The 144179-nt window shown below is 36.5% G+C and overlaps 1 protein-coding gene across 1 annotated transcript; it reads left to right on the plus strand.

The window, feature by feature from the left end:
- Positions 1-14105: 14105 nt before the first annotated feature.
- GABRG1 (gamma-aminobutyric acid type A receptor subunit gamma1) lies at positions 14106-66493 on the plus strand. Its single transcript, XM_059671998.1, has 9 exons — positions 14106-14338; positions 31215-31363; positions 35324-35391; positions 43252-43472; positions 44172-44254; positions 48655-48792; positions 48911-49063; positions 52475-52686; positions 61001-66493. Exons 1-9 carry the CDS (start codon positions 14235-14237, stop codon positions 61268-61270), a joined length of 1398 nt encoding a protein of 465 aa, XP_059527981.1. The 5' UTR covers positions 14106-14234; the 3' UTR covers positions 61271-66493.
- Positions 66494-144179: the final 77686 nt, after the last annotated feature.

Below are 144179 nucleotides of genomic sequence, written 5' to 3' on the forward strand. Positions count from 1 at the left end.
TGTTTTTAATAATTACCTTATTTAATGAGGTGGGTATTAGATTCTTCATTTTATAAATGAGAAAATTAAAGCAGATCTAGAAAACATCTCACCTAATGTACATATATATGTATTTATATACACATATTATATGTAAATATGTATGTACATAAGCATGCATCTGCCCGTATATCTATCATTTACTTGTTACTTACCTGTCCATAGGCTTATACCATCATGTCTAAAGATAGTAGATGCTAATGGATGCAAATCTCCTTTCCTCTTATTAAGGGTCCTATATTTAACATGAATATTAAATAAAATCTTGAAGTAAACTAATAACATCTTGAAGTATATATTACTGTAAGGTCATGAGGTGATTTAAAAAGCAAAACTGACTCTCTCTCCCCCTCCCTCTCTTCCTTCTCTCTCCTTTCTCCCTTGCCCTTCCTCCCTCCCTCTCCTGCTCTCTCATATGCATAATGATAATTAATGTGTCTAGTTTTCTTATCCAATGACTCAGAAAAATATTTTTGTGTCTCAAAAATTATAGCCACTTCACTTATTCAGAACTTATATTCATTTCCATTAAAAACCTGGCATTTCTTATATTTCACACAAATTACAATGTAATATATTTTTCACATTATTTGAATCTGTGTCGAGGGATGTGTAAAGGCCAAGAGCTTAAGAGATAGATGCAGTGAATCAGAGAGCTAAGGAGACATAAAATTTAAGGTAATATATTCATTTTGATTGTGCTAACCTTTCCCCACAGACTTTGAATAAAATTACTTCTGGAATGGAATGAGTGTTCAGAGGCCTTAGGTTGTTGAGAAAATGAGGTCAGTATGTAAACGGTGGTTAAATGCATCCATAAAAATGATGACTTAAAATTTCAGGTATGCTTGGAGGACGTATTCATCAAGTCACATAGATTATATTCTAAAACATAGGCATCTTCATTTTCCATTTTGGGATTATTTGGCAAGGCATATTGAAATTTCTGTTATTATTTACAGGACTTATTTTTTATTTAAAAATATTCAACTATTTCATTACCACTTGTGCTCATTTAGAAGAGATTGACGGTCTTTTTGGCTAAATACTGGGCCAAAAAGTGGAATCAGATTTATCTTTATTTTTCCAATAATGAACATTTTACAAATTTTTCAGAAGAGAGGCAAATCCATTAGATAAAGTGTCTTGCTCAGAGTGATTACAAACTGTTTACTAACACACCACAGGACAGAGGATGTATAAATTTAAGCTTTTATGGAATACAAAGCTTTGAAGTATTTTATAGGATTAATTCATCATGGCAAATTATTTTTAGCCACTCTCATGCAGAAACATTTTCAGATCAAGTAGTGAAATCATTTCACACATCTTTGTGATGCTCCTTAAGGCTATTCCTCTATATTTAGGTCTTCTTCCGAGTTTGAAGTGGCTATGTGACTTACTTCGGCTACTGGAATGTGGATTTTCTCAATGGAATCTTTAACACCCAGTGCATGGGTCATCATATGTCACCCCTCCTGCTACAGTGACCTTTGAGAAGGTGTCGAGGTGGGGTCTGTCTGTCTGAGCCTTTAAGTGACTACAATGAGCAGAACTCCTCTGCTGACCTCCATGGTACATGGAACATACACGAGAAGTGTACTCAATGCCCAATTCTGTTGTTGTTTGTTTCTGCCATATAATTTAAGCCACTTATGAGTGACATGTTGTTATTTGGGGGAAAAAGTGTGTTGTTGTGTTTTGGGGGTTTTTTTGTATACAAATGGCATTATATGTGTTTAAAAGCATAGCAACAGTTACACATTAAAAGGATTATTAATAGATTTATGTAAAAAATAAAACTAGACATGTAAGTGATTAATCATTTTGAATTATGACTACACTCATTAAAATGCAGTCTTATAGGTGGTTGATAAAATTCCACCTGATAATAATGTACATCTAGTTCAAGACAGGGATATAGTAGGCTCTCTATTGACAAGCTCCTACTCCTTTAGCTATTAACCCATAATAGTTTATTTTAAACTATTTTAAATCAACTAGTTTATTTTAAACAATAATGTAGAACTTGACAAAATGCATTAGCCATGCAAAACTTGGATTATTGAATTCCCAGATTTTTGCATTAATAAAATCTCAGTTCTTATTTTCAAAGGGTTATAGTTTTTAATCAAAGCATAAAGCCTTAATTATCAGTGATCTAATTTCCCTAGTTTAAATAATCATACCAAATGACTTTTTGTGTATTGATTTCTCAAAACTTTTTATAAATCCTGAATCATATGTGTATATGTGCAATAAAATGCTTGAAATGTCAGTATTGATATGCGATATATGCTGTTTTCTTATGTCTACTATTTTAAACATATGCTGCTTAACACATATTCACTGAGTGCTTAATGAAGTGTCTTGTATTATGATTAAATATAGTTGTTGCTCTTCCAGATATGCTCATTTTTCTCATGACATTCTGATTTTATGGATTTATGAAAGAGGTTTCATTAACAATTTTATGTATTTTAATGTTCAAACTAGTGCCGGAGACATAGAAATGTCAAAAGTAGCAACTAAACCTGATTGGGTTTTAACTTATTTCCATATTATATGTTTTCCAAGAAATGAAAGTGGACATTTACTTCAGAAAACACCCAAAGCCTGACAAACTTCTGTCACATTTCCCCTGTCACCACTTTAATATTTATCATTTCACAGAAATCACCGTAGTAGCTTTTAACTGACTTACCGAAGCCAATCGCACTTTTTCCTAATAATTCTACATGAAAACACTGGATTAAACCTCCTGTCTCTACTCTACAAATAAAATGAAATAAGCACAACAGTACCAGGAGTTAGTACTCCCAAGACTAGCCTCACAACTTTTCAGAATTTCTATGCACAAGTACCATGGTCTGAAGCACACATCCCTATTTAACCAGAGTGGTCAGGGCTGACGTGCATCTCAGCAAGTCCTTGTCTTTCCACATGCAAGTTAAGTTCCACATAAAGCAATTTGTGCCCTCATTCAATCCGTAAATAACTTTTACCCAGTTAACCTCCCTTGGTGTTTATTATTTATGGCACAGTATTATGAATTCCTTTGATTTGTGTCCACCATGTTACTTCTGTAACTAAGTTTTAAGCTGATGAACAGTATATTTTGTATCCTTCTAAAATAGATATGACAGCCTGGCCAGCATGGCTCAGTGGTTGAGCTTTGACCTATGAACCAGGAGGTCACAGTTCGATTCCCAATCAAGGCACATGCTCTGGTTGTGGGCTTGATCCCCAGTGTGGGGAATGCAAGAGGCACCTGGACAATGATTCTCTCTCCTCATTCATGTTTCTCTCTCTCTCTCCCTCTCCTTTCCTCTTTGAAATTAATAAAACTATATTTTAAAAAAAGAAAGTCAGTAAAAAAATACTCATAGTGTTGGCATAATAGCATCATTCTTATCTAGTCCTTGACTATAATTGGAAAATATATCTCATTTTTCACCATTAAGTTTGAATTTTTTTATAGATTTCTGATAGATGTTTTTAGTAACTAAAAATTTAAATGTAAATGTGTTATTATTTCTTTGGAGTAATGAACGTATGTTAGATTACTTGAATGCTTTTTAAAAATATGTACCAATATTATCGTAAGATTTTTCACCTTTATTCAATAAGGATAATTAAACTAAACCATTTTTTATTCCAGTGATTAACCATATTATTGTAACTTACTATTACTTTAATCAGGCCTACATTTTACAGTATAATCATCAACTATTTTAAAATATAGACTGTGATTGATAGCTTAATGTCTTTCACTATGCAAAAGAAATAATTTAGATTTTAAATATTGTTTTAATCATTTTATTTTGTAGCTAATGTTTATTGTATTTTTGTATCTGTTCCTTTAAGTCGCTTTGTAAAAAACAAACCTGCCTTACATTCTCATGTAATTCTTTCAAAACTCTTAAAATAATAAAACAATGAACTAACAATATCTGGAGAGTAATTTTTGACTGACAAGCACTGTTTATCTTCAAAATTTAAAGTGTTACTGGGAACACAGTTCATAGTTGAAAATTTTAATTTAGAAATATAAAGACATATGTTACTTCTAATATCCTGATTGAAATAGAGAAATGTGATGCAATTTTTTTTAATATATTTTATTGATTTTTTTTACAGAGTGGAGGGGAGAGGGATAGAGAGAAACATCGATGAGAGAGAAACATCGATCAGCTGCTTCTTGCACGCCCCCTACTGGGGATGTGCCTGCAACCAAGGTACATGCCCTTGACCGGAATCGAACCTGGGACCCTTGAGTCCACAGGCCGATGCTCTATCCGCTGAGCTAAACCGGCTAGGGCGCAAATTTTATTATTACTTTAAAGTTACTAATTTCTTTCCATTTAAAGCTTTTAAATTTTCTTTTATTTTAAGATTTCTATTTTTTCCCAGTGTGTTCATAGGTCAGAGTTAAAAGAAAGAATGAAATAAATTTTTTTCATTAAAAATAAAATAATTTAATAGAATCTTCAATATGAGGATTACTTCCAGGGAAATTCTCCCCTAAAAAAAAAAAAAAAAAAAAAAAAAAAAAAAAAAAAAGAAAGAAAGAAAAAAGAAAAGAAACAACAACAACAACAAAACAAGGACAGCAACAATAAAAGCAACATGCATTTTTTTCTCTTCCGTTTTCTTTGTTCTTATCTTAAGGAAAACACATTAAATGGGCCTCTAAATATCTCCTTCCGATGGATTATCTGAGTTCTGGAAGATTTTTCTTATTTTTCCTTGAAAGCGACAAATGAACACACAAGAAAAACAAACAAACAAAAACTCATAGACCCAGACAACAGTCTGGAGGCTGCCAGAGGAAAGGGGGTAGTAGTAAAGGGTAAAAGGGGTCAAATATAAAGGGCACTGATAGAGAGGAACTGAATATGCATGCTCACATAGAAGCCGAGAGTACGTCTTACTGGCTTCTATGTCATATACATAGAAGTAAAACACACTCTGTACCATTTTCAAAGAAGAATAAATATGTTACAGCAATTTCAAAATCATTTCGCATTAATATTTTAAAGGTGCTTTTAACAGAAAATATGTACTATATCACTTCACACTCATTAATTCATACATATGGCAACAGTTTAATTAGATTAAGAAAAATTCCTTTACAAATCAGAGGAAGAGTGAAATATGAAATTCAAAATAAACCACACGAGAAGAAAACATAAATATTGAATTAACTCTTTTGTTTAATTTACTTCTTTAGTAGTTGCGATCTGGTTGGGGAACCTATTTTGATAGCAGCTTCTTTGATGAATACATGAAAGTTAAGAAAGTGAACTTGGACAAAGTTAGAGGCATAAGTTGGAGTTGGTGAGCAGGATAAAGCCATGCTATCATGCATTTCTTTCTAAAACTTTGGGATACTTACTTTCAATATCACTTTTTTTTAACTTTATTATTTGTTACCTTTGGGTCAAGGTTTAGTCAACCATTAAAGCAAATACCTTTAGCTCCTTGATTAAACATATTGAATCCAGTATCTTTGCTTAGAACATGTACTCATTCCAAAGCATTTTGATAACATAGCATTATATTCCTTATACTCTGATCCAACATACTTAGAATTCATTTCTATAAAATTAAGCCCCAGATGGCTGTCAATAAAACAACTCTTAGTGCACATGGCACTTCCTCATGGGGCTAAGAGGAGACCTGAAGATTATAAATTTATAAATGTTGTCCCAGTAGTTACACATAGTTGTTGCATTCTTTGTTGAACCAAGAGCTACAGTGAGAAAGTGAGGATGAAAAAATGCAAGTAGAGGAGGCTCTCTCTCTGGGTTTTAATTGCCATAGGAAACTACATTATTCTTTAGCTGTTAGTCAAGCCCACATAAATAGATACATTGTGGGCTATGAACTGGATGAGTAAGGAGTTTGGTACTAGATAGGAGCCATTCCAACACACACTGGAGGGTGCTACTATTTCAATACCACTCCTGTTAGCAAGACATTTTTAAATAAAATATATTAGGCTATATATGAGGCAAATGAATAATTGGTATAATAAAGCTTCATCAAGACCTTTAGGTTGTTATTAAATGTCAGGCTTTGATAAATCTTCAAATGCTGGTCCTCTTTCCTGTAAGTGTCTCATATCCTAAACAGGACTATATTCCTTTGAAACATGGCTGCTTAAGGGTCATTCTTCAAAACCCCTTTCCCACCTTTGGCATTTTTATGGGATGGCCTTTTAAAATAAAATATGAAAGGTCTTCAGGACAATAATGCCCTGGTATGTAGTCACTGAAATAACAATGTTGGTTAACCTGAGGCGGGAAAGATGTCCTTGGCAGAAATATGAACAATTTCCTTCAAAGCAGAAATCATGACTCATCTGTCATCCAAAAGGCATTACATAGCAGGTCATAAAATGAGCTCTGAAACCTGATCTCTAGACTGAAATCCCCCTCTGCCACTTACTTACTGTGTGACCTGGGAATTTACTAAATCTCTGTTCTTTAGTTTTCTCATCTGTAAAGTAATGGATTACACAGTAACAGCGTCACAGGATTGCTAAAGGCTTTTAATAAGTTAACTACTAGTAAATCAATTATGGTACCCAATATTTAGAAAATTGTGAGGACTATATAATTGTTAGCTCTTGATATTTTGTATTTCTTTGTCATGACTTTTAGAATTATTGTCATTTTGATCATCAAAATGTGATAATAATAAAAGCAGTAATTTATAATTCTATATCACTTAATAGTTTATCAAGAGTTATACTAAGGTTACTTGATTTGGTATTCATACTCATGATGGTAGAAATCATTGTCATTTCCATTTTGTAAGTGAGAAATCTGAGGTTCAGAGAGATATTGTGGTTTGCCAAAGATCACAAAAATAATTATTGTAGGCAGGATTTAAATTTATGTTGCCTGACTTTACATTCCTTCCTTTTTCTAATATAACTTAATTACATAATTCATGAGCTTACAAACATTTACCCACCTAATTCTAAATTCTTGCCAATTATTGAGGGTTATTATGTGTTAAGTATTCTTATATTATCTAATAATATTATATCAACTCAACAAACTTCATATTAATATCCTATACTTTTATAGAGAATAAATGTAAGCTTACAAAAATGAAAAATAATAATCAAAGTTATAGAGATAGTAAGTGCATGAACATTTTAGTTCATTCCTTAATTCATTTATTCATTTAACAAATGGCTATAATAAGACAGTAAAGCAGACATTGGTAAAGTGTGGAAAAAGAAAAAAGGACCAATTCTCTATGTATCAAAAAGTCACGGTCCAGATCAGAGACAAAAAATTAAATACATGGTTTTTAAAAATGTGTTTAAAAATAAAAGTGTATGATTTATATTGTAGAAAGCTCAATAGAATGCAAATTTAGTTTATGATGGTATTTGTAGTATGTAGAAACGTGCTTGAAATCCCAGGGCTCAGTGACTATTTCTTGAATTAAATAAATCCGTGAATTATATAATATAGCAAGTGTAAGAAAGGAAAAATACTGAGAGCTTCTATATGGCATAATGAGGACTTAAATTGATTTGGGGAAATTGGGCTTTCTTTGAAGATGTGCCAGTGAAACTGAGACTAACAGGGACAAGAAAATAGCCAGATCAAGGGTGAGGAGAGAGAGTCATCCAGCTAGCAGCGGTTCTCAACCTGTGGGTCGCGACCCCTTTAGGGGTCGAACGAGCCTTTCACAGGAGTCGCCTAAGACCATCGGAAAACACATATATAATTACCTATTGTTTTTGTGATTAATCACCACGCTTTAATTATGTTCAATTTGTAACAATGAAATTGGGGGTCATTACAACATGAGGAACTGTGTTAAAGGGTCGCGGCATTAGGAAGATTGAGAACCACTGAGCTAGAGAGAAATCATCTCCCAAGCCCCTATCAACAAGTCATGGCAATGACAATACTGAAGGCAGGTCATCCTGGATGAAACATATTGAGGGAAGGAGAGAGCTGCCAAGGTGGAGCAGGGAGGAAGGGATAGGGGTCAGAAGCTGGAGTGTCTCAAAGGCCATGATAATAATACTCAATTTTTGTCCTATATACAACAGGAAATCATTGCATGGTTTAAGCAGAACATCATCAGGTTACACCTTTACAAAGACCATTGTGATATTTATATAAAGAATAATTAGAGGTAGGCAACATTGGAAATGGAAGGTGTTATAGTAATCCAAGTAAGAGATGATGGCTGTTTGGATTATGTGCCAGTAGAGATAGAAAGTTGGATAATGATTCTAACAATAGCATTGTTTAATTGTATTAATTAAAGTTATCTGAGTACTTACTATGTGTGAGGCACTGTTTTAAGAGCTTTATATAAATTGACTAATTTAACTCACAGCAATCATATGGGAATTAAGGCATTGCAAAATAAGCTTTTTACTCTTATTAGTAGAGAATCTTGATTTGGAACCCAGGCTATCTTATTTATGATCCATGATCACTGCAATCTATTTACCCTGGATACATTAGAAATAATATTTGGAAATATCGAAAGAGTTCGTGATAAATTAGATAACACAGATATTAAGCAAAACTGAGGTCTTTGGTTTGACTAGCTGGCTGATATTAGTTGGATATATGTGTCTGAAACCCAAGAGAAATTCCTGGACTTGCATTATTATTTGAGGGACTATATTTCAGTTTTAAAACAATATATGTAACTTGAGATATAGGTGAGTCTGCACAATGTGAGAGTGTGATGGAAAAGGAAAGAACTGATCTTTGAGGGATCCTCAAATATTTAAATTGGGTAGGACCAGCGTAAAAGCAAGCCTAAAAAGTGTTTGCTAAAGACTTAGCAGAAAAGCCAGGAAAGCATTGCATCATAACCTCCGGGAGTGTTTTGAGAAAGAGGGGATGGTCAACTGGATTGAATGCAGTGGAGAGACCATACAGGTGAGTATGAGAAACTTCTACTGGATTTAGCAACGTGGAGGCATTGGTGTCATGGGGACACAAGTCAGACCACAAAGACTGATGAGAGTTTGGGTGGTGAACAAGTAGAGAAAGACGACTATTAATGAGAGAAAGTGATAGGCATGAAAGAAAGAAGGTTAATACAATATCTATGTATATTTTAATATTATGCATGAGCACACTTACATGCTGGTGTAAAAAGGAAAATATGGAAGATAGAAGAAAGAGTGGAGAGAACAAGTGGCAAACATTCAGATTCAGAAAGTATAACACAGAAACAAACAACAACAAAAGGGATAGACTTAGGCTTAGAAGCGATAGATAGATCCATTGCCACCTGCCACCAAGGACCAGCTTCCGGACTCCCTTTCTTGGCTGCACTCTAGGGGCCAAGTACAAGACTGAGCCTGAACAGATGAACAAAGAAAGGGGTGTGCTCTCAGTCTTGAAATCTCTCTGTGCTGGCCCTTTCTTCTGTTTACATTAAATAATAATTTGATTGCATAAACTAAGATGCCTGGGTTTTTAAAGTTTTGATCATGGCAACCTGTAAATTGGAAAAATAATTGATTCCTATGTTCTGTTGGGAAGGAATAAATCAAGCAACAAGATTTGACTTTTGTCTATTTAGATATGAGTCCTTGAGACCAACGCTAGTAAAAGAATCCCTTAATGGCTACAGAAATATATACAGAAATACATCCATGTGTTATATATTCAATTATACATTGAATACTTATTCACTCTACAGATATTAATGAAGGGATTATTACCTGCTAGCCTCTGCTTTGAACAGAAGTGGTGATGAACATAAATAAAATCCCTGCCTTCATGGTGGTATGTTCTAGAGAGAGAGCAAGGCATTGATCAAATATACACATAATATTCAACATAAATATACTACAATAACATTGAACATATACATAATATAATACCAAGTCTAATAAGCACTATAAATCTTAAAGGTATAAAATTTAAAAGCACATAACAGTTTGAGAAGAAATACAGATAGTTTCAAAAAATATGTTCTATGATATAAATATGAAGTGGTAGTTTTAAGTAAAAAGAGAACTATATGTACCTATAATTTGAAACCATTAAGAATAATGCCTGGTGACACATAGTGAACACAATAAATATCACTTATTATTAATAGACAGACCTATACCACAGGCTAGCCTGCAGTGAACAATCAATAGAGGAAAAAAATAAAGTGACCCTTAAACTTAATCAGGAAGAATGAAGAATGAAGAGACTCTAAACAGATGAAGAAGAGGTAGGGGCCTCCTATGCTGAGGCAGAAGCATGACAAGACAATAAAATATGGCAGTGGGTGATTGGTTTGGAAACCTGCAGTTATTGTTTTGACTGAAGTATATAGCTTGTGGCCATAAGAAAAACAGTGCTGTTCAGCCACTGTTGCTCAGTGTCTGAACATCGACCCATGAACCAAGAGGTCACTGGTTAAATTCCCTATGGGGGCACATGCCCTGGTTGCAGGCTCAATCCCCAGTAGTGTGTGTGCAGGAGGCAGATAATCGAATATGTTTTTCTCTCATTGATGTTTCTATCTCTATCACTCTCCCTTCTTCTCTCTCTCTAAAAATTGATAAAAAAACATATTTTAACAAAGAAGAGAAGTGTACTGGGAGAACTGGAACACGACTCAAAATATCTTCTTGTTCAGGTCAGCGTTATCAGGATAATGTCGAGGTGGGTGAGAACACAGTGTCTCCTGAACCCCCCATCTTCCCTATTAGACTGTGCGTTCTAGAAGTTAATATTGGGTTCCAGACATTGTGCTAAAGATTAGAGTGAAGAAATTAGATTTTAAACCTACTCTCAATGAGTTAATAACAATGGCAACGAACCTTTTTTGAGTAATTTCTTTTATACATGTACTGTTTTAAGTGATCCCCTTGAATTAATCCAGTTAATCCTCAAAACAACTCTAGAACCTAAGTAGAATTTTCATCTCCCTCTTACACATGAGGAAACTGGGGCACAATGAGGTAAATATTGTTCACCATTGTATTTCTAATATTAGGCACAGAGTTTTTTAATTAATATTTTGAATGAATAAATTAACAATGGCCTGATGAATCATGCTAAAATCCAACTTTGCTAGGGCCAGGATAGCACATTCAGAATCAGGTCACTGTCTCACTCATCACTTTGTAAGACATTTATAGGACAATATTTCTTAAACTTCCTGAGGCATGATAATCCCCAAAATTATAATTACTAAGAATTATAATTGTCTAGATCTGGAGATAATTTCATTACTTTGCATTTGTAATAGGTACCCCAAGCATTTCATTTTAAGGTGATACCTGTACAAATTTTACAAAAATGAATATTACTGCTCACTATGATTTGATAATAATTACAGCTAGATATAAAACTACTGGGTAATGGTTATGGCTCAGTCTTTCAAAGGAAGGAGAAGGGCAATGGTGACTTCAGTGACAATGTAAGGAAATCTTCAGCTGCAATGAAATCTAGCCACCCATCCGTATTGCAAGGCTTCTCAACCTTGGTACTGTTGAAAGTTTGAACCTTATAATACTTTGCTGTGTGACCGCTTGCTTTTGAATTTGTGATTGTGCAGCAGCAACTCTGGACTCTACCCTCTAGGTGCCAGTAGATTAGCCCACCTCCCAAGCTGTGACAACTGAACATATCTTTGACAACGGGAAATGTTGTCAAATTACCTGTCTTTGGAATCCACTACCACAATGGAAGAGAGAATTTTCTCCAGTTCCGTATTTATAAGCAACCATTGGCTTCTAATCTAGAATCGTGTAAGACACCTGATGTTTCCCGGTGACTGTTCCCTCTATGGGAGGCTATGGTTTGTTTGTTGAGTAAATGTACCTTCTTAGCTTTCTTCAGGACTCATAATATATGTCACCCTTCTCCCTCCACCCCCACACAGCTGGCTTATTACATTGAATGAGACAGACTGTCAGGGTCAAGACGCCTGACTAAGACCCCAAATCATCATTCCTTCTTCAGGTTCTTGAGGGCTCAGGTTCCTTTCACACCGTTTACAGGGAACTGTAACTAACTGTGACAGCGGAATGAGATCAGCTTCCCAGGAGACATATATTGTAAAAAAGAAAAGAAAAATCAAAGATGAGACATAGAAATAAAGAGTCAGGGAAAAGTGCTTGAAAGAAAGGGATGAAATAAACCTTAAAAAGTTCAGCACAAAATTGGCCAAAAACTAGATTTTGAAAAATACTGGAAATTTCCCACCTTGAAAATTACTCTAGTTCTTTATCATTTATAAGAATAAGCAGGCAACATGTACCTACCCAAGGGGGTATAGCCTTCACTTTTCCTCTCCATTGACGTCTCTTAACTGTTCTCAGTATCTTTCAGTTACATATAAAAACAATCAGGGTAAAATCTTAGTACATATTTTTGATGGAGGAACCATTATTACTATTGTATAACACTATGCAATATCATATTCCCATTAATATATGCAAAAATCTTATCAAAACACAAAAAATAACGAAATAAGTATTTGTTATTCACTACATACTTCTAGTGAATTAATTCCTAGTTCACTAGGCTAATCAGATCAATGAATTAGTGTGTGCATCCAATACAACAGTTGCACTAGCTATCCAAAGCACATTCTTAATGGAAGCTGGAAAAATAGAAAGACAATACAAATTTATATTGGCACCGCCTTTAACTAATTCATTCACCTCAAAATCAATAAAGGAACTTTATTGTTATATAGATTATTTAGTATTAGCTGCCTTGACTAACGTGCTTTGTGGAAGAGAAGAATGCTGCCTAATTAACGTTTAGAAGAATCACAAGGGGGGTCAATACCTATTTTCAGAGGAGAATGAAAAGATGGAGAATCAATCACAGAGAGGGAGGAAAAGCCCAGCATTGCACCATCTGTTATCCTGGGCAAGAAAATAATCTGTAACGTTGCTACCGCCAAACCCAGGGAAGTGATTTCAGAAGGTTGGGTAGACGCTGTTACTTCTGCCTTGAACTGTTTGCGGGGAGACAAATGCTCGTGGGTAACTATGTGGTAAATTGTAGTTCACCCCTGAATCTGGCCAGTTCCACGTGGTGATTAACGAGACCATCAAAGACGCAGCTCCGAGCGTCCTGGGTGGGAAGCAGGGATTTAGGAAGGCATAAAAGCAGAAACGGCTGGGCAGCGAGCCTGCTTCCACCACCATCACTGTCTTCGCCTGTACAGTTGTTCAAGCTGCCAGAGGCTTTCTGGTTGCCCTGGCAACTGTTGAGCTCTGCTGCAAACTCAAAGCAGAGCCTCTGAAGTTGGGTACCAAACACTGGAGCTCAACAAATGCAAAGGCAACTGGGGAGGGCGAGGAGAACAACATTACCCGTGTACCAGGTCTGTAACTCCTAGGGCTCAGAGGACCTTTTCCAAACCGGATTTTTGTTTACGTTTTTTTAATAAAATGAGATAGTTCGTGCCTGGCATTATTCATTAGTACCATCTCCTGGTGCCCGAGGAGAGGAGAATGCAAATCATCTCACTCGTAAAGAGGAGAGAAAGGAGTTAGGAAACGCGGTAGCCAGGAATGCACGGAGCACGCCCATTCATTCATTCATTCGGGATTTTAGGGACTCCTTGGTGCCGGGCATTGTGCCAGGTGCTGGGGCTGCTTCGAGAAATGAGACGCCCTCCTACACTCCAAATGAAGGATAATTAACAAAAATTAGCAGAACCTGCGCGAGCCCGGGGAAAACCAATTAGGGGGCTGCAATCTTCCCACGGGTCTCGGAAGGCAGATTCCGAATCCAGACGCGGGAGCGGAAGGAGGCGGCGGCGCCCGAAGAGTCAGGCCCGGAGCGAGCAGGGCGCCTCCTTTCCTCGGGAGGAAAGCTGTCCTGGCCACTCCGACGCTCCCTGGGGCTGCGAGGGAGAGAAGAGGTTTGTTTTTCTTTGAGAAAGACGGAGCCCTTTTCCCCACTGGGCTCGATTTCTAGTAGGGAGAGGCCCGCCTCTCGGGGTCGTTGATTGGCCCAAACGGTTTGCAGATAATTTATGCCAGCATCCTCTCGGTCCGATTGGCTCCCGGCTCCATTCCGCTGGGAGTCGCATCCTACCTGGTCGGGAGGTGTATCGCCTTCCCACACTTTCCCTTCTGGTGCTCCTTCCCCGGGCGGCAGCTTAGGTGGGAGGAAAAGTCCTGGCGTGAAGAATTCAGCGGAAAAGAAAAAGCGATTCTGATGGGTTCTTGGAAAGCTTTTCTCTCCTCCCCTCTTCTGCTGTGGAGTCAAAGTAGAGGCGTGAGGCTGATGTTCTTGTTGCTGACCCTGCATTTGGGAAGCTGGTGAGTAAATGCAAGGACTGAGAACTATTCTTCCGTGCCTACCCCCTTCCCGCTGGCTTTTTCTTTTCTTCCCCCCAACCATTCTAAGTCATTTGCATTTCCTCAGGTACCTGTGCAATATTTCCCCATCCTTTTCTTTTCTGAGGAGGTCTCCCCATTTTCAGACAGAAGGAAATGAACCTCTGTGTGGACCATGGAGGTTACTCCAGCTGTTTTCGTTTGGAAACGTGGTCAAAACTAGTCAAGACTCAGTTACTGGGAGTGGGAAGGGGGAGTGGGGGCGTGGGTAGAAATGGGTTTCCTACTAAATTTAGTGAATAAATGACACTGATGAACTTTCTAATGATTCCGCATTTTATAGGAATGGTTACTTTAGAAACTAACAAGTTTCATAGCCTGGTATGTATGATGCTTTTCTACATACAAATGTTTTGGTTTTCCTTACCCCTCCCCCTTTTTTGCTATGCTGGCGGGTGGGAGGGTTTTACATCAAAGTAAATTATAAATATGGCTAAAATCTACAAGGTTCTTGTGTTATATTTATCTTAGAAATAAATATGTTTTATTAAGTCAGATTTCAAAGATTTTTATTTTAATTGGCTGTCTACATGAGAATAAAAATTGTATGGTGATAGAAATGATGTTCTGGGTGTGTGTGTGTGTGTGTGTGTTGTGAGAAAGACAGAGAGCGACTGAGAATATCAACCCCAAGCCTCCAGTTTAACAGGTCTGCTTGGGTTGTGATACCTTTCAATAAAACTTTTAAATCATTCCAAAAAAATATCAAACTGCTCAGGTATTGTATCTAGCTATAGGAGTAGTTGATGAACCAAGTTAAAATATATAGATTAGGGCACAGATGCTATAAAGATCTTAGACATACTGAGTAGTCCAAGTATGAGTATATTGTGTGACTTTGTTTTATATAAATCTACATTTAAAATTATATTATTGTATGATGTGATCCTCAAAAGTAAAACACAATTGCTATGCAGATGAAAACATGCCTTTATAACTACTTGCATCATTGCTAAAATGAATTATTATTATGACTAACTTTTGTATATACCAACAGTGAATAGTTGTGTCAATACCAGCAGATAGAACAACTATATTTTCTCTCTGAAAATAGAGAATGGGTTGAATTATGCTAAGTAATACTAGACATGCCAGAAAATGTTTGACACTCAGTGCTTCTTTTTTTTAAAGTTTTTTAATACTTTTTCTTTAGAAACTTAAATATGTTGCATGGACACAAATATGCTGGTTGATTAACTATTCCTTATATGTAAGTTTTGTCATAAGGGCTTATTTCTTTGAATATATATATATATATATATATATATATATATATATATAATGGGAAAATTATAGAAAAGACTTTTATAAAATAAATATCAGGGCTCTCATGCATCTTCACAATATTACAAACGAATCTGTGTTCTCATAAATAAAAGCAGATTTAGCCAGTGGTTTTTTGAAATAACAACCTGTGTGCTCCTTTATCATTAGAAGTGCAAGTTTTCCTTGCAACCTAACAGGCAACTGCTTACTTAAGGGCATAAAAAGTTGTGTTGTTTTAAACAGCAATTTGGTGTTTGATAATACTTACGTGATGATCATTATAATTGGCCCCAGAATTCTCTTCTAGCTGCTCATAATTTAAAAAGTTGGAAGTTGTTAAAAAGCTGTGTGCTGCAGTGGACAGAGATGGGTTCTGGCAGTCTGGAGACATGATTTTATGTGTCAAGAGTCCTTAACCCCTGGAGAGTTCCTTCATCTAGGAAATATAGGGCAGTAGTAGATCGTTTATGATTGCTTAACTTTTCACATGCAATATGTCCAAGATTTGAACTGAAACATAGAAATAACTCAATAGTTGTTTCACTGGCTTTTTCGTAGGACTTTTAAAGGAGGAAGTTCTAATAGGAAAGTCCCTATACTGTTCATACCATATGTATTATTGAGTCAGAAAGAGGTGTTATGTGTTCAAATATATAAATGATTCATTTCATCCTAGTTCAGTAGATAATCTGGATTATTCTAGCCAGTGGACAAATATTCTAAAAACTATATTTTGTTGTTATAATGAACTCATAGGGCCTCAATTATGAGAGTTCATGTCTTCATTTTTCAAAGTAGTTACAGTGTGGTGAACTTTTCATCTTCTTAATATTAAGTTCAAGATAATTGATGTCAACATATATAAACCATTTACACTTATGGATTTTCTCCCTTTCTTTGTTTTTTGAGGAGCCTTTTTAAAACTAATCATATATGGTTCTGTGTGTAAGAATTTTGGTGTCTTACGCTGGTTTCTAAAATAAATTATCAAAGTCATCTATTTTGAGACTTACCAAATTAGGACCTATTATTTCTTATCTCAGCAGAGACAAGAGCTTATTTCCTTGTTAGTTTCTGTTAAGAGCACAAAGGAGGGACAGTATATTGATTTTTATATTCCTGAACTATGAATACCTGTCTCATTGCAGTAACTGAAGCTATAGTTATGGTTCCTGCGCTTCATTCTCTGCAAGGCTATATGGCATCTTGACAAGTTGCTTAAAATCTCAAGCTTGATTTAACTTTTTTTTAATGTTGGGAAAAATCTATTTATAATCAGATTTCTAAAAGAGTTGCAAAGTGTTTGCTATATCAACTGTTTTAAAAAGTAATTTATTGTAAGCTTTGACCAAGAACCTATATTTGAGAGAGCACAAGAAAAATAACAGGTTTTCATTTTTTAAAACAATTTTATGAATCAACTAGAGGCCCGGTGCACAAAATTTGTGCACTTGGGAGCGGGTGGGTCGGGGGAGGGTCAGTCTGATCTATGCCTTTTGCAGTCTGGGAGCTCTCACGGGATGTCTGACTGCTGGGGGATGTCTAAGCTGGCAGTCGGACGTCCTTAGCGTTGCCGTGGAGGAGTGCACTGACCACCAGGTGGCAGCTCCTGCATTGAGCCTCTGCCCCCTGGTGGTCAGTGCATGTCATAGTGACCAATCGTTCTGCCATTTGGTCTATTTGCATATTACCCTTTTATTATATAGGGTTATATACAGTTTAGTATTCAGTTGCCCAAATAAAAATATTCAAATACACTCGCCTTATAACATATATAATTTCAAAGTAATTTTAGTCATATATATTGACTAAATATATGGAGGTAGTTGTCAACGAATTTTTTCTTAGTCATCTAGATTATTTGCTTAATTTCTGACACTTATGATAACCATTCAAACGTGAGGGTAAAAACACTAAGTATGATGTTTCATGATAATTAACTTTTCAAAAGTCTGAGAAAAAGATTTTTGAAGCTAAAATTCAAATGCTACAATTGATAAATCACCTGTGTATAGAGTCTTTTGGGTATGCCATTATTTTGTTTTATTTTATACTATGAGACACACTTGACTAACTAATGAAAGAAACTGTTTGACCTTTCATTCAAACATTGAGAAGACTAATTTAATATTGTATACTTATATAAAGATGGTTGAAACTTGTCTAAGAAAATAATATGTGAAGGTGGAATCCCAAAAAAGGGAGAAAAAATAGCAGGGTGGAAAACTGAAAAACGGACTCAAGATATTATCAAAATATGACAAATCACTACCGTGGGGAAAAAAAGAAGAAGTGGACATAAATTGAACGTACTGGCTTCAGGAGAGTAACTCAATATCTGCATGGTACCAGTAAAGAACCCGAAACTTTCCGACCAGATTCTGGTTTTGGCTCTACCATTTCCCACCAGGGTGATTTCAGGCAGATCTTTGAGGCAGAGAGTCCTCATTTGTGAAAAATAAAAATGACATCTACCTTCCCAGATTGTTTCAAGATCAAGATAAAACATGTGTGGAAAGAACATAACACTTAAAATGTTAACTGAAAAAGCATAATAGCAGATACTCTGTGGAATCCATTGATCCTAGTATTATTTATCCTAGTTACAGTGGTGTAAAGGCAATAAATTGAAGTCCTTGGATTCTTGTGCGTTAATATCTTTTGGATTTGAAATAGATCATTCTTTTACAACAAATATTGATTGAAAACTCGCAACATGCTAGGTTTACCTTGGTGAATGAAGTAGACGTGAGTTTAGTTCATGTCTGAGAGAGAGAAAGAGGGAGAGAGAGAGGGAGAGAGAGAGAGAGAGAGCGCTTATACTCACTGCAAAAACCTTGACTTATGGTATCAAAAGAAAACAGCTTGTAGTCAAAATAAGAAATATGCCTTTTGAACTTCAAAGATAAACAGAAAATTCTGAGTGTTTAAGGATAGAGGATGCTGATGGAGTAGATCACAATCAAGGAAAAGGAATTAGAGAGCCATGGATGTCTCTCAGCAATACCAGAAGACTAGGGGGGAGATGTCTCAAAAGCTAAAGACAAATGTCCAGCCTAGAAGGTTATACTTAGCAGAGTTACCAATCAGATATGAAGGAAGAAAAAAGCCTAGATACTGTCATTCTCCCCATTTTACAGATGGAAACACAGGGGCACAGCGTTTTCTAGAAATTCACTAAAGATCATCTTGCTAATAAGTTCTGAATCCAAGACTCAAATCCACGTATTCTATGCCCAGAGTATTCAGTCGAAACCAGCACAACTCTCAGGTTACATATGCTATGTAAGTCAAACAACAGCAAAAAAGCACATGACTCTGGATGAAGGAAATAAAATAAGGGAGAGAAGGAGGAAAAGAAAGGAGAGGGAGGCTAGTGCAATCGGTAGAAGTGCAGTAAGTATAAAAGTCTACTGTGTACAAATCACATGATCTGGAATATTATGTACTAGAGGCCCGGTGCACAAAAATTTGTGCTCTCGGGGGGAGGGGGAGGGGGGTCCCTCAGGCAGGCCTGTGCCCTTTCGCAGTCTGGGACCCCTCAGGAGATAACGACCTGCTGGCTTAGGCCTGCTCCTGGGTGGCAGAGGACAGGCCCAATCCCTAGGTGCAGCCCCTAGTCGGGCTCAGAGCAGGGCTGATTGGGGAGTTGGGGTGCTGCCCCCTGTCATACACAGAGCAGGGTGGATCAGGAGGTTGCGATGCCACCCTCAGTCACGCTCAGGGTAGGGCTAATTGGGGGGTTCGACACCGCCCCCTGTCGCACTCAAGGCAGGGTCGATGGGCAGGTTGCGGCGCCACCCCCTGTCACTCACAGAGCAGGGCCCATCAGGGGGTTGGGGCTCCGTACCCTATCACGCACAGAGCAGGGTTGATCAGGGGGTTGGGGAGCTTCCCCCTGTCACGCACAGAGCAGGGCCCGTGGGGGGTGGGGGGGGGTTGGGGCGTTGCACCCTGTCACACACAGAGCAGGGCCCATGCGGGGGGGGGGGGGGGGGGCGGTTGGGGCGCCGCACCCTGTCACACACAGAGCCGCAGGGCAATCAGGGGCTTGGGGAGCTCCCCCCTATCAGGCACAGAGCAGGGCTGATCAGGGGGTTGGGGTGCCTTCCCCTCACGAACAGAGCAGGGTGGATAGGGAGGTTGTGGCCCCACCCCCGGTCACACACAGAGCTGCAGAGTGATCAGGGGGTTTGGGCGCTGCCCCCTGTCACGCTGATCCCGGTGCCGGGAGGCCTCGCGGCTCCACTGATCCCAGTGCTGGGAGGCATATTACCCTTTTACTATATAGGATAGAGGCCTGGTGCACAGTTGGGGGCCGGCTGGTTTGCCCTGAAGGGTGTCCTGGGTCAGAGTGGGGGTCCCGCTTGGGTGCCTGGCCAGTCTGGATGAGGGGCTGATGGCTGTTTGCAGCTGGTCACACCCCCTTCAGGGTGGGGTCCCCACTGGGGTGCCTGGCCAGTCTGGGTGAGGGGCTGAGGGCTGTTTTCAGGCTGGCGGGTGACTGAAGTTCCCAACCGCTCCTTTTTTTCTTTTTTCTTTTTTTTTATTCTGGGCCAGCTTTAGGTCTGAGGCTTGACTCCAGCTCTTAGGCCTCCGTTGCTAAAAGCAGGTATCTGGTTTGTTTGGGTTCTATAATCGAAACACTGTTTCAACTTCAGCTCTGAGATCCTGGCTGGCTGAAAGCAGGTTTCTGGGGTTTTGTTTAGCTTCTATATTTGTAACAATGTTTCAAACTGCAAGCTCAGAGGCCTGCAAGGCAGGCAGGGAACGTTGGTTTCCTCCATCACTGAAGCAAGCAAGCCTAATGTTCGCTTCAAGCTGCCTGGCTGCCAGCCGCCATCTTGGCTGGCACTTAATTTGCATATCACCCTGATTAGCTAATGCGAAGGGTAGCAGAGGTATGGCTAATTACCATGTTTCTTTTTTATTAGATAGGATAGTACTAGATTATTTATTTGGGTAAAACTAACAAACTGGAGTACTTGATCTATAAAAAAAAAAAATCATAAGATAAAGAGTCAAAAGCAAGAAATTTGGAATTTAGCTAAGTTTTGTTGAGGAGTCTGATGGCTACTTATTTTTAAAGATGCTATATAAAATCAGAGTTAAATTTCTTATGTCTATGTGAAATAGACACACCATAACCAAGTAGTGAAAACTGTGTGCAGGGGTTTTTCTTTTAAATCAAATGCTCTGTAACAAAATCAAGGATGCCTTATCACTAAGCTCATTCAAGCAAAAGCTTATTAGAATTCTTGTACTCTGTGGAAGGCAAATGACAATATATGGTATTTTTCTACTTTTATTTTTTTAAATATATTTTGTTGATTTTTTTCCAGAGAGGAAGGGAGAGGGATAGAGAGTTAGAAACATCGATGAGAGAGAAACATCAATCAGCTGCCTCCTGCACACCTCCTACTGGGGATGTGCCCACAACCAAGGTACATGCTCTTGACCGGAATCGAACCTGGGACCTTTCAGTCCACAGGCTGGCGCTCTATCCATTGAGCTAAACCAGTTAGGGCTTTTTCTACTTGTAAATATCTCAGAACCTAATTCTGTCAGTACACAAATAGTTTTACCAACTGAAGCCCTGTGTTTCAGGAAGTACTCTTAGCTATTAATTCACTCAGTAAAATTAAAAAAAAAATTGTATTTTTTTATTGTTGACAGCATTGCAGATGTCCCCCAATTTCCCCTCTTCCCTTACTGCACCTTAGCATTCATTTAGCAATAACTATGTGCTGAGTTCTGAGACCTGAGAAACAGTGGTAAGAAAAACACAATCCCTGCCTTTGTAGTGTTTGTGCAATGTATATAGGACATATATGTGACTGTATATATGCTAGATACATGGGACAAGGAGGGCGGGGTCTCTGCTCCCAGTGGACATAAACTCTAGAAGTTTATGTTGAGACTTGTTTATTAATATAAACAAGCAAAGACAGAAAATGCTATAAATTCTACTCAGAATTCTAGATGAGCTGTAGTGGGGACACCAAAGAGGCTGGGAATTACAACTCTGGGAAAAGTTTGAATACTCTGAGCTTTCAGTGGGATAAGTTTGGGCCAATGTTACTGAAGAGTAGAGAGATAGAAAGATAGCATTGCTATTATGTGGCCTAGGTATGGTCTCAAAATTTGGTAGTTTCTTTTGAAAACAATATACTTATACCTTCTAGGAGAGCCTTTATTCTTGTCATTTAACATATGACGATAAAATGGTAACATCTTATTAAAGGCTATACGCATTGTAATATTGGTGTGACCAGGGTGTGATTTGGTTCTGCAAGTCTGCTAGAATCAGGGGCTCTGGCCAAAGAGTTAAATCTTTGGGCACATTTTTAAAACTATCACTTACGGTTGTACAATTTGTGAATTGCTTAGATACAAGGACATCATTCACCTCTCAGTCCTTCCAGATGTATATAATTATTAGAAGAAAATTTCAACACATGCAGTGGAGTATCTTGAATAAGGATTACCTATTCCACAAAATAGCCATATTGACTCGCACAAAGCTTTTTTTCTGGATTATATTTGTGTTATTCAGACATGTGTTCTTTCAACCAATTTGTTGGTCTGTGCAGGTGGCTTATGAATGTGCATTTGTTTCTGCCATTTCCTTAGTTAGAATTTGTTTTAAAAACCTTAAAACTGTCATAACTAGAATTAACTAGAGTGTTTTTGCTGGTTTTGTTCTACTCATTTGTATCCTCTCCATTTTGAAGTGAATAATCTGAAAGGATCCTTATGTCAATGAAAATATTTTATCTCTAATTTTATGACCCCAAGATTTAGGGGAGAAAGTATATATTTCCACATGTAGAGGATCTAATTCCCATTACTTTCTATCATTTAATTTCAATCTTTTAATAAATTTTAAAATGTAACAAATCTCAATATTGTGCCTCCACTTTATGGAATTTTTAGCAGCCTTGTAGAATTTATCTGATGTGGAAGAGCATATAAAACAGAGAATGTGAATGTCATAAAGAGTTGTATTGTTTCTAAGTCCAATTTATGTTGTCAATTTCTATGGATATAAATTGGAACAGTGAGGAATTTGATGTTCCTTTTTTTTATTCTCTAAAGTTTTACATATGTCTCCTTTTTCCCCAATTGACCCCCCGACACCCTGCCCAGCCATTCCCACCCCGGGCAATCCCCCACTGTCCCAGTGTCTGTGTCCAGTGGTTATGCTAATATGCATGCATACAAGTCCTTTAATCCAGTTGTCATTTCTTTAAAGACCATAATGAAAATTAAGGTTTCTTTACCATCCTCAAAACAAACAAATAAAAACAAACAAACAAAAACCCCACAAAAATAGTTCCAAAAGAACATTTATAATATTTGGCTATTCACCAACTACCTAAAGATTATTCATTGGACTCATGGTTTCCAATTCCTAAACATTTTTCAAAATATTTTTATTTATATTTAGAGAGAGAGGAAGAAAGAGGGAGAGAGAAATAAACATCTATTGGCTGCCTTTGCATGCCCCCCAACAGGGATGGCCTGCAACCCAGGTACTAGTATGTGCCCTGACCAGGAACCAAACCTGTAACCCCTTGGTGTAAGGGCTGACGCTCAACCCACTGAGCCAGGGCTCTAAACATTTTTAAAGAACAGAGTAGGCCTGTCTAACAATGTAAATAAAGAAAACAAAAACAATACTCCTAAAATTGGCAAAATATATTGTTTTATTAGTAGTATTTACTGTGATACTTAAGATCTATCACCAACCTGCATGTGTATGCCCATTTGTATATTTAAATTTTTATGTAAATGAAATCAAACACTTGTTTTTGGCACATATTTAATATTAGAGATAGCTTTCTTGATTAGTATACTAATCTAGAAATCAGTTGTACCTACATTTCAATGACAATGTTGTATTCTATATTATAGAAGAATCATAACTTATTAAATTATTTCATAATAGATTCTATTTTATTTGATCATACATCATTTTTGTACATACATACATATGTACATCTCTTTAATTTCAATATTTCATTAATATTTCCAAATTACTTACCATAAAATAATTCAGTTTTCTCTTAATGGTTGCAAAACTGCTACTTATCCATATTACCATCAGTACTTGAAGTAATGGATCATTTAATGTTCTGCCAATGTGATGGCTAAAATTTGTCACATTTTTAACTAACTTATTTTCCCTAGGTAACAATAAATGTTAGCATATTTTCATCAATTTTCTGCCCTCCCCCCCGAATAATGTATACCAGTTATGTTATAAATGTCTTTGTCTCAGTCTTTCCTGTGTGTCTTTAGTCTTTTTCTAAATTGTGTCATGTCATCCATAAGTTATTTTTTCTATTTTTATATCTTTCTTTTTCTATTTTATTTTGGTTACATGCTACCCAGAAAGGCCTCCTTACCCCAAAGATCAATTTTTCCCCCAATATCTTCCTTAATACTTTCATACTTTATTTACTATATTTTGACTTTTATTATATAATCTGTAATTTTTTATATAAGTAGGACTCTAATTTGTATTCTTTTAAGTGGCTTAATAAGTATTTCAATACAATTTATTGAATAATTTACTTTTTCATATCCAAACTGGCTAGTCACTTTTATCATATAGTAAATTTCAAATAACTTGGATCTGAATTTGAGTACTAGATTATGTTTTCACTAATTTCCTTCTGTATGACTACAATATAGTATGGAATACGGTAACTTTGTTTTTCGTGTATTCTGGCCGAGCACCTTTTTTTATATATTTTTATTGATTTCAGAGAGAGTAATCGAGAGGGAGAAAGAAATAGACACATCAATGATGAGAGAGAATCATTGATCAGCTGCCTCCTGCATGCCTCACACTGGCATGTGCCCTGACCAGGACTGGAAGTGACCTCCTGGTTCATAGGTTGACACTCAACCACTGAGCCGCACACTGGCTGATTTCATCTAACAAAACTTTTTTTCAGTAATTTATTCTAACCCCTCATATTGATTCTTCTAGTTAAATATACTGATTTTAACCTAATATATACGAACTCTGGGTTTCTGATTAAAATTTCATTAAATTTATAAACTAGCCCTAACTGGTTTGGCTCAGTGGATAGGGCGTCGGCCTACGGACTGAAGGGTCCCAGGTTCAATTCCGGTCAAGGGCATGTACCTTGGTTGCAGGCACTTCCCCAGTGGGGGGTGTGCAGGAGGCAGTTGATCGATGTTTCTCTCTCGTCAATGTTTCTAACTCTCTGTCCCTCTTCCTTCCTCTCTGTAAAAAATCAATAGAATATATTTTTAAAAAATGAGTGCTGATACAAACATCTATCCTAAAAAGAACTATAAACTAATTGGGGAATTATATATTAACAATATTTTTTCATAGCAAAAACATTTATTTTACCTTTCTATTTTTCTGTTATTATGTTCTTCAATTTACTTTTCAATTTCTTTAAATTGACTTAAACTTTCTCTGTTATATATTTTTAAATTATTTTTATTGGGAAGGAAATCAATTTTTGTTTATGATGAATTAGTAATAGTATCAGAAAGCTACTGTGTTTTAAAAGCTAATTTTATATTAGGTAAGCTACAATAATTTAATTATCTTATTAAGGCTAATAATAATAATTTTTAGCTTTTTTTTCATTCACTGTAATTTTACCTGCAAACAGTAAGGTGAGCTTTGATATTCTTTCCATTTATTCATTTATTCAGTAAGTATTTTTTTTATTGAACACCTGTTATTTGTTAAGGAGTAGACTAAGTACTAATGATATGACATTGATTGGCTTCAAGGAGATTAGTGCCACAAATAAGTAAAGTAGTCAATTAAGATTCAATGTGAAATATTTAAAAAAAGCCCACCTGGTGTGGCCCAGTGGTTGAGCATGGACCTATGAACTAGGAGGGCACAGTTTGATTCCAGGTTAGGGCACATGCCTAGATTGTAGGCTTGATCCTTAGTAGGGGGCATACAGAAGGCAGCCAAACAGTGATTCTCTCTCATTATTGATGTTTCTATCTTTCTCTCCTTCTCTAAAATCAATAAATTTTTTTAAAAAAAAGATGCAATATGAAATTAAAAATGAGAGTTCCACAGCAGCACAATTGACAATAGCTAAGATTTGGAAATAGCCTAAGTGCCCATCAGCAGATACGTGGAAAATAAAACTGTGGTACATCTACACGATGGAATACTACACTGCTGTAAAAAAAGAAGGAACTCTTACCATTTGCAACAGCATTATGCTAAGTGAAATAAGCCAGTCGGAAAGAGATAGATATCACATGATCTTACTCATTTGTGGAATACAATGAACAACATAAACTGATGAACAAAAATAGATCCAGGGACATAGAAGCTTTGAACAGACCGCCAAACCTGAGGGAAGGCAGCGGAGCTGGGGAATAAGAGCAACCAAAGGACTTGTATGCATGCATATAAGCATAACCCAGGGACACAGACAATAGGAGGGTGAGGGCATGTGCTGGGGGGTGGAAACGGCTGGGGAGAGGTCAATGGGGGGAAAAGGGAGACATGTAACTCTTTAAACAATAAAGAATTTTTTAAAAAAGATGCAATGTGATCAACTTCCTGGTAGAGCTAAGCACTGAACAGATTGTAAACACATAGCAGAGAACAGCTACTTAACTTTCTTGTCTTGGCTCCCTTTGCCCTCCTAAATTTCAAGTCATTCCTCTCTTTGTGTGTCAAATGATGGGTCCCATATTTCTTTGTGTTAATAAAATAATCACCACATCGAGTGATTTTACCTCCCTACAACCCTGAAAGTTCAAATTGATAAGTCTGTTACATATCACTTTTTTAGATATTTTACTTCCCTACCAACTTTAATAAGTAATAAAAAAATACTAAAAACCTACAAAGAATTTTTTATACAAAAGAATTTAACAAATACAATATAAAGGTGAAAAGAAAATAACAATTTTTTTCTTAAATTTCTTATTTTACTTTTATTTTCTTTGACTTCTCTATCTTAAAATCAGAGCTTACACTTACTCTTTAAAAACTAGTGCTCATAGGCTTTGACATTAGGGTCTCTTCTCCTCTGAAACATGACAGGCATGTTCTTTACTGAAACTTGTCACTTGACCACTATGCTTATAGGAGCTGATGTTTATGAATAAACACAATTTAAGTTGCCATGGCCAATAGATCACAGAGGAGGCCTGGCTTTGGAGTTTCATCTGCTTTTTCTGAACAGACTAATGGAAGAGCCTTCCCCTGGAGTCAGAACCAGGACATTCACACTCACCTTTATATGAACTATACTCAGGGTGACTGTATAATTTACCATCCAAATTAGGTCACTTTGCCAGTGAAGGAGGGTGCTATTAATAATTGCTAGTATTCTGGAAAAACAGGTGTAAACCAGGCCATCCGGGGTAAACCTCCATGAATGTTTATCCTGTGTATGAAAAATGGTTTATATTCATTGACTGACTTGCTAGGGGTCTGGTGCAAAGACGGCGCTCCTCCAGAGGACTGGAGACGATGGGACTGTCAATCAGCTATGTCCCCATGGCAGGAGAATAGAGTTGCAAATTTTCAGAGCTGCCACTATCGATTTCTTGGCAGGTTATAGAACTCTGCTTCTCTCTATAAGAGGCTCCAGTTAATTATTTATTTTTTATGATTAGAAATGTGTTTCAGAGCACTATCTGGTGGTGCATAGGAAAAGATAGGAATGAATGTCAAATTAACTCATTTTTGTGTATTTATATTTCAAAATTATACAGAAAGATTATAGTATACTATAAATATACCAAAAATAAATGAATTTTGTCTGTCTCTATGATTGTAGCCTATTTAGTGTATTCATTAGGCTATTTTCCATTAAATCTTTAGCCATTCTATAAATCAGTTTTAAGAATAGTCCAGTGCTACATGTTATTTTTCATATAACATTAATTGCATCATATGAATAAATCATAATTTACTTAAACATAGTCATAATGTTTAAAATTTGCCTGCCACAGATAATACTGTGATAAGCATCTTTATATGTAATGGTTTTCTGTATCATTTATTTTATTTTATTTTTTTTCCACCACCATGTATCCCCTCTATATCCTCTTCTACCTCCATTCCCCCTTTCCCCTAAATCACCTCACTGTTGCCCATGTCCATGAATTATGTATCATTTTATTAGTTTTTCCTTCATTACAAAAATAAGCTAGTTTAGATCATGAATGTAATGTTGTCTCTGTGTTTCAGCACCTACCACATTTGTAGTACATAATATTTCTCCATATGTGAATTACAGAGTTGGATTGGATATGTAAGCACGTTAGATAGTCTTTCTCAACAGAGAAGGTGTGTGATTCCTTGAGATTATTATTTTAACTTCTCGGAACTCAAAGGCAGAGACAAGGCATCCTACCCATGCACAATCCGAATGTACTTCAAATTACTTACCATCATTGATGCATGTGATTATGAATTAGAAAACTCCAAATCCAACCACCCTGATTTGTATAATAAAGATAAAATGAAATTATATTGTGCAAACTTCAAAGGAAAGAAGAAACAAGTCTTCAAACTCAATCAATATTGTTTTAAATCCTGGCTATATTATTTAATGGTGTATGTCCTTGGAAATCTATAAACCCAATTTACATCTGTAAAATAGAACTACTAATATTTTCTTCAATACATTATTCTGGAGTGAATTACATAACGTGTGGAAGGAACTTAGTACCTAGTTTCTGAAACATGGCAGGCACTTAATGATGCATTATATGCATTCAGTAGCAGGTAATAACAGCAATACATCAAGTTTAAAATAAATAATTAGTAAATTAAAATATTCAAGAACTTAAATGTAAATAAGATTATGTGCATTCAAATTATTTAAAGAAGTCTTGAACATGTGTAGAATTTCTCAGAATATTACCTAAAATCATGATTGTTTTCCCCAAATGTTTTGAACACTCACTCATTCAACACATATAAATGCTACAAATATCTTTGAGTCTGTGAAAGGTATTAAGATGTCAGATATGTTATATTAACGATTTTAGAAATGATGACAAGTACTCTTTAATCATCAAAATATTACCAATATGATATTCAACGTAATTAATGAATAGATTGAAGATAATTCTAAAAGTTTGGAAAGAAGATGTGGAAAAGTTAACCTTAATAAAAGTTTTCCTGTTATTGCCAAAAATGAGGAAAGATAGCTTTGTACTATCATTGAGGTCAATTTTCATATTACCTCTGAGCTAGCTGCGAAAAGGGGAATATAAATCACTATGAGCATGCACTTTCTGGAATACAAGGATGTTGATACTGTAACAACTACAAATACGTGAAAGGAAATCATACTACTGTACCAGTAGTATATACTTTTTAAAGTTAAATATGTCACAACAATTAATATAAATGAGCACTTCAAAATTCTATTAACTAAATGCACCCTAATAGTTTACATAGGAATAAAAATTGTATACTGTAGTAATAAACTACCCCCAAATCTCATGGCTTACAACACTAATTGTTTATTTCTTGTTTAGTCTATATGTTCATTGTGTGTTGACTGTGGCTCTGTCCATGTTACCGTCCCTCCCAGAGTGAAGGAATAGAGTAGCCTCTGTCAGGATGGCTAGGCTTCTGGTAGCAGTACAAGAGCTATATGGTGAATCATGAACTTACATTAAGCCTCCTGCTCAGTAGTGACACATATCACATATTTTTCATTAGTCAAAGCAAATCACAGGCCACACAAGTTCAGTGAGACAGGGGTGTATAATCCTCTGGCAAGAAGGAGCATTTTAAGCCTAAGTTAGAAGTCAGTGGAGTGGAAAGTATAATTCTCTGACAGGAAGGAGAGGAGAAATATTGAGAATAATAACATACTCCATTATCTATTAATAATAACTATCAGTAGGTTTATTGTGAAGATCAAATGAGATAGTAAATAATGTAAACTTAAGTTTTAATTTGTAATGCTAATTTATACTCATTAAGGATGAAGAGGGTGGATGTTAACTAAACTTATTTTGGTAATCATTTTTTTAATATACACATATATTATATCATTATGTCATATACCTTCAACTTATACAATATTCTATGTCAATTATATCTGAATAAAACTGGACTTTTAAAAAAATATAAATGGTGTGGGAGCTGCATTAGATAATATTAGATCCAAAGAAAAATAGGTCTGAATGGATAACTTTCATATTCACTATTGGACAGAAGCCAATCTTTGAAATATATGTAAATAAAAATTATAGTATGAATTTACCTGATTTTGCTAGTATAAGTGTTTAGTGTTTTGACCCTTTTCACTGGAGGACTGAGGCTTGCTACAGTAGGGTGTGTTAAGTCCCAGATTATCTTCTTCAAACAAAGATGGAGTTACTTATGGGTAATAAAGTAAGAGTAGCCTGTTACTTATGATGAGTTGTAGATAAATATCTGTATTACTTCATTTTCTACCACGATTCAGAAGTAAGCTGAATTCTTAGCAGGAAGCATTAACTGGAGAGTTAGAGCTTGATTCTCAGGGTTGTGCTTGGCTAGTTCCCCACTGTTTCCAGTTTTCTACTGGAAAATAGCAGTGGGCTATTGGGTCCCTAAATTCTACCTTCTAGTTCTAAAATTTGAGAGTCATGCCCCCCAAATATATATGGAGGGTGTCACCCGTGTTGGATTTGATGATACGACAACCTCTGACAAAGTTTTTGGAAAAATATCTCTCGGTTCTTCCAACTTAAAAGGAAAAAGCATAGATGTGTTTAATACTTGTTTCTTTTTACTTCAACCCTTTCTTCACTCATTTTTCCTCAATTCTTCTTTGGTATGCATGCATTTTTATACATTTTATCACGCTAATGTTACAACTTTACCTGTATTCATTTATCTTTTAATTTTTATTTTGGGGTGTGGTTATTTAGAGTCACCACATATAGTTGTCCAGATTGTGTCCTGCACAAATCTAGGGCCACCATTCACATTTTCAGTGAATAATTTCTAAGGCCTTTTTTTTTTTTTTTAAATATATTTTATTGAGTTTTTACAGAGAGGAAAGGAGAGAGATAAGAGTTAGAAACATCGATGAGAGAGAAACATCGACCAGCTGCCTCCTGCACACTCCCCACTGGGGATGTGCCCGCAACCAAGGTACATGCCCTTGACCGGAATCGAACCTGGGACCTTTCAGTCCGCAGGCCGACGCTCTATCCACTGAGCCAAACCGGTTTCGGCTTCTAAGGCCTTTAAGGAGCATTGTGGGGATGGCCAATAATTATTTTATTATTGTAATATTAGTTTATTTTAATATTGTGCTACATTTCTTGTAATAAATTTTTAACATTTGAGTGTTATTATATTAGTAGAGTTCATATGATGAATACACTAGTCTTACTGAATATAAAATAATTCTAACACTTTTCCCCCCTCTTACTTCCTATTCCCTAACAAAAGTATAATAATCTTGAACTAGTTTTTTAAAATACCCAATTTGGTTAACTTCCTATCATCCATTTTATTTTTGGGATTATTTAGTGTTGATAAAGCAGATGATGAAGATGATGAGGATTTAACAGTGAACAAAACCTGGGTCTTGGCACCAAAGATTCATGAAGGAGATATAACACAAATTCTCAATTCATTGCTGCAAGGCTATGACAATAAACTTCGCCCAGATATAGGAGGTAAGTTTTTAGTTATCTTCTGAGATTTGGGGACTATAAAAACCATATTTACTGATATTATTTTAATTTTAGATCACATATTTCTTGAGTATCTGATGTATGTTAGAGTGCTGGGTTTGACAAGTATTAATTGGAATAGCACTAATTATTAGAATAAAGGCATGTAAACTTTTCTAATGTAATTACTTTACAACTGCTACAATGAAAGATGCAACAGCAAAGTTTAATGAAACTATCTGAGGATTAGAGGGATATTTTATAAAATAGAATATTTGAGAAATAGGAATTCTAATTTTGTGCCAAAGTCACACTGTGTTTTAGTTAATGTAGAATTATAATCCTTGATATTATCCTATATAATAGAAGGGTAATATGCAAATTGTCCCCTCAACCGGGAGTTTGACCCGAGTTCAATCAGGGGGCGGGGTCAGCCCCCCAACTGCCCGGGCCCCTCCTCCCAGCCGGACACCACCAGTGCACGAATTTGTGCACTGGGCCTCTAGTATTTAGTATATGTAATCCTACTTTGTTCCACTTTAAGATTGCTATTCTAGGTCCTTTGCCTTTCTATATAAACTTTATAACATAATTAACTTCTAAGCCCCTCCACCAAATCCTTAAAACAAACAAAATATATAAAACAGGAAATATTATTTTTGAGATTGCATTAAATATATGGCCAATTATAGGGAAATTGAAATCTTTTTTGAATTTTTATCATACCAAATTCATGAGCATTACATATTTTTCAATGTACATATTTCTTTTTTATTAATATTTCCTGAAAAGAAGTATTAAATATATTTTACTAGATTTAATTCTCTATATTTGGAGTTTCAATGCAAGTGTAAATACATTGCATAAATGCCGGGGTCCAACCCCAGCAGGTCCAGGGGTTCCCAAAGGTGTGGACGGAGTTGGCGAAGAAGGAATGACACAGGGACTTCTCCAGCCAGGTTTGGTCTGAGATCTCCAGAGAGGTTCTGCTTCGGATCTCCAGCCAGGTTTTGTAGCCATGTTCCCTCGCTAGATTCTCCAGCCAGGTTCAGTCACCAGGTTCTAGTCAGGCTCTCTTGCCAACCTCTGCAGTCAGGTTCAGTCCAGGATCCCTTGCCATGTTCTCTCCAGCGAAGCTCCTCCATCTCCAGGTTCTGCGTAGGTTCTGTCTTCTGAATTCTGTCTTAAGCTCTGTCTCTTTCTGTCTTGTTACATCTGTATTTATACCAGTTGATTCAATCCCATCAATCTCTATTCCAAAGGTTAGGGCGTTTCTTATCTCCATTCCAGGGAGTAAAGATTATGTAGCTTAAGCATGATTGTTCGTAGTTAAAGTGATTAATTACCCGCCTGGCACTTAGTTAAGGGGTTTTATTCCCTCCCTAACTTCAGGGGAAAATCCCTACCTGGGGAAACAACCTTTCTCAGAGGTGACCTTGGTTAAAACACATAGTGCCAAGAAGGTGAGCAAACATATTAAGAAAAGTATGTCATATATGCCAGGTCCCTTGAAACAGCAAGGATGGACTGGCTCCCGGCACATAAATACATTTCTGTTGATATCAGAAAACCAGGATATATCACTCATATCTAAAACTTTCTACACTTTAATTGTGAAAAGTATGTCCTACATATAAAAATGTCCTCAGGAATCATTAACTTCTTGGCATAGAACTATTCAGTCCTTAGTATCATGGAATAAAGAACAGGTAGTCAGTGTTTGTTGATTTATCAAATGAACTGAAAATATCTAATTAAGTAAGACTGGTATGTTGCACTTAATTGCTTATAAATGGTAACGAATATACTGAGAAGTGAAACTAATAAACCTATTGCCTAGTTATTAATTGACTTTCATAAGAACCATTCTGTAAATCTAGCTATAATTCGCTTAATTATATTATAGTTATTGGCTGCAATTCATAGCTAGTCAAAATAAATGGCAAGTGGTTAAAGCACCTCCTCTCAGAAGTCATTAGCCTAAGTTAAATTATAAAACCTTCTATAAATCATATGAGCTACTTTTATTTAAGAAATCTAATTGGGGGATAGCAAATCAAATTACACTGTCATGTATAGGTCTGTGAACCTATAGTTTTGTACTGAAACTATTTCTAACAAATTATTTCTTTTTCTAGCTAAGAAATATGTATGCCATAAAATAAATTCTTTGCTAGACGAAAAACAAACTATTTAAATGTTATGGGTTTCTAAGTGTAGTTTTGGTTTTTTTTAATTGCAGAGGGTAAGATTAAATGTTGTTATATAATTGTACAGGCACTGTGTTTCAAAATGCTTCAGGTTTCCCACTGAAGCTTGCTAGCCTGGGAGACATGGGACTGAACAGAGACTCAGACAGGCAGACTCAGCCAGGTAATAGAGGAGGAGGAGCATCCTGCAGGGGGAACACAGAATCTGAATTGTAAGAGTGCTAAATACTAGGCCAGGAAGAGAAATTAAAGTTTAGAAAGGAGAACTGAGTAAATATTACCAAAACATGCTACTTTAGAAACATTTATACTACAAGTTGTTTTTTTCTGCTTTATTTCATTTGCACTATCCTATATAATAAAAGGGTAATATGCAAATTGACCCTAACTGCAGAACTACTGGCAACAACCAGTTGCTATGATGCGCACTGACTACCAGGGGGCAGATGCTCAATGCAGAAGCTGCCCCCTGGTGGTCAGTGCGCTCCTACAGGGGGAGCTCCACTCAGCCACAAGCTGGGCTAACAGCTGCGAGTGCAGTGGTGGTGATGGGAGCCTCTCCTGCCTCATCGGCAGTGCTAAGGATGTCCAACTGCGGCTTAGGCAGGGAGCGGGCCTAAGCCAGCAGTTGGACATCCCTCGAGGGTTCCTGGGCTGCCAGAGTTATGTCTGTCTGCCAGCTTAGGCCCAATCCCCCTGGGAAGCGGGCCTAATCCAGCAAGTGGACATCCCCCGAGGGGTACTGGACTGCAAGAGGGGGCAGGCTGGGCTGAGAGACCCTCCTTCCCCCGAGTGCACAAATTTTTGTGCACCGGGCCTCTAGTCTTTTTATAAAACTCTGAGTTTTATATAGATTTTTTAAAAATTTATATAAAATAGATTTTTTTATCTACTTTGTGAAACTTTTACAGATATTCCTCAAGAAGCATTTGATATATCATAGAATAAACCACTTATATCATATTTTGTGAAGAAAGGGGGATAAAAGAAATTATGTGAGAATGTTTCTCATAGCAAACAAAAATCTTATGAGTAGAAATTATCATTATCATTATTATGATAAATCTCATTATAGGAACCAAAAATACCTGGCAAAGGTTGAAAGCCTAAATCATAATCAAATATGGCATGATTATGGATATACTTTACTCATATCATTTGATAGGTCTTTATAATACTGACCTGTGCTACACATTTTGATAGAATATAAAATACTATATATACAACTTAAAGACATACTGAAAAAACACAAATGGTTGTATAAACATGAAGTTCATATGACATTCATAACATATACTCTGTGAGAATTAAGTAAAAATCTACCTTAAACTGGAGCCAACTATGAACAACCTACAGAAATATTGTTAACAACAAGGGAGGAACAGGGAAAGGAAAACAATAGGCTCTAAAATCCACACAAATTCTAAAATTCTGTGACTGTTATAGAGAAAATTATCTAGCAATTTTTATTGAATTCACTTCCTTAGATTTAATAAATTATTTAGCTATTTTAAAAACACTTTTAGGTTGTGCATTGGGATGTTTTCAGTCAAAAATATACATTGTAAAATCAACTTGTAAACTGAAAGTTGTTTATGTTTCTGTAACATTTTGTGTTCCTTCATTTTCTAGTGAGGGATGTCTTATTATTTAAAAAATAAATAGTAATACTCATTTAGATTTTTAAAACTAAGTTCTATTTAATGAAACTTCTGATCATGTCCTTGACCATTTTTTCTTTGATGTTTTGCAGTGAGGCCCACAGTAATTGAAACTGATATTTATGTAAACAGCATTGGACCAGTTGATCCTATAAACATGGTGAGTAATGAACATTAAAAAAACAAAACTGTGGCATGGAATTCTTGAGTATATACCTCAGTAATGGAATGAACATGCAAGTATTTCTGATCATTAATTCTTAATCAGTTGAGGGCAATACCTCCAATTCCTACATGCCAGGTATGAACAACTGGAGCTAAAATATTCCCATAGCTAAGAATGTGTAACCCTTTACTTCAATGGTAGGATCTATGCTAGGGAATAAAAGCTTATCACCTGAGCCATCGCGAGTGGGTCCCTGAAGAAATCTGGGAGAAGATTACCAGAAGGACTGAGGGGAAAGCAGTCGGAAAAGGAAAGGGACTGACTGCAGAGGACGGAGCAGGAACAGAGTCATAGAGGACCAAAGCAGACTGATAAGATCAGGAGACTGTCTAGCAAATTGATAAGCCTGGAACATAAATGCAAGGGAAAGAATTAAAATAATGTTTAGATGCCTTATTAAGGATGGTCATGTAAACCATAACAGGAAGTTTATGTATTATATGAATTATATCCCATAGGGTAAGAGAAATGACCGGAAGCTTTTCATCACAAGCATATTATAGGCAGATTATATATATATATATATATATATATATATATATATATATATATATATATATATATGTATATATATATATATATATATATATATATATATATATTCCTCACTCAAGGATATATTTATTGATTTTTAGAGTGAGAGAATGGGAGAGAGGGAGAGAAAGAGGGAGGGGGAGAGAGAGAGAGAGAGAGAGAGAGAGAGAGAGAGAGAGAGAGAGAAACATTGACTGGTTGCCTTTCATAAGGGCCCAGATCAGAATGAACCCACAGCCTAAGTATGTCCTGACCAGGAATGGAATTTGCAGACTTTCTGTGTACAGGTTGGTGCTCCAACCAACTGAGCCCCACCGGCCAGGGCTACAGATTTATATTTTATATATTCTATACAAAAGCATAGAAGATGGATGCAAGGGGCTAAGCCAACTTTAGAGTGACCAGTTAAGAGGTTAATGCATTAGTCTGGACAATAGATCATGAAGGCCTTACCTAGAGTAGTAGCAATTGAGCTGGAGAAGACACTAGTACATTTAAGAAATATTAGATGAGTGAACTTCTCAGAATTTAGAGGTTAATTGGTGGTGCATAGGCTGACTCCAATGTATATAAATGAGAAGACTTTGCAGATGGTAGAGTTACTATTTAAAATACAGATGGAAGAAAGAGGGGTACAAAAAAGGGACATATAAAAGTGAGAGGGGTAGGAGAAGAACCAGGAACAGATGATATTATATAATTGGAAAAAATAAAGAGCATGAAGAAGAAGGAACTAATTATCAATTGTCAATGTATGTGAGAATCCAATGAAAAATGGATTAAATTGGGCCCACTGGTGTTGGCAGTTAGGTGGAACTGGTTATCTTTGCTAGATGAAATTCCATGAAATGATGAAGGTAGAAAATAAATAATAATTGAATTTTAAATCCCTCCTCCATCCTCAAAATCGGTCTCATATCCCCCTTCTTGTCATAGGTCCCTGTAGACATAATATGGGTTATAGGAATAGACAAGCAACATGTGTTGTTGGGTCCATAGTGGGAATGTAGTTTACTTTTATGATTTTGACATACTTCACTGAGAAGAGAATGTGATGAGAATGGTGGTAGATATTGGAGAGAGAGATGAAAGGAAAGAAAATTCAAAGGAAGGCCATTTAGGATGGAAAATGATAAAGTGTGTTATTTATGTTTTATCTTTACAAATTGAATGGATAGCATTTTATTACTGATTTAAAGTCATAATTAACTCCTCCAATAGAACCCACCAAAATTTTAAAAAATGCTTTAAAGTGTTCTGCCCCAAACCCTAATAATCCCATTTCTGTGAGTCAAATTACTTCCTAGGACCCATTCAGTTTGTTCAATAGTGTCTTATATTCATCTCCCTTGATTTTGTAACCTCTGTTAGCCTTTCAAGACACCAAAAAACAAACAAACAAACAAACAAACAAAACAAAACAAAAAACTACAGACTAGGTGGCTCAGACAACAGACATTTATTTTTTCCAGTTCTGAAACACAGTAGTCCAAATCAAGATTGTAGCAAGTTTAGTTTTTTAAAACCCTTTCTTCTTTGTTTTCAAATGCCTACCATCTTGCTGTGTCCTCACATGAACTATTCTCTCTGCAAGCACATACCTGGTGTCTCTTTGTGTGTCCGAATTTTATCTTCTAAAAGGACGCCAGTCAGATTTGCTTAGGGCCCAGTCCAATAACCTTATTGTAATTTAATAGCCCCCTTAAAGGACTTAGCTCCAGGTACTTCACATTCTGAGATACTGATGGTTAGGGCTTCATATGAATTTTATGTCAATACCCTTCAGCCCATAACACCATCTGAATATAAATCTCTAAGATTTTGCTGATTTGCTCTCTTATTTTATATATTCATTATTACAGCAGTCAAGTTGTTTCTCTATTACAAAGATTTAACTACTTTATATCCAAATAGTCATCACGCCTAACAAGTGCCTGTGTATGCTCATTCTCATGGTATTATAGTCAGGCTTTTTTTTTTTTTCTTTCTTACTCATTATGATGTTCCTATGATTGTCATGAACTTTCACAGCTGCCTGCACTGACTGTTGTACTGACAGGATTGGGGCCACACCAGGACATCTTTGTTACCTCATTGCAAATGAATATGAATAGGCTGCGGAGAAGTTGAATTTGACAGTCTGAAATTAGACACTAACTCTCAGGAAATGTTAGCACTGGAGCAAATATCTGTCAGTAATTAGCTAAATCCTGAGACATGGCGAAAACAATCTTGTAAAGAGGAAAAAAAAAAGAAATGAATATCAGACTTTAAGGAATATGTACCTAATTTGAGGCTGATGTAAATAAAATAGCAAGGTTGGCAAGAAAATTATGATAAAGCAGTGGCAAATAAGCCAAGAAAAAAAAAGTTTCAATGAAATTTTTAGTGTTAGCTCTGTTTAAATCAAATTCCTATACACCAGTTGATTATTATAAAGACAAATCATTCTAAATATATGTGTATATTATTTAACATTATGCAAATATGAGATTTCATAAAACAATATATAACTGAAATGTTAATTTTCTTTTTAGGAGAATCTTAAAATGCTCATTTTTAATTAACCAATGCTTAGAGGAGATAAGCCTGTTAGAGCATATGGAAGTCTACATTTTCATGAATTGTATATTTTTTTGCTCTGGGCCTTTGTTTTCAATTTTAATAAATTCATTAAAGAAAAATATATGGTTGTTAAAATAAACAGAAATAGGATTCAAGGTTATGTTAGTGTTCCAGAGATATTTAACAAGAATGGATACCAAGAGCCATTTATGATAATCTAACTTTATAAAAGTTTCATAGTACTGAAGATTCATTTTCCCGGTGACACAAATTACACACTTGTGACCTGGAACAGTGATAGTTTTTTAAAGGCTAATTAAATTAAATTGTTATTAAAACTGGTGATACTGAAGTACATACAGGAAAAAATTAAGAATGTTTGATACTGCTTATTAAAAGAGAAGTATTAGGGATTAATGAGGAGCAGTTTACATAGAAGACTTTTTTAACTAAACAATACAGAAAAGTTAAAATTCAGTTTTCATCAACTGAACATAATTGCTTTGAATGTGAGTGCAATCAAGCAGGCAGACTTGAGTATAGTTAAACAAGCAAGAGGGTGGTTTTACAAGTGAGATGGCCAAGTATCAAATGTGTGTGTGTGTGTGGGGGGGTAGATGTATAGTTTAATAATTTGTTTGAATATGGTGAGAAATGACTTTTAAGTCTTTTTTGCTTTCTCTTCTTATATCAACCTAATTTTTGGTAATAAACTCTTGAGGCGTATAACTGTGTTCAAACATTCTAAATACACTAGAAAAGCTGGTGCTCACAGACAAATTTTTCTCCATGAATTTCTTCAATTTTAAGGAACACATTTCTTCAACATGATTTGAGCAACTGGACCTAATGTCCAATATGTTTATCACTCTCTCTCTTTTTCTCTGCTCGTATCTCGTGTTCCTTCCTCTCATTTTTTGTTATTGCAGCTTCTCGATTTAAGAAAATGGAATCTGAAGCATAGCTTGTACATATCAAAGAAACCCTGTTTATTCCTTATACTATGTTAACAGGAAACTCTTACTTCTTGATAGGTATATTAATTTGAAAAGTTATGAGTTAACAAAACCATAAAAAACAAGATTTTTTTTCCTATCTTGAAAATTGACCTGCATATACTAATGGAGGGGAAGAGAAGGAGTTTAGTCTTTCTGGATGTGATTAATTAAAGTAATTGAAAAAAAGAATTTATATTTAACAGTTTAAACTTTATTTTCTTGTTTTGTTCAATACTTTAAAGCTTATTGCCATAGTTTTAATTTCTTTACATTTTTTATATTGCATTAACATATTATTTTTGGCATTAGCTACTTAAATCTAGTTCATTTCACAGGCTTTATTTTAAAACAATATAAAATATAGGTACGTTTTGATTCAACACTAAGAGAGATCAAATAAGAAATTATAAGTGAATAGTGTTGTTTTCATTTCAATGCCTCTTTCTCAGTATGCTCATTCATTTACCCATATATATGGCATTAAAGATCTTAGAATTTGAAAATTAAATTAATCTCTGATCTTCAAATAATATAAAAATGATATTAGTTTTTGATATAAACAAATATATTTCTCTCTTATATCATGGTTTTGCTTGCCTTACATGTATTTACTACCTATATTGTAACAGGTGGTTATTTCCCACTAAAATATATTGGCTTCCTTCCTTCAGAGAAGCTAAAACCTAGTGGGGAGAATGTCTAAACAATGAAAAATACAGCAATACAGAGGGTCAAGGGCCAAGAAAAAGGCTGTGTATGAGCCCATATTATTCTAAGTTGCAAATGATGACCTTATGCTGTTTTATATGAAAAAAAAATGTCATAAAAATAGTGTATCTATTATAGAAGAAATTCATGTCTAATATGGGAAAGTTAGAAATTTGATTTAAGTGAAAGAAAAAAATATTCTAGATGGTTGTTATCCAGTATTCATCATTGTTACTTCCAATTTAATAACTCTGTAGATAGCTTTACTAAATACCATAATATTATGCATATTTTATAGTAATGTGTCTTTTCACTCATTATATCACAACTGTTATTCCACCCACACCTCTGAGACCTCTGACACATCTTAGTCAGATTTTCGAGGTGTCTATTTTGAATTATTTTCAAGATAGTCCCAGGTTAGTTACAATTTTATCTTTATAGATTAGTAGACATGCTAATGTGGTAGAATGGACCTGTATCACTTGGCGGTTCTAATATCAAGCTTGGCTTGACGAATAAAGTCTGCATGTTGCTGTAAAGGCATTTTTTTAGATGTGATTAACATTTAAATAACTAGACTTTCGGTAAATCAGATTATCCTTTATAAGGTAGGAGGACACTGTCCAATCAGATAAAAGCTTTAAGAGAAAGCACTGAGTGAGGTCCCTTGAGGAAGAGACATTCTTTCTCCAGACTGCATTTGACTCAAGACTGAAACTTCATCTCCTTCCTGCAAACTATACTTGTACCTTTTCTCAACATGTCTGTAGCCCTTAGATTTTATTTACTGCTAACCATTATCTGGCCCCTCATAATATCTGGACATGTGAATAGATAGTTTAGGGAGAGATTAATTTCCAGGTGGGAAGACCAGATCGCAATCAACCAAATTTTGTAATGAAATTATTCACCTACAATAATTTCTTAGGCAGGTTTGCATTTTATATGAAGTTTTCTTTCATTACTAGAAAGACAGTAATATTGAATTAGCTAGTTAAGTATGAGACACATGCATAATTGGAAAGCTGACAGTGTAATGGGAAGACTACACTACATAAACTTTCATCAATTATGGTTTGACTTAATGGAGTTAGAAATCAAAATGGCTCACTTCTTCATCTTTACTTACTAATGCTGTGTTCTCAACTCACTTTCAAGGAAGCAAAGTAAATTTCATAATGTTCATTGGCTCTCACATATGTTAAAAGCCCTGTTCCTTATCTCCAAATGTTTATCCTAGAAGCTATTGCACTTGTTCTGGATAAATGGAATTTTCTTTTCATGTTTCTTTTGCTTATTTATTATGCAGCTTATTATAACCTCTAAATGGGAACATGAAGTACAAGAACAGTTGAATCATTTTCTGGAAATTACACTAATACAAACGAGTAAACAAAATTGTATTTTCGATGACATATAAAACGGCACAAATTTTAATGACCTTCTTAGTGAGACACTTATTAAGGATTAGTAATTTAAAAGACCTTGGAATTATTAACCTCTGTTATGGATTTGGGAAGGACAGATTATGAAGACTTCTTTCTCTCCTTGATCCTCGATTGAGGGGATAACTTTGAATAGAAAAATTTCACATGTCCTCAATACTCTCTGCTTGGGAGAGTTTGACACTTCAGAAGTCATAGCTCTTTCAACAGTGGTTAGCACTTTTATAAACAGGTATTCTAAAGAAGATCCTATCAGCTGCTCCTAAGGAAAATTCACAGCTGCTTGCTAAACCCCACCCCTGGGATAGGTAATTAACAAGTGTCACTTTTAATGCCCTGTTTGTTTGGAATACTGCAGCCAAATATCCCCACCAAGTAGCATGAGGTTTCCTCTAGCAACCAATGTTGGATCTTCGCCTAGCCATAATCCTGGCACATATGTATGCCTCTTCCGTTATTTTAAGCTGTTTGTGCCACTTGACTACATACCAATGAACAACAAAATTCTGGCACATCATGTAGATTAAATACTCTTCCTGAGATCTACCATATCTACTGATGATCTGCTCCTCAGAATGGGCGTGAGCCTTCTTACTATTTCATTTACTATTAAAACCAGAAACCATGTCATTAACCCAGGTTACACTCTTAGACTCTGAATGGTTCATCATTTGTGTCAGTCGAAAAGGCTGTTTGGATCAAGTATAATTTCTCCCAAAGAAAATACATCCAGCCTGAGAAGCAGGAGGTCAGGATAGGCATGAATGAAAACTATTATGAAGATAACACAAGAATAGCGTGGTGTGTGTGTTTATGTGTCTTTGCTTTAAAACAACTGAAAACAGTAATATAAGTAATCATAATTAATTTTTTGTACAAAAAATAATGTAAGGGATTTTAGGTAATTTGGTGAATATTAATATCTTAGTTTTTTTAAAAGTATATTTTATTGATTTTTTACAGAGAGGAAGGGAGAGAGATAGAGAGTCAGAAACATCGATGAGAGAGAAACATCGATCAGCTGCCTCTTGCACACTCCCCACCGGGGATGTGCCCGCAACCAAGGTACATGCCCTTGACCGGAATCGAAACTGGGACCCTTGAGTCCGCAGGCCGACGCTCCATCCACTGAGCCAAACCGATCAGGGCAACATCTTAATTTTTTACTTCGTATTGTTTTCTGTGACTTAAGCACAATGTGAATATCACAAAAGTAATGTAATTGTTAACAGCAAGATAATTTGCTTTTGTACTTAATGACAATATCCAATATATTATAAAATCTTGAATAAAATTTCCAAAAAATAAAGCCATATTAAGCAGCAGTGATTACTAGAAATATTGGATTATTTTTACATGACTCTTGTAAACAATTAAAAAAAATTTGGATTATGACGTGTTTTTTTTTGTCCCAAAAGACCAAGTTTAATTGCTATTAACTTATAGAAACTTTTTAAATATAAAAATTCAAACATCTAAAGAAAATGTGCAAAAGAGTGGCTTTACTATTACATGCCATTATTCTTCTTGTTGTCTTTCAGGAATACACAATTGATATTATTTTTGCGCAAACCTGGTTTGATAGTCGTTTAAAATTCAATAGTACCATGAAAGTGCTTGTACTTAACAGTAATATGGTTGGGAAAATTTGGATTCCTGATACTTTCTTCAGAAATTCAAGAAAATCTGATGCTCATTGGATAACGACTCCTAATCGTCTGCTTCGAATTTGGAATGACGGACGAGTCCTATATACTTTAAGGTAGTACTGTTTTAAAAAGTGTCATTGCTCTAACTTACTTTTCATGCTAATATTTGGTCAGCTCATGAATTTCCCCTTTTTAAAGTTGCAGAGTAAGTGAGACCTATGATGCTCCTTTTATGCATTAAAATGAGTATGGTGAAAAATTTTTAAAACACTCAAGTTCAGAGTAACACAGTGATTTTTTTTTATAATGTAGTAAAAAAAGTCCTTAAGAAAAGATTAAATGAATGCTGATGTGTACGATTCAGGTTTATCTAATTCATTGTCATGAGCATATCTAATGGGTTATTCTTAAGGATAACGCATAATGGAAAGATGTTCATGATAAGTTAAGAGAAAAACTTATCATACTTAACCATGTACACTCTGCTAATTGTTTGTGTGTGTGCACATGCACAAGCCCATATGTATGTGTATTGATCCCCTGAAGCACAAATTTTTAACTGTAAAAAGACATTCTACTAACTGGATACAGAGATAGCTTAGTTGGCTAGAGAGGGAAATGTTAGAATTATCTAACTCATTTATGAATGTTATAATATTGCCACTTAAGATTTAAAGATTATAGCATTATTATTTCCTAGTATATCAAAGTTCATTATTGTAGGCCAAAATTATGCTTGACAATTAGAGAAAATATTTACAATATTTGAAATCACTTCTCATTTTTAATATTTATTTTTTCCATCTAAATAGATTGACAATTAATGCAGAATGTTATCTTCAGCTTCATAACTTTCCTATGGATGAACATTCCTGTCCACTAGAATTTTCAAGCTGTAAGTGATAAAATACATAATAATTTCTTAGATCGACAGATATATAGAGACTAATGAGAATGACAAAACAACATATCAATGCCGGGAGCCGGTCCATCCTTGCTGTTTCAAAGGACCTGGCATACATGGCATACTGTTCTTAAAATGTTTGCTCACCTTCTTGGTGCTGTGTTTTAACCAAGGTCACCTCTCCGAGAAAGGTTGTTTCCCCAGGTAGGGATTTTCCCCTGAAGTTAGGGAGGGAATAAAACCCCTCAACTAAGTGCCAGGTGGGTAATTAATCCCTTTAACTACGAACAATCATGCTTAAACTACATAATCTTTTCTCCCTGGAATGGAGATAAGAAACGCCCTAACCTTTGTAATAGAGATTGATAGGATTGAATCAACTGGTATAAATACAGTTGTAACAAGACAGAAACACTCAGAACTTAGAACAGAATCAAGAAGACAGAACCTACTCGGAGCCTAGAGACAGAGCCTAGCGGGAGAACATGGCAAGGGATCCTGGACTGAACCTGACTACAGAGATTGGCAGGAGAACCTGACTGGAACCTGGACACTGAACCTGACTGGAGAGCCTGGACAGAACCTGGCTGGAGAACCTAGCGAGGGAACATGGCTACAGAACCTCTCTGGAGATCGAGACCAGAACTTGGCTGGAGATCCAGGCTAGAGATCCTGGCTAGGCTGCTGATCAACTGAACGCTGCCTCTGTGTCCTTCCTTCTTCGCCTACTCCGTCCACGCCTTTGGGGACCCCTGGACCAGCTGGGGTTGGACCCCGGCATATCAAAATGTCTGGGATGTAGCGAAAGCAGTAATAAGAGGGAAGTTTATATCATTACAGGCCAATCTCAAGAAGAAAGATAAATACCAAGTAAAAAGCCTAACATTAAATCTTAAAGACCTAGAAAACAAAGAACAAAAATGACCCCAAATCAACCTAAGCAAGGAAATAGTAAAAATTAGAGCCGAATTAAAAGAAATAGAGAACAAAAGGACTACACACACAAAAAAAATTAATACAACAAAGATCTGATTCTTTGAAAAGATTAATAAAATGGACAAACCCCTGGCTGACTCACTAAGGAAAAAAGAGAAAAAATTCATATAAACAAAATGGGAAATGAAATAGAAGTTACCACAGACATCACAGATGTACAAAGGTTCATACTAGAGCATTATGAAAGACTATATCCCACCAAATTCATTAACTTAGGAGAAATGGATAAATTCCTAGAAATATATTACTTTCTAGACTGAATCATAAAGAATTGGAAAATCTAAATAGACTGGTCAATAGAGAGGAAATTAAAACAACCATCAAAAACCTCCCAAAATATAAAAGTCCAGGACCAGATGGCTTCACCAGTGAATTCTACCAAACATTCAAAAAGATTTGATACCTATCCTGCTCAAACTTTTCAAAAAACAAACAAAACAAAAAAAAAAATGAAGAAGAGACAATACTTCCTAACATTTTATGAGACAACTTAATGCTGATACCAAAAATCGCCAACGATAACACAAGAAAGAAAAATATAGACCAATATCTCTGATGAATACTGGTGCAAAAATCCTAAATAAAATACTATCAAATGGAATACAACAATACATTAAACAATGAATACATTACGATCAAGTGGAATTCATTCTAGAGGCACAATGACGTTTCAGCATATGCAAATCAATCAATGTAATGCGCCACATTAACAAAAGATTAAAAAATCATATGACCTTATCAATAGATGCAGAAAATGCATCTGATAAGATACAATATCCATTTCTGATTAAAACACTCAATAAAATGGGCATAGAAGAAAAGTACCTTAACATAATAAAGGCCATATATGAGAAACCCTCACCTAATATCAAAGTCAATTGTGAAAAACTGAAAGTTTTTTCTAAGATTAGGAATAAGACAAGGATGTCCATTCTCACCACTCTTATTCAACACTAGAGGCCCGGTGCACAATATTTTTGCACAGGTAGGGTCCCTAGGCCTGGCAGGTGATCAGGGCCCATCATGGTCTTCTGGCTGCTGGCCAGGGCCTTCCTTTCCCAGCTGCCAGCTGCCAGCGGGGGCCTTCCTTTATTCCCCAGTGCCCCCTGGTGGTCAGCGCACATCATAGTGAGTTATCAAACTCCCGGGGTCTCCTGACCAAACTCCCAAGGGGATACTTTGCCTATTAGTCTTTTATATATATACTAGAGGCCCGGTGCACAAAAATTTGTGCACTCGGCTGGGGGGGGGGGGAGAGGTCCCTCAGCCCAGCCTGTGCCCTCTCACAGTCTGGGACTCCTCGGGGGACGACCATCTGCTGGCTGAGGCCTGCTCCCCAGGGGATTGGGCCTAAGCTGGCAGTCAGACATCCCTCTGGCAGCCCGGCAACCCTCGGGGGATGTCCACTTGCCAGTGGGGAGCAGACCTAAGCTGCAGTCAGACAACCTTAGCGCTGCTGAGGAGGCAGGAGAGGCTCTCACCACCACCGCTGTGCTGGCAGCCATCAGCCTGGCTTGTGGCTGAGCAGAGCTCCTCCATGTGGGAGCTCACTGACCACCAGAGGGCACCTCCTGCATTGAGTGTCTGCTCCCTGGTGGTCAGTGTGTGTCATAGTGACCAGTCATTCCCAGTCATTCTGCTGTTAGGGTAAATTTGCATATTACATATTTATTATTTAGAATAGAGGCCTGGTGCACAGGTGGGGGCCAGCTGGTTTGCCCTGAAGGGTGGCCTGGATCAGGGTGGGGGTCCCTCTGGGGTGCCTGGCTAGCCTGGGTAAGGGGCTGATGGCTGTTTGCAGGCTGCCCAAACCCCCTTTAGGGTGGGGGTTCCCACTGGGGTGCCTGGCCAGACTGGATGAGGGGCTGAGGGCCATTTTCAGGCTGCCCACACCCCCTTCAGGGTGGGGGTCCTCACTGGGGTGCCTGGCAAGCCTGGATGAGGGGCTGATGGCTGTTTTCAGGCTACCTGCACCCCCTTAGGGTGGGGGTCCCCACTGGGGTGCCTGGTCAGCCTGGATGAGGGGCTGATGGCTGTTTTCAGGCTGCCTGCACCCCCTTCAGAGTGGGGGTCCCCACTGGGGTGCCTGGCCAGTCTGGATGAGGGGCTGAGGGCTGATTTTAGGCGGGCCAAGCCTGCAACTGAAGCTCCCAGTCTCTCCTGTTTTTCTTTTTTTTTATTCTGGGATTTATTTACCTTCTGTAATTGAAACTTTGTTGCGGCTCCAGCTCCGAGGCCGGCTGGCTGAAAGCAGGTATCTGGGGTTTGTTTAGCTTCTATAATTGCAGCATAGTTGCTTAGAGTGCAGCTCAGAGCCCAGCTGCAGCAGGTGGGGAATCTTGGCTTCCTCCATCGCCGGGGCAACCAAGCCTCCTGTTGGCTTCAGCTGCGTGGCTGCCGGCCGCCATCTTGGTTGGCTGTTAATTTGCATATCGCCCTGATTAGCCAATGGGAAGCATAGCGGAGGCATGGTTAATTACCATGTTTGTCTATTATTAGATAGGATATATAGCTAGTCCTGGAAGTCTTAGCAAGAGCAATAAGGCAAGAGAAAGAAATAAAAAGCATCCAAATAAGGAAGAAGTATGACCGTCACTTTTTGTGGGTAATATGATTCTATATATAGAAAACCCTAAAGACTCCATCAAAAAACTATTAGAAACAATAAACAAATACAGTAAAGTTGCAGGATACAAAACATACAAAAAAATCTACTGCATAAATATTTTTATTTTTATTTATTTTTTAAATATATATTTTATTGATTTTTCACAGGGAGGACGAGAGAGGGATAGAGAGTTAGAAACATCGATGAGACAGAAACATCGATCAGCTGCCTCTTGCACACCTCCTACTGCTGGGGATGTGCCCGCAACCAAGGTACATGCCCTTGGCCGGAATTGAACCTGGGACCCTTCAGTCCGCAGGCCGACGCTCTATCCACTGAGCCAAACCGGTCAGGGCTGCATAAATATTTTTAAAGAAGCAAAATATAAAATAATAATTCAGTAAAGCAGCAATCAAGTAGAGTTCAAAAAAATAAACTATTTTTTTTCAGAAATGCATACCAAAATATCTATAACTACAAAAAATTAAAGAATTATCTGAGAAAGCGGGTTAGTGTTTACCTCTAGTTGGGAGAGGAAATGCTATATTGGGGTTGTCACATGAGATTTCCTGGATACTAGCAGGGTTCTATTTCCTAATTTATGTGGAGTCACATGAATTATCATTATTCTTTAAAATATACACAAGTTTTATGGGGTATTGTTTGAAATATTGTAGAAGAGTGAAGAAGAATTTCAAAAAATTTGTCTTTGGATAATGTTGGTCTGGTAACTGTAACAGATTTGGATCTTGCTAATTTATATATTTTATTTCAATATATTATCTAGATGGATACCCTAAAAATGAAATTGAATATAAGTGGAAAAAACCTTCTGTAGAAGTGGCTGATCCTAAATATTGGAGATTATATCAGTTTGCATTTGTAGGGTTGCGGAACTCAACTGAAATTTATCACACAATCTCTGGTAAGAAAGAAACACAAAATTAGTGAAATAGCATTTGTATTTCAATCTATGGGTTGGAATCTATACTTTTGTATTTATTTTATAACCAAAATAAAACCTTTTTTTTTTTTTCTTTCAGGGGATTATGTTATCATGACAATTTTTTTTGACCTGAGCAGACGAATGGGATATTTCACTATTCAGACCTACATCCCATGTATTCTGACAGTTGTTCTTTCTTGGGTGTCTTTCTGGATCAATAAAGATGCAGTACCTGCAAGAACCTCACTGGGTACGTCATATAATATTATGCTATAGTGTCATGGGACTTTTACAAATATTTTAATGTGATAAACTTTATTGTTGAATATATTAGAATATTCCTCTACACTACAATCAAGCAAAAATTAAGTTACTCTACTGCAATATAGTGTTGAAATGCATACATGAAAAGCAAAATGAAATAGGAATGCAAAGAACTTAAAACTTCAGAAAATATTTTTATTGTTTCCACTACTAGAGGCCAAGGAAAGCATGCATACACAGCAAGAATTAACACATAAAAATCATACAGAATCGCTGAATTTAATTTAGTCAACAATTGCAATCACTTTTCATCAAGATTTTATTTTCTTTTTTTAGCTGGATCACTAATAGCCAACATTTATTGACTAGTGTGTGTTAAGAAGGCTTTGAAGTGCCTTACTCTGACAATGGTGCTAATGAATAGTCAACTGTTCTAAAGGGCAGGTTGCTGAAAGGAACAAGAATCTTTTTGTTGTTGTTGTTATTACTCCTCACCCAAGGATATTTTTTCCATTGATTTTTAGAGAAAGTGGGAGGGAGGCTGGGGGAGAGAGAGAGAACTATTGATGTGTACCACATGTGCCCTGGCCAGGGCCAGGGAAGGAACCTGCAACCCAGGCATGTGCCCATGACCAGGATGGAAACTGCAACCCTCTGGTGTACAGGCCAGTGCTCTAGCCACTTGGCAACACTGGCCAGGGCAGAAAAAATTATCTTATAGGCTTTGGTAATCTATATACTGTGGACGTAGTCTGTGAATACTTCTGAGAGTTTCCTGTAACATAACACTGATTTAAAAGGTAATTTGTAATTCACACTTGATATAATAGACTTTTGTTTTCATTCTTTAGCAACCCATTACAATAATCAACATCATATAAAAAATTTTTTTGAATTACTATACATTTGTTTAAAAAACTAAAGGCCCAATACACAAAATTCATGAAAGAGTAAGCCTTCCTTCCCCCAGCAGCTGGCACTGGCTTCCCTCTGGTACCCGGGGTCCGGGCTTCTCTCTGGCCGCCAGCAGGCACCCAGGACCCAGGCTTCCCTAGCAGCCCTGGCTTTGTCCGGAAGGTCATCCAGAAGGACATCTGGTCTAATTAGCATATTTTGCTTTCATTATTATAGATGGCACCTTAAATTCATGCATTAATATACAATGACAACTCATTGATCAATTCCCAAGAATACAATAGTGCAGGAAGTGAATCACATTACTGAAAATTGTGTCTTACAAAACAAAGAAAGTTAGAGCTTTTGCTTTTTTCAACAGCAAAGAGATTTTCATTTTGTTTCTATGATAGCTGGTGAATAACTTCACTCATAAATACAGTAAAATGCAAATCACATAAAAGTAGCAAGATAAAGCCCGAGGCATCCAGCTCTAAGCTTGGAAATGCATTTCCTTTGGGAGTCTAAGCAGAAGTGTAGACATAGCTAGTGGATAAAATGCACTCATACCTGAAATTTGTTTTCTATTTAAAATAACTGTAATTTCAAATTACATTTCATGCCAAGGGAAAAGAAATGATTTTAGATTATTTATATGCTACCTTGAATATAAACAGATATTATATTTTTGTTTTAAAACATTATTCTTGTATTTTTCCAAAAAGGATTTGAATAAATTAATTATACCATTGGGTGTGTCTGAAGCCAAAAATCATATTCCACAGTTTCATGAAAGAAAATAGCCAGTTGTGGAATTTTTGCATGAATTAATATTTTAATATTAGTATATCAAGTTTAAAGATAAGTGATACTCAGATCTATCTTGAAGAATATCTTATAACTGTGGATCCTATGTAGTTGGAATATAAAGCTTTTTATATTTGAAGGAAAATTCTCTGAGCTCATTTATTCCACATTGCATTTTTACAAACTTGTATCAAATACTTTTGATGAAAGAGGCAGCGTTCTAGGCGCTTTAGTATTATCAGTGAACAATATTTGTGAAATCCTCATGTCTATGGCATTTATGTGTTTGCGGCATATAGAGTTAATGTACAAATATAAAAAGCATAGAAAAAATTTCAATGAGTAATAAAGGTTATAAAGAGAAAGCAAAAAAATGGCTAGAGAATGGCACTAGATGTTGATAGACATAACGTTTGGTATTTTATGTTGTGGAGTCAGGCTAGACCTCTGTGAGGAGGTAGCAGGGACTTAGGGCAGTGCGGCAGCTGGCCTGGTGGATAACTGGTGGAGAGATGGTGCAGGCAGGGAGGACAGAAGGTTCTGAAGCAGACCTTCCTCGCCATGCCATGCTTGGAGTTCAGAAAGGTACCTGTGGCTGGGGCTGACTGAGGAGTGGTAAAAAATGAAATTAGAGAGGTGGGCAGTGGTGTGATTACATAAAGTTTAGTAGGTTTTTCTAAGGACTTTAAGGACTTCTTGGTTTTTATTCCAAATGTGGTAGGAGATTATAGGATTTTGAGCAGGAAAGCCATAGAGGAAACATTAGTGAATCTGCTTAATAACACGAAAGAATCCAAAAGACTAAAATTTTCCAGAGGATATCATAAAATGTACTCTAAAAATAATATGTATGTTAATGCCTTCATATATTTAGAAATTAAAGCATGACCTTTTAGATAACCCTTGGATCAAAAGAGAAATTAGAAAATATTTCAAAATAAATTTTATATATATATATATATATATATATATATATATATATATATATATATATATATATATATATTTGCAAGACACAGGTAAAGCATTGCTTAAAGGGAAATTATAGCTTTAAATATGTTTTTATTTAGTTTTAGAGGGAGAGGGAAGGAGAAGGAGAAAGAGATAAAATCAACAATGAGAGAGACACATAGATCGGCTGCTTTATGCATGCCCCCTCCTGGGGATCGAGCCCATAACTCAGGCATGTGCCCTGACCTGGGAATCAAATCCGGGGCCTTTTGGTCCACAGGACAACGCTCAATCCATTTAGCCATACCAGCCTGGCAGAAGTCACAGCTTTATAATGCTGATATTAGAAAGGGAGAAAGATTTAAAGTCTATAGTCTAAGTATCCCCTTTAAGAACACATAAAATAAATACCTTTTTGCAGGGGTAGAGTAAAGGTAGGTGTATAGACAGCCTTGTGACAGTTAAACATCAAATAGTCTGTTGCTATAGAGCAAGGGAAGGATGGGTACAGGGAGTCACGTCCTTGCAGTCCACAGAATTTAGATGACTAAAACACGGACAGGAGAACACATTGAACATAATGTAGCTATGGTTACCAGTATTTTTTTCCCCTGTAAATCACAGTAATCATACCCTTTTGTGTCCATTGTTTATTGCTGCTCACAATATTGCCAAATCAGAAGAAAGGATGAAAACGGTCTGTGAGGTTATTTTTCATCTTCTATTTGTTTCCCTCCCTCCGCAGGCATTACCACAGTTTTGACCATGACCACCCTGAGTACCATAGCCAGGAAGTCCCTACCTAAGGTTTCCTACGTGACTGCGATGGATCTCTTTGTTTCTGTGTGTTTCATTTTCGTTTTTGCAGCCTTGATGGAATATGGCACCTTGCATTATTTTACCAGCAACGAACGAGCAAAGGCTGCTAGAGACAGAAAGCTAAAACACAAGGCCTCGGTACGTTAAAAATCTTTATTTTCTAAATGGCAATGTAATATTAGAGATACTGCTTAAATACTCATGTCATACTTACTTAGACAAATATGGGTGCTCGAGGAACCCTGACAAAATATAAGCAAAAATTAAATGAAACTGGAGCACCTCACATTGCCCACCAAGGAGAGTGCATTTACTAGTGTATTTCCTCTTAGAAGAGACTCTTGGGTCACCTTTGTAGAGACTCGTTTCATGTGCCGTGAATTTTTCCAAGTGCTAGGTTCTTATACCTAAAAAAAGTGTTTAAGATCATTCTTTAAAGAGATCCTACATTTGTGTTTAGAATTTGAAAAACAGGTGGCCCACAAAATTAACTTACCTTGTAGAGACAAAGATTCCTCTTTAACGTTGGTATTCAGCTGTGTTTGAAAGGCATAGCCATACAGGTTTTTTTGGTTTGTTGTGTTTTTTTTTTGTTTGTTTGTTTTGTTTCTGCATATTTATACTCTACTACTCCCTCTTCCCTATCATGTATCTATCCTAATGTATGTCACATCAAGTTGATATAATTGATTCTAAGATACTCAAGTGTTGGATGATTGACTATAATTTCTTGTTATAATGGCCACTTTAAAACCTTCAAGTCATATCTAACAATGATCACATCAGGCATTCCTCTAAGTATTTTACATGTGTGATTTCATTATGCTCATATGAGTACAAGTTCAGTAATTTGCACAAGGACAGCTGCAGGAAGTGAAGGATCCATGACTCACACCCAGGTCTTTCTTAGCGCCAGAGCTCAAGTTTGTAACACTTACTACCTTTTCTCAGAGAACTCAGAAAGTAAACATCCGTTTCTCCAATATTAATTTAAAAAGGCACTTCGCGGCTGACTGCAGAAAATGATTTCAATGTGGATCTGTTCCAAAATACCCAAATAAATGACAACTGTATCAAATAGCCACAATAAGCCTCCCATAGTGTTTATACAGTGAGGCATAGAGTTTTCCACATTATCTCCTAAGCTTGTAAGTTCTAGGATTTGATGATTTTTCTCCCTCCCCCTTTTTCGTTAGTTTCTTTATAAAGCTTTGCCATACTTATAAATTATATTTTACTTTTCATGTAATACTCTAAGGCACAAATCTTTGTGAATTTGTTTTCAGATTCCCACAATATTCCAAGAAAGCAGAGTGCAGTAACTGGCAGTACACATTTGAGAACTTACATTGTAGAATTAGCCTACGAGTGTCTCAAGTTAACATTATTTTAACTTATGCATAGCACATATTATAACCCGAAAGTGGGCAAATTATCAAAGGACAATGATGTCAACTTTAATATTGATCCGCTAAATTTTAGGTAAGGAAAAATGCAGGTTTTCTACCATTTTCTTTGAATCAAAGCCAATCATCCTCTTCTGGATTTTCCATTTCATCATATATTCATCCATATCTCTGTTCAGGTACTACCTTAAAATTTTACTTTTGGAAATTGGGAATGAAGGTCAGTCAGTGTACAATATCACATGCGTTCTCTAATCTAATTCTAAGAATATCATGTAGGTACTATTTTTTATAGCATCTAAGGACACTCAACCAATAAGTGGCTGCTGCTAATCACTTTGATTCTACATCATGCACTCTCAATCACATTGCATGTCACATTTACTCAGGAAGCTACAAACTGGAGTGCAAACTGTACTATTATGATAATCATTCGTTCAACAAATATTTATTAAAGTCACCCTTGTTCTAAGCACTGCTTTAGAATAGTTATTTGATATAAAATATACATGCTGTGTATTCAAAATTTAGCATAAGGCCCAGGAAACAAAAATACTAAAGGTGAAAAAATAAGGAATAAAAATTAACTGAGGACACATATGTAATACCTTAATCAATGAAGAAAATAATAGATATAGCACATTAAAAAAATAAGTGAGCCCTTTGAAGCACTATATTTCAAAGCCAGATAAAAGTTAAATTTGACCTATTATAATTGACTACCTGGGTACAAAAATTATTTTCTTTAGAGCTATCCATAAGAAAGTTCTATAGTCTTTACTTTCTGTGATTCATGAGCTCTTTCAATAGTAAATGTCACTTTGAGTAAAAAACTGAGATGAGTAATCAAATCTGACACCCTGCCTGGTTCAGCCATATATTCTTGCTAATCAGGTAAATCAATATGAGTACACTTTTATTAAGAATAGACACCTCTGCTTGCTATTTTCTCAAATATCCTATCTAAGAGCTTTGTGTATCTGATTTTCTTCTGTTTCAGTCACAGTAATCAAATGCACAACATAGACAGAGTTCTCTCTCTCTCTCTCTCTCTCTCTCTCTCTCTCTCTCTCTCTCCCCCTCTCTATTTCTCTCTCATCTTTCTCTTTTTCTCTCTCTCCCCCTCTCCCCTTGTCCTCCTCTCTCCTCCCTCCTTCTTTCACCTTCCTTCCATCTCCCTACATTTCTTTTTATAAGCTCAAAATTCTGAGTAGTTTCAAATACAGTATTTTTCCTTTTTTTAACCTTAAATTACTATGACAATAGTCAGACCAGGACCAAAAACTTTGACTAGAGTCAGTGAATGGTCAATAAGTCTGTTATTGAGCAAAACCAAAAATCCCCTTTGTTGATGTCTCTATGACAACTTAACTGAGGATCCCAGAATACCCCAATTTATTTTCATTAGAAACAGCTGATATTTTAACACAATAGATTTTTTGGCTTCAGTGAACCTTCTTAGAAAAACATAAATCAATTAGGATGCTTTCTACTTTACTAGCCATATGATATATCCTTCCTTCCTTTCTCCCTCCTTCCCTCCCTTCCTTCCTTCCTTCCTTCCTCCCTCCCTCCCTCCCTCCCTCCCTCCCTTCCTTCCTTCCTTCCTTCCTTCCTTCCTTCCTTCCTTCCTTCCTTCCTTCCTTCCTTCCTCCCTCTATCCTTTCTTCCTTAAGTTCTTCTTTTCTCTTTTCAACATTCTTTTCCTTTCTTCTTTAATTTTCATTGTGATTGTCAATGACATTTTGATTTGGTCCATGTTCCCGTCCAATATATGTCATTATGTTTTTATTTCTACTCATTAAAAATATGATTTTTGTATGTTTGAGTCAACATATATTTTCCAAAACAAAACAAAAACCAAAAAATGAAAAGTTAACTATGTTGGAACATGTAATAAATGTTATTTATGAATCAGGTAAAGGTCACATTAATACAATAGTAGTAAACTAATCATTACTAACTGAAGAGTAGTTAATTTTGAAATTAGAATACTCAACATATAGATGATTAGAAATCTCAGGAAACTATCTTATACTCACACCAGTGGCCTGGTATACCCATTAGAGGACAGAACTTATTAATAATCTCTCAATTTGATTAAAATGTAAAATGATAGAGATTTATTTCACCAGCCATGAACAAGACACTTTGGAGAGAAAAATGATAGAATGTGTTTTCTGCTTTCAGGATCTTCAAATCTAGTTGTAGAAAAGTACAGTAGACATGTAAATGCCAGATAACAAAGTGCAATACAAATAGCAGTCCAATGTAAAAGTCAAAAGTAAACAAAGATACTCCAAGGGAATTAGCAATTAAGTGGCTGGTTTCAAATACTTTTTCAGACGCAGACTATTTCCTATGATGTGCATAAGTAAAACATATTCTAAAGGATATCAGACGCAGACTATTTCCTATGATGTGCATGAGTAAAACATATTCTAAAGGATATGTTTTACTGAAATATCTTGATTTCATGCTCCACCACAGTGAAACACTGACTTAGCAAGTGTGTAGTGCTGAGACGAGGCTATATGCAGCTCTTCTGGGGATGGACATGTCAGATATTTAAGGCCATATTGTGGTCCTGTATATCATTTCCATTCTTCCTACCTAAAGTCAGTGTTGGTGGTCAAAACAACTCCCACACTCTGAAACTTTGATGGACAGAACAAATCCCACATCCTGTTCCCATTTCCTGAGCCTTTTCTGAAGTGTGGCTTCCTTGAGTCAGCTTTATCCATTGGCCTGTTTCCATCTGCTCTTTGCCTTTTATAAACTCATCACAAATTCTGACATGCTGATGGGCAGCTCAGCATCAACAAGACTCACCTTTATGTGTTTTTAACACTGAAGTGCATTTTGTAAGTTTTGAAATTCTGACTGGTTTTGTGAGAAGAGAAAACATATGCTTAGGTTAGCATTTTCAAGTACAACTTTTTAAATAAAAAATTTAATAATAGTAATATTAGTCACTATTATATAATACCAATAACATGATTTAATAATGTATGCTATTCATATTACTAATATTTGATAACATATAATTAATGATGTTAACATATGATGTAATAATTATATCATGTAAAGACACACATATAATTTGTACATAAATGTTTTATTTACTATTTAATAATATTTAATTGATAGAAGTATGTCTTGGTACTTAAAATATACTTTGTATATTTAACCAAGTTACTAATATATGTAATATAGTATTTAATATACAACCAGATAGTATGCATATGTAATAAGAAGAATGTAATACATTTTTCAAAATGTTACATTCAGCTATATTCTTAGTGACTTTTGAAATAACAAAAAAGGTATGTTCTCAAAACTTTATCATTCAAAGTAAGAGTAAATTTTATTTAATTTTGTCATTTCTTTTTTTATCACTTAAACTCATTTATTTTTTCAATCCTAGCTATTTTGGGAGGGAGGCAGAGGATATTTACTTGAAGCTGGGTAATATAGTTGCACTTCAGATAAATAAGGTTTGGAATGTTTGTATTCTGATTAATCTCTCAGTAGTTTCTGGGTGACAGATCTGCCAATCAAAATATTCATTTTAATGGTATTGCATCAGCTCTTAGACTATTTTTTCATCACTTATAATGTATATTTCTATTCACATTAATCAATCATTAAAGTGTAGTTTCTCTCAATTTCTGAATCTTTGGTGATTTGGGGGGACAGCAGGAAATTAGAAAATTGTCAATAAAGGTGTCACTATCATAGGAGGTTTCCATGACTTTGACCACTGGAGATTAATCCATTTTTTAAGTGACTCACTTGCAATTTTTCTCTCTTTGTGAACGTTAGTGTTTAATCATCCCTTTCATATACAATCGATATTTTCTGACAAACACACTATATTTCCATTTATGGCAGTTCTGAGTGATATATGAAATGTGTTTTATACCATATACCCTTGAAATTCCCAAATAACAAACTTGTATTTTAATCACTTTTCACTCTGATGAGCATTTAAACTACTTAAGTTTTAAGTGACAGGGAAATGAATACAAATGTTTCGTTTTTTTACATCATTTTAGTGCGCCACTAAAATTTAGGAGTCTTATAAAGTATCCACAAGTGTCAACCTGAAAAGATCTTTCATTAACATTTAATAAACGCTGTCTCTGCTTTTTATGATACATCTAAGCTGGTGGAGTCATGAATTTATTTGTGTTTAGGGCATTTCTCCTTATCTTCAGGCTGCACATTTTGTTTTTAATATGGATATTATGACTTGTCTGATGCATTTATCTTTTTAAAATATCACAAAATGTGATTATTTGCTTCTGTTTGCATACACTGAATTTTTATAATTTAGTGGTTTGGAGTCTATATTCCTCTTTAGAAATAAAATAGATTTAAATGTAAATCCACATTTTAAGAAGTTATAAGGTTTTGTTTTTCACTTTTAAAATATTCCCATACAATATTTATTTGTTATGGCTTTGTGATATATTTATTTTAAATTTAAGACTAAAAATATATGAACATTTTCATTAGAAGAATTTAGATAAGGTTAAAACAATTTTAATAATGTCAGCATTGTACTTGCTGTTTAGACAATAAAACCACTGATTATAATAAGCTGTAAAATCTCATCTTAAGATAAGCCCTAAATATGCAGTAGTTTTGAAGAATAAGTGTTACTCAAACTGCAATCTCCATTCATATTTTACTTGCCATTATATTCAAGGCGTTATTCATGTTTTTTCTGATAATCTTTTTTTTTTTTTAATAAGATCTGGGTTTTTATTGTTGGTTGTTTTAACATACTTTATAGCCAATTATGATATACTAGAGGCCCAGTGAATGAAATTTGTGCACAGGTGCGGTCCCTAGGCCTGGCCAGCAATCGAAGTGCGAGTATCTGGGATGGAAGGGCAGGTCCCAGCTGACCTCTGGTCCCTGAGCAGCACCTGGGCCCCTGGGCCCCTACATGCCCCACTCTGCCTGAGTCAGGGTGCCTGAGTCCCCACACGGAGATGTGGTGAGCACGACCAGATGCCGCGGGCCAGGGCGCAGCATGGGCCTCTAAGCCACCCAGCGATGCTGCACGGAAGCCAGGCGATCAGCGCACTCTCTCCCGGCTGGCCTCGCAGACCAGCTCCTGCATGAACCCATGGGGACCCCAACTGGTCCCTGTGGCCCCAGTGGCTGCAGCCCAGCTCACCTAGAAGAGGTCATGCGGGTGTGGGTTGGGCTCCTCGTGGCACTAGGCATCTGAGTGCGGGGGCTTCCCTGCTGGGCAAACCCTGGTGTCCCAGGGGAGGGTGGCAGGGGGAGTGAGAGGGAGTTTGGCAGACACCCTGCATTCTCACCACACTTCCGTCTCCATCACCTCTGCCCTAGTAGCCAGAGAGAGGTCAAAACCTCCTATCCAGATGCCTCAGGAGGTTGGTTGCTGACACCCATCCCCCAGTTCACCATCACAGCCCAAGGCCCGGCCCCGATTGGGTGATCAGGGCCTGCTGGCTGTAGGGAGGGATCCAGGAGGTTGGCCGCAGGCCCCAAGATGGGAGCCGGCCCTCAGCACCCCTGGGAAAGCGGCCATGTCCACCAACACCCACCCCCAGTTCCCTGTCCAAGCCTGGTGCCTGGCCCCAATTGGGTGATAGGGGCCTCCTGGTTGGGGGGAGGGACTGGAAGGTTTGCCACAGGCCCCATCTGGCAACCAGGGCCCGCGGGTCAGGGGCAGCTCCTGCATTGAGCGTCTGCCCCCTGGTGGTCAATGCACATCATAGGACCGGTCGTTCTGGTCCTGCCGGTTGTTCTGTTGTAATGGTTGCTTAGGCTTTTATATAGATGCTGTTCAGGAATCAATACAAGCAGTAACAATACCAACATTCAGCGTTGCCTATTGGCAGCTGAGTGCTTGCTATGTTTCAAATGGTTTGCTTGGTTCTTTGTGTACATTATCTCATCTGATCACCAAATAGATCCATGTGTTGTCATTGTAACTTGTATAGCAGAAGGCACAGAGGCATAAGAACAGTCACATTTCCTGTTCAAGGTCATACACAGCTCTATTGGCAGAACTGGGATTTTTGCCCAAGCCGGTCTGACTCCAAAGGGATTGTTTTAATGTATCATAGTATCCTGGATTGCTTAATTTTTATATTTAAAAATATTTTCTTATTTAATTATTATTCAGAACCTGTTGTCATAAAAATTAATTTGACATGTATCCCAAATAATCCTGATAATAATAGTAAGATGGGCAAGATGAAGCCTGATCATTCTACATAAGTTATGAAATATACTCATCACAGCTATAAAAACGAAATTCGGTGCTAATATAATTTTAGCTTTGTGGATAGCTACATTGGTAAAATTAGACAAAGTTTGAACTCTTGAGTTTTTAACTCCTGCCCATTCTTTCCCCAAAGTATGATGCCTTGAGCTTATCCACTACTACAACTCCCATTACATCATTTTTTAATTCACTCACAGTTTCTCAAAACTTGTTTATCAAAATGTCACCTTTGCTATTTTTCTCAATATTACTAAAATAAATAACTTGCATAATATAATAGAATAGCAAGTAGACATTTATGGCATTGTAAATGTTTCAGAGTAAAATATCATAGAAATATAGTTTGTTTTAGAATACAGTTATGGTTAATATTTTAGTGGATCATCTTTCTGAAGGTATAGCATATATTTCATCTCTGAGACTTTATGTGAAATCTTCGAGATGTAAAATAATATTAAGTTGTGTGTTACAAAGTAAATAATATAAAAACACACTAAAATTGAATACTTTTTTATTTTTTAATAATATATCTATTTTTTATTGTTGACAGTATTACAGATGTCTCCCATTTCCCTCTCTTCCTTTACCCCCCTCCATGGAACCCCTACCCACCCCCTGCAGGTCTTAACCACCCTATTGCCCGTGTCCATGGGCCCTCTTTGATTTTTCAAACCAAGATTATTTTCACTGCATTCTCTTAGAATTCGCCTTGCGGGGACAGATTGATCTTTTTTATAATGCTGTTCTCTTTCTCACTTATTATGTTACACAGATATCTCCTGGACTCCACCTTGGATCCACTCTGATTCCAATGAATAGCATTTCTCTGCCACAAGCAGAAGACAATCACGGGTACCAGTGTCTGGAGGGCAAAGACTGTGCCAGCTTCTTCTGCTGCTTTGAGGACTGCAGGACAGGGTCCTGGAGGAAGGGAAGGATCCACATCCGCATTGCCAAAATCGACTCTTATTCGCGAATATTTTTCCCGACAGCCTTTGCGCTGTTCAATCTGGTTTATTGGGTTGCCTATCTTTACTTATAAGTTCTACTTGCTAAGAAAAAGCATAAGAAATTTGACTAAATCCAATATAATCTATTGTACTTCAGTAACATGAAGTTTAAATGTAAAATTCAGAGAAACAATGACCAAAATGTGAATATTATTGTAATCGTTTTAAGACTTTCATAGGTCGGTAAAGTAGCAATTTGCATATTAAGTTACTTAAATTTAGGTAACACAGATTACTTGTAAAATGCAATCTATTAAAATACTCATATATTTTTACTTAAATTTTATTTATTTTACTTAAATCACATTAGGATTTTGGATTATGTTCCTGGATTCATATTTTAAAGACATAATAATTTTAATACATGATTTATTTAAATATGACCTTTATATGAGTGAGCCTATTCTAATGCCTAATATTTATTGAAGTAATTTTTCACCTAGAAAATATTGTTAATTGTTTTTTTCTTTCTTTTTATTTGTATGCCCTATTTGGAATAGAGGATTTTAAAAACATAAAGCCATGATTTCCTGGGATTTATTTTCAAGATGTTTAACTCCAAGGAAGAAATTAACTTATTTATAAACTCTTTATTAATTAAATAATAACATGCCAATTTTACATAATTAAAAGGCCAATTTTTTATCTGTTTTAGTGAAGTCTATTTCCTGACAGTATTAACTAGAACTCTTGTTACATTTATTTTTTTTTTACTTTAATTTATTGAGGTGACATTCGTTAATAAGATTATATATAATATTTTGATGATTTACAAACTAGGATGGACACCACCAAAGTCATCTTTTTAAAATACAAAGTAAAAAATATAAGATTGTTACATCTAAACATATTATGCTCTACTTCTTAGCATGTATGTAGTAAAAGGAGTTAACACTGAAATATTTAGCTCTCCCAAGACTGGAATTAAATGGAGAAAGAATTGATTTTTATCTGTATGTTCTGCAAGTGTTACATTCCCTAAATTAACAAAAACACTGAGGAACTGTGCTTTGTGGTTAAAGAATTATTACCTAGCAAATTGAGTAACAGTTCATACCGAGGGCATGGTCTTAAATATGAACTATTAAGATTTTTCAGACTAGAAAAGTTCTGGAAACACCGTTTTAGGAATTTGTCATATATTGCCTTTTCCATCTCCTAAATTTGGACGCTGTCAGTTTTACAACTTTGTTATAAATCTTTATAATATTCTCTTTTCTAGGAGATGGTAGCAGGCCCAAAAGTCAGGTTAAAGGTGGAATATGTTAGAGGCACCGCTAATGAGCATGAGTGTGGGGGGCTCTAAATTACTGGACACAGGGGCAGAGAAAGCTTCACTCGAATGTAAAGCCTGTTGGTGAATAGCTTCCAAAACATGTCTTTTGTTAAGAGGGAGTTAACTTCAGGCTTTAATCTTTATTTTCTTGTAACTAGTTTGGCATATCAATTGTTTATTAAAAAACCTGTATTCATTCACGATCACCTAATTTTCTAGAAAATCTCCAGAGTGATCTTGGAGATAAAAGTTAAGAATGGTTTCCATTGCCAAGAGCAACTATCAGGATGAAGTTGCTGATAAAGGCCTATCTTGTTAAGTGGATGAAGCTATCACCTGTACATTTGACATTCTAGTTTTTAATACAATAACTCCTTCACATGGTTAATGAATACATGAGTGAGGGTCAGTCATGTTATACTTACGTTTTTAGAGTATAGTTATTACAAATCTAAATGTATGTCATTGTGTGCTCCCCGGATATGTCTGAATTTTTACTATGCTTATAAATTTCTGGGGGGAAAAAAAAAGCATAAATTGAACAATAATGCCCAATTATCCACCGACACTGCTTGTTTTGAATGGAGAGCCAAATTAAACTTTGGCCATGTAATATATCCACTTATGAGTTATTCATGCATTCATTTGTATAACATCCAGAATTTATAGATATTCTTAAGGTGAACATTAATTTAGAGTTAAATAAAAAAGTACCCATGAAAAATAAAACTCTTCATTCAAATGTATGATAGCCATTTCCATAATGCATTCTCCAAGGGAATGCAGTTTTTGGCTGCAACTTGCTCATTATCATGGTGGCAAAGTTAATTCTGGGATTTTTTTCAAGTCTGTCTGAGCATGATTATATTTTAAAATACTTAAACATGCTTAGTATAAGTAGCTTTGATTTTCTCATTGGTGTTCCATTAACCTGGCTTTGAATGTTGGCAATATTTACAAGTGGAAATAAAATTGATAAAAATAATTAAAGATGTTTTTCTATATCCCTTCATTGTACATACCATCAAAACAACCACTTTGTTTTTCAAGGCCAGTGATAATTTGTGCAGTTTTATGTAAACACGTACATCAGAAACAGAGGTATGCATATATTATTTCTAAAAGTGAGAATAAAAGGGCAAAAGTGCAGTTCAACTCCTTTTGCAAGAAATCGAGTAGAACGTATTTTCCAAGGGACTGCAGTGGAATTCCTATTCTTTTCTCTTTAAAATGTTTTGCCATTTGAGAAATAATTGTTTAAAAACACTCCTCTTTCTCCTGTGAGTTATGTCTTAATTTATTGGATTCTGGAATATGTTTTCTAGCTACTTTAAATGTTTATAACACTAACTTAAAAAAATGGATACAGAGGATGAGAAGAATAATGAGCAGAAGGATCTAGAATCATTTGGGGAAAAGTTAATTCACATAGACCACCTTCTAAATAAGTGACCAGGATCTAGACATTCTGAGAAAGAATATTGTGACTGGTACACCTTTATTCTCTTGGATTTACAAATGCATGGTAAGATAAACTTAGACTTACTTGAAATTAATTCCTAAAATACCAAATAGTTTCTGAAAAGAACAAACAAACAAACAAACAAAAGTCACTTAAGATTATCTGGGAATTTACTAGAGAAAGGGACAAATCCCTTAGTAAATTCGTCTAAATACAAAGTTTTATTTTGAACAGGAATTCCACAATTTATTGGATTTATTTTAAGTTAAAGACATATTTTATAGAGGAGTTTTTAAAATGGATGAACTCTAATTTAAAGCAAAGTAAATTTGTGTAAATAAATGGACAATCACCAGGTTTTCTTTTTTTCTTTAATGTGTTCCCATATTCTGACATCAATATGTACTCATAAAATATGCTATATATTTGCTTAAGAGCAAGGCCAAAACTGAGGGCAGCATGCTTGCCAATGATTTAGAATTTAAAAAAAATGGTTGAGAGTACTTTCACATCAAAGAGCCCATAATTATAAAATGTGAAATTACGTTCCAAGTCAATATGTTACAACAAGATACATCTTGTATGTTGATTACATAGATTTAATAATCACATAACAAATGAATAAATACATGTAAAATTATTGAAGTTTTATAGCGGTGACTATTTTGACTCTTGCTAAATTACCTGTAGCAAGATACCACACTTGTGATTATTTCATGGATCATAGTGTTAGAATTGAAGTGATACAATAGATGTTTAATGATTTAGCATTTCTCTCACCCAAAAGATTTTGAGAATAATTTTTGACCAAGCTATTTTTCTTTACATCATCAAATTTGTGTCACTCCTCAGTGTCATACAACACAAAGTCCAGAAATATTGCATAATATTTCTATTGATCATCACTGTTTTTCACAGCTAGGAGGCCCTTGAGAAGCCACTGTAATGTCACAGAAACCCTTACTAACTCTCCATAAAAACAAAAGAATACAAAAACAAAGCAAAATATCTTTCCAAATGGAGTTTCCAAACACTATTGACCACATTGCTCTAGAAATGTAAGGTCAGTTCAGTCGCTTTTGTGTTTGCATATTGAAAGTGACATAACCTAACTCAAATATTATGCACTTTTTATGTATAAGATACATAGATACAGTAGGGAATGCATAAAGATGAACTCTCAAGGAACATGTAATCAGATGATTATACAATTAAAGGAAGAGAACTTGGGGAACGTTTCTTGGAGGATATGTGTTTAGAGATGGGAGCTTGAGATTCAATATGTCAATAGGTGAAATTAACAGAACTCACACCTTCCGTTAAGTAAACAGCTTGGATAAAGAAACAGAAGCATGGGCTTAAATAAAAATTTTATTTTAAGGTTAAGATTTATTGGAGGTTAAGATTTATATGGAGACGATCGAAGATGATGCTAGGAAGAGGCCCATGGTAGAGAGGCAAGAATATGATCCTCAGGAGGTTGGGTAATACCATACGTTTGAAGCGTTCACAAAGATGCCTGAGTACCAAAGAGCCATCAGTGATACTGCAGAAGTTTCATCTTATCAGTGTGTGATGTTTGGAGTAAGAAAAGCCAGGTAGGAAGCTCCATATGCGGTAAGAGAGGATGAAGGTCAGTACTCTGGTGATAGAAGTTCAATTGAGAAGGAGGAAAGATAACCCCTGAATAAGAAAGTATAAGTGACATACATGAAGCTGTGATTAATAGAGAACGTTAACTGAGTGGCATGGAGTTTCTGAGGGGAGAGGCGGTCCTGTATTGTACACATTTGTGTGTACTGGACACTAGACCATAGCAAGGAAATTCTGGATGTACTACAACCTTTGCTGTTACTGTGAACATTGTTAATCAAATGCTTCTTTTTTTCTATTGATGTTCGATTTTCCCACATTAGAGATAAAGAAAAAAATAATATCCTAAAATAAAAAAATCATAAGGCAGTTCTTTCCAAGTTATTATTTTTTAAATAATGTTACTTTTTAAAGGGCTTTCTCTTAAAATAACTTTTTTTTTCTTTCTAACTGAAGGGACAGGGGTGTATTTAGACAAAGAGAGGAAAGAAACAGGACTGTGAATAGAAATAGGCTGCTGTGGAACAAGACAAATCCAGGATTTGATTTCTGACTCTAAAACAATTCTTGAAATATTTGTCTCAAAATAAATACATTTTTAGGACAATGAAATATATATTGAACCTTTGAGTCTGTGGATGGCTAAGAAGAACCTGCAATGCAGTTGAGAAGAAAGGGCTAATTAACAGATTCTAAGACATGGTTCACCTAAATGGATATATTTTGGGTCTTAATAAATCACTGTAACAACAGCTGTTTGTGTTCGTTAAGTGTATATAAAGGCTTCATACAATAAAACTTTATGGCTTGTGATTGCAATGGCTATGCTGTCTGTTTCTGCCTCATTGTTCTAGGAGCATTTTGTGAATGTGACAAAGGTATCTATCTCAAATGTTCAAAGTGTTCTGTACTTTCATGATTATAAGTACAAAATAAACTCAGTAACTTGTTATGAAATAAAGGGTTATACTCTCTTAAATGTGTTTTTTATAGTTTCATACAGATATGTTCTTTTATTCATAGTATGTAATCATAATTTTAGCATTGAATTTTTGATCAATTATTTCACAATTTTCCAATTATGAAAATAAATTTAGAATTTGTCTTTGTTAGAGAGTTCTGAAAATAAATTGAACTATTAAAAGGTTAGGTAAAGACAGTTGAGGTTATGAATGATTTTCACTGCAAAGACTGGATTTCTGGATTGTTCTAACAACCTATGAGGATTTTATCCTAATGTGAACTGTCAGATACTCTTCCCCAGGTGAGTTGATGAGGGCACTATATATTAGCTGGATTAATACTCAGGCCATTCCAAATCTCCTGAATTATGATGATATGACAATATTCCATTTGAACAAAGTTATTGAAGGAAAGTTAAGAGCCAAAAAATCAGGATCAAGGATATCTTTTTCCTCAACCTTTTAGGTCTTCCTTCTCTGCCACTAAAGAACAGTACTAAAAAAATGTGATTCTTCAAGTCTAATGCAGTTTTCGTAGAAAGCTGAAGAATATGGGGTGAGAGTTTAATGTTTCTTGAGCACCTGCCATGTGTCTGGAACTTTAAATGCATCATCCTATATATTAAATGCTAATATGCAAATTGACCAAACAGCAGAATGACCAGTCGCTATGTCATGCACTGACCACCAGGACACAGATGCTCAATGCAGGGCTGCCCCTTGGTGGTCAGTGCACTCCCACATGGGGAGCAATGCTCAGACAGAAGCCAGGCTCACAGGCTGGAGAGCGGAGTGGGCCTAAGCTGTCAGTCAGACATCCCCTGAGGACTCCTGGACTGTGAGGGGCTGGGCTGCAGGACACCCTCGAGTGCATGAATTTTGTGCACAGGGCCTCTAGTATATTAATAATTTACTCTTCAAAGCAAAGGCCCCTATTTAACTGATGGATAAACCAAGACACAGTATATTAGGTACATTCTTTAAGCTCATATAGCTGTAACTGGAAATTAAATTTAAGTCTCTTTAGCTGTTGAGATCATTCTCCTTCAATTACGTGAAAGTACTTTATGACAAAGGGATTTTTCATATTCTAATACTAGAACAGGTTTCCTTCACAAAATAGAAATTTAGGGCTAAATAAACAACCTATTCAATTCTGTGTAAAGCACAGAAATGCTACATTATTCAGTAAGAGCATAATCTTTATCACCTTATTTCCAATGTAAACTTAATTTCAGCTGAAACATTTTAAACATGTACTTAAAGTCTTCTGGAAAATTATTCCTGTTGTCCAATAAAATATAATACAATATTGACTTTTAAAAATTAATTTTATTGGGAGGACATTGGTTCATAAAATTATATAGGTTTATCATGTACAGTTCAATGATACCTCATCTCCATATTGTACTCTGTGCCACCACCCAACTTTGTATCAGTGTATCATCTTTAACATTTACTACCCCCTTACCGCTTTCCCTCTGGTAACCACCATACTGCAGTTAGTGTCTATCAGTTTTCATTTGTTTTTCTTGTGTGTTTATTTGTTGCTTTCAGTTTTGTATCCCTCATATGAGTGAAATCATACCACCTGACTCCTGTTAGAATGTCTATTATCAACAATACATGTAATGACAAGTGTTGGAAATGTGAAGAAAAAGGAACCCTCATTCACTGCTGGTGGGAATGCAGACTGGTACAAACACTATGGAAAACAGTATGGAAACTTCTCAAAAAAATTAAGAATATGGTTACCATATGACCTAGAAACCCTTTTGCTCTATATTTAACTGAAAAATTTGAAAACAGAGATATATGCACCCCTATGTTCATTGAAGAATTATTCACTGTGGCCAAGACATGGAAACTACCAAAGTGCCCTTTGATAGATGATTGGATAAAGAAGGTGTGGTACATATATCCTATGGAATACTACTCAGCCATAAGAAAAGATGAAATACTGCTCTTTTTTACAACATGGATGGATTTTGATTATATCATGCTAAGTGAAATAAGCCAGACAGAAAAAGCTAAGTATTGACTTTTTTAGAAAGAGAATTGATACCCTATGGCCACAGTAGGGATTATCAGAACAAAGGCACACCTTTTCACTTGCATATGTCTATGCTGTTTTTGTACTATAATGTTAGGGCTTACTGCAGGGGTGGGCAAACTTTTTGACTCGAGGGCCACAGTGGGTTCTTAAACTGGACCAGAGGGCCGGAACAAAAGCATGGATGGAGTGTTTGTGTGAACTAATATAAATTCAAAGTAAACATCATTACATAAAAGGGTACGGCCTTTTTTTTCAATAGTTTTATTCATTCCAAACGGGCCAGATCCGGCCCGCGGGCCGTAGTTTGCTCACGGCTGGCTTAGTAGGTGCAACAGAAATCAAGCCTAAATATTTACTTTCTGGCACTTTCCATGCTGTTGCAAATGGTAAGAATTCCTTTTTTTTTTTTTTTTTTTTTTTTACAGCTGTGTAAATGTATCACATTGTGTAAATGCACCACAGAAGTTTTTTTAATAAAATTATTTTTTTAAAAAATATAGTTTTATTGATTTCAGAGAGGAGGGGAGAAGGATAGAGAGATAGAAACATCAATGATGAGAGAGAATCATTGATTGGCTGCCTCCTGCATGCCCCGCACTGGGGATGGAGCCTACAACCCAGGTATGTGCCTTTGGCCGGAATCGAACCTAGGACCCTTCAGTCTGCAGGCCAACCCTCTATCCACTGAGCCAAACCAGCTAGGGCTACCACAGTGGTTTTATCAACTCATCCGCTGATGAGCACTTAGCTATTGTAAATTGTGCTGCTATGAACGTAGGGGTACATATATTCTTTCTGATTTGTGTTTCAGGTTTCTTAGGATATATTCCTAGAAGTGGGATTGCTGGGTCAAATGGGAATTCCATTTCTAATTTTTTTTTTAGGAAATTCCATACTGTTTTTAACAGTGGCTGCAACACCAACAGTGCACTAGGGTTCCCTTTTCTCCACGTCCTCACCAACACTTGTCATTTGTTGATTTGTTGATGATAGCCATTCTGACAGGTGTGAGGTGATATCTCATTATCGTTTAATTTGCATCTCTGTGATAATCATGATATCACTCATATATGGAATCTAATGAACAAAATAAACTGATGAACCAAATAGATCCAGAGACATAGAAGCATGGAATAGACTGATGAATTTCAGAGGAAAAGTAGGGGTGAGGGGTTTGGGAGGGGAGAGATTAACCAGGGAAATTATATGCATATAGGAATAGCTCATGGACACAGACAATAGCCTGGTGAAGGCCTGAAAGGGACAGGTGCAGGGTGGAGGGGGTTAATGGAAAAAAATAAAAAAATAAAACAAAGGGACATCTGTAATATTTTCAACAATAAAGCTACATTTTAAATAAAGGAAAATATCTTAGTTGAAAATAGTTTTATGTGAAATAATTAAGTAATTGCTCTACACTGTATATTCTCAGCTCCTCTCAAAGAGATATTAATTGACCCTATGTTCACTTTTTTAGAATCTGTAAAAACGTTATTGTAAATCTGTTTTATGAATAAACACTAACATGAACACACACTTTAAGTAAAAATAGTAATAAATGCAAATTTTAAAATATTTTAATATTCTTCCCCTGAGACAGCCTAAAGTATGTTTCTTCATTAAACTTGCTTGTTTCAATATAAAATCTTGTTTTTAAAATTTTTCACAGTATTAAAACCCAAGCAGGGCTTTCTGAATAATTTCATTGGGATAAATATTTAATTCGCCTTGCACATTACTCATGTACTTTCCCTCTGCATCTTAGGATATGCACTTTAATTTTTAAAATTTACATTTCAAATAGTCACAAAACATAGTTTGTTAAAAATTCCATGCTGAAGAATATAAGAAAGTTCTTTAAGATAATACTATGCAATAGGTAACTTTTGTAATGAAACTCAACATTTACATAACCAAGTCTCTGAATACTGAATCAAGTATACTACTACAATGTTCTTATATTCATACTGAGATTTAGAATTTTAGTTTTTATTTTTTAGCTTTTAATCTTCAAATTCCTATGCTAAAGTTTTAATTATTTATTCTGACTTAACAATTTTTGAAACAATGAAAACCTCACTTTGCATTAATAGTAATGATTAGTATTAGCATATTGCTGAACTATACAAGCATTTTTATATTAATAATCTCAGCTGACAAGTAGCAAAACCTCTGGCAGAAGAGTAACCAATAGTAAGCAATTCAATTTGACAAATAAGAAGACAGCAGAGAGCTTGGGTAATTTATACAACATACCACATCTCTAGTTCAACCCTTTTGCTTATAAATTTCGTGTTTGTAACATAAACTCTGGGTCTTCGGGCATATTATGGAAACGTTTGAATATTTTTTACTGCACAACTAATCCTTCCCATCTTCCCTTACTTTGTCTCCTCGAGGATGAATAATGAAGATAAGAAAATATATTCTCACCATAGCAGGGGTGGGGAATGTCTGTATCAGGTTCGCAATATCATTTGGTCTGGACACTGCCAAGTTATTAGGGGTGAGTTAATTAAATGTTTGGCCAATTGTAGCAGGCTAATTTTTAAGCTGATAATTTTGTATGGCCCACAAATGATATTATAAATATCTAAATGGCCCTACCATGGATACTGAACAAAATAAATTGGTGAACAAAATAGATCCAGAGACATAGAAGCATGGAACAGACGAATGTATTTCAGAGGAAAAGTGGGGGAGGGGGTTGCGGGGGAGAGATTGAAGGAAGGCTGAGTGTTGGGGAAGTTAAAAGTTATATAAAAAACTGTGGCACATCTACACAATGGAATACTACGCTCTGGTAAAAAAAGGAATTCTTACCATTTGCAACAGCATGGATGGAACTGGAGAGCATTATGCTAAGTGAAATAAGCCAGTCAGAGAAAGATAAATATCACATGATCTCACTCATTTATGGATTATGATGAACAACATAAACTGATGAACAAAAACAGATCAAGAGACAGAATCATCGATCACATTATCAAACCTCAGAGGGAAGGTAGGGGAGGGTGGGGGAAAGGGAGAGAGATCAACAAAAGGACTTGTATGCATACATATAAGCATAACCAATGGACACAAACACCAGGGAGGTGAGTGCATAAGTGGGGGGGTGGGTGAGGGTCAATGGGGGGATAAGGACACATATGTAATACCTTAATCAAAGAAAAAAACTAAAAAAAAAAAGTTATGTACAGATTTCATCTATGTGCTGGTTGATGCCTCTAGCCCTTGTGTTGTTCAAGGATCTACTGTAATTACCTCTACAATCTTCTTTGCAGACTAGAATAGCCATTGTATTTATGAAAATTACAAACTTTGTACAGCAAAAACAAGGAGAAAAGTTTTAAAATTATGCAGAATTGGAATCAAATCCCAGCTCCCCCTTATTTTAGGGTGGCTGTAGATAAACTACTTAAATTTAGAAGACTGACTTAATATTGTGTTTTGGGGTTAATATATACGTCAAAAGATTTACCAAAGATAACTTTTATGTAAACTTTTAGCATCATATTGATGCTCCCAAACTGTTTACATTGGCCTCTGATATTTATGGGAAGGGAAAAGCTCATAAAAGGGAGATTTCTTGAAATAATGACTTTTTGATCCAGGGCTATAATAGAAAGCAGCATTTTAGAGCAGTTGAAAATGTGACTCTGAATTCAGATGCCCAGTTTTTTGCTCAGCTCTATAGGGCACTGGGGAATCTACTCAACCATCCCAAGATATATTTATCTCAATGGTAAAATATGGAGGATAATAAATGCACTGACTCTAGGATGTTCAGCAGACACTGAAGAAGGTGCATATATATATATATATATATATATATATATATATATATATATATATTCACTGTATATATATATACATATATATTCACAGTCCCCTTTATCCCCTGATCTTTTTCTACTATAGAAGCAAAAGAAGAAAATAAATATTAGTCTTCCAAATTTTTCTTATAATTTAAAGGTGACCCTGGTATGTGCAATAGATCTTTAGACCTGACAGCTGTTGGCCTTCCCCCTTTTTCTGGAATTCAGATACAAGACCTGGAGGTGCAAAAGTCAATGTATAGAAACAGTAAGGATTATTCTACCATTTCCAAGTTCCCATATAAGCCTTAGACTCCAAATTTTCATTTATGGTTTTAAAAACAACACTATTCTTTAAGGCACTGTACAGGCTTATTGCAAGCATTAAAAGAAGCAAAGGGAAGAAAACAATTATTACAGTGACTTCCCTGCAGCAAATTATTACTGACAGACATGTTTGCCTAGTTGAATGTGAATCTCATACACCTTCTGTTTCTTGTTCTCTGGTGGTGAGCATATGGTAGAAGAAGAATGCATTGGTGTCAATCTACATGCATACAAGTCCTTTTGTTGATCTCTCTCCCTTTCCCCCACCCTCCCCTACCTTCCCTCTGAGGTTTGATAGTCTGATCGATGATTCTGTCTCTTGATCTGTTTTTGTTCATAATTCAATATTTGTATCAATTTTGTAACCTGTGCCAATAATACATAATTATGAAACAGCAATTGTATTACAGGGTTCCTCAATTTTTTTTCAGATCTAGTCTTCAATGTAACCTGACAGATTAGTTGAACAGCGATGAAAGTAGACAGTCAAGAATCCAAAGGGTTTGCAAAAAAGTATTTCTGTTTATGGATCTTATTGTTGCATTAAAAATATTTGATGTGCATCTGCTAGAACTATTTTGATGAGCTTAAAATATCTTAGGGGAATGTGTATAGCATATGCTCAAGCCTTAGTTCATTGATTAGCTTATTGAGCCGTGCTGACTGCCTACTGTAAAGTGATTCGTTTTGTGATTCATGATAGGAAAAGCTAGTAAGTTGAAATGTTCTTCTACGATCTTGGAAAAATGTATGTTTCCTAATGGTCTTTAAATGGTGTCGTTTTCAACCATGACCTGCTTTCCTTAAACGATCCAGATGAAAATTAAAATAACATTTAAAGCGATACATTTCAATGAAGTAAAGATGTGACTGGCTCTTTGAAAGTATACAAATCAAACCATAATTCCAGAGTTCCATTATTTATTGAACCAGTTGCACGGTAGATTGTGTTTTCCAGAAATGGATGCAACATTTCCCAACACACATGTTCTTTTTACAATGTGATTTTGACCTTCCTCCAGTTAAGAAGTAGGACTTATGTTATTCGTCTGGAAGGGGATAGCTTGTGACTCTAGTGAAGACAGTGTGAGCAATCCAATGTTAGAGTGTATGAAGTAACACAACCTTTGCCTGGCTCTCTTGGGACACTTGGTTCTGTAACATAGCCTGTGTGCTGTGAATAAGCCTATAATAGCCCAAGCAGAGAAATCGCATGGAGAAATAATATGCTGGTTTCTAGCTATTAGAATAGCTAAAGTCCCCGTTGACAACCAGTATCAAACTATTCAACATGGGACTGAAGATGAGCCCAGACAATTTCTGTCCTCAGGCATTTCTAGCCTTCTACTCTTTTCCTGCCGAAGCCCTGGACGTGGTAGAGTTAAGACAAGCCATTCCCATTGTGCCATATCGAGATTCATTTTTAAATGAAATTTATTGGGGTGACATTGGTTAATAAAATTTTGTTTCAAGGGTGTAATTTTATGAGACATCATCTATATATTGCATAGTGTATGCACAACCCAAAGTCAAATCTACAAACAGTGTGAGCGTATTAACTTTATCATTTCATGGGGTACTTTAAGCGGTAATAGTAACTGTTGCAACTTTTCTTCTTTAGAAGTTACAGAGCTCTGAGTGATGGAACTCAGGATTTTTAGTGGCAATAATGTTATAACCAATATATTTATATTATATCATCCTTCAAATATTCTGAATAAATCTGAGCTACATAAATGTAGGGATATATATTTATCCCTTAATTTAAATGCCTTCTAAGCCAAGTACATTATCTAAATATACAATTTCTGAAGCAACCTACCTAAGATTGGAGGGTTGTTAGATATGGAGAAGTACACACTCTCAGTAAGGTATTTCAATTTACATCAAAATAAAAAGCTTCTGCACAGCAAAAGAAACTATCAACAAAACAAGAAGGCCACTGCATGGGAGAACATATTTGCCAATGATATTTCAGATAAGGGTTTAATCTCCAAAATTTACAGAGAAGTCATACAACTTAACAAAAGGAAGACAAACGACCCAATCAAAAAATGGTCAAAGGAACTAAATAGACACTTTTCGAAAGAGGACATAAGGAAGGCCAAGAGACATATGAAAACATGCTCAAAGTCATTAATCATCTGAGAGATGAAAATCAAAACAACAATGAGATACCATCTCACACCTTTCAGACTGGCTATCATCAACAAATCAACAAATGACAAGTGCTGGTGAGGATGTGGAGAAAAAGGAACCCTCCTGCATTGCTGGTAGGATTGCAGACTGGTGCAGCAACTCTGGAAGACAGTAAGGAGTTTCTGCAAAAAGTTAAAAATGGAACTCCCATTTGACCCAGTAATCCCACTTCTAGGAATATATCCCAAGAAACTGGAAACACCAATTAGAAAAGATATATGCACCCTTGTGTTCATTGCAGCACAACTTACAATAGCTAAGATTTGGAAACAGCCTAAGTGCCCATCAGCAGATGAGTGGATTAAAAAACTGTGGTAGATCTACACAATGGAATACTATGCTGCTATAAAAAGGAAGGAACTTTTACCATTTGCAACAACATGGATGGAACTGGAGAGCATTACGCTAAGCGAAATAAGCCAGTCGGAGAACGATAAATATCACATGATCTCACTCACATGTGGGATATAATGATCAACATAATTTGATGAACCAGAATAGATGGATCTAGAGAAAATGGTAGGGGAGGAGGGTTAGAGAGCAACCAAAGGACTTGTATGCATACATATTAGCATAACCAATGCACACAGACACTAGTGAGGTGGGGGCTTGCCCGGGGTGGGAATGGCAGGGCGGGGGTTCAATTGGGGAAAAAGGAGACATATGTAAAACTTTAGACAATAAAAAAAGGTATTTAAATTAATATATATTTCAATATTCTGGGAAAATACATATCTGCTACATACCTGTTGTTTCTACTTTCAGGATTTATTTCTGTCTAGCTCCACTGTGAGCTAGAGAATGCCATCTTCATTATTTCTATTGAATTCCTAAATTAAATCAATACTTCTAACTTACATAGAAGTTTGAAGTTTGTTTGTTAATTTAAATTAGTTCAGATACTCATTTCCTAGAAAGTCCTGCAGTATCAGGCCTTGTCAACATCTGCGAGTTTGTCTAGTGCCACTCCAAAGACGCTCAGGTATTTACAACTAAGAACCTTGGCATTTATTATTTCTCCTTAGACTACTCTTTCCTCTCCAATTTGATTGGTTGGTCCTTTCTTTCTCTACTTTAGATCTAAGCTTGTTTGTAGCCTAAGGAGGCATCCTCTGACTACTCTATAAATGTGGGACCCCCACAATTATTCTGTGTTCTCCATATCTAACTGATCTGAGCCCTATTTCTTCACTTCATAGTATTTATATTAGTAACTTCTATAAATATATGTACATATATTGATTGCTTATGTGATTGATTATCTGTCCTGTTTGTTGTGAACCTCAGAAAGTCAGGGGCCGAAATAGATACCACATAAGAGGAATCAATAGCTATTATTTAAAAGAATAGTGGAAGTAATGGTTCAAGAGAAAAAATCATAATTATACTATAATTACAATACAATAATTGTACAAAAATGTATTTTAAAGCATTGGGGCACAATATATACTTAGAAAAATGGGCAGTATTTAATACAATCATTATTGATTAGAAAATTGGAAATGGGGTGACTTAAAATTCATTCAAATGCAAGAAAAACTAGAAAAGAAAAACAACACACTGAAGTATATAAATTGATAGACATGACATGAGTTAAATTGCTAAACATGGGCAAACAATTAAAAAGTAAAAGAGAGAAGTAACTGGTAAAACAAGTGAAAATAAAACAAAAGATAGCTTGTGTAACCAAAGTTGGAAGTGTAAGGAAGATAAAACATGAATAGAGAAAGACTTGAGACATTTGAGCATACCTTGTATAGTTACACAATAGTAACAAGACAATGTGGAATATCCATGATTGACATGAAAGTTTTCCCTATTATAACAACTAGATGCCCGGTGCATAAAATTTGTGCATGATGATGGCGGGGGTCCCTCAGCCCGGCATGCACCCTCTCACAATCCAGGACCTCTTGGGGGATGTCCGACTGCCAGTTTAGGACCGCTGGCTCCTAACCTCTGGTCTGCCTGCCTGCCTGATCTCCCCTAACCACTCTGCCTGCTTGCCTGATAGCCCCAAACCACTCACCTGCCTGCCTGATTGCCCCTAACAACTCTGCCTGCCTGCCTGATCATCCCTATCCGCCTCTGCCTTGGCCCCGCCACCATGGCTTCATCCAGAAGGACATCTGGAAGGTCATTCAGCTGTCTGGTCTAATTAGCATATTATGCTTTTATTATTATATACATGAATCAAGGAGAAAGACACTGGATCCAAAGAAATTTAAAAAGGAATTATCTTACATTTCAAGGAATAAACTAGAAATAAGTTTTGAAAGAGTTTCAATTTGACTTTTCAAAATATGTTATTTCAAAATCCGAAAAATAAAAAGGAAAACTAAGAAAACTATAGACCTGCAGCATAGGTATAGGCAATACATTTTAATGATGTAGGTAATACATCTTACATAAAATTCTAGCGAATTGAATTCAGCAATCACAGTGCCATGGCTGACACAGAATATTGCTGGATGCTTATTGCAAAGATCTTTTGAAATGATAATGTAGGAGGGTTGTGATCAGCAATACTTCACAGAGATCACAAAGCTGTAGCTTCACAGAGTTTTTCCCGAAGCTACATTTCCATTTCTGCTGCTGAATGTATGACAAATCATAGTATCACGATTTCAAACAATATTGTTAGCTAAAGAACTTTTAGTATTATAGATGTGCTCATACATAAGTATACTTTTAATATTTCAAGAAAAATACGTTTGAGAAGAGAATTTATAAATTTTTTCAGGCAATTTTAACATTACTGAAGAAATTGCAAACCAAGTAATGAGAACATGTACTAAGAATTTTCATACATAGTGTTTTTGCAATTTGTAAAAGTCAAATCAAGTTGAATACTTTAATCTTACATAATCTCCCTCTATAATCTTATTTTCCACAAGAAAATTTCATGGAGTGCATTGTATTCACAATCAGCTTGAAAAGCACATTAAATGATTTTAGGATGCTTCAATTCTGCTATTTGAAAAATTCCTGGCTAGGAACAGAGGCAAAGTTAGGAAATGGAGCCATGTCAGGGAAGAAAATTCATTGTCAACATGTGCTTAAATAGTGACAATGCTTGATACATTATTTCATTTAATTCCTGCATTCTCCCTATGTGGTAATTATTTTTAAATGAGGTACTAAAGGTTTGGATATGAGAATTATTTTTTCAGGACATGCTGTTGGTTAATGGCAGAGTAAGACTTGAACTTGGATTAGCCTGACTAATTAGTGTGTGTGTGTGTGTGTGTGTGTGTGTGTGAATGTGTGCTTTCTTTTTTCATGGCTTGATATGAAGAAGGATAAGACAAATGGGTTACCTCTATAAAAAGCAAAATAAGTGGCCCTACCTTCTTTGGTTCAGTGGATAGAGTGCCAGCCCAAGTACTGAAACGTCCCCAGTCCCAGGTTCAATTCTGGTTAAGGGCCTGTACCTCAGTTGCAGGCTCTATCCCAGGCCCTCGTCAGAGCGCGTGCGGGAGGCAACCAATCCATGTGTCTCTCACACATTGATGTTTCTCTGTCTCTCTCCCTCCTTTTCACTTTTTCTAAAAATCAATGGAAACATCCTCAGATGAGGATCAACCCAAAACAAACAAACAAAAAAAAGCAAAATAAATGGACAATCAAGTTACAGTAACACTAGGAATGGTGGATCTCAATATGAAATATTATAAACATAGCGGATATTTTTCCAAATGAGACTGTTTTAGAACAATATCTTATTTCTAAATTATTGAAATACCACAAATTAAACATACTTTCAAAAGTAAATTAACAAAGTAATAAATTAAAGCCCAATTGTAACTAATAAAATAAGACTAAAAAATTAGGCGCTTTCCCTCTGGGAAGCATACAAGTCCCTACCTCTTTCCCCTCCTCTTCCCCCATCCTTAACTCCTTTTCTTTCTCCCAGGCACATTAAAAAATGAAAATAAATAAAAAGTAAAATAAAAAAATTTTAAAAACAAGTAACATCAAACTTACATTTTTCTAATAAACTGTAAAAAATATAAATAATCAACCTACCTGTAATAATCACAGAGTGTTAGAGGAATCTTGTTTTGTTTAAATTCCTATTCAAATTGATTGCAACTTAAGTATGATTTCTTTCACAGGCCATCAAAAGCCTGCAAGGAAGCAAGCAAACAAACGCATACATTCGACTCAGCTTTTCTTTTTTTTGCCAAGTTTTACCAAGTTTTCTCAATATAAATTTGTAAATAATTAAAGTAACTATAAAGTACTATACATTAGATGGTGAATAATAAAATATGTAAACAAAACAACTACAGAAAAGAAAAATATAAAGTGTGTAGATAAAATAATCAGTTTTATACTTTAATGTTAACTGCAGTTTGCTGAAATAATATGAAAAAGAAAACTGGAAAAGAACATATGGTGTATTAGAATTCATCAAGAAAAGAGTTAATGACTGTGGAGATTAGAGACAGAAATGGAGAAAAACTACCAAACTTAGATAATTGGTCAAAATGTTGCTAAGGATTCTTTCTGTCACACCACTAAATTAAAAATAATTTTGGGAAAAAGAAAACAATCAGCATTCTATTCACACTTTTATTAAACTTTTCTATAAAACCTTATTCTTTCTAATTTGTGTAGGTTGTACATTACAATTATTATGCATTTACAAAGTATTAAGTCACAGGTAATGTAGAATAAAACACTCTTTAAGAGATTATTCTTGCCTAAATTTATTTTTATGTTCCTTGTGGAGTAGTGATTTTTCTAACTCCATCATTATTGTGATAATTATTAGTTAGCATCCTACTGTAAGGAACAGCTTTCCCTTGTCCTTGAATTTATTTGTTTGCTAGGATTTTTGAGTAAATATGTGATTAACAAATTATTTTATTGCACTTGGCACACACTTCCAAGATGAGTTTTCTTGGATATATTTGTGACATAGTTCCAAGATGACATTTTCCATATTTGTTTATATGACTGTCACCCTAATCACTTCAAGATTTATAGATTTAGGAATTAATTACTTTTTAATGTCAGTATTTGTCACACAATCTAGTGAAAGTTACACTGAATAAATACTTGTTAAATAAATAACAAAACGACTTGGATATTTTTACCTGTTGTTTGTCCCTTCAATTCCTACAAATAAGAGAGGAGAGGCACCCTGCATAGTGTAACGTAAGACACCTACATTCAGTGTCAGAGACCCCATGGTTCCAGTTATACTCTCTATGAGCAGAGTTACCACAGGAAAATCATGTTACCATTCTTGACTTCAACCTCCTAATCAATAAAATGGATAGAAAACACATAATTGAATAAGTAAATAAAGTTAAAATTAAGATATTTACATGGAATCCATGGTGACTGATACAATTGAATACAAAGTGTTTTTCAGTCAGAGAAATGATATTTTAGTGTTATATTTTATTTTTAGAAATTTACAAAATTAAAATGAGGTCTGAATTTTTCCTCTAGCATTGACTTTATTTCAAATGTGTTTTTTTAGTAATTTAAATGTTTATGAATTATTCTTTAATTTGAAAATATTTTAGGCCTGGCTGGTGTGACTCAGTGGTTGACCTATAAACCAGGAGGTCCTGGTTCAATTCCAGGTCAGGGCATATGCCCAGGTTGAGGGCTCCACCCCTAGTGTGGGGTGTGTAGAAGGCAGCTGATCAATGATTCTCTCTCATTATTGATGTTTCTATCTCTCTTTCCCTCTTCCTTCCTCTCTGAAATCAAAATACAATATATTTTTTAAAACAGAGGGAATATTTTAAAAGTTTCTGAATTATGGTTTTTTATTTTTATAAATAGTGTATTCAAAATTTATACAACATAAGACATTTAGAAAGATATAAGTAATATATACTTTTTTATTTATCTACAATAGCCTTTAATTATATTCTATGTATTTCTTTCAGCCTTTTACCTATGTGTACTTTTTTTGCATGTTTTACATAACTGTGATCATATCACATATCCCACATTGAATTCTTTTTTAAATTAAAAATTAAGCTTAAGCATAGTCTATGTTCTATTTTACAAAATATGTTTTGCTAATTAAAATTAAGTTAACATACTTAACAGTTAGTTTTGTACTTTCATATTCTTTCCAAAAATTTACAATTATAAGGAATGTTGTACTATAATTTTGCCTAAAGCTTTTTAACCTAAAAGCAAAATTACAAAGTATAATTTTTAGGTCAAATAATAAGATCATTTTAATACTCAATTATAGATATTGAAAAATTCATTTTCAAAATGGTTATACAAATTTCCACTACCACTAGCATTATGCAAAAATGTCCTTTAAGTATTAATTTCTGGCATTATCTTACCTAATAATAGACAAACATGCAAATTGACCATACTTTTGCTATGCCTTAAGCCATGCCCACCAGACAGTCAGAGCGACTATATGCAAGTTAGCCCAACCAAGATGGCGGCCAGCAGCCACTGAGCTGGAGCGAACAGGCTTGCGTGCTCCAGTGATGGAGGAAGCCAGCCTGCTGCCGGCTCTGAGCTCCACTCAAAAGCAACAAAGTTTCAATTATAGAAGGTAAATAAACCCCAGATACCTGCTTTCAGCAGGCCCTGGCCACGGAGCTGGAGCGAGCGGGAGGCTTGCTTGCCACTGCGATGGAAGAAGCCAAGCTTCCTGGCAGCTGCTGCCTCCTCTCAAGGCAACAAAGTTTTAATTACAGAAGGTAAATAAACCCCAGATACCTGCTTCCAGTCACCATGGCCACAGAGCTGGAGCAAATAAAAACAAAAACAAAAAAAGGAAAGGCTGGGAGCTTCAGTCACCAGAGGGCTTGGTCAGTCTGAAAATGGTCCTCAGCCCCTCACCCAGGCTGGCCAGGCACCCCAGCGGGACCCCCATCCTGATCCAGGCCACCTTTCAGGGAAAACCAGCTGGCCCCCACCCGTGCACCAGGCCTCTAGTCTATATAATAAATGGGTAATATGCAAATTGACCCTAACAGCAGAACGACTGGGAATGACTGGTCACTATGACACACACTGACCACCAGGGGGCAGACGCTCAATGCAGGAGCTGGCCCCTGGTGGTCAGTGTGCTCCCACAGGGGGAGCTCTGCTCAGCCACAAGCCAGGCTGCCGGCTGCCTGTACAGCCGTGGTGGTGGGAGCCTCTCCTGCCTCCTCAGCAGAGCTAAGGATGTCCAACTGCAGCGTTAAGGCCTGGTCCCCGCTGGCAAGTGGACATCCCCCAAGGGCTGCCGGGCTGCCAGAGGGATGTCTGACTGGCAGCTTGGGCCCGATCCCCCAGGGAGCAGGCCTAAACCAGCAGGTGGACATCCTCCGAGGGGTCCCTGACTACAAGAGGGCATAGGCCGGGCTTAGGGACCCCCTCGAGTGCACAGATTTTTGTGCACCAGGCCTTTAGTTCTATATAATAAAAGGCTAATATGCAAATCTACCAAACAGCAGAACGACTGGTCACTATCATGCACACTGACCACCAGGTGGCAGATGCTCAATGCACCTGTCCCCTGGTGGTCATTGTGCTCCCACAGGTGAAGCACCACTCAGCCAGAAGTCCTGAGCTGGTCTTAGGGCTGGAGAGCACAGTGGCAGTGGCAGGAGCCTCTCCCGCCTCCATGGCAGCGCTAAGGATGTCTGACTGCTGGCTTAGGCCCCCTCCCCCGGGAAGCAGACCTAAGCCATCAATCAAACATCCCCCAAGGGCCCCTGGTCTGTGAGAGGGTGCAGGCCAGGCTGAGGGACCCTCCAAGTGCACAAATTATGTGCACAAGGCCTCTAATATTCTTATATTTCTCCATTATCTATGCAAATTTAAAATATTAAAGTTACATTTCAACTTTTAATAGATATTATTTTGTTTATCAATGAAGTGTACCCTTCTCCTAAGTAACATGTCCTTCTTTTTAAATGATCTATTTATGTCTTTTCTCTGTTGATCTATTTTAATTATTTCTAATATATTTATGGAAAAAATACTATAACCAAATATCATACTTATTGCAAATATGTATCTTATTTTGTTCTTTATATTGACATTTTATATTAAGAAAATTAAGACTATTTTGAGTTTTTATTGCATACTATCACTCTTTCGTATGCTTTACCTATATTAACACACTTAATCTTCATAAACGCACATCCAATCGGCTACTGTTATTATCCATACTTTAGATACATGGAACCTAATGCTCAGGGAAGATAAATAATTTTTAGTGGCAGTTAGAATACTAAACCATCCCCAGGTGGTTTGGCTCAGTGGATAGAGTGTAGGCCTGCTGACTGAAGGGTCCTGGGTAGGATTTCAGTCCAGGGACCATGCTTAGGTTGTGGGCTCAATCCCCAGTAGGGGGCATGTAGGAGGCAGCCAACCAATGAATCTCTCTCATCATTGATGTTTCTATCTCTCTCCCTCTCCCATCCTCTATGAAATCAATAAAAATATTTTTTAAAAAGAATTATTACACAGATGATGTGACAGCAGAATCTATGCTCTTTGGCAGTATGATCTAAATTAATTATAACATGTAATTATTTTTAAAAAGGTATGCTTTGTTTTACAACTTGTTATTATTCTTGATGTTACTAAAAAATTCTAACTTTTTTGAGTAGTGAACTATGTTGTTTCACCAACCTAGATGATTGTATTAGTATGTAAGGTAAATGCACTTAAGTTCCCAATTCAGAGTTCCTTCTATTAGTCTCAATATACAATTGCTAAGCATTTGTATGTCAGCAACAATTTAAATGTTTATGGAAAAGCAAAATTCTTTTATCAAATATTGGGGATCTGAACAAAATAATCTCTTCTAAATTCACCATGCACTCCAACTAGACATACAGATCTGGCTTAGATAAAGTGAAACTAAAACCATTCAAATAACCTGTTGAATTCTTGTTTAATGTTTATTGTCTCAAGAATGGAATTCAAAAAAATCAACTATATATTTTTTGAAATTTCATTTATAAATATAGGGTTTACTATTTCATAGAGATTCTCCTACTTCCCAAGGAGTTGCCTGAGAACAAATTTTTAATCTTGAGATAGCAAGTACTCTGTAAACAGCAAACAGTATGATTTATTAGATATTATGGTGGCAGAATAATTCACAATACACATTAAATAAACAAAGGGTGAATTAAACAAACCTTCCATTTTTGTACACAAAACAAGGCTATGTAACTAAGGCCAATATACAAGAGACTACTTATAGCTGTCTAAGTCAAAGAAAAACGAACACTAAAGCAAAATCTATCCTAATTACTGAAAATGCTGACCTTGGTTTTGAATAAAGGGGTTAACTGCATTAACCCATCCAACATGGGAAATGATGTGTCTCGCTGTTTTCCTCCATAGCATGATATGATGGGCATTGTGTTTTATGAGCAGCAGTAATCTCCACCACAGGATATGTCAGGAGATCTTGCTATGAAATGTCAACTCTAAAGCCCTAATTAGTCTCTTTAAAGATAAAAGAACCATTTAGATCAGCCAACTTCAAGGAAAACCCATAGGAAGCTAAAAATATTCTCCTCTACTTTTATCAATAATGCAATTCCTGAATACAGTTACTCTTACATTACACGCTTTTGCTCTCATATTTTAATATAAAGCTATGCTGAATATTTTTTACATTATATAGCAGCATAGTATATATTGATAATCATATATAACATGTGTTGAGCACTTAATATGTGCCAAATTCAATTCGCGGAGCAACCCAGCATGGTTTGTGGTGCTACTCTCTACTGTGAGAGAAATTAAGATACTTTCTATTGATCCTAAGGTATAATGTTTAAGTATTAAAACCTATTATTACTATTACATTTTCATCATTGCTATCATTCCACAATTATTAACTGATATATTTTGAAGGATTATGTGGTATATTTAATTACTAAATCAAATTCATACAGTGAGAAAATTTCAAAACCATTTTTCAAAAATTTTAACAAATGTATAGGAAGAGTAAGAGGAGATAAAGATATTGTGAATATTGACATATTTTACATAGTACAAAATGACATTTTTTCTATATATCATTGAAGTTACTTTTAATGGGAAGAATCTCTGAAGTTTTATCTCCTTCAGATACTGGGGACAAAAAAAATGCTGCTTGTTAAAATTATAGGTCAAGGCATAAACATATTCGTTGACATATGTTCTCTTTTAATTAACCAGAGTTCTGTTTGGTATTGCTCCTCTTGGATAACTGAAAAGAAAACTTTAGCAAACACATTTACACAATTTGTCATGTTACCACGCAGATGTCCAATCACAACTCAGTATGGGAATCAGGCCTGCAGGAAGCAGAAAGTGGCTTGGGAATTGACATGGCCAAGATGTGAGAAACGGACAGGACAAGGAACAAGAACACTGCAGCCGCAGATGTGAAATCAGATTTGGTCTGATTTACATCCACTGGATAGCTAAGGACACTGGCCTGGGAGGTGGCACCCACCCTAGGCGTCTCTAAGCACAAGTGAGGGGATGGCAAGATTGGGTCCCCCTGAGGTCATAGTGAGTAGGGTCTTCTGAATCAGGAAGAAGAAGTTGGTGAGGGTTTAACAAGATGTTATACCTCCTAACAAATTCAGGATGAAATCAGGGCAAAATCAAAATGCTGTTGCAGAACTCTTGCTACACTGACTTCATACACATTGGAGAGAGGAGGGGAGGGGAGCAACTCAGTTCAGGCCTGGGGCCTCACTTAATTCATTTTAGACAATGGGCTCAAAACAGAAAACAAAATGCTGACTCTATGCACTGCATCCAAAGGCTGCTCATATGCTCCTCGGGTCATTTTCATGGGCCTGGGGACAGAGAGAATCAGCATCTGCATCTGTCAGGCTTCATTAATTGGGCAACTCAGTGCAGGCATGGAAAGAAAGAGATCATCCATCATTAGGATTACGTTTATTATCGGTGAAGTACTTACTGCAAGAGAATAAGATCTTAAATATGCAAGCAAAATTCACCAGTGAGAGAGGAGTGAATATATCTGGTTATAATATCGGTTGATTAACTAAACAAATAATTGAGAATCGGCTAAATGTCAGGCGTGCTTATATGTGTGAGGGATAAAGCTATTAAAAAACAGTGGATGTTGACACTCTAGCAGGGCAAACTCAATTCCCCTTTCCTTTTATACAAACCAGAAAATAATTTATTTTCCATCAGAAGTTTTGTGTGTGTATATATTGTTGTGGTGAGATTGAGGAACACTGAATTTTGATGGAGTCTCTTTATATGATTTCCTATAAGGTTTTAAGATACCATTTTCTATACACATAATCTAATGTGACTTTTGCTGCTAAAGATTTGTGCAAAAATTGAATTCCAACTAAGGTTGTCCTGAAACAGCCTGAACACAGCCAAAGTTAAAACAGTGCATAAGATAAATAAACTAATTTTAGATTAGATTAAATCTCAACTGAGGATAGTTTTGTTTATCATGCTCTTCCATTCATTAGACTGCCATCAATTTTTGCAAGTCCTCTCTCATATGTTATATTATCTTTTATTTATTCTCCACATTTTATTTTTTACACCTTTCCTGCCCTTAAACATATTCTTACTTTTATATATCATCAGAAAAATACATAGGTCTTCTTAAAACTATATAGTATTTGGGATGTATGTATATATTTTAAATGCATTTTAAAATAAAGAATATTTCTAGAAGTATTTAGCTCTTAATATGAGTCAAGCACTCTTAAAAGTATTTTATATATTAACTCATTTAAATATTACAACCATGTTTTGATGGAAGTAGTAGTATTTCCTCTGTTTAATGAGGAAACTGACAGAGAGGTCATGTGATTTTCCCCAAGGTCACACAGCTAGCAGGAAGTCATACCCAGATAGTATCTGGCTCTAGAATCTGTAAGTTTTAACCTGCTTGTATGTATGCTGCTTCTATACATATTGCATTGTGCACTAGATTGTTTTCCATGTTAACTTTTCACTTGACACTATATCTTAAAGATCTGTCCACATTAGTCTAAAAATCGTATTTATTCATTGTTTCAAACTGCTACTGCCGCATACTATTCCATAGTATATATTATCTGCATATTACTTAACTGTTCTCATTAGAAACACCTAGCAAATTTCAATCTCTCTGCTTCTACAAACAATTCTGCCATTAACATTCTGAAAAAATCTATTTTGAACCTGTTTGTATGGTTGGATGGGGAGCGGATTTGTTGGGTCATGCTTCATATGCTCGTAAGATTTACTACATTCTATTAAAGTGCTCTACAGAATAGCTGTGCCAGTTTTCATTCCCACAAATTCATGCTGGTTACTGTTTTATCACCCAAAACTCAACCCTTGATATGTATCTAGGTTTGTCAGTCTGATTGAGGTATATCACTGTGGGCTGAATGCGTTATCTCTATTTACTAGAGGAATTGTCTTTTCATATCATTTTATCCATGGGGTTTCATTTTCTGTAAATTAACAGTTTAAAACTTTTAAATCCCTTTGATCTTTTTTCAAATTAATAGTTTTAGTGTTTGTACATCGCTTGATATGATCAAATAAAGAGCAACACACACAATACTGTATGAGATGGAGGAAAAAATCATTGAAGCATGCCTTTGAAAAGGGAACAGAAAATTTGAAATGATGTGTGTCTAGTTGGCAATAAAGGATAAAATCTCCATTACTCAAGCTGAGGGACTTCCTGCAGATACGTGCAAGTCCGACAACAATCATGTGGGGAACTATGTCCTGCTTGCTCTTGTGGGAACTGCTGCAAAGTCACTTTGGGAGAGAGTGGGATGTAATTCTATAACAAGGAAGGAGTAAAGAGAAAAATCATACGCAAATCTACCACATCAGGTTAACTCCTTTAATCAACCTGTTTCCTTCTCTAGTTATCAGACACAACTAGTCCATGAGATTTAAAACAAGAAAACAAACAAAAATTAAAAGCTACCTAATATGTCTGTATTTATGCTTGGTTCATGCAATGGATTACATAGGTAGCTCACTTCCCTTTTTATAATGTAATAATTTTTTAAATTTAAACTATAAATATATATATATATATATGAAATAATTGAAAGTTTTCCCATTAATATTTATACACTGAACATCTGTGTGGAACATAAGAGTTAAATTCCTGACCTCAAGAGCTTGTATTCTTGTTATGTAAAAGACTCAAATATAGCCTTGCTGGTTTGACTCAGTGGATAGAGCATCCACCTGTGGACTGAAGGGTCATAGGTTTGAGGTTTGATTCTGGTTAGGGGCATATGCCTGAGTTGAGCGCTCAATACCCAGTGGGGGGCATGCGGGAGGCGGCTGATCAATGATTCTCTCTCATCATTGATGTTTCTGTCTCTCTCTCCCTCTCCCTTCCTCTCTGAAATCAATAAAAAAAAATGTATTTTTAAAAAGACTAAAGTACAAAATGTTTAGGTCATAATAAAAAGCTATATATAAGAAAGTACTAAAACAGATGTGAACATAATAGGTGATTCAGTGTAGAGAGTATCATGGGTTGGAAAAAGGATTATACTTCAAAAAATTGAGTACGTATTTGGTGCCAGTCCCTTGTAATATTGTCATTAAGAAGCTATTACTCTGGTGGGGAAGAGTGCGAAACAGTGGTATAAGATAATGTTTTAAATGTATGTAACAATATTATAGAGCTTTGCAAACATCAGTTGAAGTAATGAGGCAGTGTCAGAGTCAGAAGGGTAACAGTGAAGGTTTCCAGAATATATTGCAATGCCTATGAGACATTTAAGTTTTTATTTTGAGTCTCCGGGGATGAATAGAACTTGATCACTTAAATAGATCTGGGTAAAATAATACTAGGGAAAACAGGATATACATATATCTATCTATTTTTATCAATAAATCTATCTTCTATCTATCTGTCATCTATCTATATCTATCTATCTATCTATCTATCTATCTATCTATCTATCTATCTATCATCTATCTATCTATCTATCTATCTATCTATCTATCTATCTACCTATCTATCATCATCTATTCTTATATAATAAAAGCTTAATATGCTAAGTGTCTGGTCGTCCAGTCATCCGTTCAACCAATCAAAGCATAATATGCTAATGATATGCTAAGGCTGTTCAACTGCTCGCTATGATGTGCACTGACCACCAGGGGGCAGATGCTCTGACCGGTGGATTAGCTTGCTGCTGGGGTCCAGCTGATCGGGACTGAGGAAGATGGGCCGGACATGCCCTGGTGCCCTCCTATAGTCCCTCCCTGGCTGGCCAATCTCTTGCATCCTTCCCTGGACCCCATCATGCACCAGTGGGGTCCCTTGGCCTGGCCTGCACCCTCTTGCAATCCAGGCTGATGGTTACCCCCCTCCCCGCTCCGAGTGCACAGATTTTGTGCACCAGGCCTCTAGTCTATCTATATCTATCCATGTTGGACACTTTATTTTTAATCCGAGTGTATGGAAATATATGCAAGGGTTCTATGGGAGGTACAACTATAGAACAAGATCTAGATATTCATGCATAGAAATAGGAAATTAGACTTCCTACTGCTCTGTCTTCCATAAACCCATGCTAGGTGTTCCCTGTCAAGACATGGAAAGCAATAAAACAAGAAATAACCAGTTCTGGAAAGGTTGTAGAGAAAAGAGAACTCTCATACACTGCTGGTAGCAATGTAAACATTGCTATAAGAGGAGAAATCTAGGTGAACCAAAATTTAGCAATTTTTTTTGATAAAACACCAAAAGCAAGATCAATAAAAGAAATAAAGTGGACTTTATTAAAGTGAAAACTTTTGCTGTGGGAACAATTCTGATAAGGGAATAAAATGATAAGCCACAGAATGGGGTGGGGGAGGAAATTTTTGCAAAGCACATATCTGGTTTAAATAAAAACTTGTTTCCAAAATATAGAAAGAACTCTCTTTTTCTCAGATATATTTTTTATTTTTTTCGAACAGGAAGGGAAAAGGAGAGAGAAATAGAAACATCAATGATGAGAGATATTCACTGATGGGCTGCCTCCTGCACACCCCACACAGGGATCCAGTCCACAACCCTAGCATGTGCCCTGAACTGGAATCCAACCGTAACCTCCTGGCTCATAGGTCAATGCTCAACCACTGAGCCATGCCAGCCAGGCTACAAAGGACTCTTAATATTCAACAATGCAAAAATAAACAATCCAATTAAAAACTAGGAGAATATTTGGACATACACCTCACCAATTAAGAAACACAGATGGCAAATGAACATGTGTAAAGATGTTCAGATATTCCGCATGCTTGCAAGGATGTGTAATCACAGGAACTCACACTCATTCCTGGTGGAAATGCAAAATGATATGGCCACTTTGGAAGACAGTTTGGCAGTTCCTTAGAAAGCTAAACATATTCTTAGCATATGATTCAAAAGTGCTCGCTGAGGTATTTACCCAAAGGAGTTAAAAATGTGTCTCCACAATTAGACTACTTGTGACTATTTACAGCAGTTTTATTCATAATTTCCCCAAACAGGAAGTAAGCAAGATATACCCCAGTAAGTGTGTGGATAAACTGTGGTATATTAATTAAATGCATACTACTCAGTGATAAAAAGAAATGAGCTATCAAAAAGACAGAGGACTTAATGCATGTAACTTAGTGATAACCAAAAACCTTATATGCATAACCCATGGACACAGACAATAGTGCAGTGAAGACCTGGGGGGGATGAGAGTGAGATGAAGGGGACAATGGGGAACAAAAAGAGGACAACTTTAATACTTTCAACAATAAAGATAGGTTTTTAAAAACCCCGCCAATCTGAAAGTGCTACAATGCCCTAAGAAATCTAAACTAAGATAACAGTGAACAAATGTGGCTAATTTGGCAACTGGACCCAGATTTTTGTGAATTCTGCAACTGCAGTTTTTACTCTGCCATCCTATATAATAAAAGCCTAATATGCTAAGTATCCAGTTGACCACTCCTCCATTCAACCAATCAAAGCATAATATGCTAATGATATGCTAAGGCCGTTCAACTGCTCTCTATGACATGGACTGACCACCAGTGGGCAGACACTCTGACTGGTAAGTTAGCTTGCTGCTTGGGGTCCGACTGATCAGGATGGAGCGAGATGGACCGGGCATCCCCTGGAGCCCTTCTGTGGTCCCTCCCCTGCTGGCCAATCTCCCGCATCTCTCCCTGACCCCGATCATGCACCAGTGGGGTCCCTTGGCCTGGCCTGCACCCTCTCACAATCTGGGACCCCTCAGGGGATGTTGGAGAGCCAGTTTTGGCCTGATCTCTCAGGCCAGGCTGAGGGATCCCACTGGTGCATGAATTCGTGCACTGAGCCTCTAGTATTGCTATAAAAGAGGGTTTTAGATTCACCAGGAATTTATGAGCATTTTTTTCCTAAATTGTGGAAACCCACATATGGCAGCAGTAAAAAGTGTAAATAAGTTATTTTGGGGTTGCCTCACATGTCTGTAGGGAGATCTCTGAGACTGAATACTGACGTGGACCTCAGTACTTGGCTGGTTTCCACTCTATATCCTTGAGGATCTCGTGAGAAACCAGGGAATTATTTCTGTTCACTTCTATCCTTATCCCTATGTACCCTTTGCATCATTTGTGCTTGCTCAATTACAGGCTCGAGAGAAATCAGCTTGAGCAATGTCTGACAAATTGCCATTAAAACTTGCTAAAAATTTAATAAATACGTATTAAATTGGTTTGGAGTAAATTGAATTATTTTAAATGAAAAACTGAAGAGAGGCCCTGGGGAACTATAGACCAGGATACATCACGTCCTTGAATGACAGGCTGTGGAATGTATAATAAGATTTAGATCCCTGTCCACTTCAGTAAGCTTGCTATTTGAAGAATTGCAGAACTTTTTCTACAAAGGAACTCATGCTTGTCTAACCTACCAATATCATTTGAAGACATAAATAAGTGCAGAAATGCTTAGATCTTACAGTTTCTTTGGAAATTTTCTATACAAAGAGAATTTTTACATACATGGATGTGGAATTGAGAATAATGTTTTACTACACATAAAACAGAAAAGGTAATACTTCTATCACTGTCACTCATAAAATAGATGATTGTTGACACAATAGTTTCTTAGAATCTATGCACGTTGCACACTGTACTGCTCCATTGGAAAATGAGCCTCATTGTGCTGATGTCCTATGGTTGTTCTTCATTACCTGAAATATTGCTCTAGGATTTGATAACTAATAACAGGTTCCCTGATCATTTACTGGTAATTATCACTGTTGGCAGATTAAGATGTGTTCTGGTCTGTTGCACATGAAATATACTTTCATATTCTCAAAAAATCATTCTTAACTTTGTAGCAATTTTCTCTATGAAACACAATCTGTTGAAAATTTAAGAAAAGGCACAGCAATGAAGTTTTCATAGAGCAAGTCTGGATTACTAATCTGTACTAATCTTGTGAGTACATGATGCATTTTATGTGGTTCTTCTTTATTTGCAAATCCTCAAGTTAATATATGTTAAAAATTGATGGAAATCAATCAAACTTTGAGGTAGTGCTTTAAAGATGCAATCAAAGTAAGAAGAAGAATGTATATTTTCAAGGACTATTAATTAAGGAGAAATATGGGAATAATTGTATTAAGCACAGTGACTGCAAAGTAAGAAAAGCACCAACCAAACTAAGGTAAATTTCATATTTATTCCTTAAGACACAGATTTCTCTGATTTCAGCTTTATATGTTTTGATAAAGAAATATTTCCTCTCCAGCAGTATTAAAATATCCCTCTTGTATTCTCTAATATTTTATATTCATTTGGTTAATTTTTATTAAGTGGATGTTAAAATGTCAACAATAAAAAAAATGTATAAAAGTGACAGTCATCCGATGCTTTTCCTCTACACACTAAAATATTATATCTCCTAAGAGGTAAAAATTTTGTTAGCTTTTTCTTACATTTCAAATATATTTTTGTAAATATACATCAATTCACAAATATACTTGTATGTCTTTTATATACAAATTGTAATATAATTTGTGTACTTTTTGTATATTATTTTTCAGTTATGTATACATTCCAAGTCAAGGGTAGAAGTGTTTGTAAATTTCTAGTGTTCTAATTTTTATAATTGCATCATAAATAACAGATTCTCCATAATTACTTATTAATAATTTTCCAATTGTTCCATATATGTGAATATCCATGGCTCAGATTTATATAATTATCCATTAGTCCATTATCAGATGCCACATGTTAGATTATTATAGCTTTATAATATGTTTTACTATTGATGCAAATTCTTTTCTTCACAATTATCTTGCCTATTTAGTTGTTCTTTATTCTTCCATATAAATTTTAGGATCAACTTGACAAGTTTATGTGGGGGGAAAAATCTAAATAGAATTTTTACTAGACAGGATAATTACCATTTTTATAATATTTGTTATTTCATTCATAAAATAGATATATCACTTTATTTTTATTCTTTTTTGAGCTTTCATATTAATTTTCTTCATAAGATTGTGTTTATTACCTTCTGTTAAATGTATAGTTAATAGTTTGGGGGGGTGTTTGTTTTGCTTTTGGCAATCAGTATTTGGCTATAAATTTGTCAGTAGTGTAGATAGAATGTATTTTTTTAGATTTTGAAACTAAGAATAAAGAACTGAGGAAAAGCGGAGTCATATGTAAAGATCTCTGAAAGAACTCATGTGATGTCTAGTGGATCCTTTAATTATCATAATAAGAATGGATTAGCCAAATCCAGCTAATTGGGCATTCTGTATTTGTCTCCAAAAATTCACACACATCACAAAAATAAAGGATTAGGGGATTGCTAGAAAATAAGAGAAAATTAAGTGGCATACCAAAACAATAACCACTACAACACAGACCAAATGAGAGTACTTTTTGGATCCTGATTTGAACAAATCAGTATATTAAAATATATCTTTGAAACAACTGGAGAAATCTGAGCATGTATATTATATGGCATTAAATAAACTTTAATGCCTTGCTTGTTTATTTGAACTGGTCTTTATTTAGCACAGCAATGTATATTGAGGGTGTGATGATATGGTGCTGGGATTTTCCTTTAGTAAGCAAAACAAAACAACAACAACAAACACACGGGGAGGGAGAGGAACTCCAAAAACTGTGAATAGTGGTTACGTGTGTGTGTGTGTGTGTGTGTGTGTGTGTGTGTGTGTGTGTGTGTGTTGGAAATAGAATAAATGAGAAACATGATTGGCAAAATATTAATAATTATTGAAACTATATGAGAAGGGAGATACATAGATTTAATTATACGGACCCTTTTTCTGTATGTATTTGAGGTATTTTTTAAATCAAAATTCTGCATTCAGATTGTTTTGCAGGTCTCTTTAATTTTTTGTTCAGCTAAAAGAATGAAATTGAGCATTGTAGTCTGTACAAGTAGCATTTTTACAAGAATAGATATCTGGAACCCAAAGCCCAATTTGAAAAATAAGCAAAAGACATAATCAGAGAGTTGGTAAAAAGAGTAATATGTTTTTCCGCATGTAAAAAGATGTAGAATTTCACCTATATCAGAAATACTGTTTGAAACCACAGTATATTTTTTCTTACATGATTTTCTTTAGTAAATATTAGATATCACTTAAGGCCACAAACGAGGGAAACATATATTCTCAGACATTATTAAGGATGGAGTAAATTATGCAATGTCTTTGGAGGGTACTTTAAGACTAAACTGAAGGAATTTATCAGACTTAATTATAGATACATGGAACACCCATGTGTAGAATAAATATATACTCACTAGTGAAAGACTAATGAATTGTTTACTTCTATACAATGGAATAAAATGTATCATTGGAAAAGAATTAGTGCATTATATATAACAATGAGGGCTGATTTTCAAGATTTGTTAAGTGAAAAGGACAAGATAAAAGCAATGCATACAAACTAAATTTGTGGACAATAGTGTGTGTATGTGTGTGTGTTGCGGGGGGGGGGGGGTTGGTCAGGGGCTGGAGGATGTGTATTCTGAAAAATCTGTCACAGGATGTGAAAGCTCTATTCTGTGCTACCTCAGACGATTGGGTCACTGATGTTTTAAAAAAATATTTAAAATGTTTACCCACATATTCTTTATATTTCAGGTGAAAAAAGGAGACTATTATCGAGGACAAAGTGTTATATTATTGAAGAAAAAGAAAAATATGCTGGAGGAAATGCTTAAACTCTCTAAAATGTACTATATCATTTAAATATCACTGACATTATGATTCAAACGGTGATATCAATCAGTTACTCTGACTGTTCTTTTCTCAATATGATGTTCCATAAAAGTCACAAAAATATCTTATTTGCTATTCTCATGAATAAACCCAGGTTAGTAAAATGTAGTTATATTAGAGGCCTGATGCACAAAAATTCGTGCAAGAGTAGGCCTTTCTTTCCCAGGCTGCAGGCACCAGCTTCCCTCCGGCACACAGGACCGGACTTCCCTCCTCCGGCCACTGACAGGCACCTGGGACCCGGGCTTTGCTCCGGCCCTGGCTTTGTCTGGAAGCACATCCGGAATGAAATCTGGAAGGACGTCTGGCCTAATTAGCATATTACCTCTTATTATTATAGATTTTCACACCTGGATATCAGAATAGACAATCTAGAAAACAAATTCCTTTGTTCTGGTTTGCCAGAAAATCTTCTCCGAGGTACACAATGCAGTCAACACTGACTTACAGTTTTGAGCTATTTTAGATACATAACTATAGAATCCCTATTCAAAGAATTATAATATCTCATAAAGTGTGCTTTTGTTTAAGCTTGAAAATTGAGTTTATAGATATTCTGGTGCTGTAAGTATGAAAAGATCAAGTAGATTTCAGAAAGCTGTTTAGAAAACAGAATGTCACTACGTAAGACAGGGATTTCCTTGACACTTTTTAAAATTTAATCTATTGAGGTGACATTGGTTAATAAAATTATGTAGCTTTCAGGTATACAATTCTACAATATATACAATTCTACAATATATCATGTGTATATTGTATTGTGCTCACCACCCCAAGTCAAGTTTCCTTCCATCACCATTTCTCCCCCCTTTACCCTCTTGTACCTTCCCCTCCCCCTTCCCTCTGGCAATCATTTCTGACAGCCCTTGTCACAATTGGACTTTTCATTAGTATTCATCACTTATATACAACATTTACTCTTTAATACATGGGTAGATGTGAATATACAGTTCTTTTTCATTCTAAGAAACTAGCATTACTTCAAGAAATGCAACAATTAAAATGTTTCCCAATTTTATATTTTATAAGTAGTTTATAATGCAAACAATAGAAATAAAAGAAGCTTAATCATATACACATACTTGATCGTATGTCTGGCTTTAACAATACTGCAAAATGCTTAAACACAGCTTATATTCTCCATTCTTAGCAATAAGAGTTATTGGAGAAGCAAAGAGATTGAATGCCATCCATTTGGTCATCGTAAGCATTTGTCATAATTCTTTAGCATATAGGTATGTGGAACCCAGTACCAACTAGAGAATCGGAACACATCTGCATTGACATGCTCTCACAACTTGATACTCCCCTCACCCTGATTTTATAATTTTTTTAAGATTCTAAGAAGGAAGTAAGAGGGTAATTGCATGTGAAAAATTAGTGTGCAGAAAATAAATCAAATGGGGTTTTCCTTCAATTGAACTGAATATTTTGAATGAGTTAAAGACTGTTCACAGATTATTACTGGATAAAATTATACACCTCAATACTTACCTTACTATGGTCATTTCAAGTTTTTTTCTACTTGGTCACTATAAGGATAATGGATCATGAAAGTCAGGTAAAGTCTGACACTTGTTTTTTAGTATGAATGTAAGAAAGCTGGTGTAGAGAAAGCTACAGAGTTAATTCTGGGCTATATTAGATTTTGGCAATCACACTGATCTCTTCAAATAGCCAGATTCCACACTGTGCTGTGTCTTATGAAGCATTGCTATTTGAATATTAAGGATGCTTGTTCCTCAGTTTAATCTGAATAATGGTATGAGTCAAATGGAATACATAGGAGTTGATGGGATATTTTAGTATTAATCTATAAGTTATCCCTACAATGAATTTTGATGTATATTCATAGCAGTAATGATTTTGTTAAATAAGTATATTAATATTCACTCTTTGGTGAAATAGATTTGCTGAGACATAAGACTAGAAGTGGCTCAATCTAGAGAATCCCTAAAGATTTCCTGCAGAAGCTTGAATTAGCGCATAATTAACTCTGTAGTCTGGGTAATAAGCTAAAATAATGAACTTTTGTTTCTCTTCATATTCCAAGTGCTTTTGATAAGCCTGGCTGGAGTGGAGAATGAGGATGAACAGCTGGTTTTATGAAAATTTAATGTATTCATGAACTTGAACATTCACCCAGCAAACATTCCAATTATCATAGCACATGACTAGGTACTACCATAACATAACTTAAGAAATAGTTAATATCAAATATATGATTTTGTGTGCACTCCAGCTAGAAACTAGTTTTCATAAAATGGATGACAAGAATATATATACAGAAAACTCATACTCTTGCTTTGAAAATAATAAGGCATTCTGCAATATCTTCCCTTGATTGCCATACCAAAACCAAAGGTGCCAGAAAGATCATAAATAAATAGAAATATAATTTGAATAATGGTCAATTTTATCCTCCACAAATATTAATAACTTCACAAACCCAATCCCACAAAAATCTGAACTATTTTTCATTCAGATTAAGATGGTATTTTACACAAATATTTTATAAAACCTCTGTCTATTAGAGTTGCAAATCATCTACTCAACCATGAATAAAATCTAACCATTTGGAAATAGTGTCTTTATTTAAATCCCAAATAAACAAATTCTTCCACTCCTTCTCACATCATGTAATAGACATTGTGTCAAAAATTTTAAACACATTGCAGCGCATACCAGTAAACATTTTCCAAGGAAGTATTTACAAGGTTTGCTTTAGAAGCTAGGCTGCCATGGAAACCATTCTGTTGATTCATTAACTGACAGCATATATTAAGGGTTTTTATAGTTCTGAAAAATGCATTAACAGGACAGTGGGACCACACTCTAAAAATTGGCATGTAGTAATACAGAATCAAGTGGACTGGTGGGATGCTATTTGGTGCAGCAGGGCGAATTAATTATACATCTAACAGGTTCAACAATTGTGATATGCAGGTTCTTGGGATCTATTTTTGAATTTAATTGAATGAAGTTATTATCCCTTTATTCCCATGTCTGCTGAAAATCCTGCAATTCATGTGGCCATTATGATGCTAAGATGTGCAGTAGCATGAGAGAAAGATTAGTTTGTATGTATAAATTCTTTTAAATGTAAAGCAGGTCAGGAATATAAAAAATCCAGGTTCCAAAAGGCAAATGGCAAAATTCACATGTTATTTTTGCTACTATTTTGCATGGGTTTTGAGAGATGAAGGTGTCAGTAAGGAGTGAAAAAGACAGGAGAAGGTCAGTGAGCAACAGTTTAGTTACACTGAAAAAACATTTGTCTACATACATGGTCTCTCTGTAAGGTATGACTGCTACTGTAAGCATGAAGATGTGTACCTGAATTTCAGAAATGTAAAGACATCTGCAATAAAGGTAAATGACTCAAAGTTAAATATTATTATAATAAGTCTAAGTAATCCAAAGTCCATGTGTAAGCTTTCAAAGATGGAAACTATTAAGGCCTGTATTAATTTAGGAATTAATCTTTACTATACTGTTGACTTTTTTAGAAATATAACTAGAATAAATTTTAAGTTAATTTAGATTAAAAAGTATAACTTTTAAATTTAGGATTTTTTAAATGTTCTTGTATAAAAAGTGTAAATGTTTTGCAAATAACAAAAAGTATTTATTTTTAACACTATTATTTGATATACATTTTTCAATATACTTTTGCTACTTTATTTACTAATCATTTATACATATTATGAATAGTCATACTGTATAGACCTAATTACATTTAAATATGCATTTTTTGCTAGATCACCTATCAAATAATTATCAGACCCCACAGTCCTTCAAACTATTTAATTCCAGAAAACACAGTATGTAGCTCAGTTTCTCAATACTTTGACGTCATTACATATAATTCCCAGGTTGGTATACATATTTATATAAATGACTTTATATTAAGTAAAAAATCAAATTTGATGGATCCAAAACTGCAACAGAACAAAGCATAGAGAAAAACACAAAGGCTGTGGGAGCAGATCTTAAATCAAACCCAGATCTTTCAGTGGTACTCATAGGACTTTTCTAAAAAAGACCTTTTCACCTCTAAAAAATAACATGATAGTAATAAGAGCTTACACATATTTTTTCCCCTACTAATGTCTGGCATAATTGTAACAAATCATTTATATTAACTTTGTAAATCCATGCAACCCTTTTGGAGTCCCCACTTCACAGAGAAAGGCCTAGGCACAAAGGCTCTGATTGGCCTAAGGTCCCTCAAGAAGCACTATGGGATGAAGGGTTGGACAGAGTGTCTGCCTTCATTTATTTTAGGCTAGGCTTGTGAAGAATACACACACACACACACACACACACACAATGCTTAGTATGTACTAGGTATTAAAATTGGCAAATCTCAGGAAACTGCAGGACAATGTATTTGAATTAAATCAATAGTTATAGAAACTTATATTACAAAAGAAGGAAGAAAGAAAGGGAGGGAGGAAGAGAGGGAAAAAGACAGTTTAGAAAGATATAACAGTTTTAAAAATCTTCAAATAACAAGTTGTATGTAATCTAAACCTCATGATATAATGTTATAAATGGGCAATTTATGTAAGAAGATTATTTCCCATGAAATAGTTCTCATATTATTTTCTTTCAACCACTCCCTGTATAGAAGATTGTGTTATTTTTCACACTCACTACTTGATTACCATATGATAATTTTATGTCCTTGCCCTTTGAGTGTGATTTGAAATTCCTCATTTCCTTACCCTATTGATGAGCCTGGTCATAGGATCTTCTTTGATTAATGGAATGTATGTGAGCAGGACAATTGTCATTCCCAAAGAGAGCTTTTAAGTTCATGTAAGTCAATTGACTAAATTCCCTACTAAGAGCACATCCAGAGACATACTTATCCTTCCACCCTGATCCTATAGAGAAAGGAAATTTGAAGCTCAGTCTCCAGTTTGGAGTAGAGCTATAGGGACCTACAACCCACATGTATTTGGAGAGCTGTTTGTTATACAACATAGTCTAGCAAAATTTCTTACTGCACCCTGGAAATGTCCAAACTTTTATGTCGTTGCTTAAAATATTGGCCTTTCCTCATGACGCATCACTACATTCAGTGAAAAAGAAAATTTAATGACATAGGAGAGTAAATGCCAACACGTTAATAGTTACACTAACTGATCACTTTTTAACTATCAATGCAGATATTTCATTTTAATATGTAATCAATTTATCTACAAAAGCTTAGTGTTTTTTCTTTATTAAGGTATTATATATGTGTAAGATTTGGAAATAGCCTAAGTGCCCATCAGCAGATGAGTGGATTAAAAATCTTTGTCACATCTACACAATGGAATACTATGCTGCTGTAAAGAGGAAGGAACTCCTGCCATTTGCAACAGCATGGATGGACCTGGAGAGCATTATGCTAAGCAAAATAAGTCAGTCAGAGAAAGATAAATATCACATGATCTCACTCATTTGTGGAATATAATGAACAACGTAAACTGATGAACACATCACTATATTTAAATATTTTTTATGGTCACTTCTTCAGGCTTTTTCCTCACAACTAACATTTAAAAATGAAAGATTACAGAAACCTTGTTTTATACTTCAATTAGGTTAAGGGTGGGTTCAATGTCTGAAATCTTAAGAGTGCCAGAAGTTTCTGATATTGGTGTTCTGAGAACCTAATTTTGATTAAAATAAAAATAGTTGCTATTCTATTTATTCTCAGTGTAACATTTATTTCTGTGAAATTTGAATACTTTGTAAATACAGAATAAATTGAATCCGGCAAAAAATATATTTTTCTTAAGTCAACATTAATTATGTTTTTCATAAGTTTAATAGTATTTATAGACATACTAAAGCTTGGTGATTCCATTTGTCACTGTTTCATTATATTATGAAATTTGCATATTGTATATAGAAAAAGAAAAACTGCTCTGAAATATCCTATGTAATAAAAGGCTAATATGCAAATAGACCAAACAGTGGAATGACCAGTCCCTATGACACGCATTGACCACCAGGGGGCTGACACTCAATGCAGAATCTGCCCCCTGGTGGTCAGTGCACTCTCACAGGGAGAGCTATGCTCAGCCAGAAGCCCTGAGCTGAGCTCATGGCTGGGAAGCTCAGAGCCTCTCCTGCCTTCACAGCATGGGGAGCGGGCCTAAGCCATCATTCGGATATCCCTCAAGGGCTCATGGACTATGAGAAGGCACAGGCTGGGTTGAGGGACACACACACCCCTGAGTGCATGAATTTCATGCACTGGGCCTCTAGTCTATTATAATAAAAGCATAATGTGATAATTAGACCAGACAGCTGAACGACATTCCAGAGGTCCTTCCAGACGTCCTTCTGGATGAAGCTGCGATGGCGGGAGCAAAGGAAGAAGTGGTTAGGGGTGATCAGGCAGGCAGGTGAGCAGTTAAGGGCAATCAGGAAGGCAGGCAGAGGGGTTAGGGGCGATCAGGCAGGCAGGCAGGTGAGCAGTTAGGAGTCAGCAGTCCCGGATTGCAAGAGGAATATCTGACTGCCGATTTAGGGATTGGGTCTAAACTGGCAGTCAGACATCTGCTGAGGGGTCCTGGATTGCGAGAGGGTGCAGGTTGGGCTGAGGGACCGCCCCGCCATGAACAAATTTTGTGCACTAGGCCTCTAGTATAATATAAAAAGCTGAAGTCTTGACTGGGTGGTGTGGTTTAGTAGTTGAGGGTGGATGGGCCATGCAGGGGGGAGCTTATCAATGAGTCTCATCATTGATGTTTCTATCCCTCTCTCTCCTCTTCCTTCCTCTCTAAAAATCAATAATATACTACTAGTACATATGTATACATATGTACTAATATATATATATATATTAAAGTCTTCAACCCTAACCAATTTCTCTTTAATATCATTTCTTTTGTGGAAGCCTCTAGTAATATTTGAGTGTATCCCATTCCTTCATACTTTCAATGCATAATCAAAATTAGTATCTCCATTGCTTTGAATCTTGCTCTACACTATTCTAACTCTATCAATCTACCTATCATCTATCTATAGATCTATCTATTCATCTTCGTCATCATTATCATATTCATCTATCATCTTCCTACTTTCTTTTCTGACTCTTTTTTATTTAAATGGAAAGATACCCTGAACAAAGTTCTATAATTTCCTGTGTTTATTTAACAATGTATTGTGGACCTCTTTTCACAATAGTACATGTTCCTCAAAAAAATACCAAAATAGAATTTCCTTCTGTAGATATTTTATGGTTAATTCAACAGGACATTTATTAATAGACACTTGATTTCCATATCTTCCCCTTACAAATACCACAGTGAAAGTACATGCATACACCCATGAAGTACTTTTTCTTTGAGAAGATATGTTTTTTGAACATTGCTTTCTGTATAATTAGTTTCCCACTTTTATACATCAACTGATTTAGCATCTTAAATGTAATTATATCTTCAAAATCTTCTTGGAAAATAGTAGTTTCTGATAAGATTTGCTATCTGAAAAAAAAATTTAAACACTAACAAAATTGATATGTTTAAAATGTCCCTCATTATACTTAAATAATGAGCTTTGCTCTTTTGATGTGAAGGCAGAAGAGGAGAGATGGCAATTATTATGCAAATGCAACTTCTTTTTTCCTTACAACTTCCGTACATTCACTTCTTAGCACATTTTGCTTTCTTGCTGAGATTACCTTTCATTAAAATGGGACTTAATTGTTCCCCTTATAACCTACTCTATCAATAAAATCCCTTTAGTATTTTTTTTCAGTCTTCATTTAAGTTTTGAAGTATTTTTGATGAAGGTTCACTACAATTTCTAGGAAGCAATGAGTACTTTAAGATTTTGGAGGAAATTTCTGAAGCGAACGTATCAGGACACATTGACTTCTACTTTCCTTACATTTAGGCAATCATCTCAATATTAATATTTACTATTTTTTTCTTTTTCCTGATTATTCATTAGCATTATTATTTCTTTAATTTTTTTCTTCAGTTTTCTTATATTCACATATCTATACTAATAAAAGGGTACTATGCTAATTAGACCAGATATCCTTCTGCACAAAGCCATGGTGGCAGGGGCTGAGGCAGAAGTGGTTAGAGGCTATCAGGTTAGCAGAGGAGCAGTTAGGGAGCGATCAGGCCAGCAGGGGAGCAGTTAGGGCAGCCATGGGCAAACTACGGCCCGCGGGCTGGATCCGGCCTGTTTGAAATGAATAAAACTAAAAAAATAAAAAGACCGTACCCTTTTATGTAATGATGTTTACTTTGAATTTATATTAGTTCACACAAACACTCCGTCCATGCTTTTGTTCCGGCCCTCTGGTCCAGTTTAAGAACCCATTGTGGCCCTCGAGTCAAAAAGTTTGCCCACCCCTGAATTAGGGGTGGCCATGCCAGCAGGGGGGGGGCAGTTAGGGTGTGGCCATGCCAGAAGGGGGGGCAGTTAGGGGGTGGACATGCCATAATGGGGGGCAGTACGGGGGTGGCCAGGCCAGCAGGGGGGCAGTTAGGGGGCAACCAGAAAGGCAGGGGAACAGTTAGGGGATGACCAGGCTGGCAGGCAGAAGCAGTTAGGGGTGATGAGGCAGGCAGTCAGGTGAACGGTTAGGAGCCAGCAGTCCTGGATTCAGAGAGGGATGTCTGGCTGCCGGTTTAGACCTGATCCCACAGTTGGACATCCCCCGAGGGGTCCCGGATTGGAGAGGGTGCAGGCCAAGCTGAGGCACACACCCCATGCACGAATTTCATGCACCGGGCCTCTAGTCTATAATAATAAAAGTGTAATATGCTAATTAGAACAGAAGTCCTTTCGGACACCTTTCCAGACAACCTTCCGGATGAAGCGGGGCCTGGGAGGGAAGCCTGGATCCCGGGTCCCAGTTGCCAGAGGGAAGTCAGTGCCGGCAGCCGGGGGAAGGAAGGAAGGCCTATTCTTGCACGAATTTCATGCATCGGGCCCCTAGTCAATAAATAAAATGTAAGCATATTTTCTTAGTATACAAGATTAAACTTTATTTTGGTAACCTTGGCTTTTAGGTATATTTTATGATAGCCTATTACTGTAAATCACATGTTTGAAGGCAAAAAATCAGCAGCCAATCAATAGAATGTGTAAAATTGGTCAAATATTTTGTTTTCCTGAAAGAAAATTACTGAGATTTAAATAAATCTTAGTGTACTACATAGATTTAGGAGAATTTTCTATTTTTCTTCTTCCCCTACTTTTCTGTCTTATTTTATTATAAATTAAAAGTTTTATTTCTCATTATGTGTGAGGAAATTCTGGAGAATTAGTTCCTGGATTTTTTCTTCTTTTTCATCCTCTTTTTAAACTCTTCCCCCAAAAAGGAAATTTATAATGATCAGATGTGAATAAATCTTACCTCACATTTTATTATTGGGAGGGAATTTGCTTTTACTTTAGTATTTGATCTACATTTGTTGAAAACGAATGAAAGAAATACCTGCTTACTTCTTAATTATCTTATCATTTTAAATACATGCATGTGAACTGCCTCTCTCTTCATTAAAATATGGGCAACTACATTTCATTTTGGTGGGGTTGGTTCTCTCTCCCCACTGTTTCTTCTTCGTGACTGCATTAAAGCAGTCAGCTAGCACCTGTACCCTAGGATCATTGGACTCTGGCAGGAGGGAGGTGATGGTACACACCTAAAATGCTTTCTTTTGGTTACTTTAAGGAGATTGATTGGCCAGTAATAATGCTGACACTCTCCTCCTTTTGGAGAAGTGTGTCTTGGCAGCCTCAATTCCTATCATTTTTATTTCTGTAGTGACAGAGGTCTCCGTGACCTCCATTAGTAAATATCATTGCTTTACATAAAATCACAAAAAATAGCTGGCCTTATTACCCTGCACAGCTGAATATTGTGAGATAAATGTCTATGTTGCATATAGTAGACGCCAGATAAGTAATTACTGAGTGCAAATTACAAGAACAAATGTTGTGCGGTATTGTCATCTTACTACAGAGGAAAGTGGGTATTTAGTAAGGAAACATTTAATATCTCCAAAATTGAAAGTATGAAACAATATAACCCCTCAATAAATAATTTTGCTGTTTGCAAATACTTTGCCGTCTATACCTTCCAATCTAACTATATCTTATTTTGTTGATTACTCATTGATTAGAATTGATATACAGTGAATATTTCTTGTGTATATGTGCATGTATAATAGTTGTCCTCTTCACTTAACTTACAAATGTAAGTGATGTGTGAAAGAGAGCACAGATTTTCTTACTTTGGTTTAAAGAGTGTGAATATAGGGTCTAATGATTGTACAATAAATTGTTTGTTTCCGCTCACAAGGTTAGCAATGTAAGCCATTTTAGATATCATCAAAGTTTAATACAACTTCTCTGAATAATCACTCATGAAAACAACCCAAAAAAAACACGGAAGTGGATCAAGTACTTGTTTTAGGTATGTCAGTTTGAGAAGAATGCCTGAAGGCCAGTATCTACTACTATCACGGTAAACATAGTACATCCCAAAACCATAATTACCATTGTATAAGCATACATTTGTGATTCCGATGCTGCTATTGTTTTACTAATTCCTTGGGTGGATCTGTGATTTCCTGTTTTGGCATTAAGTATTTATACAGACTCAGGAGTAACACTTAGTTTGAATTCTAACTCCACCTGGATTGATGTGCCACTGTGGGCCAGTTACTGAGGACCTCTGAATTTCATTTTACTTATCTAGAAAATGGCTATTATGATAACACTCCTTTAATGTGATTGTTATAAAGAACCAATATGAAAAAACCTGAAAAGAACTTAGTACATTGTCTGAAAAATTCTTAGAAGTAAATGACTTTTAGCTGTTAAAAACAACGATTCTTTGTGTCTTTTGGTTTAAACATGTTCATTGTGTCAGGACGTGGATACACGCTTCATTGTTGAATAGGTACAAGTAACATTTTTAAATCAATGTTTTTATCAGATCATTTAGTAATGTGCTGTTTTCATGTGTGTTTATTTTAGGTGTTATCAGCAGATCGAATAAAAAACAAATTGGCTGCTTGTCCTGAATATCAAGGTGCTCAGTTTCAGTAATTGAAAAATAAAGTAAAATAAAGTAAACAAAATAAAACCAGGAACACAGGTCACTTAAGGCTAGAGTTAACCTTCTAGTCATTATGTAAATCTTTAAAAAAAGATTTTGTAAATGCTTGGAGAAAAATTTTAGTCAAGAACATTTATATACATAATTTACTTTATTATATTGGAAACTGATTTGTTTTTAAACACAAGGACAGAAAATTGTGGCTTTCACACTTGTTTATTTTTCCTTATAAAAAAATTTATCTGCTTGGAAAAAACTATGTAAGACAATATTATTCAAGAACACAAAAAGAAGTTTGAATAAATTAATTTAATAAATTAATTTTAGTTACACGAATATTTGCTTTTGCTTGCATAATAATTAATAATTCATAGTTTAAAATAAGTAAAATAACATCTCATAGCTCATATTTTTATTTACATAAATTTTAGTCCATATCTTCAAGGATAATTTGTGAAAAAATGGCATCATCATGCATAATGTGGTTTTCTAACAGCAAAATAAACTGGACCCTGAAGAATATACTAGCCAGATTCATTTCTCATTTTTGCATAATTTCTAATGGAAAAATCAATCAGACATAGATGTTTCAGGATCTGGGTGAAGATAGATCTGATATAATCTGGCTGGAGCCGATTATAATAAAACAAGTGGCCCAGTGCATGAATTTGTGCATGGGTTGGGGTTCCCTCAGCCTGGACTGCGCCCTCTTGCAATCTGGGACCTCTTGGGGGATGTTGGACTGACAGTTTCGGCCCTAGCTTGCAGGAATCGGGCTGAAAGCAGCAGTCCAACATCCCCCGAGGGATGTAGCAGTATGTGAAGCGGCAGGTGGCTGGGGAAGAGCCTGGGCCAGACCCGGCACCACCCGGCTCAGCATGGGCGCTTGGCACTCAGCACTCCTTAGCTCTGCGGCAGAGGTGGGAGAGGCTCCCACCACTCACTACTCGCTGCTTGCCACTCAATACTCGCTGCTCCTTAGTGCTGCTGTGGAGGCCAGAGAGGCTCCCACCACCACCACTGTGCTTGCCAGCCATAAGCCTGGCTTCTGGCTGAGCAGTGTTCCCCCATGTGGGAGCACACTGATCACCAGGGGGCGGCTCCTGCATTGAGCATCTGCCTCCTGGTGATCAGTGCGCATCATAGTGACCAGTCAACCAGTCATTCCAGTCATTCTGGCCTTAACGATTAAATCATGCATGTGTAGGGTCGCCTAGGCTAAACCTGCCATCAGGGCCATGTCCGCTGCCCTGCGAAGTCTCACACGCTCTGCGGATGCTACCAGCAGCCTGTGACACTCCTCAGATGCTGCCAGCGGCCAAGACACTACTGGCCGCAACTGCCGAGGGACCCATCAATGCACCTTCTGGTGAATCCAATAGTTGTACCACAGGCCTTTTATGATATATACTAGAGTCCCGGTGCACAAAAATTTGTGCACTCGGTGGGGGGAGGAGGGGTCCCTCAGCCTGGCCTGTGCCCTCTCTCAGTCTGGGACCCCTCAGGAGATAACGACCTGCTGGCTTAGGCCTGCTCCTGGGTGGCAGAGGGCAGGCCCAATCCCTAGGTGCAGCCCCTGGTCGGGCTCAGAGCAGGGCCGATTGGGGGTTTGGGGCACCACCCCCTGTCACACTCAAGGCAGGGTCGATGGGGAGGTTGCGGCACCACCCCCTGTCACGCACAGAGCAGGGCCAATCTGGGGGTTGGGGCGCTGCCCCCTGTCACACACAGAGCAGGGCTAATTAGGGGGTTGGGGCACTGCCCCCTGTCACTCACAGAGCAGGGCCCATCAGGGGGGTTGAGAGCAGGGCCGATCAGGGGGTTGAGGAGCTCCCCCTGTCACTCACAGAGTAGGGCCAATAGGGGAGTTGGGGCACCGCCCCCTGTCACACACAGAGCAGGGCGAATCAGGGGGTTGGGGTGCTGCCCTCTATCACCCACAGAGCAGGGCTGATCAGGGGGTTGGGGCATCGCCCTGTCACATTCAGGGCAGGGCCAATGGAGAGGTTATGGCTCTACTCCATCACACACAGAGCAGGGCCCGTGGGGGTGGGGGTTGGGGCACCACCCTCTATCACCCACAGAGCAGGGCAGATCAGGGGGTTGGGGCGCCGCACCCTGTCACACACAGAGCCGCAGGGTAATCAGGGGGTTGGGGAGCTCCCCCCTATCAGGCACAGGGCAGGGCTGATTAGGGGGTTGGAGTGTCTTCCCCTGTCACACACAGAGCAGGGCGGATAGGGAGGTTGTGGCCCCGCACCCTGTAACACACAGAGCCACAGGGCGATCAGGGGGTTTGGGCGCTTCCCCCTGTCACGCTGATCCCGGTGCCAGGAGGCCTCGCGGCTCCGCAGATCCTGGTGCTGGGAGGCATATTACCCTTTTACTATATAGGATAGAGGTCTGGTGTACAGTTGGGGGCCGGCTGGTTTGCCCTGAAGGGTGTCCTGGATCAGGGTGGGGGTCCCCACTGGAGTGCCTGGCCAGCCTGGATGAGGGAATGATGGCTGTTTGCAGCTGGTCACACACCCTTCAGGGTGGGGGTCCCCACTGGGGTTCCTGGCCAGTCTGGGTGAGGGGCTGAGGGCTGTTTTCAGGCTGTCGGGTGACTGAAGCTCCCAACCACTCCTTTTTTCTTTTTTCTTTTTTTATTCTGGACCAGCTTTTGCTCTGGCTCCAGCTCTGAGGCCTCTGCTGCTGAAAACAGGTATCTGGCTTTTTTGGGTTCTATAATTGAAACACTGTATCAACTCCAGCTCTGAGACCCCGGCTGGCTGAAAGCAGGTTTCTGGGGTTTTGTTTAGCTTCTATATTTGTAACAATGTTTCAAATTGCAAGCTCAGAGGCCGGCAAGGCAGGCGGGAAACGTTGGAGTCCTCTGTCACTGAAGCAAGCAAGCCTCATGTTTGCTTCAAGCTGCCTGGCTGCCGGCCGCCATCTTGGCCAGCAGTTAATTTGCATATCGCCCTGATTAGCCAATGGGAAGGGTAGTGGACGTACAGCTAATTACCATGTTTCTCTTTTATTAGATAGGATAGTCTCCTAATTATGAACTAAAATTACATTTCAATTTCCCATTGATTCATAATATTTTCTACCTACTCTTATGTAGTCCATGGCAATCTATCATTGATTCCTTTACAGTAACTTCCTGATCTTCTATAACCCAATATCAGCCTTCACTATTCATTACAGCACTATTGCCTTTTAAAGCACCTTTGGCTTTTCTTTACCCCCTTGTCTTCTCTCATCCATCCTTTGTAGCTCAGTGTGAATGTCCCTCAAATCTCAATTTGCCTGCTAAGTGTCTATATATTCAAATTAAAGCTTCTAATAAGATCTTCAACAATTGAAGAACTCTGTCTTTATCTCACTCTGTTCTTCAACTGTGCAAAGGCCATACAGATTTCATATCTTATCCTTCAACCATTTAAAAGTAATACATATGCCATGTATGCTTTCTTTCATTCAAATTTTTATCTGAATCCTTCAAAGCAAGGCTTAACTGATTTTTTTTAAATGTACTTGATCTAACAGATGGATAGCAGTGTGCCAAAGATAACTGCTCTGCTGTTCAGTGTATAAATGCCCATGACCATTATGTCTTCATTTTGGATTGTAACATTTATTAATGTAAAGTGATCCTTGTTTCACAGATCATTTTTTGCCTTAAATCTTATTTCCGTGGATATTAAAATTAAATCCTGCTTTCCTTTTGTCATGTTTACTCATTATCAATTTTTCTTAGTTGTCTGTGCCATAGTCATTTTTATTCACATTTTTACTCAGTCCTTACAAATATTTTAATGGGAATTTCAAAGATAAAACTGTGCCTGATTACAAGCCAAAATCATTTTAAACCCAGAAAACACCCTCATGTGTTTCATATTTTGATATTATGTTTTAAACTCTTATTTTTCTAACTCTCCACAAATGTGTAGCTTTTATAGAAAAATGTCAAATCTACACAGTTTTCTTTACAGAGCATACAGTTCTATAACTTACAAAGGGAAATAATTCTTACAAAAGGAGCATAGGAAAATATTCTCATGCCCTGGCCAGTGTGGTTCAGTTGGTTGGGTATTGTCCCATGCTCCTAAAGGTTGCAGGTTCGATTCCCAGTCAGGGCATATGCCCAGGCTGTGAAGCTCAATCCCCTCTAAGGGGAGGGGGGAAGGGGAATGCAGGAGGCAGCCAATCCATGTTTAGTTCTCACATTGATGTTTCTCCCTCTCTCTCCCTTCTTCTCTCTCTAAATAAAAAATCAATAAAATATAGTTTTTTAAAAAATGTTAATGACAAAAGAGAAAATTAAATTACAAGTCCTATTAAAAAGTTGTTTCCCAAGCGATTTAATTTCTCTAATGAGAAATGTGTAACATTCATTTTTCCCTTTTGTTATGGCTATCAGTAAGCTGATAGCTAAATTTTATGTTTGGCCATTTTGCTGAAGAAGGACTATGTGTGTCATGAGTGTTGAAAGTTCCATAAACCCAGCTAAAGGAGATTCTTTGGGCATTTGCTATTTTCTTCTCTCATCTGTGTGCAAATAGAATTAAAATGTGTCAGCTGAAAAGATAGAATTAAAATATGTCAGAGCGTGACAGACTAAAGCCATTATCTATTCTCACTAGGATGTTTTTAAAGGGGAAAAAATATTGTATAATATGATCTTTAGTCTTTATCTTGAACTGTGTGAGGAAAATATTTTCATGCTCGCTACTTCGCAATATCTCTGTTGGGGAATAGAAAAAAGTATTTTCTTATGAATCCAATTTAAAGGAGGAAATTGCAGTTGTGTCATCTGTGTCAATCATCTTGCCAAACAAGAGGGAGATAGGCCACCTTAAGAGGAAGGCACCCTGGGCACATGCATCCACAAGGCTCTTTCTGTGTGCGCATTCTAAGGTGTTATATGTTCAATTATCTCAGAGATCTGAGCTCTTTAAAGGCCAGAGATCTTGTGATCTTGAGCTTAAAAGCACATTCTGGTAAAATATTATTACTGAAACTTGTTCTGTGTATAATGAAACCTTGCTAAGAGGTTTGAAATTTCATTACTGACTGATAGGGAAAATACTCTTCATTTGTTAATGTTAGCTAATTTGGAAGCTTTCACTTTTGTGAATATATAATTCATAGTTAAGATGTAGTTTACATAGTTTTACCTTTTATTATCGTTTTTTTTATTGAATTAACTTTTAGAACATGAAATACTTTTAAAAAGCTACTTAAAAATTCCAAGAAAAAAATGTTTTTCTCCTTCAAACTGGAAAAGTCATTATGAAATACATATATGAAATACATATAGAAATTACGTGTGTTTGTTAATGGCAAACCATAGGACAAGTTTGTGGGACTAGGAAGGGGCCAAATGAGAAATACTACAGCATTAAAAGTTTACATATAATTATGCTAAATAAAAAGGACACTGTGTACAAGCAGTCATATTTATTTATTTGACAGTGTTTGGGGGTGTTTTTATGGTTCTTGTCTACAAAAGCATGTCCATAAAACACTATGAATCATTTCTCTATTTCTGAATAAGCTTATTCTGCATTGAAAAAGTATGATCTCTTATACCAAAAATTAACCAAATATGTTCTATTTGTCACCTTTTAAAGGGGGATGGGATAGAATAACAGAGAAAATTCTGATATCTATTTTGAAGGAAGATTTAAGGTTAAATATATAAATCGGGAAAATTTAGTACAAAATCAAAACCAGCAATTTATATAATAGGATTCAGGCGAGATCAAGATGTCTGTTATGAACAGGAAAAAAGACTAGTAACATATCTGAGGTCAAGACTCATTTAATGTTCTCTCCTTCTCCTTTCTTTCAAGGATTAAGTGATTTACATCTAACCGACAGATCACTTCAGACTTTTAATGTTTAATGTCAGAATTATCTTCTCTCTCAAACTCATGATGATGTTATTCTAGTATCTTCTAGCTTTCACTGATGATGTTAATTTTTTAATTGACTTATTTAAAGGTAAACTGTCTATACTTTCTCAATCTTAAGATATCTTTGATTTTGCATTCTGAGGTTTTATTATTATGTGGCTTACAACAGATTTAATTTTATTTGTACTTTTTGGAACTTATTGTTCTTCCTGAAACTATAAATTGAAATCTAGCATCATTTATGGAAACATCTCCCTTCAAATATTGCCTTTTTCACAGTCTCTGTATCTTATAATTCTGGGATTATGATGTTAGGTGTATTAAACCTCATACTATCCCTTGTCATTTATCTTTTATTTTACACTTTCAACCTTTTTGACTTTATGCCTTACATTCCAAGAAATGTCTTGGAATGGAATTTCCATGTCATTAATTCTCTTTTTGCTTAATTCTGTTTTAAGATATTTTTCCTTTTTACTATAGGCTTATATTTTATAATTAAAGTTCTATTTTCTTAAATATAGCTTTTCTTTTTTCTAAATTTCATTTAACCTTCTACATCCTTATACAAAACAGTTTTACCCAACATTTCAATACTTTATTTTGAATTAATTCTAATTCTAATTAAAAATATAATATATTAGCCTAGCCAGTGTGGTTCAGTGGTTGAGAATTGATCTATGAACCAGAAGGTCACAGTTTAATTCCAAGTTAGGGCACATGCCTAAGTTGTAAGCTCAATCCCCAACGGGGGGCATGCAGGAAGCAGACTATCAATGATTCCCTCTCATCAGTGGTGTTTCTATCTCTCTCTCCCTTTTAGCCGCAATATGAAACCACCGGTCCTGTCATATACTAGGCTAACCTTGATGTTATCCTTTTTATTGGGGCAGGTCATGGCCTCATTACTGTCTACAGGTCTTTTGTTCAACTCCATAAGTTGATGCTTCCTTGTATAAAATCTGCTCACTTGAAGATCTTGTGATTTCCTTGAGACTGGGTCAAAGTGCAAATTAGAGGGACTACTCAATATGAAGCTCTAAAGCATCTCTTCTTGATGGTGATTACTGAATTAATTCAAATGACTTCTGTGTTTAATCAAAATTAATGAATTCATCACCGGTGCACTGATTTATTTGTGTGATTGAGAATAAAAAGGTCATTCTCATCATTTTCCACCTCTTTTAATCTTGGTTTCTCTATTAAGGAAAGTAGATTTAATGTCTCTTGAAAAGAGATGTTTCTTTTCCTTGTATGGTGTGAATCAATTTAAAACTCTATGAATAGATTTTGCTCAGCTTTTCAATGAGCTTTAAAAGGATGTACTAAAAGGAGAGCCGGTCTGTATCTATTTTCTCTCAAAGAATGTCCTAGACAGGAGTTACAAGTCCCCCCAGAGCCTTACGAACATTTCTGTTATTGTATCTGACAGTGCTTATCTTTTTTCGTGTCTATTTCTGTCCCTCTTTTTTTTCACCCAGTCAAAATGTGTAAAAAAAAAAGGACCCTCCTATATATTTGATATTCTCTGTGATTAGTGAATGATGGTACGTAACAGTTGCTCAATTATATTTATTGACTTAAATGGATAAAATAGTCTAGCCAAGTAGGTTATAAACGAAGAAATATATATTTTCTGTTAAAGGGCAGGAGAGAAAAGTAAAGCTAACCACACATACTATATGCAGGGTATCTTCTTTTATTAGTATTTTACTAGTTTTCTCTCACTGCTACAACAAATTATCACAGTTTGGGCAGCTTTAAATAACAAACATTTATATTACTACAGTTCTTGAGGTCAGAAGTCCAAAATGCATCTCAGTGGGACAAAATCAAGCTCAAGGGCTGTGTCACTAAGAGAAGACATTCTCATGCCTCGCCAGCTTCTCAAGGCCTCCCACTTTCCTTGGCTTACTGGCCTCCCTCCTACATTTCCAAAGCCAGAAATTTTGGATTGAGTTCCTCCCATGTTTCCACATGTCTGGGCTTTCATTTTTCTGCTGTCCTCTTCTTTTTTTAAGGGTCCTTGTGGTGAGATTTGATTGATGTGTATAATCTATGATAGTCTTCCCACATCAAGGCCCTTAATTTAATGACATCTGCCAAGTCCCTTTTGCCATGTATGGGAATATTTTCACAGGTTCCAAGGATAAGAATATGGGTATCTTCAGGGAGCCATTATTCTGACTAATATCTCCTATTCCAGATTGTAACCTAATGGTCCTCTACCAGGGAAATAGTTTTGGGACACGTGTTTCCTTATAACACAAGAGAAGAAGGAAATGTAATTTAGTGAACAGCAGCAATGTAATAAGAACTATTCTGGTGCTTTCTCATAAATTACTGCAATAAACCATTACTATATATATATATATATATATATATATATATATATATATATATATATAGAGAGAGAGAGAGAGAGAGAGAGAGAGAGAGAGAGAGAGAGCGCATTTCCCATGTAGCTACCTTTTCACTTAATAGAAGACACTGGACAAAAAAGTGGTTACCTAGGCAGACAAGTTTCTCCCCTCATGAATTTAACATTATAGTGAGTTTGATGTTAATACAGCAAGTGAACAAGCAAAGAAATAAGCAAGTGTATTGTTATTGGGCAATGTTTCAAAAAGAGAATAAATATTGTGATTTATTTTAAAGTTATAAGTAAACACTTACTTTAAGTAGAATGGAAACATGTGAACACATTTTTATATTAAGACTGAAAAGTAACAGTCAATCATGAAAGGCATGGTATGTTAATTCTTGTTATCTCTGTATAATCAAATGAAGTAGGGACCTAATTATATAATTTGTCCTGGGTGATACAACTTCTGTAATGACAAAGTCGGGAATCAAGCCCAGTTCTTTTGACTAAAAGTAAAATGGACTTCTCATAAAACATAATTGGCAGTAGGTTATGGTTACTTTGATGAATATCAGTAGTTCCTAAGGTGGGGTGGGGCGTTAATTTGCATCCCCTGTACTCTGGGGACATTTAGCAATAATGTGACAACATTCCTGCTTGTTACAACATGGATTAGATGCTGCTAACATCTAGTGGGCCAGGCTAGGGATGCTGCTAGACATTCTACAATGCACAGGATAGTTACCTCCCAACAATTATCCACCCCAAAATGTCATTAGTAACAATATTGAGACAGTCTAAATCTAATAGGCAAGGCACATTTAAGAAAAATGGATTATTGTCACCCTGGATGAAATTATACAAATGAAATTATGTAATCCATGAAAAGCATCTGTAAAATGAGGTATTCCATGAATGATGATAATGATAAAAAGGACAATATTTATAATGATGATGAATATTAATTTATATACATAAATAAGAATAAAATATGAGAGTGAAAAAAGTCAATGATTTAAGAGAAAGCCTTGTGCCTAATCACAGACTCTGGGTAAGTCTAATTTCAGTTGACAGGTATGATTTGTCTGTCACATGTTATTTTTCCTAGAAGGCCGTATACGCAATGTCAGTCTAATTTGCACGTTGGTCTCAGTCTATACCCAGAGCCCCAAATCCTTCTTTTTCTAAGATGGCTGGGAAATAGGCCAGCATGGTTAGTGTTATTTTCACTGACAGTCTTGAGTGGCATGGGTGGAAATTTGGTGACCTTCACTGTTAAACACTAATCTTTCCATTTTCATTGATGAAAAAGACCTTACATTTACATTGTGCATTATAATTTTCAAACAATTTTTATATCTGTGATCTCTTTTGACCCTACCTACCCTATAATTATTCATCCCAGTTCATTCTAAAAGCTTTCTTTTTAAAACGTGAGCAATATGAATCTGGGCGTTTATGTATCTTTTTACTATTTCTTAAAATATTGTCATTGCAATAAAAATCAAAATCTTAGATCCTTGACTAGGTACCTATTATAAATTTGTAACTATTTTAAATTTCTTTTCAATAATACAGTAAGAGTCTACATTTGATGTCAAGACATTTTAATATTTTAAAAAATAGCTCTAGTTACCATCTGCTTACATTTTATTGTTTTTTAACTTTTTAACAGAATATGTTGAGATGTAACACATATATAGAAAATGGTACAAAAGTAAACAAACAAAAAGACTTTCACAAAGTAACACATAGTGTAACCTTTACCAACCAAGATAAAGAATATTATCTTGTCCCTAAATCTCTGTTCTTTGACTCCTACTAGTCACTGTCCCCAAGGCTTATCATTTTAAGAGGGTTAAAATTTACTTGTGATAAATTTCATTGTCTTAATCATTCAATTCCACAAAATTCAACTATTTTATATACCATTATAATGGTGTAATAATTACCCAAACAAATATAGAACATTTCAATCAAATCAAAAAGTTCCCTCACCCTACTTTTCAATATACCCCTTCTTTATTTAGGCAATCACTTAATTTATATGATCAAACTTTTTGTTTTCTATTTTATATAAATGAAATAACAGTATATGTTTGCGTGTATATATACATGAATGTAAGAGTGTGGGTTTTTGCTCAACAAATTACTTTTTTAGTTTCACCCATTTTGTTGCAAGGGTAAGTAGTTTTTTTCCATTCTTCTTGCTGAAATGCATTGTATAAATACAATACAATTTGTTTATTCAGTCTCCATTGGTTGCACATTTGGTTTATTTCCAGTTTTAAGATATTATTTAAAAAATGATTGCTATTGACATGCTTGTATATGTCTTTTAATGAACATATATATTTGTGTATCTTGGATAAATATCTAGAAGTGTTGTTGCTAGGCCATATAGTGGAGATTTGCCAAAGCTGCTCGGCAAATTTTAGCAATAATTATAATACTTCCATCTAAAGGAAAATCAACGCTAAACTAAACATAATTGTTCCATTGTGTGTCATTAGCAAAGTTTTAATATAAAAAAAAAGGAAAGGAAAGGATTTTTTTTACTAACAATGATCCTTATCCCAGACACTGAGAATGTTCATAGGTATGCAGTTAAGAGTCACAGAATACATTGTCACTGCTTTTTTATACTAAAATAAAAATAATGAACATCATTCAGTCATCTCCTAGGTAGCATAAACAATGCAGACACTTTAAAAACATCAAAGACATTTCTTTCATTTTATAGTATCTCTACAGAATAAATTAGAAATAGGTGGTGTATTAGTTTACTATCGATGCAGTGACAAATCACCACAAACTTATTGACAAAGAAATGCAGATTTATTATCTTACAGTTCTATATCCTAAGTAGTCTGCCACATGCCTGGTTTCCATGCTTTTCTCAGCCCATGGTGGCAGGACTTGAGTATTTAATGTTAAAATAGGAGATCAAGGGAGTGCCAAGGTGATCTTGATGGGTCACCTGTTGCCAAGTTTAAGCTGATCTCTCTTCATTGTACATGAGGCCCTAAATCCTCCTAATGAAATGGGTAAATTGCTTCTTCTAGGAAAGGGGCTTCTTTCCTTGCCTTTTGGCACTTGATATCAGAAGACTAAAGTGGCAACCAGTTGCAACAGTTCAAAATGTAAGGTGACTCACTCTTCCCCTAGTAGAAGCACTGCCTTCTAAGGACAAGAGCCTCTAACCTTACGGGGTTTGGGAGACAGGAGTTAAAAATCCTCCAGGTGGATCCCTGGGGTGATGGTAAGCAGGTTCCTTGCATTTCTACCTGTGGTTTCTGGACCCATGCATTCTATTTATTGCAGAAATAGGACAGTATAACGGTAATTTAAGGTGCTTTAACATTCTAGGGGGTGGTGTCACAACTTTGCATCATATCATCTCTAAGCTGCATCTTATTTGCACCTTTCAACAGCTGTTTTATCGCTTTCTCAATCCTGAGGTTTCTGGTGATGTGATATATGGTCTACGCAATGGATCCCATATAGACCTGTGCCCCACACTACATATCCCTTGTTGTAAAGTGGGTTCATTGCCCTAACCGGTTTGGCTCAGTGGATAGAGCGTCGGCCTGGGGACTGAAGGGTCCCAGGTTCAATTCCGGTCAAAGGCATGTATCTTAGTTGTGGGCTCATCCCCAGTGGGGAGATGTGCAGGAGGCAGCTGATCGCTGTTTCTCTCTCATCGATGTTTCTAACTCTCTATCCCTCTCCCTTCCTCCCTGTAAACAATCAATAAAATATATAAAAATAAAAAATATAAAGTGGGTTCATTGTTCTAAGTATTAATTCCATGTCATTTGCATTAAACACTCTGTAATTCTCTAAGAGTGGTGCTGCCTGCGGCCTTACTGGAAAGAAAATAAAATAAAAGGTTTTTGCCAAGAAAAAGTCACTGTCCCTTCCAAGGGAGACGGGGACAATGCAATCAATTTGCTGCAGAGTAATAGTTTGCTTCTCCGATGGATGGTGCCATATTGGTCTCTCTCACTGTCAGGCTGGACATCCAGTAAGGCAAGCACATGGATCAGGTGCATTGGTTATGTGTCTTATATGCTGTTGGATGTATGCCTTACTCCAGCTCTGCCACTATGGCTTCCTGAACCCATCGTGCTGGCCCTGGAGCGGCCAGTGACATCACCTGGATTATGTTCATTGGCAAAGTCATTCCGCCTAATTGTTGTTCAGTGTTTCTATTACGGTGCTTTCCCCCGTTGCCTGACTAGCTGAGGGGCAGCAGAATTCCTCACCGCAGAACGTGCCATGCCGGGAGCCGGTCCATCCTTGCTGTTTCAAGGGACCTGGCATATATGGCATACTGTTCTTGGCACTATGTGTTTTAACCAAGGTCTCTGAGAAAGGTGGTTTCCCCAGGTAGGGATTTTCCCCTGAAGTTAGGGAGGGACTAAAACCCCTCAACTAAGTGCCAGGCGGGTAATTAATCCCTTTAACTACGAACAATCATGCTTAAACTACATAATCTTTTCTCCCTGGAATGGAGATAAGAAACGCCCTAACCTTTGTAATAGAGATTGATAGGATTGAATCAACTGGTATAAATACAGTTGTAACAAGACAGAAACACTCAGAACTTAGAACAGAATCAAGAAGACAGAGCTTAGAACAGAATTCAGAAGACAGAACCTACGCGGGACCTGGAGATGGAGGAGCTTCGCTGGAGAGAACATGGCAAAAGATCCTGGACTGAACCTGACTGCTGAGATTGGCAGGAGAGCCTGACTAGAACCTGGTGACTCAACCTGGCTGGAGAACCTGTACAGAACCTGGCTGGAGATCCTAACCAGAACCTCTCTGGAGATCCAGACCAGAACTTGGCTGGAGATCCTGGCTGGAGATCCTGGCTAGGCTGCTGATCAACTGAACGCTGTCTCCGTGTCATTCCTTCTTCGCCGACTCCGTCCACGCCTTTGGGGACTCCTGGACCCGCTGGGGTTGGACCCCGGCATATGGCGCCCGAACAGGGACACCTAGGTAAGCGCCCTGCACTCGGGACGGATCGGACTCCACCATAGGAAAAGGGTGGATAGTCTTCGCCGACTCCGTCCACACCTTTGGGAACCCCTGGAACAGGATTCCCCTAGGTAAGCCCCCCCACATTGAGAACCCCCACACTCAGGACGGATAGGACTCCACCATAGGAAAAGGGTGGATAGTCTTCGCCGACTCCGTCCTCACCTTTGGGAACACCTGGAAAAGGATTCCCCTAGGTAAGCCCCCCCGCATTGAGAACCCCCACACTCGGGACGGATAGGACTCCACCAGGGTGCTACAGACCCCCCTATAGAGGATAAGTAGGGTAAGAAGGTGGATAGTACAGAACTTAGATTGAGAAGATGTGCCATACTGAGTCTAAAGAAAAAAGACTCTGTATTGATCTTTTAACATATATGCTTGCTAGCAGAGGAATTAAGGTTACTCCCAGTCAGACAGAACGTTTTATACAAGAAGTATGTCCATGCTTTTCTGAGGAAGGAAAGGTAAATGTAATAGCATGGGGGAAGGTAGGCCCAAGGAGCCTTATCCTTAACCCCACTGCAGCCTTTCCACCCCGGGAAAGTGCAGGATTGGCAAGCTCTCCCTGGGATGATAGATCAGGACTCAGGTAATAGCGGAAAGCGCCAATCCTACTCTTAAAATGGATATAAGAGAGCATTTCAGGTTTTTCTTTTTAATGCTTGCTTTTAAAAAATAAAAAAGGGGGAATTTGCCGGGAGCCGGTCCATCCTTGCTGTTTCAAGGGACCTGGCATATATGGCATACGGTTCTTAATATGTTTGCTCACCTTCTTGGCGCTGTGTTTTAACCAAGGTCACCTCTCAGAGAAAGGTTGAATCCCCAGGTAGGGATTTTCCCCTGAAGTTAGGGAGGGGATGAAACTCCTTAACTAAGTGCCAGGCGGGTAGTTAATCAATTTAACTACAAACAATCATGCTTAAGCTACATAATCTTTTACTCCCTGGAATGGAGATAAGAAACGCCCTAACCTTTGTAATAGAGATTGACAGGATTAGAATCAACTGGTATAAATGCAGATGCAACAAGACAACAACAGACAGAATTCAGAAGACGGCAAGAGACAGAACTCAGAATCTAGAGACAGAGACAGAACTCAGAACACAGAACTCAGAACTTAGAACAGAATCAAGAAGACAGAATCTACTCGGAGCCTAGAGACAGAGCCTAGCGGGAGAACATGGCAAGGGATCCTGGACTGAACCTGACTACAGAGATTGGCAGGAGAACCTGACTGGAACCTGGACACTGAACCTGACTGGAGAGCCTGGACACAACCTCTCTGGAGAGCCTAAGCAGAACCTCTCTAGAGATCGAGACCAGAACTTGGCTGGAGATCCGGGCTGGAGATCCTGGCTAGGCTGCTGATCAACTGAACGCTGTCTCCGTGTCATTCCTTCTTCGCCGACTCCGTCCACACCTTTGGGGACCCCTGGACCCGCTGGGGCTGGACCCCGGCAGTGCCACTTTGCCATGTGGATGATTTTAAGCTGAAGCCAATCGGGCCGGCAGACTCAGAGAGAGCTTTTTACCCCCCTCTTTCACAGCCTGAAAGAATTTAAGTTAGGGATCTGTACCAGGAAGAGAGCTATCACCAGAAATAACTCTTTATATCGGAAAGACTTATTTACATGGCATGGCAAACATTTGCATACCAAATATTTACTCTGTTATCTTCTTTTGAATTGTCTTTTCCTTTGAAACCCAAAACCTCCTCCCTTCTCCTTACTCAAAATGGTATTTAAATCTCCATTGCCTGACTGCTGATGAGTCTGGTCTTTTGGGGGAGAGGGGTACCATATGTACAAACATGTGTTTTTCTTCTTTAAACTATTACAATATGTCTCTGTCAGTGAGAACTTTCTAGTTGCTACTCAACTTCGCCTCTCCTTACACCTGTATTTCTTCTGATAATTAACTGCCACCACTTCGCCTCTGTGATTTCTGGATTCTGACATCTCTGTAGCTATTAAGGAGCTGAGCTCAGTGTGTAATAAAGCCTCCTACCATCCTAACGGCTTTCTCCATTGTTCTGAGGGCCCTCTCAGAAACACATTCCTTAACGCGTTGCCTTAACGCTTGCCTCAGCATCAACAGGCAAGTTGCGGGTTTGCTAACTATCCATTGATAGCATGCCCATTTATCTATGTCTTTTTAAAAACTGTTTCCATGAAGCCTAATGTGTGTATAGAAAATCATATATGTTTAAAATGTACAATGTAATCGTGTTTGGCATATGTATATTCCTGTGTGCTGAGTGTTGGTTTAATTTGATTTCAAATCTACTTGTGTATGACTTAAGAAGCATCTTATCCCTTGCTGGTTTGGCTCAGTGGATAGAGCATCAGCCTGTGGACTGAAAGGTCCCGGGATCAATTCCAGTCAAGGGCACATGCCTGGGTTGCAGGGTCGGTCCCTAGTAGCGGATGTGCAGGAGGCAGCTGATCAATGATTCTCTCTCATCATTGATGCTTCTATCTTTCTCTCCCACTCTCCCTTCCTCTTTGAAATCAATAAAAATATATTTTAAAAAATTTAATCTACTTGTTTATGACAAAAACAAAGAAGTTATTTATGGAAGCACAGTTGTTCTGGTATAAGAATGAAGTTAGTGCTATCAGGATGTCATCTCATCTGTTGCCATTGGTAAGCACTCAGCAACTCAGCTGCCTTGAGGCCCCACTGGCGGTTTATGAATAATATGTGAAGACGTAACTATGGCAATGGGGCATTTAGACTATAAATGCTGAGAGTTGGTGAGAACTATTCGAGTTTTTGTCTGGACAAGGTGACGCTTTGCTAACCTAAACAGCTCTTGGAAGATCTGGAGACACTTGCTCCTACTCTGGACTTATGCTGCCGTCACAGGAAGAGAAGGGACATCTGTTTCTGCTTTGGGGAAGCACCCCTTTCAGGCATTTGCACAAGCCACGCAAAGATCCCTGAAGTGTTAATCCTCCCAGCTGCTTGGCCTGTCCACTACACCAGCACCTTTGTTCCCTAGCAACGTGTGCTCTAGCAACAAGGGACTTCTTTATGCACTGGCAGCTGAAAGTCAGCTCGGGGTTGGTTGAGACAACTCTCCTGAGAAATCAAACACATTTAAAAAGTGCACCTCACACTAAATTTTGAATTTGTTCCTTTCATCTCCCCTTGCCTGGAAAAATAGTGTGATTAATCTGTCATTTGTTTGGGGCATGTTATTAATTTGGCTAATGAGACATTATCCTATGTAGTATGGACTTATAAAATTAATCTTAAAATCAATGTTAAGTAAATGGCTGGCAAACACAACTCAGTCTCTGAGCATAATTTTCCCACTCAAAACAAAAATAAACACTGTGAAATCATCACAACAATTAAGATAACATGTCCATCACCCCCAAAGATTTTTTATTCCCTTATGCAAATCAACATTCCGCCTAACAAAGAATGTCGGTACTTAATGAAATTCTAGAGATGATTGATCAATGTCCATAGGTAACACTTAAAAAATAAAAGTCCATAAAGTTACATGACTTGTTTAATGTTACACAGGTACTTAGTTGAGGAAAACTCAGAACTAAGCCCCAGATTCTCTGGTTGAGACTAATACTCAACCAGGTTTTCTGGTTGGGACTTCTCTCCTATGTAATAATCTGGTGTTGATAATCCATGCTTTTCAGAGTACTAGGACAGAGAGACAGGATCGTATTTGAAGTAAAGTGAACGGTCAATTGCTTTGAAGGATCTTATTTTGTCAAATTCTATATTTACCTTGTAGGCAATATATCCCAGTTGAAATATGACAAGTCTGGCAGGAAGAAATAGAATATTGGAAGAATTATTATAAAGACAACTTTGATAAGAAAACTGGAAACGTTGACAGAATCATGTTATGGAGTATTGGACAAATCACTTAATCTCATTCTGCTGCAGACTAAACCTCACTTTACGTTATCACTGGGCAGGAAAGAGAGATGAGACTTCATCACTAAACTCATGTAAAAGGGCAGAAGAACTCATTTATCATCTTTCTGCATGGGGAGGTTGCTTGATATAGGCAAGTTTCTGATTTGTCATATTACCTTTGAAGATATTGTCATAATATTAAAAGCTTATATATATATACTAGTTACCCAGTGCACGAAATCGTGCGAGATCTGGGACCCCGGGGCTCCTCGATGGATTGCCCCAAGGAGGTAGGCCTGAGCCGGCAGTCCTGCCTCCACTGCACCCGCAGCCGTGGGACTCCCAGGCCCCGCCCATCCGCACACCCCACTGTGCATGCAGCCTCCTTGTGACATTGTGAGGGCATCACAGCATGAGGGCGTGACGACCACCTAGGCTATTATTAGTGTAGATTGTGGCAATTTACTAAGTATGCCATTCACATTAAATGTTATTTAGGAAAAGTAATAATGTCTCCATATTGTTAAATGACAGTCTTCAAAACATGTTCTGACATTATTTAAGTTAGACCTACTTCCTCTCTAGTCTGGGCCTATGTAGTAAGAAGAGTAATTTGTGAAATTTTAGAACACTTAGTTTTACATAAAAGTAAAATAATTAAATAAAAACATTGAGTAAGACTATTTAAAGTTCACATACTCACCCCAATTATATTCTTACTGTTGGATGTAACCATAACTTATGTTCTTTCACAAATCACAGTTAGCTGTTGGTGTTATTTTGAGAAGGGGTCCATTAGACAGTAAAAATATATGACTTACTAGAGGCATGGTGCACGAATTCATGCACCAGTAGGGTCCCTCAGCCTGGCCTGTGCCCCCTTGCAATACAGGACCCCTTGTGGTATAGTAGTGTGTAAAGTGGCAGGCGCCCTGGTACTGGCACAAGAACAGACATATAGACCAATGGAATAGAATAGAGAGCCCAGAAATTGACCCAAACCACTATGCTCAATTACTATTTGACAAAGGATTCAAGAACATACAATGGAGTCAAGATAGTCTCTTCAATAAATGATGTTGGGAAATTTGGTCAGACACATGCAAAAAAAATGAAACTAGACCACCAACTTGCACCATACACAAAAATAAACTCAAAATGGATAAAGGACTTAAATGTAAGACGGGAAACCATAAGATTTTTAGAGAAATCCACAGGTAGCAAAATCTCAGATATATGCCAAAGGAATTTCTTCACTGACACAGCTCCTAGGCCAATGGAAAATAAAGGGAAAATAAACAAATGGGACTGTATCAAAATAAAAAGCTTCTGCACAGCAAAAGAAACCATCAACAAAACAAGAAAAAAGCCCAACTGCATGGGAGAACATATTTGCCAATGTTATCACAGATAAGGGTTTAATCTCCAACATTTATAGGGAACTCATACAACTTAACAAAATGAAGATAAACAACCCAATCAAAAAATGGGCAATAGACCTAAATAGACACTTTTTGAAAGAGGACATAGATAAGGCTGAGAGACATATGAAAACATGCTCAAAGTCACTAATCATCCAAGAGATGCAAATCAAAACGACAATGAGGTACCATCTCACACCTGTCAGAATGGCTATCATCAACAAATCAACAAATGACAAATGCTGACGAGGATGCAGAGAAAAAGGAACCCTCGTTCAATGCTGGTGGAAATGCAGACTGGTGCAGCCACTGTGGAGAACAGTATGAAGTTTCCTCAAAAAACTAAAAATGGAGCTTCCATTTGACCCAGTGATCCCACTTCTAGGAATATATCCCAAGAAACCAGAAACACCAATCAGAAAGGATATATGCACCCCTATGTTCATAGCAGCACAATTTACAATAGCTAAGATTTGGAATCAGCCTAAGTGCCCATCAGCAGATGAGTGCATTAAAAATCTTTGTCACATCTACACAATGGAATACTATGCAGCTGTAAAAAGGAAGGAACTCCTACCATTTGCAACAGCATGGATGGAGCTGGAGAGCATTATGCTAAGTGAAATAAGTCAGTCAGAGAAAGATAAATATCACATACTCTCACTCATTTGTAGATTATAATGAACAACATAAACCAATGAACAAAAACAGATGTAGAGACTGAGAAGCATCGATCAGATGTTCAAAACTCAGAGGGAAGGCAGGGGAGTGTGGGGGTGAGGAGGAGAGGTCAACCAAAGGACTTGTATGCATGCATATAAGCATAAGTGATGGATGTGGACAACAGGGGGTGAGGTTGAGGGCAGGATTGGGGGGAAGAGAGGATATTGGGGGGATAAGGACACATTTGTAATATCTTATTTAATAAAGGGAAAAAAATAAAGTGGCAGGTGGCCAGGGAGGAGCCCCAGCCAAGGCTGGGCACCACGCTGCTCCCGCTCACCCCGCCCCCGCTGGCCTGCCACCACCACTGCTCAGTATGGGAGCACACTGACCACCAGGAGGCAGCTCCTGCATTGAATTTCTGCCCCTTGGTGGTCAGTGCACATCATAGTGATCGGTCGACCTTTGGTTTGGTTGTTCGGTCGTTCGGTCACTTGGGCTTTTATATATATAGATGTGCAAGTTAAATTATTTTCCTATAACAGCAAAAAATAAAAGTAGAGTGCTTATTATGGGTTGAATTGTGTTCACCAAAAAGATATGTTGAAGTCCTAACCCTCTGCACACAAATGCGTTAGCTCATCATTTTAGAATGTGTAGGTTATAGGTCATATGTGTTCTTTTCTTGGGTTTTGTTTCTTCAACTGAAAATGAGAGAAGCGGGGGGGGGACGGGGGACGTGAGCTTTAGTTGTATAAATGTAAACAAACAACAGAAGACTTTCCACTGTATTCTGGGCCTGGTGATAATGCTTATTTAAAAATCCCCAATCTTTCCCAAAAGACTTTGCATTAAATTTTAGTTACATCACTTCTTCTGCCTTTAAACAAAAGATGGAAGTCTTTTTTTTAAAAAAAAGATCTATGTCATTTTGTAAAGAAAGAAAATAAAAATCTAAGGTACAGATTTAACCTACAAAGGAATTTTGAAGGATTTGAACTCACCGTAAGGAATCTGTCCATAAAAAATTACAAGACTTTGTGACTCCATTACATTATGTAGCAATATTCTCTCCAGTAAGGGAGAATCTGCATAATTACATGTTCAAATTAATTTTCTTCGGAAAATTTGGACAAAAAATAATGGTATTTCAGTAGCATACATGGCATTGCTAGTAGGCCTGATAAAAAATTCTTTTAAAGTTGGCCTTAAAGTCTAAGCCTATATTTTTCCCATCCAGCTGTTTTGAGAGTTGTGTTTCCTCTTCTCTCTCTGTCCTGGAAAAAAAAGAAAGAAAGAAAAATGAAGCTTTGAAATTCAACTTGTTCTTTGTGACTAGTCCTTAGAAATTCTATGTGCAAAAAGCAACTTTATTGCTTATCTCTATTCCATGGAGGTGGAGGGGGGGAAATCTCTCAAGAAAACAATTCTAATGTTAGATCTTATTTAATTAACATATAATAACAGTAGATCACATAGCTTATAAACTTACTTGGAGAGTCTTCAATCAATATATATTGATATATAGTGACTCTTGCTGAATTCTAGATTGCTCTCAGAATTAGATGCGCTGCCAAGCATTACAGATTGTCCATCTGAATGTAAAGTCTATTGATTTTCTTTCCAGGCTGGGTTTAGGTGGCTCTATTAGTTAACTAATGATGTTTAACAACTTAGCAGCTTTAAACAGCAAATGTATTGTTTTCAAGTTTTTGTGGATCAGGAATTCAGAAGTGTAACAGCTGCATAGTTCTGTCTCAGCATCTCTCAAAAGGTTACAGTTAGGATGTTGGCCAGAGTTACTGTCCTCTGAAGGCCTGACTGGGACCGAAGGATCTTCAGCCAAGATGGGTCACTCCTGTGGCTATTGGCATAAGGCTTCAGTTCCTCTCTGGCTGTGGGCAGGAGGTCTCACATTCAAAAGGGCAAGGGGAAAAAACACTTATTAATGGCCTAGCCTCAAAATACACACGTCATCATTTATACAATACCTAATAGTTACACAGGTCAGCCTTACTTAATGTGACCAGGGACTACACAAAAGGATTAAGGCAAGAGAGTGGGATCACGAAGGGCCATGTTAAAGCCTGACCACTACAGCCTGCCTTCAGACCCCCAAAAATGATGCATGTTCTTCCCTATATGCAAAATTAATTTATCCACTCTCACAGACCACAGTTCTATCTCATTACAGAATCCTATCAAAGTCTAGACTCTTTTCAGGTTCTGGTGCAGATGTCGATCCTCAGATTTGTTTTTTTAAGTTCAGCTCACAAATATAATTTTTCAATCTGGAAACCTATGAACTAAAGAGAAACTTGAATACCTCTCCCCTAAAAAATTACAATGGTAGAAGAGATTATAGCCATAACATATTTAGGGGGAAAGTGGTCAGGGGCATACTGGAAGATCTCCTCCAAATTAAAAGACAGGTCATTGCATTGTGTGTCTCCGACCATAAGGAAAGAAGCTCAGTTCCTGGAGGACCTCTGTGACCTCTGAAGAAAGTATATTACAAATGTAGAGAAAAATCTCTGGCCTATATAATGGTCTTACAAAAGCCGTGAGTGCAGCCTAGAGTATAAATCTGTTCTGCAGCAGGTCTAGGCTGTGATGCAACTAGCTAGGCCCTTTGGACCACAGGTGGTGAAAACAGATATTATATAGGTTGTAAGACAAGATTAATTGGAGAATCATAATAGAGAACATTGGGATTCTGAAGCAAGTGCAATACATTTGCTGCAGAAAATTCAATGATTTAGTAAGTCATCTCCGGATATATTACTTATTCCTAATAGAGATGGCTTGACTGACCTTAGGACAACAAATGACCACACATCCCAAACTCATCATGAAATGCGTCTTATACATTCTACAGAATCATGAGAAAAGACACGTTTGGCATTTTAAATTACATCTGATTTTTAACATAAGCAGGGACAGAGGGAACAAACACTTGAGCCGTGAGGTAGCGAGCCTCCAAATAGTCCCGGTGATCCTGCCTCTTGTATTTCAGACCCTGTGTGATCCCTTCCCTCATTGTATCAGGGTGGATCTATGTAACCAGTCAAATTTTGTAGAAGTGACAGTATGTCATATCAAAGATCCTATATAATAAAAGCCTAATATGGTAAGGGTCTGACCATTCATTCGACCATTCGACCAGTTGCTATGACCATCAGGGGGCAGATGCTCCGACTGATAGGTTAGCTTGCTGCTGGGGTCCGGCTGATCAGGACTGGGCGAGACGGGCCAGACACATCCTGGAGCCCACCTGCAGTCCCTCCCCAGAACTGGTGGGGCCCCTCGGCCTTGCCTGTAGCCTCTTGCAATCTGGGACCCCTCAGGAGATGTCGGAGAGCTGGTTTTGGCCCGATCCCTGCAGGTCAGGCCAAGGGACCCCACTGGTGCACAAATCCATGCACTGAGACTCTAGTAAGATTTTAAAAGACACTGTGACATCTGTTTCTGTTACTTGTACTCTCTTTTTTCTTTCTTAGGTCAACCAGTCCCCATGTTGCTGTAAGCCCAGTGGATAGGCTCACATGGTGACTCAGTCAAATCTTCCACTATCCAGGTAAGTGAGATTGGATTTTTCATCCTAGTCAAACCTTCAGAAACTGTAGCCCTAGACAACAGCTATGTTGCAACCTCATGAGGGACCCTGAACCAGATATACTCAGTTAAACTACTTGTCTTTATGTGAGGCATAAACACAGATTGAAAATACTTAAACACATGAAATAGTGGTTGAATAAGATACATTTCTAATTTATCTCCCCATATCAAACATGAGATAATTTTTTCTTTGACACCTTTTGCTCAAAACCCATGTTTTGCTGAAGAGATCTTAAGTCGTGGATTTCCTAAAAAAAATTCTTAATCCTTCCATAACATATGTTACTTTCCAATGCAGCTTTTGTTTTTCTTCAGTTATTAAGTTTCTCATTCAGTCACACTTTTGGTTATGCCAATTGTTACTCTGTCATTTTTACTGGTTAATTTAACAAGTAATTATTAAACCTATATTATGCTAGCTACTGAGAAAAACATTTGGAATATAGAGGTGAGACCCAGCAAAGTTCCCTTAATAATGAAATGAAAATCTAGCTCGTTGAGATTGTGGGTGTAGGTGGGAGTTTGCAAGTTGGCCTTCTTAAAAAATTTTGAATACTGTGAAACAGCCGGGTGGTAATGTTGGAATGGAAACTCAATTACTCTGACATCCTGTTATAAGAAAGTAATGATCTCAACTAATTTGAATTCATCTCTTTATCACAAATAATTGAATCTAACAGTTCAAGGCAATCATTTGAAATGTGTTGAATAATATTCATGAGAGAGAAAAAAGACAATATATTGACTATTGATCCAGAGATCCACATGTGCTTGAGAAACATATTACCTTATAATTTAATTTTCTTTCTAAATAAACATTGAATAGAGGTTTTGATATGTAAAAGACATGCCTGGTTATTTCCTTAGTCATCTGCTCAACATCTAAGTTAAAGATTTATTCCTTCTTAGTCTACATCTAGAATTTATATATCTATCAAGCAGAGAGCAAAGGAAATCAGAGAGTAAGATGGTACCCAGGGGATGACACAATTATTACTTATATATTGTCTTTTCTTCCCCCCTTGAGGCATATATATATATCACATATAAAACTTGATTTATATGATACCTACCATGAAAGAAATTTAAAATTCTAAAAGGAAGCTTGTTTAATCTCACCACTTTGAACATAAATTTTGTATCACAAGCATTTCTAGTCTCATTTATTGGTGATTAAATACTCATGAACAACATAGTAAGTTAAAGCCAGATTACTACACTTAAATTTTGATAATCAATCATTAAGTCACTGTGATGTATATTTTCATTTTGCCTTTTATCAATTTCCTTTTTTACTTGATAAGAATTAGTTAAGGTTTATATGACAATAAAATATGAACATTTTATTTGTCAAAATATAAACACACCCACATTTGCAGGCTTAAAGATAACAATGGACATTAAAAAATTCATAGCATGTAGCAGATAGCAGTTTGAACCATCTAGGTTTTGTGCTCTGAGAAACATAGAAGATTAAAAATTTGCTAAACCAAATGAAGGATCTAAAAACATAAACAATAGTGAATGTTTTCAGAAATTGTTGTTTAGTGTTTTATGTTTATCTAAGCCACTTAATTCTTTCCTTGAACTATACCTAGGTTGGCCATAGCTAATTTCATAAAGATTTTAAAATGATAATTATTCTACATCTAAAGTGGCTTGGATTTTATGAATAGTTCAAGCTGCAATTACTTATTTTATGTTATATTGTGCTTTAAGACTCAAGTTAGATTGGATGCCAACTTAATATTTCATTTAACCCTATGATTCTTATGGAGTAAGTGCAAGCAGGAAATTTTGGTTATTGCAGATCAATTTACTTTAAAAAAATCCCTTTTTTACTGATGGATTAACATGGCAAGATATAGGAGTATCCAGTAAGTTTGATACCATTAAAATATTCACAGGAACATATATAAAAGAATAAATAATTCCCAATACCTTTTAAAAATGAAAATAGAAAATCATCTGATGAAAGTCTATATTTTTTTCTGAAATTTGGGCCATATTTATTCAACACACGGTGTGTGCTAGATAATATGCTAAGTTCTGGAGATGAAAGGGTATAGAAAAGCAAATGAACCGCTGCACTAAATAATTTTATAGATTGCCTGGGAAGAAAAGCATCAATCATGCAATCATACTTGCAAATATTTTAGTATATGCTAAAGTAAATGTTCTGTATGAAAGATGTATTATTCACTGAAACCTTATAACAAAAAAATTTATTCAGATTTTGGAGTTTAGGAAAGACTACTTTAAAGTATGTGATGCTTAAATTGCTATGTTATAGGGGTTTAGGAGTTAATTAGCAATACATAAACCGTGCGCTGAAGGCCAGGCCCTTTGAAGGGCCAGGGTGACGGGAACCGTGAGCACAGATGAAGAATGTTACAAGATTCACTAAAAGAGGGAAAGCAGAGTGCAAAGAATGCAAATGAGTAAATCAAAAGTAATGAGTAGCCACTGAGAATTTTTAAAAGGATACTCGAAGGGAGTAGGGAATAAAGTTTTATTATAATGTATTTTATATACAGTAAAATGCACCGTTTTCGAGTGTACAATTCTATGAATGTTGATCACTTCATACAGTCATGTAAAAAGCCACCCAGCAAACTTGCTGGGAATTCCAACCTCTTCTCTAGTACAAGGGCTTCGGGTTTGAAAACTGGCTCACACCTGAAATCTGGGCAAGGGGTGTGACTTTTTAACTGGGACAATCGTCCTTAGTCTCCTGGTCATTTATCCTTGATTTCTTCTGATGGCAAAAGCCAAGTAGTACTCTTGTTGGCTGGCCTCGGTGACACCATCTGGTGTTAACCATCTCTGTGGGTCCGTTTTGCTTGGACGCCATTTGAGCCTGTGACACATGACTATTGTGTACACACGGTTCTGGCATTTGAGTTCTACCACCTGTTTTCTGTTTCTCAGGGTCCTATCATCTCTATTGTTAGTAGTAAGTCTAGTCATGCAACAACTTCTCTTACCTTCAGTTTTGAACCAAGGCAAGCTATTCATTACTGTTTCAGTAAATGTCTCTGGTATCCCACCAGCACATTCTTTACAGTGTTGGTGAATTTTGAGCCTTGCTGTGAAACATAATGTGTTGGAACCTGTATTATATACATACTGCAGCATGACTATGTCCTGGGGCCTTTTATAATCTCTTCCTCTGCTGTCTGCCATAGTAATTCTGGCATTTTACCTGTGCTCAACAGGTTCATTTCTCTTCATATGTTCTAGGAATCATTCTAGTGGCTAGTTCAACCACCTTCTGAGGCTCTCATCATGGTGCTAAAATGTATCTCAATTTAGTAGTCCCAAATCAATAAACTCTCTCCTATCCAAACTTATGTTCTATCCCCTTGTTCAAAAATCTTTGGAAGTTTTTCATACATATACGTTCTCAGGTCTTTAGAGAATATACTCTGGTCAATTCCTCAGCTCTTCTGAAGATACTCTCTTTTCCCCCCTTATCAAGTTCTTGGTTGGGTTGTGCTGTTAACTAACTATAGTTATAGATTCATGTCTTAGGTACATCCGGAGAGATGTACATGCTGCCATACGTGTCAGAGGCCTCTGGACTGTTTCCAAGAACATTGGGAGTGCTAGCTTTTGCTAGTAATAGGAAGAAATGGGCCATTTTACTAGGGTCAAGGGTTAAAAGAGATGTGGATGGGTTAAGATGTTTACTAAAATTGGCCATATGTTCCATTCCAAATGTCAGAGTCCCATTTTTACCCCCAAAGAGAGCCTGGCCCAAAGAGAAAGATCACTTTGATTGTATGTTTAACCTTCTGTGTAATATCACCACTGTAGTAAATCCTGGGACTGGTGCAGGAGATACAGTCCCTTTCTAACCTAGTGGAAAAGTCTTCTGGCTTCTTTACTTGGCTTTCCATAGCATAGACTGTTAACTGTCTACTAGTTTTCATGTTCTTTTGCAGAGTATTAATATTTAGTAATATCAATTCAAACATATGTATGCATAATTATTATTCACCTTTTACTTCTCGAACAGCCAATGATTCTCCTACTAGTGTATTCTCTACTAGAGGGTATGCCATTATGATTTACCACTAGTGGTTTTTACCATAACCATTGGGATGCTTTATTATTCCAGGGGCTTCCTGGGTTCCATCTACTGCTAATGATGCAATCCCTATTGCCAAGTTGACAGTGAGTAATCCATCTCGAAATCATCACTATAATATGCTTTCTCTGAACACCAAATATAACTGGTCATGGATTGATTTTGAATAAATAAGCTGCCCAGAGAGTGATTTGTCACAGAGTATGTATTAAGCATCCACATGGGAATGGAGGGGGAGAAGCAGGATTGGCAATGGTGACAAAGCGATTTGCCATGCGGGCCTTGCAAAGTGTTCAAAGCAATGGGGAAGCCTGGAGCACAATAGCCTCACCTGGGGCACATAGGCCCCTCCTCAGGCATTGATTGTAGGCTGCTCAGCACAGGTGTTCTCTGTGGCAGGGCAGCTCTTTGCAGCTGGGTCAGGCCTACAGGTACTGACGGGACTAACTGTCTGTTGACATGTGGGGGCAACAATTTATTGCTTAAAGGAGAAACTGGTAGGTGCATATTTGTGTTCATTACCCAGATTAGACCCTATAACACACAGATTTAGTAACCTGGAATTCTCATCAATAGAAAATATCTAAAATGTAGCAGAGAAATAGATAGGAAAGTAACACAAAGCAAGCATATAAAAAGAAATTGGGGCACATTAAAATGTAACTGATGTGTAATGAGAGTTTCAGATAAAAAACGGAGTTTAGGGTAAGAATAATATTTGAAGTAATCATGTCTGAGATGTTTCAAAACATAAAACAGACACCAAAGCATAAATTCAGAAAGCTCAGCAAACCCCATGAAGAATAAATACAAATAAAGCCATATCTATGCATATCCTGGTCAAACTCCTGAAGAACAGGAGCAAAGTAGAAATCTTAGAATTAACCAGGGAAAAAACATATTTTGGGTGCAAAACTTAGAAAAGTAAGAGCTGGTTTATTTTCCAGAAACATAAAACCAGGGAAACATGGAATGCATCATTAAATTGATGAAAGAATCAATTAATGAAAGAATGTAACTGCCATCCTAGAAGTTGAGGGCCAGTAAAGATATCCTTTTACAATGAATGTGAAACAAAGACATTTTCAAATAAATGATAGCTGAGAGTATTTGCTGTCAATAGGGCTTGCATTATGAGAAAAAATAATGTTTTTTCCAGACTAATTTCAAATCTAAATGTGAAGAAGAAACAAGAAAACTCTTTGAAAAAAAATATGAAGATAAATTGTTGACCATGAAAGAGACAAAGGTTTCTTTTAAAAATTATGATTTAGACTATATTTTAGGAAGAACTTATGTTTATCGAAAGATAATACACAGAGAGAAAAAGGCAAGGTATAAAGTAGAAGACATATGTACTAATTCAAATGATGAAGAACATATATCCAGCATATATGCATGTAGAATAGCTACCAATGCATATTGAAGACACTGAAACACCTAATGTCTATTCAGACAATACTTAAACAAGAATATCTAAATGACCAATAAATATATGAGAAGATGCTCAATTTTATTGGGTGCAGGGAGGTACAAATTAAAACAGAGCAATACCAATTTTTAGTAAAATGTGGAGCAACTGCAACTATCATTAACTGTGGGTAGGATTTTAACCATTATCACTCCTGTGGCACCTGCATCTGTCATTGTCTAGTAAAGCCAGACATATGCATACCCTACAACTTGGAGTTATACTCCAGGATTATATTGAACAAAATGCAAACATATGACCTCCAAATTCGTGTATATGAGTTTTCATAACAGTGCTCCTTATAATAGTAAAAAAATAATCAAAACTAAAACTGTTGTGTAATCTATATTATAAAAGGCCTGTGGCTGTAACACCGTAATGCCATAACGACCTGCCGGGGTCCAGCCCCAGCGGGTCCAGGGGTTCCCAAAGGTGTTGTCGGAGTCGGCGAAGAAGGAATGACACGGAGACAATGTTCTGTTGATCAGCAGCCTAGCCAGGATCTCTAGCCCGGATCTCCAGAGAGGTTCTGCTTCGGATCTCCAGCGAGGTTCTGTAGCCATGTTCCCTCGCTAGGTTCTCCAGCCAGGTTCTGTCCAGGCTCTCCAGTCAGGTTCAGTGTCCAGGTTCCAGTCAGGTTCTCCTGCCAATCTCTGTAGTCAGGTTCAGTCCAGGATCCCTTGCCATGTTCTCCCGCTAGGCTCTGTCTCTAGGCTCCGAGGCCAGTCCCTCTCCAGGATCCTCCGGCATGCTCTCTCCAGCGAAGTTCTTCTGTCTCTAGTTCTGTGTTCTAAATTCTGTCTGTTGTTGTCTTGTTGCATCTGTATTTATACTAGTTGATTCTAATCCTGTCAATTTCTATTACAAAGGTTAGGGCGTTTCTTATCTCCATTCCAGGGAGTAAAGATTATGTAGCTTAAGCATGATTGTTTGTAGTTAAATTGATTAACTACCCGCCTGGCACTTAGTTAAGGAGTTTCATCCCCTCCCTAACTTCAGGGGAAAATCCCTACCTGGGGATTCAACCTTTCTCGGAGAGGTCACCTTGGTTAAAACACAGCGCCAAGAAGGTGAGCAAGCATATTAAGAACCGTATGCTATATATGCCAGGTCCCTTGAAACAGCAAGGATGGACCGGCTCCCGGCAACGACCAACGACTGGACTCACCAGGATGTGCATTGATGGGTCCCGCGGTGTCCATGGCAGGCGGGACTTCTGGGTCCCAGTGATTTCGCACACTGGGCCTCTAGTCTTATATATTTTTCCTGCTAAATTAATTGTGTAGATAGTCTGAACTACATGCACCCACATGTTGCACGTACATGCACATTAATGTGCACACAAACACCTAGAAGCAAAATTTTTTAAAAAAACACACACACTACAAAATAGCAGCACATTTTGAGGTTAATTGCCAAAATTACTGCATTTTTATTCCAGCTCTAACACTTGTCAACTCTGTGACCTCAGGCAAGTTTTATAATTCATCTATTCCTCATATTCATTATCTGTAAAAAGGAGATAAAAATGGTAACTATGAAATTGTGTTCTTGTGAGAACTACAGTATTGAATTTATATGAAGCAATTGAAACATCCAAAGCAATATAATGTTGTTTGTTTTCATGTCATTATTAATATAATTTGTGTTGCTGTTTTTTCTCCCAACTTGCTTTTTATTCTGTTTTTCATAGTTGAGAATACGACAAATAATTTTTTTTCCTGTATCCTTATTTTAAACTTAGGATTTATTTCAGAAGTTTTCTCAAGTCATTAAAATAGCTATTTTAGTTACTACATATTATGGTTTTTTAAAATATATTTTTATTGGTTTCAGAGAGGAAGATAGAAACATCAATGATGCCCCCTACTGGAGGTCCAACCCACAACCTGGGCATTTGCCCGGAATGGGAATTGAACCATGACCTCCTGGTTCATAGGTCGATGCTCAACCATTTAGCCACACTGGCTGGGCCAAATTATGATATTTTGAGGTTCCATAATTGCCTTAAATTTTTCCTATGATTAGATATTTAGGTTGTTATTTTTACCTAAATAATGCTGCAATTATCATGTTTGCGCAGAAATGTCTGTGTTTCAGAGTATTTCTTCAAAGTAGATGCAAATAAATGGATTACCAAGCTAAAGGATAGTTCACTTAAAAAGATTTATATCATACATGATGCAGGAAAGTATATTTAATGGGCACATCGGCTACACAGCACATGGTGTTATCTAATATAACTTTCTGCATTTATGCCAATGTTCTATATCAGTTTGGTCTAACAGAATGACCACTAGCTTCATGTAGCTATTCAACACTTAAATATTCATAGTATGACTAGGACACTGATTTTAATAGCTAGAGGTAGCTAGCGGCTATAGGCAACACATTTGTGTATTTGTGCAACACTCACCTAAATTGCTCATATCATTGAAGAAAACCCCTTGCTCCTTTTTTTATAACACTCCTGACACCTGACAACTTCTCTATTCCATTAATAACCCTAATTTTTTTATTCCTGTATTTTTTAAATAGGTTACCACATTTTTATGAATGCCTAACAAAAAAATGATGCTTAGTATTGTTTGCTTTTGATCTTTTCAGAAATAATCATCTTTACCCACTTTTTTGGTTTATACAATACTTCTAAGATTAGTCCATATAGCCTAATGCAGTAGTAGTTTATTCATTCTCGGAGTTGACAGTATTTCATCTTGTGAGTTTACTACAATTTATTTGTCTATCATAGTTAAAAGGCTTTTAGTTTGTTTAAGTTGTTTTACTGTTATGCTATGAGAAATTATGTGAATTTCTCTTGGTGCACATTTTTTAAGAGCTGTAATAGAATATGCAACTGGGAATTAAACCATTGGGTCATAATATATGCATGTGTTCAACTTTCCTATATTTTTAAAATTGTAATTCAAAATTATTATACCAATAAATATATTCACCAAAACCATATCTAAAATCTTTAAGTGTCATACTCTTAGCAACAAATTATATTGCAAGCTTTTTAAAATTTTAAATAAGAGCAGTAAAATAATTCATAATTGTGGACTTGGTAGACTGAAAAACATCTTCCTCAAGGGTATCCATGAAACCTTTGGTTCAAAACCTTGAGGTGGAGCCATTATCCTGTATTCCCTGGGTGGGCTTGGTATAATCATGAGATTCCTCAATTATGAGAGACAGGAGATCAGAGTGGTAGGGAATGAATGACTAAAGTAAGAAGTTGGTGTGATACAAGGAAAGGGTCATAGGTCAAGAGATGTGGCCTCTATGTGCATCTCAAAGTTGGCCTCTGGAGGCTTCTTGAAGTTGAAAAGGATAAGGAAACATATTCTTATCTAGAGCCTCCAGCCAGAACCAGTCATGCCAACATATTGACCTTAGTAGCCCAATTAAATTAATTTTGAACATCAGACCCCCAGAACTATAAGATAAGAAAATGTGTTAGTTTTCTAACCCAATATGTGTATGGTAATTTGTTACATTAACAATAGCAAGTTAATGCAGTTTGCTTTACTTAAGTGCACCAAGCATGCCATGTGATGCTGGCCAGCTATAGATCAGGTATAGACACGTTTTCATTTCTTGAACTAGCAGGTTAAAGGGGTTACAAATGAACTGCTGTTACTGAGAAGATATGCTTTGGGAAACTTGTCCTGTGGGCCTTAAATCACCTCAAGTTATTCTAGATGAAGTCTTTTTCCTTGGTTGGTTCTCATTTCAATAACTTATTTTTTTTTTCTTCATTGCCTGTTGAGCTTTGTCATACCGGAGACTTCCCACAGTTTTGCTACCACTGCAATGGAATGATAGAAATATGAGCCCCCAAAGGGAGCCAAGTCTTCAAAAAAACAACAACACACATTTAAGCTATTATATGGAAAAGAGCTGACATCCCCACAAGTTTACACATGAACACAGATCTATCAGCCTTAGTCTCTATGAAGCTAGTAAACTGAAGTCTTAGTTATAGACTATCCTCAAAACATCTGCAATAAAAAAATAGTTCATGGATAATCTGCAGAGGCTAGAGATATTTCTGGGTCTTTTCTGTTGTTTTAGGGAGTCAATCCATAATTGAAAACTGAATTACAAAAATTATACCAGGTGAAGTAAGAGAGACAAGCTATTGTAGGCTTATGAGCATATAAATAAAATGCAAAAACTTTCATGATTTAAACATTACATTTAATTTGTTTAAAGAAGTGAGCTTTTTCTTAAACCTATTGATTGCCAATGCTATTTATAAATTCTAGCAGATGTGTTTAAATAATCAATGTAATTATAACTAAACCCATAAGGGATTGTTTATAATATATCAGATATGCATAGATTTTTAAATTCTCTTGTATATTTTATATATTGTTTACCCCCTCAGAGTTAGAGAAAGAGCATCTATTTGACAGTGTGGGAAAAAACACTAAAATTAGTATATTAGTAACTTTCATTCATTTTAATGAAGGTAAAATAGCCATCTCAAAGTCCAAATTACCTACTCATGCATTTATTTTCTCCTTTCAAGGGCTTGCCCTTTCTAATTCTTTTTATCAAATTATCTTCTAAGTATCAGATACTTAGTCATATAAGTAGCTAAACCAAAATTGTATATAGATCAGTCTTGAGACTCAAGTGTTTATTTTGTTAAATTACTCATTATTGCACTTTTTATTTAAAATTATGCTCACTTACTGAATTTTAAGAGCAGTGCAAATAAGTGCATGGCCAAAAAATGACTCTGACAATATTAAATTACATGAAAACTTTTTTTTTTAATTTAAAATAAAAATATCTGTAAATTACCTGTAGATAACCACTATTTGCACAATAATGTAATTTAATTTTAATTAAATTTTTCCGGGAACAAAACTGAATTAAAACTGGAAAAAAATTCCTATGAGAAAAAAAAGAAAAAAAACTTTATAACAAGGAATAAAATCCCATGAAAATATCTCTGAAATTTATCTATATATAGTAAAAGCCTAAGCGACCCTTACGACCAGATGATCGGCCTGTAGCTGTGATATGCACTGACCACCAGGGGGCAGATGCTCAATGCAGGAGCTGTCCCTGGTGGTCAGTGCACTCCCACAGCCAACCTCCGGCAGCAGCCCAACCTCCCATGGTCTCTCCCCCCAGCCGGCTGGCCCCAATCAGCCCCAATGGGGACTGGGTGAGATAGTCCCTATTGGCCCTGATCTCCGGCCAAACCAAGTGACCCCACCCAGTGGTTCTCAACCTTCTGGCCCTTTAAATACAGTTCTTCATGTTGTGACCCAACCATAAAATTATTTTCGTTGCTACTTCATAACTGTAATGTTGCTACTGTTATGAATCGTAATGTAAATATCTGATATGCAGGATTGTCTTAGGTGACTCCTGTGAAAGGACTCATTTGACTGCCAAAGGGGTCGTGACCCACAGGTTGAGAACCGCTGACCCCACCCATGCATGAATTCGTGCACTGGGCCTCTAGTATTGTATATTACTAAATTAATGACACTGTGTGTTTATGTTTAACCCCCTATTTCTGCGTAGACTTAGGTAAAACTTGCTACGTAGTGAAACAGAATTAACCACTTCTTAAAAGTAAGCCTTCTTGGTTACTATGCAGTTAAAATGCATGTATTTTTTCTTAAAGAAAGTTTATACTACTAGTATAACATTTTAGTTCAATTTCATGATGGTGTTCTAAGAGATATTAATAGGAAAATATATTATAGAAGTGGTAAATCATATTTAGAAAAAAATTCACCTTATAATGAAATTACTTTCATATAGTAGATTATAATGTTAAAGATATTATACATAAAAAATAATGCATGAAATAAAATAATCTCTGATGAATTATCTGATCCATGAAGGTCTAGCTTTCTGTTTCAGAAAGCACAATTTTTATACTTGATCAATTACTTTAAATTATGCCACATTTCAGATTGCTTTATATTTGAAACAATTTTTTTTTTTGCTTAACCTTTTTTCATTGTTTCAAAGCCTCTATTTCACTTAGTTATGCTAAGTACTTTATCAATTTTCTGTTCAGCTGTCATATAGGAATGTAGTTTACTTACTTCTGGATTGGTATGTTTTAACCCATTTTCTACTGTCTTGGAAGAACATGGTAAATAAAACGTCCAAGTCCTAGAAAATTGATAGGGTTTTCTTTCTTTCTTTTTTAATGTGCCCACAGTTTATTAGAAATAAAAATTTTGAATTGTCATTCAAAATTCCTAATGTGTGACTACATACGTGTCTTTCCCCCTTCCTTTCTGACATTTTGTAGGCCCTGTCATTCTGAAGATTCAAGTGTCTTCCCTTAAAATAAACATATTTATATTATTTCATTTATTATTTAGCTGCTACTTATGGACTTTCCTTTTATCAGCATTTTATCATCTGTGTCTCTATGAATTATTTCTAGTATGTAACATAATAGGTCCAAATTTACTTTAAACTAACAAGCAGCTATTATCTCAAAGTTTCTGTAAGTCAGGATTCTGGACCTGGCTTTGCTTGGTGCCTCTGAAAGTGACATCTAAGATATTGCCAAAGTCTACTCTTTAGAGTTTAGTCATTAGGTCCAGCTCACACTCTAGTCATAAGGAATGCATGAATAGCAGGAGGTGGGTTGGTGTTACATATGCAGAATAACTACAGGTTTATTTTGACTTTATTAGTGTAAAATAATAAATATACTAACAAAACTATTTCATTTTTAAAAGTGATAACCCTAAACTTATTCATTATCCCAGTCAAAATTTCAGGCACCATCCTTAGTTTCATCTCAAGGTCAATCACAAGTCTTTTTTACTCTTCCTTCCTGTTCTCTCTCAAAAACAGCTACCTTTCTTTATCAGCTTCTAACTAACTAGTCTCCTGGCCTGAAGACTTGCTTTCACATATCCAATCTCAATTCAAAACCTAAATCATCTACATAATGTAAATCTAATCATATTCAACAGCCTAATAAACAGCTTGGTTGTCTTTTCAGTGATTTTTGTGATTAATTCAAAATATTAAAAGGCTTTCACTATCCCTCTTATTGTAGCCTCTGATTTCTTCTTAGCCTCATCTCTGGCTATTTTCTCCCTTATTCTCTGCATTCCTAAAATGCTAAGCTTCTTCAGTTTTTTTACTATTATGTGGTCTTTCATCATACAGCCTTTTTATTTACTGTACCCTCTCTGTGAAAGAGTTCACCTATCCTTTTGCCATGAATTTTTATTCATCTTTCAAGTGTCAAATTAGACATAAAGCGCTCTCAGATCAAGATTTTATCTACATTGTATATGTTCCTAAAGCATCCTGTAATTCTCTATTCTAACACTTAACACATCTTTGAATTGTTTATTAATTTCTATATTTCTTCTGGAAGATAAGAATAAGTATTATAGTGAGGGTAAGATCTATGTCACCAGTGCTAGCACAAACTTAGTATATATTTGAAAATTAAAATAACAGTAATAATAATAATGACTGAATTCAAACTTTATTTAGCAATCACTATATGCTAACCCCTGTGAAAAGCCCATTACATGGATAATTTTACTAACTGTTAAAAAACCAATCTTTAGCATAGGTATAATAAGCATACTAACAAAATAGTATTATTTTGAAGATGAAGAAATTAGTATAAAAATGTTAAATGAGCAAAGATTAAAGCTTACATTTAAACTGAGAAAATTAATTTCAGAGTATAAGATTTTTATTACTAAACTATAGGAAACAAATATATTCCAGCAATCTTTCTGAAAAAAAATTGAACAGGCATGAGATTACCTAATATTATTTTAAAATATTTTGTGGCACATTGCCTGGCCAGCATGGCTCAGTGGTTGAGCGTCGAACTGTGAACCAGGAGGTAACTGTTCTATTCCTGGCCAGGGCACATGCCTGGTCTGCAGGCTTGATCGCCAGTATGGGGCATGCAGGAGGCAGCCAATCAATGATTCTCTCTCATTATTGACATTTCTATCTCTCTCCCTCTCTCTCTTCCTCTCTTAAATCAATAAAAATATATTTTAAAAAATAAAATATTTTGTAATACATTATCACATCTGCTCTTATTCTCTTGGGCAGTTCTAACTATTTAAAAGTCTAATCTGTTTGTGAGGCAAAAATACCTCTAGCCAACCCTCTGCAATCTCATCTCATTCAATATTATCAGAACCTCTGAAATTATACAGAATAAGTCTAGTATATTCTACGTTAATAGCCATTCTCATTTTAATATTAGTTACCAATCTCAATGCTACTTTTACTCCAAAATATATCATATTTGAATAAACTTTAAGTGTGTTATTTTGTTATTATTTTAAAATTATTTAGAATAAAACATAAATCCAAGAAACAGCAACATCCTTTGAAACATTTTTATGCTCACCTTTCCCACACTATTTCTTCAGAGATTTATATGTCTATATCCTATTAAATGTAAAAGTTGGTAAATGAAAAATAACACATGGAATATGCAAGTCATAAAGCCCAATATTGTCATGAACACATGGGAAACCATCATCCAATCCAATAACTAGAACCATATCACCAACTTGTATCCATTTAGATGCTCTTCATCCTCTCCTTCTTGTCTTTCCCCCACCAGAGGTCACCACTAGCCTGAATTCTGTTTGTATCATTATTTTGACCTTCATAAAACATTTTTATTACAATAAATGAACACGTTGTTGATATATGCTTATATCTGAGCTTTGTAGAAATGGCATCACACTAATAATTTTAAGAGCCTACTTTTCCCATCTTGTCATTATAATTTTAAAAAATCATCTCTGTTGCTATACATGACTGTGGTTTATTCACTTTTGCTTATGTACAATATTCCATTAAAAGAACATACCAAAATACATAAGTTCATACTCTTTCAAGTAGGCATTGGAATGATTTCTAAAATTTTTATATTATGACTAGAGATGCTGTGAGCATGTTCTACATATTACCTGAAGCATATGTGTATGAAGTTCTCAAAGAACATAATTATTAAAATGCTGGGTCATAGAGTAAGCATATAATTAACATAAATATTTCTGATAATTTTATTTTCTATTTGGCTCTTACAGAAAATGCTCCCTCTAATATTTTTAAACATTTTTTTCTCAGAAATGATTGAAGTATTATTTTAAAGGTAATACTTAAAAAAACATTTTGACCTTTAGAACAGTAATTTCAATTTTATCATATATTTATTTTTTAAAGCATTATACATATGTTTACATGCATATTTTTATCTGTTTTTGAGTGTTGTTTAACAAATGTCAGTAGTTGTGTTTCTTTATTTTCATTAATTGTTTAAATTGATGTCCAATGTGTTAGAACAATCTATATTTCTTCACACTATTAATGTTATTGGACTTATTATTATTATTATTATTTGCCAATCTAT

The sequence above is a fragment of the Myotis daubentonii genome, chromosome 1 (genome assembly GCF_963259705.1).
Source record: "Myotis daubentonii chromosome 1, mMyoDau2.1, whole genome shotgun sequence".
Classification (NCBI taxonomy): Eukaryota; Metazoa; Chordata; class Mammalia; order Chiroptera; family Vespertilionidae; genus Myotis; species Myotis daubentonii.

Coding starts and splice junctions, on each gene's coding strand:
- GABRG1 (XM_059671998.1), top strand. CDS start 14,235: ATGGGTTCTTGGAAAGCTTTTCTCTCCTCCCCTCTTCTGCTGTGGAGT. Junction 35,392..43,251: donor CAGTTGATCCTATAAACATG/GTGAGTAATGAA, acceptor GTTGTCTTTCAG/GAATACACAATTGATATTAT. Junction 48,793..48,910: donor AATTTATCACACAATCTCTG/GTAAGAAAGAAA, acceptor TTTTTCTTTCAG/GGGATTATGTTATCATGACA.